This window comes from Netta rufina (genome assembly GCF_964035555.1).
Source record: "Netta rufina genome assembly, chromosome: 19".
Classification (NCBI taxonomy): Eukaryota; Metazoa; Chordata; class Aves; order Anseriformes; family Anatidae; genus Netta; species Netta rufina.
In genome coordinates, this window is record NC_140143.1 from 9915654 (window position 1) to 10047276 (window position 131623).

A 131623-nucleotide genomic window follows, 5' to 3' on the forward strand; every position below is an offset into this window, starting at 1 on the left:
GCATTTTTCACATAGCTTCGGACCTGGCTGAAAATATTCCTTCTCATTTTCTTATATGGCATTTATTAACACAGCTATTAGCTATGTTAATGTAACCTCAGTGGTATTTTCATTGACTCCTAACAGACACTTCTTGTGTATACCACACAGCAAATGTGACCAGAAGGAATCTGACGCAACCAACCCTTCCTTTGCAATAAACGCGGGATCCAAAACAAACCTTTGGTGCTCCCAGCATCGCTGCCCAAGGAACCAGGCATCCTGCAAATAAATACTGAATTGCAAATCTGTGGTAAGTTGCGAATAAATCTGCCTCACCTGAAGTGGAAGAGAAAGCGGAGTTCAAGGCTGCTGCTGAATTGGTGGCCAAATGCCAACACCATTCACTTCAGGGCAGTATAAAACGGTTCAGCTGACAGGCTGACCCACTAGGCCAGCAAAATAAGGCCAATAACTTTCTCTCTAAGCCCTGCAGCAGCCCTGGGCCCTGCTGAGTGGCATCCACCTGCCCCCACGGGCCAGGCACTCATGCAGGACCCCAGCCCCACTCCCAGAGCGCTCTCACTTAGCGATGCTGACGGTCGGTGCTGTTTCCACACCTCTTTTCTGCATAGCTCCTAGAGCTTACTCATTTGCAGTCTGTGGGCTTCCTTGCTTGCCTTTCCATTTACATATTTTGCTTCACTCAAATGCTTTTCAGTCTGTGCTGGTGTTTTTTTTGCGTTCTCTTCCTGTGCATGCAGCAGCACACCTTGCCTAGCCCCGCAGCAACAGCGTGTCCATTAGCTGCAGCTCGCAAACAGCAAATGAACTAGGTCATAAAACGTGCGCGGGGAGGAAATTCATTACAACATCGCATGCCAAAACATTTCAGACCCAGTGTTGTGGGGATTTTTTGTTTGTTTTGTTTTGTTTTCAAAGCCATGCGTGCAAGCGCTGGAGTGCCATCTTAGCATGTAATTGCTTTTTTCCCCTCTGCTGTCCTTGTGGTAGAACATCTGTTGTCTTATCACTCGCTGTCCTCCTTGGTGCCTCTCAAGAGGTACCTGCATGGTGCTGGTGTAGCGGTTCTGCTCTCTGCCTTTCAATGTTCCCCAGGATTTGTCACCCTTTGTCACTGGGTTGCCTCTTTCTGTCCCATTTCAGCACCTCTAAGCCTCGTCACTTTGCTTGACCCTCCCATCTTATCAGTGCTTGAGAGATCAAGGGTCCTCCCTGGACCTCACGCCTCCAAATGCAAGATGTTTGCCTTGTTTCCTTTTCCAACTTGTCCATTTAACCAAGCAGGGAAGGACTCGTGCCGGCACATATGGGAGGCACGACCTTTGGGAGGAGAATTCCTTTTCCTATGTCAGAGATCAGGAAAATTGAGGTGCAGAGAATTTATCTGCCCCATAGCAGCCATGAGATGCCTGTGGCAATCAGAAACAGGACCAGAATCCCTGGTTCTCATTTTCTCACCCCAAATCATCCTTCCATCCAGTGGTACCGTTGTGAGCCCCAGCAGTGCGTTATCCTGGTGGCAGGATCTCGGTCTGGTCCTTCATTGAGTTTTTGAATGGGTTTTCACTTTCCCCTCGGAGCTGCTTTGCATGAAGCCTGCGGTTCCCTTGCTCAGACAGTCAGCTCCTTCAGTGCCTCTCCCTCAAAATTCCCTAAAACGCTTCAGCACGAAGCAGAGGGGTCACGATGGGGCAGACAGGACCTAGTCTACACATTCTGGGGAGTGGGTGGCCCCAGGTGAAGGACAGTGCTCCTGCTGCTCCACGGTGGCACATCCCTCCTGTCCCCAGCAAGGCAGGCACGGGGCCAGCCTGGTGTCCCCATCGCCTGCTGGGCTGATTTTGTCACCTCTTGAACGCCTCTGTGTTTTGACACTCTCCCTCCCCGCAGCTCCTAAAGCTGGAGGTTCTGGTGTTTGCTTTCTGCGGGCACCAGCTCAGATTTATCCCTAACAGGAGGCCACTGCTCCTGGGCTGTCCTCAGGGCTCCCTCTGTACCCTGCCTATCCCCTGGCCTTCATGGCGCTGCCTTCCAGAGGTGCAAATTCTCCGTGCTGGGTCAGTCTGGGGTTTGTCTCGCCCATGCCATCTGCCACTGGAGGCTTCAGAGCTGAGAACCCCCAAATCTGTGTTTATAGGCTGAGGACCCCCCGTTGGTGGCTGTGTCCCACCGCCGTGCCGTCACGCAGGAACCGGTGCAGCTTTAGTTCTAATCCCTGGGTGCCGAGGGTGCCGTGGTTCTCTTTGAAAAGATTTCCTGCTAATCTCTCCGGTGTCTGTGACAAAGGAAAGTTCCTCGGCATTACCTCAAATGTTAAAATATTAATGAGGAGAGGGTTTGGTGGCTGGCAAAAGCTGCCTTCGCTAGCACTGGAGATGGACTTAATGATCTCTGCGCCTTTGCTACTGCGAAATGAACATCTTACACAGGAGAGATTAGACAGACCTGACACCTTTAATAAAATACGACCTGTATTTCTACAGATGTATTTAAAGTCATTTAAACCCTTTAATGTTTTATGAAATAGCAAAGCTTGGTGTGAATCTATTTAGAATGGTCTTTAAGCACTGCAGTGGGTTTTATTTCGCCCCAGCTCCCGTTTGTAAGGTGCTCGCTCCCTATATCATGTTTATATATGTATAATTTTTTTTCCACTCAGATGACTTTTTGAAATGAATAAAATGCTCATAAAAGGTGCATGGTTGATGGCACTACAGAGTATAGCCAAGAGTTTTGAAACAGGCTGCCTGTGTGAATCTTAAATCACTTTAGGGGCTGAAGGGAGCTGCCTGACTTTCCCCTGGCCTGGCGCAGCAAGCGCTGCCTGCTCTCAGCATGAATTGGGACCGCTGCTGGTGCCTCGGGGAGCCGGGGACCTTGGCTGGACATCGGTCCTTTGGTTGGTCTCATGTGCTTTGGGGTAAGGACAATGCTACTGTTATTTAAAGAGGAATCTAAGAAGGCGATGTGGCTTCAGCTGTGTCCCCAGAGCTCAAACAGCTCTGCTTAGGGAAGGCAGGTGGGGAGCCCTGCCATGGGGGATCTCCCGTCTCCCTCCAGCACATCAGGAAGCAGCTCCCACAGCTGCCAGGGCACTTTGGGGCCTCTCCTCGCACACAAGGGCTCCAACAAGACAACCATTAACGCATGCTCAGGCAAGATCCATCCATCCCATCAGTGGGACTGGTTCCACCAATTGCAAAATATGTTTCTAGTTGCTGAGACAAGGCCAAGAGGATGGGGCTGACCCCATAGCCTGCTATGCAGGGACTGTGTTACAGCATGGTGCAGACCCCCGGGGCTCACAGTTGCTGCAAAACCACTCTCTGCTTCCCACATTTCTTTGAAGCTGGATTTGCATTTCATTTGCTTTTGTTCCAGTGCCCCCAAAGAGCCTTTTTTTTTCTTTCTTTCCTAGAAGGAGCTGGCCAGAGCATCTCACAGCCACACATCCTTGGTGGATTGGCTCAGAAGAGAAGCTCTGAACTCGGGCTTTGGTTACATCCAGCCAAGAGCTGGGCTGAGAGCAGCAGCCTTGCCTGCCCGCGGCCACGTGGGCATGGGGAGCACCCAGCTCTGCTGCTAGAAGTGATGGCCCCCTGGCAAAGGGGCATGCAAATGTCTCAAACTTTCAGTCTTTTCTCCAGAAAGCACACCTGGTGTCTGATCTGCAGACACTGGTGACTTTAATAAGAGCAGCAGCTCCTGCCATTAATGCCCCTCTTGTTTTTACATTTTGTTGCAACATCTTAGGGTAAAAATACATATATTTGCAGCTGAGCTTATAGAAAGCTGCTTTATGTAGGCACAGCCCCTTCGCTGGCCGCAGTCTTTTGGCCAGGCAGGGTACAGTCAGTGTCTTGTAAGCGTCGGGGGAGCGGGTTAGCAGCTTTCCCCATAAAACCAGTTCAAAGCCTTTCCCTGTTGCTGCACATTTAATTTCCCCATTCAGAAGCTCGTGAGAGCAAAGGCAACTTGCATATGGAAACTTTTAATTAAACTACTAATATAGAGTCGAGTCGTTTCTGGTGGAGGTTTAAGTAGTCTGTGGGAGAAGTGCTGAGTTGTGGGAGAGGAAGGCAGCGTTTGTCTCCAGCCCTGGAATTTGTCCATTCATCAAGCAGTCGTCCCAGGAGTTGAAGCTGATCCAATTGCGTGTCAACAACATTGGCCATGCCTCATTAGAAATCAGTTGTAAAAAGTTTTTTAAAAGAGCATTAATTCATCTAGCTTCTTTTTTTCCCCCCCGCCTTTGCTTTGGATTTTCATCACCCTTAGTGAGAATTTTAGGGGAAATTGTTTCTGAATGGCTGTTTTCCAGGGCAGACAATTTCTTTTTTCTTTGCCTCTGGTAGAAATGAAGGCCATTATTTTTAAAAACGAGTATCCGAAGTCAGGATCCCAAACCCACAGCCTGGTTTGCAAGCTGAGCAACAAGGGGACATCCAAGGAGCTCGGCCCGTCCAGCACCGCGCACTTCCCGAAGTGCATTGCTCCACATCCCCAATCTCTATAGCTCCAGCTCAGCCTCAGCAAGGCAATAAACCATCGAGAATTGGCTGTATCTAGATTTCCTGCACTTTTCTTCATGGCACTGACGTTACTGCGGGTAGAGTGTGTTGGGTTACCCCATGGGGATGGGGATGGTTTAGTTTATTCTGTGCAGATATATGTGGGCGCACCTCCTGTAGGGCACCACGGGAGAGGATGCAGGGTAACCCTTCACACACCCGCTCAGGGCAGTGCAGATGGCTGCTGTGGGCTTCGCCACATTCCAGCCCAAATTTCCTGGTGGTTTCTACCCCTCTTGGTTGCTCACAATCACCTGGGGGAAATGAACGCTCCTGTATGTGAAGAGGGCAGAGAACCACATGCTCCCCTTGTCACGCCTGGAGGTGCCAGTGAGCCACTTGCCTTTCCAAGCACTTTTTGAGTTTTTTTTATTTATATTTCTTCCCCATTGGGGTGAAATGGAGGCTTTCCCAGTGCTTTGTATGGAAGCAGCTTTGTGTTGCAACCCTGTGCTCACAGCAGAGCTGGAGTGCCTGCGGGGTCTCTGGGCTGGGATGTGGGGAAGCTGTCCTCATCCCACCCTGCTTCAGCTGGGGAGAGCTGGGACCGGCCCTATTCCAGCAGCAACGTTTTCCAGCCCATTCCTCTCCCCACAAAAACAGCACCGTAAAGAAACCTCTTTCACAAAGACGTGGAAGAAGCCAAATGTCACCAACAAGCTCCTGCCTCCCAGTCGTGGCTGGGGGGGCGTGCAGGGGGACGAGCTGTGTGGGACCACAGGCGGTGCCGAGGCACTTCCTGCAGCTGCAGGTACTGACCATTATGTACTGCTCTTTGTTCCTGTTTAGATTCAGAAACCTGATGGCATTATTTTTTGAAACGAATAGCTGCTGCGCCTTAAAGAAAATATTTAAGTTTCTATAGCAAGTGTGTGCTCCCAGCACACCCAGCCCATCTGGCCACACACCCACATGTTTGAACCCATTTTTACCCGCTTAAGAAACAACCTCCTGTTCCGTCTGGAGCAGGTATTAATATCCTCTGGCTCTGGCCTACAGCTTATCTTGCAGAGCAAAGAGGAATTCAGCCACTATCCGTTTGCTGCTGGGATTTCTGTGTGAGCCATGGGACGCCTTGTCCTAACTGAAGGTCATTGAGCGGGGAGGCAATTTGGTTCAGAAAGGATGAAATAATTCAGCAGGATGGGCAACGGATCTGAAAGAGAAATCTAAAAGTTAAGCAAACCAAAACCTTTCTTGCATTTGGGAAATTCTCACATGCTGGCACAGGCAGCCCCTCTCCCCGCGGGTGCTGGTGGGGCGCGTGTGAGCAGTGGGGGCCCTGCAGCCAGTGGCTGATGCCCAGGACAAAGTTGATGGCACTGGGGCACCGATGTGATGGGAAACGATGCGGATACCCCGTGGCACCTGCACCTCCCCGCACCACCCACCTGGGCAGGATTAACGGAGCTGGGCTCGGCGTGGGAGCTTACCCATCAGAGGTGATTGCGAACTCCCCCACAAATCTCTGCACGGTTTCCTTCCCCTGGCATAACAGGAGGACGAGATTTCCCTCCTGACTCATCTGCAGAGCGCAGGCTCTGGGGCAGGGGCTGCCTCCTGCTGTGCCTGTGTGCCATCGCTGCCAGAACTGGGCCGTGACGGTGTCCTCGAGGACCGAGCTAAATTGCAGCACTGCTAATTAATACTAAATGAACACAACTGTTACAACACTGTAATACAGGTGTAAAAGAAGCTTTTAGATCTCAAACCAAGGAGTCTGGTGAACACGGTGTACAAGGAAGGGTGATTTTTCCAACTGAAGGAGTGAGTGGTGGGGCAGAGAAAGTAGGACAGAGCGGAGCTGAAGCCAGGGAGCCCGACCCCACGGGAAGGGGCTGCACTGCTTGGTGCCGGTGCACTCCCTGCCTCAGCTGTGTTTTGACATGGAAAGAGAAAAATGCAGTGTGTGAGGAGCAGCAAACAAAGCAAAAGAGGGAGGTGCTGGGATGGCCAGACACAGCGGGGGCTTTGTGGCAGGGCAGGGAGCGGGTGCAGGGCCATGTGTGGGGCTGGGGGGGAGCCGGGGTGAGAGACTGCTCCCGCGGGCACCGGCCGGCTTTTAGAAATATATCACGGGGCCAGAAAAGGCAAGGGAGAAAGGATGTCCATCGATAAATTAGGGGGAAGATAAAATTAATGGTGGCTCTGAGATGGCTGAGCTGCTGAGCTCCATTAAAAAAAAAAAAAAGTTATTAGCAAGAAAAATAAGGGGCAGAGGCACGGTGCAGGCGGTTCCTTAGGAGTTCCCCTTGCAGAGCCAGCGAGTGGTGGCACCGTGCCATGTCCGCAGCCAGCCCAGAGAGCTCTCAGCAGAGCACTCACGTTGTCTCTAATAGGGAAAAAACCTCCAAGCCATTGAACAAACCCTGAGAGCTGAGCAGCCTCCAAACCAGAGACCCGTGGGGTTGGGTCTCCAGGTTTTGTCCACTCTGTGCCCCCCTGGAGCCACTGGTGGAGGGGTTGGGGTTGTCACACACGGACCCCATGTGGCACACAGCAGCCACGGCCGAGCCTGGGGGAGTCTAGGGGATGGGGCGATGGGTGCCAGGACAGCAGCACAGTGTGCATGAAGGGAGCTTGTAACTGAGCGAGCTTACACCCATGGACTTTGCAGAGGAGAAAAATGTAAACAGAGGTGACCTTTGGCGCTACTGCATGGGGAAATAATCAGTTCCTATTACAGTTATTTAATGTGGAACCAAACTCTGCATGCCTGGTTGACTGGCTTTTATTCATAGTGTCTAGAATAGAGAAACAATTACAAGTGTATGTAAAGGACGAGGGTGAAAAAATGAAAAGAAAGCTGAATCTTAACTCCTTAGAGTAAAAATCAGAGAGGTCTCTGCACATCCCCCAGCTGACTCGGGGTCCTTTCCTGGTGCCCTCGTGTGCACACCTTGCACCAGGCTTGTGCAGCAGGGCAAAGCTGTGTCTGCCCTCTCCAGCAGAGAGATGGAGTGGTTGGCTCTTGCACTTTGCTTCTCCTTGGAGACCTTTGGGGGCCCAAATCTCTCCTCTGTCCCCCCAAAGCCCTCATTTCAGAGGCGATGGGCTGCCATGCTTCTAATTGGGATGCGCATCATTTCAGTTTCTTGGGGATACAGATATCTCAGACTGGATGTCATCTATGAATACCTGTAATTAACAGCCCTTCTCTCAACAAACCCCATCTCTCTGGGGCTCATGGGCACGTTAGTGCAAGCAGCACATCTCACACTCACCTCACGCCCCCTCTCCATCCCAATGCCAGCCCACGTAGCTGGCACCGGTGCCGTAATGAAACAAACTGCTGCTTATTGCAGCTCTCCACCGAGCCCAACACCAGGCCAATTACCCACCTGGAGGGGTCAGGAGGTTGGGGCAGCTTCCTTCCATCACCAGGGTCTTGTCCCATGTCCCCCTCTTCAGGCTCTGGATGCACGCTCCCCTGGGAGCACCCACTGCCAGGAGGGACCTGCACCCGCACCCAGGCTCCTGCACCAGTGCTGGAGATAACTGGCGTGGGTGCTCCTTCCTTCGTGCCCTTGCTCCAGGTGTGCACAGTAGTGACAGGAGCACTTCCCTCCCTCCCTTGGCTTTATCTCCTCGATTTTAGTTATCTATGGGCTGGGCTGTGCCTTATCCTGCATTTCCATAGCACCTAGTGCCAGCCGATCTTGATATCTGCTGGCATACGTGTGGAGTTTAATTCAAATAATACGGAGTGAGAATAGGAAAAAAAGAAAAAGAAAAAAAAGCCCTGGCCAAATTCAGAACATCCCCCCTTGGTACAGCCCGCATACACAAAACTTGGATTTGCAGAGCACTTCATGAGTATTAAATTCTATTTTAAAACACTGTCATGAAATAGAGTGAAATAAGTTGAGAGTTGTTTTTTTTTTTTATTATTATTTAGGGAGGGGAAAAGTTTGTGATAAAAAGCTGAATTTATAGTGTGGTTCTGAGAAGAACATTTACGAGGATTTTTAAAACTCCGAAAGCTTCCTTAATGCTGGAGTAATGAAGGTCCCCTGAGGGATTTAAACTATGCAGTAGCCAAATTCAGGTCAGATAAAGTTGCTGTTAATGATGCAACCCCTTCAAGTTTCCCCATGTAAAAATATAAATATATAAAAAAAAATCAGGCTTAAACTCCACTCATTTTTTACAGCAATAAGAAAGAATCAGTTTGGGAATACCGAAGACGGACTGTTTGGACTGCCTGGAAAATTACAAAGGTCTCCTGAAGGTGAATATGTGACCAAAAGGACCCGGGCTACCACCACATATAAATAAGTCATGTTGTCTGTTTTGAAAACAAACACTGCCTTGACAAACCAATGTAAGGCTGGTTAAGAAGTGAGACCGGCCAGGCCGATTTAACTCAGTCCCCACATTTGCTATCGGCAAGAGAAAAGTACAGCTCTTCCTCTGTGAAACCCTGCGGGGTTGCTCCAGCTCCCCCCTGGGTGATGGCACCCTGCGAGGGGGTCTGGCCCCTCTCTGAGCTCCGTCAGGGCAACCCTCTGGTTCCTCTGGTTCCTCTGATTCCTCTGATTCCCCTGATTCCTGATCTGTCTCTGATCCCTTGTCCCTAAGCCCAGGCATTTACATATGGGCAAATGGTCTGGCGGACAGGGCACAGAGATCTCTTCATGATATTTCGGGTGAATCGAAGCAATCCTGTCCCCTCTCTGTGCTTCATTCCCCTCCCTGCAGCCGGTGTTGATGCCACTGATCTTCCAAAGGCCGTGAAAGGCCCGGGCTGATAAGTGGCTCTTCCTATTACACAGTCAGCAGTCTCTCCGTCCAGGCACAGCATCCTGTTGCGGTCATACCCAAACGTGGGGTTGGTTTCAGCAGGCTTCTCTCATCCCAGTTACACTTGACACTAAACCTGTTTGCATCCAAGCTGCATTTTCCCCAAATAATTTCCAAACCTGCCTAACAAACCTCTGAATCCTCTTTTGTTTCCTCCCTTTCTTAATCCCTTTTTCCTTTTACATGTATCCGGGACATTTTGTACCTTGAGTAACTCCGTGCCCTGCTGCCCTCCTCATCCCAAACACCGTGTTTTGTGTTTGCTACAGCAGAGCAAAGGACTGCAACAAGGACTGGATGCTCGGCGTGCCTTGTCATGGCACAAAACACGGCTGTTTACACCTAGAAGGATCTTTAGTTTAGGGACTGGTGGAGCAGCCGGGGCCGAACATTCAACCTCTATCAGTGAATCAAAGCATTCAGCTGCACTCGCTGTCTTACATTTCTTTCCACTCGATCGGGCCAAGCAAAGCCACTGCTAATCGGCTGAGAGAACTGCAAATGTTTTGAAATACAGCGGATTAGGGAAAGTCCGTGATTTGGGCAGACATGAATTATTGTGTGTAGATATAAATAAATATTGTTCCCGGCTCAGCCTCTGGCTCTTGTCCAACATGCCACAAATTCATCCAAAAATAAAAAAATAAAAATGAATGGGTTAGTGTGTTAACAAGTGCCTGACAGACTACGAAAACTGCCCAGGGGGTGCGCGCGCTGTACTTGACCAGCTACCCTGGGCTGCCAAAATTAACCCTTGGAATATGCGAGCGCTGCGTGGAGCCAGCCTACGGAAAATAAGGCTGAGCGCGACGTGTGCTCAGCCTTGTCACTTGGCAGAGTGGAGACGGAAGGTGGGTGTGAGTTATGCACAGCTTTTTTCAATAGCTGTGTGATAGCTGCCAGAGAGAAATAAAGAGCCTTGGGTGGAGGAGAGCCCTCACCCTGCTGGGAACAGCCCACCTTGTTATCTGCAGAGCAGCAGGGACAGGTCTGTGATAGCTAAAACTTGACTTCTTAAAACAGTGCTCTGAATTACTGGGGATCTCAGAATGGCTTATCTGTGGGCTGCCTCTTTCATCTCTTGCTATTTTTAATAGCCCATTATGAATCATTTTGATATGTTCATAAATGTTATCCTTTCTGCGAGTTCTTTGCTATGGTTGTCAACTGCTGAGGCTAATATGAGCATGGTTAGTTGGTCTGGGATGTGAGAGCTTCACAAAAAATGACTGCTTGGCTGCATGATTTATAACAGCTCTGACTCCCTGAACGTCTTGCCCATAAATAAGGAGGCTGTGCGTTCTGCTCTTCTGTAATCAAGACATCGTCTTGCTCTCATCTCCTTTGTTTCATCAAGTTCAGGAGGCTGCTCTGGCCCCTTGTCTTGTGGAGCCGGTGGAGTCTGCAATCAATAGGACACCCACAGTATTTCTCTGCAAAAGAGTTTTGCTGTGCTTTAGATACGTTTTGTGATGTAAAGATCAACTGGAAACACAAACAAGGTTATCGTTTCTTTTGGCCATCTAGCGTCCCAGGCTGCCAGGTGCTGGGGGAGGCAGCAGGTCACTGCTGGGGGCAGCAGGGCTGAGGCGTCTCATCCCTCCCTTCCCCAGTTCTTACTGGGGGCTCAGAAACTAAATTGATCCACACACTGAAGAAAAACATGAACCAGTGATTCCTTCACAGTGAGGAAAACGCTGGAGCTCCTCATCTTCCTCCTAGGAGGGGCTTGTCTGGCTTCTCACCCAGGAGAGGGAGGGAAGGCAGGCGACCTCCTGCCTGCGAGGAATTGCCCCTGCTCTGAGGCCGTGGTTTGTCTGGCAGTGCCAGGGGAGAAGAGCCCATGAGGGTTATGGCTCGCTGATGTCCCACAGCTGGAGGGCGGCGCTGGCTGCCACGCCGTGCCTGGACTGCGCCGGGTCCACTGATGCAGCCCTGACCCAGACAGAAACCCAGCAACACTGGGTAGCAACCAGGGTGCTTCTCACAGCACCACGGGTTATCCTGAGGGCTCAATCCACGCAATAACAAGGCTGAACTTCGCTTGACTGCTCCCATGTGAGAAGATGGCACCACGAGCCTGGCTGCGTGCCAAGCAAGGCAGGGCGAGCAGCGGTGACACAGAGGGGACCGAGCCCTTGCCTGCTGTGCACCCTCCAGCTGGCAGCTCCGTCTCACGCCCTTTTAAAAAATAAATGGCATCTGTAGCCAGGATTATGTTATTTCTACCAGGATCTGCTGTCACTGCACACGCAGTCCTTTGAGGCGAGGATGAGGTGGGCAGAAAAGCAGGCAGAAGCGCTGCCGGTCAGACACCCCGGCTAGCGGGCAGCTTTCGGCAGGAGCAAGGCTGCTCCTGGAGCCACCAGGTCATGAGATAAAGCAATGTGCTTTTGGCAAGGAAAGTGGGCATTAAAGCTCTCCCTAACCTGACTTTGGGTGTTCTCAGAAACTATAAAAAGAATAATTTATGAAATCCCCGGATCAATTATATAATAGCAGTGCTGTGCATAATTGCAGGGCTCCGGAGTGCCGTTACCCTTGCGAGTCAGTCATCTGCACGTACGTGTTTGGTGCTGCTATGACAGCAGAAGGCATTTCTGCTGAATCCAACAAACTCTGCTGTAGAGCAACTGTCCAAACAAACTAGCGTTAAGTGGCTTGAGATGCCTCTTACATAAAGGCTGGAAATAGTGCAGGGCAGAGGGAAGTCACGCAGAACGGGAAATTCGCTGGGAAGCTGTGAAGGCTGTGAGACGAAGGAGGCGAGCTGCTGAGCCGGCTGTGCTGCTGTTACAGGGAGTTGAGCTGTGGGTCCTGCAGGACAGGACGTGTCCCACGCACCCACCGAACCCCCTGTGGGCAGGGAGGAGCCCAGTGGGGCTTCGTTCCCACCGAGGAATCCCTGCTCACCCTGATGGTGTGGTGACACTTCATCAGGGATGCATGAGCACTGGGTCTGATTCAGCTCCCGTGTAAGGCAGCGGTGGCAGGTATCGACTGATTTCAGGAACAGCCAGTTCGGGGCTTACGTTTCAAGATGAAGCATGCAGATGTGTGGATCAAGCGGTTCGAAGTTAGAGATGAATTATTTGAAAGTCCAGAATCCACACTGACATATAATTATAAAACATAATTTGTAAATATCCCGGTGTGGTTTTGCTGCCTTCTCACTCGCTGGGTCAGGCAGTAGCTGAGGCAGTGCAAATTGTTCATCCCTGACCAGGGAACGGCAGATGCCTGCAGGACCTACACCTGTGGGTTCAGAGGACAAGGTTCCTGAGGACAACCAGGAGCCGGCCACGCAGGCTCCTGCACATGTAGGGCCAGGGCTCACAGCCACTGGCATGTCGCAGAACGTTTCTCAGTGCTTGTCTCATGGTGGCCATCTCCACGCCCGACCCTCCAAGCACAAGCATCCCTGTCCACCTGGCTGGGGTGGCAACAAACATGGAGCAAAACTGCATCCACCACGTAGGGTGTGCACTGAGATGTCAGACAAAATCTGTGTGCTCCCTCTTTGTTTTATTTTGGAGAAAGAATAGGAAAAATTGCCAGAAGAAGCTATGAAGATTTTATGAAGTAGCAGCCTGTCAAGCTAGGCAAGGTGAGAGGTCTTCCATGAAGCAGAAGAAACTGTAGGTAGAGAAGCTGTACCGGTGGAAGCAGAAAAGGGATAGATGTGTCCTGCTTGGGTTCAGCAATGGGTAAGCAGGGAGATGCCTGGTTAACAGGGCTGGTGGGGCCAACTAGTCCAGAATCTTCATTCAAGGATGCAAAAGCATCCAAGTGAGGGTAGTAGAGCATAAAAATTGCCTGCTGGAGTCCACATTGTTTGATCTGAGGACTGTTTAAGCACCGTTTGGAACGAGGAGGAAGATGAAGCTCCATTTCCTGGAGCTTGGCTCATGGGGCATCATCACGCTCAGGTAGCCCCCACAGAGGGATGGGAGGCAGGCACTCACAGGTGGGTGCTGCCGTCCTGTCCCTGAAGGTAAATGCTGTGGGGGGAGCGCTGCCTACCTGGGTAAAATGCTGCCCAGGGAGAAAAACAAGCCAGAAGAGGAGTCCTGCAAAGTGCAGGGGTTTAAGCCAAGCCAAAGCTGGACCTGAGTAGGGCAGTGGGCTGATAGGGTAGCAAAGCATGACCTGGGGAGAGAAGAAAAGAGCGATGGGCAAAGGCAGGAGAGGCAGGAATCCTGAAGGTCTCAGCCTGCACCAGTGAGCGATGGCATCGCCTGGGGTCAGGGAGGCAGAAGGGGTTAATTGCAGGTCAGCAAAACCCAGCTTTGCATCTGGTGCTGAGAAGCTTCGGGCGTGCTCTGCTGGGCTTTGTGCAGCTAATGGCCATGGCTGCGGAGCAGACACACACTGCAGCCCACCGCCCGCCTCGCCTGGCTGCCGGGGTGGAGAGGGCTTCCACAAAACGGTTAATGTGTGCACCGAGCACTTCCTGAGCATTTGCTGAGTATAAGAGATCAGTTATGCAAGCTGTTTCTTCAGTTTTAATCTGATTTCCTCCCTCTGCTCTTAATAAATCTTGTTTTTATTAGATCTTTTGAGTCCTAGGCAGCTTGGGAATTTCACATAGATTTTCCAGGAAAAGAAAGACCTCTGGAAGGAGGTATGAAAAAAAAAAAAAAAAAAAAAGAAGCAGGGTCTGCAGATATTCAGGCAGCAATTCTCAGCTGAAAAAGCACAGGACACAGGTTCTTTTCTTCAGAGGGTTATTTTCTGGGCAAAGGGCTGCTGGAAAAATCTATTGTTGATGCTGGCTGAGAACTTTAAGGGGCATCGCTGCCTGTCAGGAACAGCAATATCTCAGTGAGTTAGGAAGGGACGGTGGATGGGAGGTTGTGAGGGGCTGTGTAGCTCCTTTGTGAACTTGTTTCTGCCGCCAGAGTGCAGGTAACCAGTGACAGAACATGAGGGAAAGGCACAAAGCTGTGCCAGGAGAGGTTCAGAATAGGTATTAGGAAAAATTTGCTTACTGCGATGGTGGTCAGACAGTGGGACAGGACTCCTAGAGAGGCTGTTGATGCCCCGTGCCTGTCAGCATTCAGGAGACGTTTGGATGCTGCCCTCAGTACCAGGCTTTAACCTTTGGTTAGCCCTGAAATGGCCAGGCAGTGGGACTTGATATTTAAAAGTCCTTTCCAGCCGAACTATTCTATGTTCTCTAGGTCTCACCATGTTTTAGGGCTGATTCCCTCGGCACGGTTCATCTCTGCTCACTTCGTCCCTGCTTACTTCCCACTGCCTGCAGGTTTGCACCAGGCTTGACAGCAACTCCGAACTGGATCAGAGCCGAGCTTACACCAGACACCCAGCGAAGCTCTACCATGGAAAGGCTGCAAGTCCTTTAACCAAAGGAAGCAATTACAGCTCAGAGTCCACTGCAGGTGGTGAGCAAGCCATACAGGCTTGCCAAAAACGGCATACCACAGGGTCAGCACGAGGCCACCTTTGGCAGCTGGGAAGAGGCAGCAGTTTTGAGCTTCTGCTGATTTCCTACGGTATATTTGAACTCTGCCTGGGGAAAGAAACCAGTCTGGCACACCCCTTCGGAAAGGCTACTGAGCCCTGATCTACCAGGACTACTCTTTCATTTGCTCTTGGAAGCTTCAGCTACTCCAGAGCACTGGGACTGGGGTGGAGGGAGGGGTTAGGGGTTTTGATTTATTTATTATATTTTTTAACCTGCTACACACCACTTAGAGTTATTTGCTGAGTGCAAGGCTTTAACAGCAATGAACTGGCATGTTTCAGGCTCTCGGCTGGAACCAGTACATTTTGCTTCTGGTTGAGAGGTTTCTTCATTCAAGCCCAAAACACATCTGTGCATCAATGTAATGCTTGTGCACCACAAATGCTCATTTGTGGAAAATCACAAACCTATCCCATTATGGGTGACACAATGAACTATTTAAATAGTCATCAGCGTCACGGGGAGTTTCTCAGCCACTGAGTTTGGGACCAGCTCTGACTCAAGGAGATCTCAGCAGGGAGAATATAGTTATAAAATCCTGTGCCCTTCGCTTTGGACACCATTCCTTCTGCTACATACCACAGCTGGGTCCCAACAAAGCAAATACAGCGGGGCTTAAGCTAAAGGGGGTAGAAGTCCACAAAGCTACAGCTTCCCACACGGTGTATTACTGAACTCCGCAACAGTCATAGCTCTGAAATGATCTGTAAAGGTTACCACAATAACAGCAGGATGCCATCTTATTTATTTTGCACTTGGCTTTTAAAGTTCCCTATCTGAAAGTACATCGAGTCTCTGTGGAGCTCTAACATCAATGCCGCATTCTATGAAGCAAGGAAAATATAATATTTTTACAGTCGGTCTTTAAATCATTTTCTGACAACAAATCAATCTTACAAGAAGCCTTGTTGGTGTTATGAGTAAGAGAAGGAGAGATTTTGAGATTAAAGTACAATAATAGTGTGCTGTCTCCATGAATTTGCCCTTTCGTGTATCAAACTATTGCATTATGCTGCTCAGATCTAATTAAGCCCCACCAATCAGATTTATGATAGTGCTAATAGGAAAAAGGATCGTATAACGCTGTTAATATGTGCTCTGTAATTAACATTAATGGGAGTCGCGTGGTTAAACACCCCTTGCATCACCCTGAAAACGGACCTCTAGGTGCGGTGTTTATTTTATAACCGTGGAGAAGTAGCAATAGGTACGGAGCAATTGCCCATCTCGGCAATTAGCAGAGAGAACTCGGGAATCGCTGCGCCCGAGTGGTGCTCAGCCTTGGAGCCCTGAGACAGGCAGGGTGCTGCTCCTGCAGCCTGCAGGTAGTCCTGCTGCGATGCTGCCTGGGGGCGAGGCGGGGGGACCCGAGCGAGCAAGGTGCTGAGAGCTCCCTGGAAGTGCCACGTGCCCTTTTTAATGATTTGTTACGGTGCCTGGCGCTTGCTGGAGCGTTCACTACTTCGTGGAGGCAGATTGTGCAGAATCGGCACTCTGCAGACCCAAAGCCTTGCTAACAAGACCCAAAGCCTGTGCAGCCATCTTAGGCTGAAATGTAACTCTGACGCTTGGATACTTGTGTTCTCTAAAAATCCTTTTTTTTTTTTTTTTTTTTTTTTTTTTTTTCTCTAAGGAGTAACTTTAGTGGTTAAACCCAAACGGATACGTGACATTCTGTGTTCCTTAAATCATCATTATCGTTTCATAAGGAGGCATTTCTCTGCCCGGAGGCCCATGAATAACATTCTCCTTAATTAGAAAAGTAGTGTTTTACCCCCTCTCTACAGGGGTGCAATTTATTGCCCAAGTGAAAGGCAATGAAAATTACCAAACCTTAAATCTCAGCCCTGACACGGAACCTTTGGCTACCTCACCCTTTTTCTCTGTGACCCCAAGTGCCCTAAAACCAACCAGCCGTTCCAGCCCTCTGTGTAGCCATTGTGTGTTTGCTATGTGATGTTTATTTTGTTTTTGCAGGTGTAAATTTAACTTGAGACCAAACCTGTGGTAGTTACAAAAACTGGAGATGCAAACAGGAACTGCCAAGTGATATATGCTGAGTGATGAGAACTCAGAGTAAAACAGGTTATTAATTGTAAGAAATGTGAGGTCCTAATTTCTCCCCAGCTCCCCAAATAGAAGCAGAGTGGAAATAAATGCTTCAAAGTAGGATATTCTTGGTGAATTAAAGTGAGTGTTTTCATTTTATCTTCCTAATAATGATTTAAGATGACTTTTGCATGAATTTAAGCACTATAAAGAAATGAAAGCCTGGGAGGAAGATGGGTCTGAGGCAGATTTCCATGTTAAAATATTGAGAATGATTTTCTAAAGCATTTAAGTGACTTATAGCCTACATCTCCTGAACTTAAACTCTTAAGAGAAAACATTTTAAAGGTGCCTGGGGGTGCAATTACGCTTTACAGCTTGAGCAGCCCCAACCATTCCCCTGCCTTTCTGGTCAGAGCACAGCAGAGGTCCCCTCCTCGTGCCTCGTACCAGCTTTCAGCCTATCTGCCCCTGCACAGTGTGGGTCCAAACAGTTAACCCAGCAAAATAAGTACTTTTTTTTTTTTTTTTTTTTTTTTTTTTCCTTTCAGGTTAGCAAGTTGAATCTGCTTGAAGAAGGATCCAGGGAGCACCAACACTGGTACAAGGGAGGATGAGCCTTCAGTGAGGACCCTCTGGGAAGGATCCGTCTTCTAAATCCAACCTCCTGCAGCATGTAACTGAAACCGAGCGGGTTAGAAAACTAATCCCAATTTCCAAGTGGCCTTGGCAGATGAATACAAGTGTTTTTGTTGTTTGTTTTTAACCAAGCCGTGGGAGCTTTAATACCTGGGTAGTTTGGGGAATGAGACTCCGTGTCCTCACCGACCTGTCTGCCACATTTACCTTTTAAATTAACCCTTACTCGGTTGTTTCACAAGTATTTTGTGACCTCCCCCCTCCCCCGGCACCCTCCTCCTGTCACTGCCAGCGCGCTAAGCCCGCGAATTTTAATAAAAACGCTGCGATGCAGGAAAAAAAAAAAAAAAAAAAAAAAAAGAAATGTTAATATTTTAATAACCAGCGCCAGAAACAAGCCGATTGTGTACCCCGGCAGGGATCTGGGCTGTTTTTTGGCAGCCGGGGGTCAGCAATGTTCGGTCCCCGCTCCCCTCCCGTCCCCAGGGCCGGGCTCCCCTCAGCCGCCGGCGGAAGCGCCGACCCGGATGGCGTCCCGGGGTCGGGGCGCGCAAGATGGCGGCGCCCAGGAGCTGAGGGGAGAGGGCGGCGGGAGCAGCGCAGCGCCATGAGCGCCGCCCGCCGCTGCAGCCCGCCCCGGGCGCTGGCAGGTACCGCGGGCCGGGCCGGTGCTGGGGTGGCTCTGGGGGCAGCGGGGCCGGCCGGTTTTGGCAGGGAGGAGGGTGGGGAGCGCACGCCGGGTGTCCCCGGGCATGGCCGGCTCCCATGAGGGATGTCCCCGGTGGGGCGTGCTGGGGCTGAGGGTGCCCTTCGGGGCCGGGTGGTGTCGTGGGGTGGTTGGTTTGTAGCGGTGTTTTCTTAAAATAAAATAAAGGAGCATGGGTGTCATATCAGGCACGGGTGGCCTTGGTGTGATCTTGCAGCCCTGTGGCAGCTGCTTCCTTTAAGCGCTGCTCATGCTGTGTGGCCGAGATGCACGCACTTGAGAGAGCTGTGGGGTCGTGGAGGAGGAAGAGAAGCTTAAAAAAGCATGTCTGTGGGGAGCTGGGAAATTAGGAAGAAAAACTGCAAATCATTAGAGCAACCTGCACTTTCGGTTTCTTCAGTAGGACTCCACAAATGTGGCTCCCCCTGTCCAGGTTCCCATTTGCGGTGGTGTCACGTCCCAACAGACAACAGGTGCTGGAGGCTGAATTACAAGCAAATCCAGGGGCAGAGCCGGAACCTGATGTTCTCCTTTTTTCTTTAAATAGGTTTATTTATTTGGCACTTGAAGAAAACAGGAATACGGCAAGTACCATGCCAGTTTGTGCATCTGTGCCGAGTAGCCAATGACAGATTGATCACGTTTCAATACTTTAACTTTCTCAAACGAATGGTAAGTCAAGGAGTGTGCTTATCCCGTGTTTCTCATTCCTTGATTAACTTTGCCTCATGTGGCAAGTCAAACTGGAGATTGGTTGAAAAAACAAATTTCCTATCTGGCAAGCTGAGGCAAGTCCAAGCATCTCCTTTTGTGCGTTGCATCAGAGTTAAGCACATGGGATCTGAAACAGATGAGGTTGGAGGAAGGCCGCTGCAGCACAGGTAATGCCTTGTACTCAGCGTGTCCTCTTCCTCGTGGAGCCTTCTGTGCCTTTGAAGTGGAGTGCTCATGTCCTGCTGGGAAACGTGAAATTAAACTACTTTTATTATTCATTAAAGTGCTAGTACGAAAATCACGTAAATCTTATAAAGATGCAAAAAGTTGAGTTCCTGTTTTTGGAGATTGGAGTTGTTATGGATCTATGCGTACCTGCTTGTTTACGGTTGAATTAATCACTTATAAATCAAGTGATATTGCCTGGTAGTTTTGAAGATGAATTAAGTAAAGTTTGCTGTCAAAACTACAAGGGAAGTTACATTTTGTCCAAAAACAATTCTTCAAGGTTACGTAAATGCCATTGAGGCAGTTGTGAAATGGAAAACTGCCTTTGTTGTATGTTGTCCAACTTCAGAAACTTTCTGTGCATGAAATAAATGTTTGAAAGAAGGCTAACTCAGTCATGTCACGATAGTAAACCTGTTATAGTAAAGTAAACCTGATAAGAAGACTAATGTAGCAATAGTTTTGGTATTAATAACAACATAAAATGGATGAAAACATCTTCTTAGCTAATCATCTTAAAATTTATTGTTCTATTTAGTATGTAACACAGTACAACAAAGACCTCAGCCAACGAGCAAAACCTAAGTCAGATTCAGTTGCATCTCCTTTTCGTGAGAGTCAACAATTGGATCAAGAAAAGAAAGTTATACACAAGATTATACCAATTTCTCCTGTTCATCAACCTTTGTCTAAGACATCAAACATAAATGAGCTGAAAGAAATGAAGTTAGCTGCGGAAATTGAAGGCTCAGCCACACCACTAAGAGCAGAATCCAAAGAAGAAAGACAATGGAAAGAAATGAAGCTACGGCTGGATGATTTGCCAGGAATTTTGGCACGTTTGTCCAAAATTAAGCTTACAGGTACTACTGGTTGTTTTTTCATTTCTGTGTATTCTGTGTATTCTGATATTAAGACTTGTCTAACGTGCTAATGGTACAGGTGTGTTTTTGCGTGATAATTCCTGCTTCGGTGACACAAAGTACCTGGGTCAATTCCATCAAATGTGTGTTGGAAAAAAAAAGAGTTTTATAAAAGTTATTTCTTTGCCTATTAAATTGTTTAGAATCATCATTGCTTGCACTATATTGTCAGTTAGCTTTTGGGGGATCATAATCAAGAGCTTGTACAAAAAAAAATACTTTGAGGTAAAACTGGAACAGGAAGAGATTTTATAAACCTTGCATTAAGTTAAAACCTTTTTGCTTAAGTTTACCAACATTCTGTCTTAATTACCTTTCATTTTAACACTGCTTCTTTTCAAATTCATATTTGGAAAACCAACAAAAGATAAGCGTAATAATTTCAAAGTTTATGAAGGAGAAGTTTCAGGTATGACCAATTAGTTTCTGAAAGTATAATTCTATAGCTGTTAACAGAGTTGTACCTTCCAACCAGCAGTTTAAGCAATTGCTTTGCAGCCTAACTACATTCCCTTTATTCTAATAGTAATACATAACAGCTAGAAATTGTTTCTTTGCCAAGCAGTAGTGTTAAGTATGCTTTATGTCTAAGGAAGCTGTAATGATCTGACCGAAGACTTAGATTTTGTCAGTATCAGGGCCAAGAACAGAAGTACAATTATTTGAAGTCCCTGCTGTGGTGCTCTCTCCAGTGAGTGAATTTTTCTAGTTAAAAAAAAAAAATCAGTAATAAAACTGTTATTCTTTGCTTTAACAACCTTTTATAATAAAAATCCTGAATTCAGTTTGCTTTCTGAAACTTTTGTCTTGCAGTGTATATGTTTTCCCTCTTTGTTTTCCCTGGAAAAATTGTACTGGCCTCATGCAGTGTACAATGGTCATTTAATTTTTTCTTAAATAAACAAGCCTTCTAGTTCTTAGTGTTGGTGAGACATCTCATGTTTTGGACTTGCAAAACCAATCTTGTCTGTATGTCCAAATGTTCCTCCTTGTTATTTAAAAAAAATCAAGATGTATTTATTTTGTGCTGGTGAAGAGCTGAGTTAGTAGACTTGATGTATGAAAAAAATATATTTTTTTGATACTTTAATGATTCCCTTTTATTTATTAGCCTTGATAATTTCAAATTTAGGCATATAAAACTCTTACTGGCACATTTATCAGTTATCAGAATTATTGCACTCCCAAGTTTGCAACAGCTTTGTGATGCGTACAACCAAAATTATTGCCTCTTCTCTTTGTGTGGAGCTGACCTGGTTTCCCTCCTTATGCTGTTAAGTTTTTAGCAGCATTTTGTTTCTGTAGTATAATGTCTAAGTGCTGTATGAACAATTAACTCTTTTGGCATATTTTCAACTAGGTGATTTTATTTAAGTGCCTCTTTTATGTAAGCTTGAAGCTTATGCTGGTTATTGAAATAGAATTAAATTAAGAAAACTCAATAGATCCAGAAATAAAAAGTTAAAGTTCTGTGATTAAGTGATCAGTTTAAATGGGGTGAGGAGAAAGAGAAAGGTGGAGAAAGGGAGAGAATCAGCTCTTGTTTTAAAAGCTTTAGATGTGTTAAATTTGCTGATAGTCCTTATGGGTAAGCTCAGTACCACATCTGACCATTATTGTTGCTTCTCAAAACAGGAGTTTGAAGAACTTCACCAAGATGGATGAGTATCTTTTTCTGGGGAAAATGATTTTATGTGTTACTTTCTTCGTGTGGCCTCACTGTTGGTGCCAAAATTCTGAACGGCTTCTAGTAGCTCTTGTTGAAATGGAAAAAACAACATTGCAGGCAAGAAAGCACCACTCTGTTTTTAAGGCATAGTGTTACCAGAAAGCTGTAGAAGGCAAAGGTTACGGAATTTCATTTGGTTCAAGACTGCCTGTTTTGTACAAGTGTGTTCTCAGATGTGCTGTTCTTGAGCCAAGGTGATAAACTCTGCTTCTGTTGAGAAGGTCTAGAGATACAGAAAAAAGTGAATCCCTCTTCTTGGTGCAATCTGTATGTATTGGGCAGGGAGATTGTATTGAAATTAGAAAGTGTAAAAGTGTGAGTTGGATTTTGGATGAAGAGGGGTTTGCAGGAGGGAGCTCTGTTGGTCTTTTCGGTCGTAGGACAGTGTAGGAGGCGAGCAGGAAAAATACTCGGTGCAGTGTGCAGAGCAAGGAAGTAGACTGAGCTCTTTTTCCAAGCTGTGCAATCGTGGAAAAATACAAATTCTGTAAAGAGCATGGTGGTGTCGTTCTTTGATTTATTTATTTATTTTACTAAAGAAAAAATAGATTCTCTGAGGTCACTTTTATTCTACAAATGACACGCAACTCAATTCCTTCCACCCATGAAGTTCTGATAGATCTCATATCCTATGTGTTTATTTTGGCAGGCTCTTTATTTATACTTTTTAGGGTATAAAATAACAAAAAAACAAACTGTGCATTATGCTAAAATGAGACTTCCTCATGCCCTCTTCTCTTCCCGCTGCTGAAGCAAAGAGATGTTTGTTTGTATTCTGAACTGCAATTCACCTTTGAAAGGAAATGAGTTTAGCTATTACCGTACCCTCCTGCTTCATGTAAACTATAGCTCTTATGACTTTCCAACAGAAGAGCGAAAAAAAAAAAACTGTTTATATTCTTTTGCTATAAAAAATGATAAGGGATTTTTTTAATTACTTTTTGCATAATCCACCTTTTCAGGTTCGATTTCCATCCTTTGCTTTCTCTGTCGGCTGCTGCCTGAACAGCTGCATCTTGCCATCCTGGCGCTTGGAAGTCTAATGCATCTGCCTAATAAGTCTTCAGAATTATAAATGTTATTGTCTTCAACTTTATCCCAAAGTTCATGTGTAGTTGAAAATAGGAAAAGGAATTGTGAGGTATGGTGATAGGAGGAAATCCTAGTAATTTGTAACGCATACACATCGTTAAGAATATCAGGCGGTCTCATCTTCTTAAACTTCGTGCTTTTGCAGTGATCACAGATAAATACTAAGATGAGCTGTGTGGAAAAACCCAGGAAAGAAACGCCAGGGTTTGGTCTGGGGGAAGCGCAGCGAAGGCACGATGTGCAGAGTGCTGGGTGTTCTCTCTGGCTGCTTTGCTACGGTTTGTGACCATCCTGTCGTTGTTGCTCGTGCACTGAAGGATGCCCTGGGCATTGGACTTGTGGTGACAATGACCAGCCAGAGGCACAGCACGTTATGTAGCACACGTCTGGGAAGTGGATGTGTAGGTGTAAACTTAATTGCTAATTTCTGAACTGCTGTAGTTTTCCTCATCTAAATTGCAAGCTCGCTGAGGAAGGGACTGTGTCTTTAGCTTTTCTCTCTCTGCTGTGCCTGTAAGAGCTGAATTCCAACTCTCGTTTCTCCTTGTGGCTACTGTAACACAAACCTTGAGTTTCTTGAAGAAAGGCACATTAATGTCCACATGTTGTGGGCATTTCCCTGTCTTTCCTTGTCCTGTATTTTAATATACTACACTGAACATTTTCAGATGTCTTCATAAATGTATTAATTTGCATCTAATGATTCTTGTTTATACACAGTTGTTAGTTAACTGGTTGCTGTTTATCCAGAGATCCTATGCAAAGTTGCAATCTTTCACCCAAAATCTTTATATTCTTTTACATCACCTCATTGCAAAGGACTTGTAACTTCCAAACCTTTGAAGCCACTTTAGAGTTTTGGTAGTATTTTTCGAAAATACAGTTCAACAGTTAATCTGCTAAAGTGTGATGAATATTCTTTTCTGTTCTGATTACTGAAGCCTTGTTTCAGATCTCATTGGAGAGACCTCTGTGCTGGGTGGCTTGCTTTGGTTTCACACGTGCAGCATCCACAGAATCACAGGGACCTCAAGGTGACACTTAGGAGGTCGTTTAATCTATTTTTCCACAAGGCAGGACCAACCTTAGGCATATCATCCCTGACTTCGTGGTGTTCTGTTTGTTCTAAAAACCATCCAAGGCAAAAAATATACAGCTTCCCTGTGCGACCTGCTGCAGTGTGTTAGTGTCCTCTGCTGAAAAGCTTCATGGTGTATATAACAAACCCCCCTTTAGCTTCAATTGAAGTGTATTGCTGTTTCTCTAAGCACTATGAAATCTGGAAACTTTCTCCAAAGTTTGTTTTTCTGTGTATCTCTCACTGAGGATGTGAAACGTTGTTTGGTTATATCTAGCTCTCTGAGGTTTCAGCCCAGAATCCTGTTAGTGTTATGCAAGAATAGTTGGGAGTAAATTCTCTCTGCTCTTGTCATGATCAGCCTTAGGAGAGAGCTAAAATAGGCCAGCCTGGGGTGTTTATACCTCAGTAAATCTGGAGTCATTTGTCATCTTTAATAGAGTCATTCCAGGATTTACCATGGTCAGATCAGAATCAAACCTTTTTTTTTTTTTTTTTAAAGCTTTTTCCTTGCCAAAGTGTTGTGTAGTTTACAGGCTGAATCCCAGGACTGGTGGAATCAGTTCTCTGAGGAGGCCCACGAATTTATTTGACCTTTGTTTTCAAGGTAAAAATTTGTGTGTGGTTCTGCTGCTATCTGATCGTTAGTAGCTTCTTCCACAGGAAGAAGGATTTGGACATTCTCCAGTCAGATGCCAAAATTCTTTTAAAAAGAGGATTGGAAGAAAAGAGGATTGTCCTCATTTTTTTCTTTGCTGTGAATCTTGGCATAGAGAAAAATGTTTCTTAAATTGTATCAGGGGAGGTTCTGACTTAACCTAAGGGAAAAGCGGTTTTGCAATGACGACAGTCAAACTTCGGAGCAGGTTGTCCAGAGATGATGTGAAATTTCTGTCCCTGGAGATGAAAAAGTCCTGAGGGACCCGGCCTAAATTCAGCACTGATCCTCATTTCTGCACGAGGTTGGACTTGGCGATCGCCTGAAATCCTGTCCAGTCGGAACCGCTCTCTGATGTGGCTAGACAATGTCAGACAGCGTCCTAGGAGCAGAGACTGCGTGCTGCAAAAATATCGATAGCTTCTACATCATGGATGTACTGAGCTATATTTAAATTTTGAAAAATGGACAAACATTATTTGTGAGCATTTTCAGGGTTGGAGACTAAAATTAGGGTATTTTTCTTATGCACACTTTTAAGAGAATAATCCTATTTTCTTTACCAGAAAACAACCCAAGTTCATCAGCTGTATTGCTTATGTCTGAATTTGTCTGTGCTCTGGTGATCATCTAGCACAAACGTATTGAAGTGGAAATGAGAAGCGTGAGACATTTGCTACTGGCTTGCAGTGTGATCATTAACACCCTGCCTCATCCCTGCGTCCATTGCGTGTTTGGGAAATGAAGATGATGGTTATCCAGCTTTGCATAATGACTCTGAGTGTTGCTGAACTGCTAAGTAATGTGGCATCAATCACTAAATAAGGTGCTTGTGTGTGCATGGGCAAAAATCTGCTAACAGCTGCTCTAGTGAAAAAAAATTCCATTTGCTTGGAGTTCCAGTACATTTCCACTTCAGCTGAGAGCACAATTTATTCTTTTAAATTGTGGCTTTAATATAGCCAGAAACTTTGACAAAGATTTATCAGCGTTCCTTGTATAGATTGTTACTAGTCTCCGTGCATTCTCCAGTCCTAAACATATTTTATAGGTCTGTCAAAGTAGTTCTCATTTTGTGGTTATTAAATCAGTAACTATTATCCTATCAAAGAGACAAAGCTTCACAGTGATCGTTTTCTAGCAATTTGTTTTCCATGCTACAAAGAAAACTAATGAAAGAAAAACAAACTATTATTACAGTTTATTTTTTTGCAAAGCATTTTAAAATTCTTCATCAGTAGAAGAGATTATTGCTGTTTGCTGTGTTTGTGTTACTGCACTTGAATTTTATATGAGGTTATGTGAAGACTTGCTTCCAATTACTGTCCCAAATTTAAATTTGCTTCAGGAGTTTGGCCGTCTTCAGTGTGCAGGTTAGAATCTGCAACAAAACTGAGATGCACCTACCCCAGACAAACCCAAGTTTACAAAGAAAACCTTTGTCAGACCCACAGCACCGATGCTGAGGCTGTACTTGGCTTTCCTGAAAGCAAAGAGTGGAAACTCAGGAAGAGAAGTTCTATCAGCTCTTGGAAAACCAGTTTCCTTTACAGGAATACAAAAACACTTGTAATAAAACGGTAAAATTGCTTCTTAAATTAAAATAGGAACACAATTGCTTTTGTTCTTCCATATGCACTGATACATCATCAGTACGGGAACAGAAAGGAAATGTAAAGCTGAAGTGGTTTGCTTTGGGTTTCTTCCCATCGACTTTGGCTTGGCTACTTTCTAATAGGAGGTAACCAAAATACAGTGTGGTGATTCGCACGGTACAAATAAAGATTTATAAAGGCAGATTACAATGAAGCCGAACAGAAATGCAAAGCATACTATGCACTGTGGTCCTTTCAAACGTGTTCTTATGCTGGAAATGCCATTATTCACTCGCCCCCCCCCCACCAGTGCATTAGCATTTTCTTTTTCATTGACATTGAAATTGTAGACAAATGCCCCTTCTTAATTTCTGTTAAAGCTAAAGATGTTTAAAAGACATAAAATTAGGTTTAGGTTGAGATCATAAGTTTAAATCCTGGCTTCTTTTTGAAGATAATGCCAGCTCTCATCAACAAATCTTGAAAGGATCAATTCCATTTTTCTATAATAAGGTGAAGTGAATTTGACCCCAAAAGCACTAAACTAACAGGGATTAAAAAACAAACAATCTATGAGCTCATTCCCTTGATGTGATTTCAATTAAATACACTTTTCCTCCATGAAAAAAGTAGAAGAGTAAATTATTGCTTCCCCAGCAAAAGCAAATAAACTTCCCAATCCAAAGGGAACGTTTTCCTACTTACTCTTAACATGTCGCATTTGAATTGCAGGGTGATGAGACAAGCAGGGAAAACCTTGTGTTGAGAGCACTGCCAAGCAACCCAAAATACCTCTTTCAATTGGATAAGTAAGAGGATGTACTCTGGCCTTTCTTAACGAGATCCTGCTAAGTCACTCTGAAATGACGGGCTGAAATTAATCCAGAGAAATCAATGGGGACTTTAATTAGTGCTGTAGCTATGCTGTATTAGGATTTCTTTGAGGTCACTGTGATGGTAAGGTTACGTAGACTGTTTGCCAATCTGCTCCACCTCTCTTCTTCAGTAAATGAGTTGGTGTTTTCCCATAATAAATTGGCATAAAGTGCTCCCTAAGATAAGTTTTAATTAAACTCTTGTCTAGAAGTGGAAGGGTGATTTATTATGCCAAAAGATGAATGTAATCATTCTTAGAAATGCAAACACCACTGTTTCACCATCCTCTTTGAGTGTATTCTTTAACTCTATCAGCTGTAAACCAAGGAATTTCATGTTTCCTTGGAATTATAATCTTGAAATTATTTCTTGATTATTCTCAATGAAGAAGGGTCAAAGTTTGAAACCAGGATGCTCTGTCCCTGAGTTCTGAATAGCTGGGGTCCAGCCTTTTGGCAATGATCATCGTTTGCATGTCAGCAGGTAATGGTAAGGCTCCGTGCAGGTTCGAGGTGTTTTGGAAGCAGCTGAAGGAGCCACAGTGAGAGCCAGGTGCTGTCACGGGAGGTGAAGCCGTGGGCTTAGCGTGGTATAAACCTTGTGCTCTTGGAGACTTGTGTCACAGCCGTCCGTGCAGCACCCTGAGAATCCATAACCAGGCTAAATAAGTTACGTTTATGACAATGTGAAATACATTATTATAATAATATTCATCTGCCAACAGATTCTAATACTTAGCGGAAAGTTTTGCTGAGCAGCATGTCATCTTCACTGTCTTTTTATGATTAAATGCTAAGGTCCTTATGTAGGCGCAGCTCTTGAAACGAGTGCTTTGCATGTACATCCTTGTGACAGGTCTCTGCCGTGACATTTAGTTCTTCCATCTCCAGTAACACTACCCAGCAGATAATCCAGATATTTTCAGTCAGCAAAGGTTATTTATTTGTCACATAACTTTAGACACATAGGAGGCTTTGCAGGAATCAGGAAGATGAGAACATTTTGATTCTTTGATGCATACTTTTAATTTGAGGTCTGGAACATGTAATTACACACAAGACATTTTAAAATTATTTAATAACTATTAATTTTCAATTGTCAGTTTCAAGGTCATGAGCAAGAAACTCAGTAAGTCCTGACTTTTATAGTATAAGAAATTTTTATTTTATAGCATTTCTTGCCAAATGCAAGTTTCATGTAACCTATTATTTGGGTAATTGCAGTATTAGGATTGAGATTAGGGTAACTTTCTTTTTAAAGATGTGATTAGCAGCACTATACTAAAGTTATAATTTTGGATGACAAAACTGAAGTGGATTTTTGTTAAAGACTTCCAAATTTGAGTGGATTAGGTGTTGTGAAGTCCATGTGGTGGTGTGATTGTACCTTCTGCCTGAAGTGGGCATATCAAACGGAAACAGTGCGAGCGGATGCTTTTACAGTGAAGTTATTGGCTTCACCAGGTATATCTGCATAGCCTTATTTTCCTCTTTTGTTGTTTTTGTTTTTCTTCCCTGCTGAAGTTTCTTCTATAATTTGATAGAATTTCTCTCTCTCGGTTCAGGATTTTCCTTACTGTTTCTTCTCCTCCATGTTAGACTTTGCAATGGCATGTGGGCTACTGGGAAAGTATCTCATGTCCATGTTGTATGAGGCAGTTTGATCCTTTAGCAATCCACAAAATGGAGAATACAGTGGCATAAGTTTTATTCTCACCTCTTCTGTCTTAAGTTGTGTTGCTGCTGGGTGTCTCATCCCTGGCAGTTCTTTCTGTCTTTGCCTTCATTATGCAGTGTTGCCACTCCCTGTACTCTGTTCTTGGGGCTACTTTGATCCAAAAACTAGTAAGAAGTTAATCTGTGCTGTAGTTCTTCCAGGGTTTTAAAACCTTGACTCTAGTGGTATGTATAAAGCAGATGGTTTCTTGCTGATTCCCTGACCTGTGCTCTTGTGTTGCAGCTCTGGTTGTGTGCACGGCGTCCGCTGGGTTTGCCATGGCCCCGGTCCCTTTTGACCTGACTTGTTTCCTGCTCGCCTCGCTGGGAACCGGACTGGCTTCCTGCGCTGCCAACTCCATCAATCAGGTCAGTGCTGCCCTGCTGCTGCTGTGCTGCCTTTGGAAACGCTGCCAGGAGCGAGCGGGCGGCATCGCGTGCGCTGCCTGCAGCCACAGAGCCAGCTCCGGGCCGCTAAAACCGACACCAGGGAAGGGCCGTGTCGGTGAATTAGAGTCACTGGGCACAGCGTGTTTGTTCAGAATTGAGCTGATGAGGTTTTAAGCCTCCCAATAATAATGTTTGTCTTGATAATACCGAGCATGGATCACTGAAAATGACACAGGAAGAGCTGTGTAATTGGAGTACCAGCAGAGCCAGCAGGGCTCCAGCCTTACGGGCCTGGCTCTTCGGGGGCTTTATTGCGTGACCTTGTCGGGTCTGTCTGAGGGGAGGCTCGGAGCAGTGCTCTGAGTGGGGCACCGGGGGGGTTAGTGTGTCTGGAATCAGGATATCTCCTGTGCATTTGTTAAACACTGGGAATCTCAGCTGTGGGGTAGCTGTGTCTCATGCTGCAAACATTGTAGGTGCCTGGACTTGAGCTTCCCTGCATGTGTGAGAGTTCCCGCGGGGCTTGATGCTGAGCTCTCAGCTCTCCTGCAATCGATCCAGCTGTGAAGCAAAGTTGCTCTTATGCTCTTCTTTAGTCCTAAAGGAGAGACAAACTGCTGAGCAGGTAACACGCAGGGTGGAAGGGAGTTACAAAGCATTGGTAGCCACGGTCACTTTAAGCTGTAAATACGAGCTGAAAAAAGTGGCAGTGCCTTTGATAGCCCTTTGTGGTGTCGCAGTCACCTGGGCAGTGGGGGCCTGAGTCCTGGGACACTGCTGATGGAGCAGATCATGGAGCTTTGCTGTGATCTGCCTCCCGGAGACACCCTGATTGGGGCAGGCTCTTTGTGCTGAAGCCTCTTAACAGCTCAGTTGCTGGCAGTGATGTGCTCTTTGGGATCACACCCATAGGAACACCTCTTGTTCAGGCTCAAGTGAGCACAGGTGATGGTGTTTGTTTTCACTGAGCTTGGACTTGGGCTCAGCAGATAACTGTAGGTCTGTTTTCTTTGTAAAACAGAACGAATGCTGCATTTTTGTGAATTCCATAGAAATATTTAGGTGACAACACTTAGCCTTGAAAAGAAGTATACATTTGCACGTATTTTTCCACAAAAGGAGGTCTGGATAAAGAAACTGTTCTAACTGAGGTGGAGCTTTCTTGGCTTTGATATAATTTCAGAGAGATGCTTTTCCTCTCTATCTGCTGGTTTTTTAATATTTAAGAATTTGTTTCATGACCTGTCAATGCTTTTAAGTATTTACTGTCATATTTGCTTTCCCTTTTGACATGGATACTACTAGACTCAAAAGAGAATTAATTATTTCTTGTTCAGAGACTCTTGTGTAACGTGTCTGTCTTGAGATTCTGATATATCTTCCTCGAGGTGATATTCATGCACAAATAACTGGTTTTCTTTGTCTTCAGCTTCTACGCATTGCCTGATGTTGTGTTTTGTCTCAAAAGCATGTGGTTTTTAACCTCTGGGGAGCTGCTTTTTAAACTGGCGTTTTTTAAACTCTTGAGACACTTGGGATTACCAGGAATCCTGCACCATAATTTGGAGTTTGGCGCTTTCGAGGCTTGCTGGGGTGGGAAAGGAAAGTTAAGAGTGCAGTAACCTTGTGTTTGGGTTCATAGTTCACGATTTATTCGCTGCTATCTCCCCATAGGAACAGCTGTTACTGTGCCCTTAAAGAGAGGCTTACTGCAGCCTCTTGAAGTGTAAAACTCTTTTGCACAAGCAGGGCTGAGTGCTTTAAATTTGCACTCTCATTCTTCTTTAGTTTGTTACTCGCCTGTATAGGCAGACCTTCAAGGCTTTATCAAGGAAAATAAAGCAGAGTTGGTAACAAAGCAAAAGAAAACAGCTGTGGTTTATGACCTTGTTTATCAATAGACCCTTTCAGTCGATGATTATCCATTTTCTGATGTTGCTGTTGGTGCTGTTTGTGTCTGAATTGGCTGGGAATTTAATTTTCAATAAATACTGTAAGCTCGGGTATCTGTCTTGACCTTTGGGAAGGAGCACATTTGACTTGGAACTTCCTTTTATTGCTACTTTGCTCTGTCCATTGCTCCCAGCGCACATCCTCTTCCCTGGCAGCTCATGACTCATGTTTCCCTTGGTGCTCCTTGCTGGTCCTCAAGGACCTTTTTATATGATAACCGTCTTTCCGCTTCCCATAATGCTATAAATCTGTGCATCTTTAAGGGCAACTCGTCTTTCCCACCCCTCATTTCCCTGACAAATCTGCGTTTGCAATTTACAGCCCTCAAATATACCGTGGGAAGGTAAGGCGTTGATCGTGTCAGATTCCTCCCCGTGATTTAGGACAGGATGTGAAGAACTTGATCCTGTGAAAACGTAATAGAGATTCTGCAATATTCGAGAAGTGTGGTTACAAACTTCTAAACGTTCAAATTCTGTGGCTTCTTTTTGTTTTTTCCGTCTCTCGATCACATCACAATGATCCGGAGGGAGCTGGGGCCGGGTCAGCGCTGTCAACGTGGGGTGAAGTCGGCTGGCTTGCTCCAAACTGCTGCATGGAGTCAGGCAGAGGGACCACGAAGCCATACTTTGCTGCTTTAGGAAATTGGTCTGAAATAATTTTTTAGTTATCACTTGCCCTATTGATTTCAGATTGCTGTGATGCTTGAAACTTCTTTTTCTCCTAACCACAAGAGCTAGCGTGGTACAACAATTTACCGGAGTGCAGCTTCTTACTCCACCTTCACTGTCCTTAAGCAATAATAAAAAAGGATGGGAGTTAGCAGCACCGTGTTTTTCCATTGTTTATAGAAGTGCAGTTTGGATATTTATCAACCAAAGGCATGTATTTACAGACATGTTCCCTTCACATAAATTCTAGCTGTGCTTTCTGGTGGCAAGTAGGAATAATATATTTTTATGACAATTCTCTGAAACTGGGTAATGATTTTTAAGAAACTATGTTTATTTATATATTTATTTTTGATAAATGATAGTGAAAATGTCGTTTGAAAATATCCTGAAAAATACGGAGAAAAAATACCTGATTTGGGCTTGCATTAGCAGGTAACGTGGTGCGTGTTCTACCGTGATGTCATTCTAGAAATGTTCGTGTCCAAATTGCAAGAGTAATTCGTGTTTAGACAGCATTTTGGTAGAAACAGGCCTGTAGAAAAATGTATGAATTCTGGTGATGTGTATAAATATTGGAGAATCCTTGAGTTTTTCCGTAGAATGAATCTTGGGTGTTGAGAATCGAGCGTCGTGCTGTGGCCTGTGCGAGAGTTAATTCCTGCTGGAAGGTGCCAAGAAAAGATCGTGTTTTGTTTCTCTTGTCCTCTACCAGCAGTTCTGCCTCTGCCTCACTCCTTTATATCACAATACTTCAGAGTTGTACTTCTCACCTCATCTAGCATTTTAGTGGCGTGCTAATCCAGTGGTCCCTCGTTCTCTTCCACATCACGCAACACTGCGTTACATCCTCCAGCCCTTCAGTATTGTACTACAACATGTCACCACTTCTCAGTCCCACCTGCTAAAACTGCTTTCCTTTTTTCTTCTTTTTTCTTTTTCCAGCATTGAAGTAACTTAAAATTATTTTGGACAGGTGTTTTCGATTGGGGTTCTTTCTTTTCAAAAGAATAAGTATTTTACAGTGGTTTTAATTTTAAAAAATAAAATAAATTACTAATGTATTTACCAAGGAATAGATTGAGACACATTTTCACTGTAGCACTGCTAAGTCAGCCAAATGCACCAGAAAATCTCATTATGAGAGATCAGTCTTACTAATTGCAGCTACAGTAAGGAAAATGGAAATCTGTTTTGGGGTTTAATCTAGTAAACACTGCATGTTAATTGTGAATTAACCAAATAATTATTCCTAGCATATCACTTATTTTTTAAATGTCTATTTTCCTGACTCTTCCAGCATCCTTCACTGGTCTGGGTACAAAGGAAGGTATTTCACTTCAGCGGTGTTCTGCAGAAGTGACAACAAAGAATAATCAAAACGTTGGCTTTCTGATAGCCTGGTGAAGACCTATCTCCTAACATATCTGTTTGCATATTATGATCATGCTGTCGTGCTAATAGAGTGGGAAAAAAATAATTTTAACTTAGCTGATAATCTGCTGCTGTTTCCTAGTTCTGTTTTTTGATGGTTTTTGAAAGCTGACTCAGGTTTCAAGGAGTAGAGCCTTACATTTATATTATGGAGAAAACATGTCATTTCTGAGACTTCTAAGATACTAGCCTCTGATTTATGGGGAAGGAGATAAAACATGAAGAGATGTTTACAACACAATACATGGCATTAAAATGTTAAAAGAATCATGTGCACGTTTTATATGTCAAGTACATTCTTCTGTAACTGCAGCACGGTTAAAAAGTGGGAGAGAGCTATAAAGATGAAAGCAGGATGTTTAAAATGGTTTGAATTTAGTAACTGAGAGCCAAAACGATGTGGTCGGGTTTGACTGATAGCACCTTGAAAAGGAAGCAGACTGGACTGAGTGTCGTAGCGAAGGTTGGAGAGCCAGAAATGAGAACTGTAGTAAGTGTGTTAATCAGGATGAGGGAACAGATCCGAGGACAGCTCACATCCCTGTCCCTTCGGGGTCTGATCTGATGGCTGCGTTCGCTTTTAACAACAGCCTCCCCTGACAGCAGCGATCCCTTAGAAGTGCAGCTTTAATGGGCAGGAAGGATGGGCTCAGTGTTAAAATAGTTGAGTCAAATGCAGGATCTGAGTTCAGCTGCCAGCTTGTGGACCCTGAGTGTGATCTTCTGTATTAATGCAAACCGTGACAGTCACTGGGATACCACAGCGACGGGCCACAGACCAAAATCAGAGCAGAGCAGCCTTTCCTGCCATTTGTAATCCACTCCTGCCTCTGTGCTGTCAGAGGGAGAGTTGTGGACTTCACTTCTGATGATATTTTGCTATTCTGTAATGACTTGATTCAAAAAGCAGCCGAACAAATGCTAAAAAATTAATTAGCCTACTTAGATAAGTGACTACTGCACCATCTTCTAGAGGATGTCAACTGCAGTGAGCAGATTCAGTATTTTTTATTACAGGTGCTTGTTGTACTGGTTAAGACAATACCACCGGTGCTGGAAATACTCTGGTTTTGTCTTGCTTCATAGACTTTTTGTAAATCTCTCAAGTTTTGTGAGGGAATATGAGCAGGAAGTACTGCTAGCCTGCTGGAGTACCAGTGATTAAGGTGTGCAGGTAACTACAATGCGGTCGTTCTGGGAGGCTCGTAAGTCCAGCAGCGGTTTGAAGCCTTGCTCGTGTCTCTGTTGCCTGCAGATGATGCCATTGTTTGCTGGAGTGATGGTCCGAAGTCAATATTCTTAAAATTGCTTTTTGCAAAAATGGGTTAATGAGCGGTACTTGGAGCCCAGGAAAGAAAATGGGCAAAACCAGGTGAACAGTTTGTACCAGGATGGCCAAACAAGAACATAATCAGTGGGAGCTGCACTGATGGGCTCGTAGTCCAGTGCTCAGATGGTGACTGGATGCCTGGTGTATGTAGTTTTTTGTTTAACATCTCATAATTGGATGAAAGGAGTAGGAAAAAGTAAGTAGGAGGGTGGCTTTTTTTTTTTTTAAATTTTGAAGAAAATGTTACGAAGGAACATGTGGAGTCCAACACCTTGCTCCTCTCTGAAGATCTATGGGCTGTAACTGTTTTAGCTTGCTTGGCCAGTTAAAAATGTAATTCATTTTTAAAAGCAAGAAAAAAGCCCATGAGGAATCGGTTATCCCAAACACGTGCGCCGTGGGGAGGAGGAAGGCGGTGGGAGATGTGCTGCCAGCTTCCAGGACAGAGAGGAGTCTTCTGCTCATCAGCTTCACATTTTGTTTCAGGGCTGTCAAGCGGTAACAGCCATAACTTTATGTGAATTAGACGCAGTGTCCGATTTTTTTTTTTTCTAAGTATTAACTCGGCCCTTCTTCCCCCAGCCCATGAAACAGCTTTTGTGAGTGAGCAGGCACCTGGGAGGTTTGGATGTGTCTCGCCGGCACTGGGCTTTTTCACTTGCATCTTCATTTGTTTATGAAAGCTTTGTAAATACTCTAGGTATACTGTGATGAGATGCTCTGCAAAACTTCTTGCTTCAAAGTTTCCCCATCTGAGAGATGTTTATTGCAAGATTTTTGACCGTTGAAGTTAAAATGTTTCACTTTGGACTAGACATTGAGTAAACTATTTGCTTTCAGTGCCTGGAAGGAATGATTTCAAGTGATGTGACGTTAGTTGTTGTATTCCTTTCAGAGCTGTTGTGGTTTCTGAACAGCTCCACAGAGAAATCTCTTAAAAGGACTGAAGCGATAGGAAAAAAATAGAGCAAGGGTTAAAGTAATGCACATAAAATGATAGTGAGAGACGCTTGGATTACTGAAGCAAAGAGAAATTGCAGAAGTCCCGCAGTCCCCCAGACCTTTCTCTTTATTTCCCCACAAAGAAATTGAACGCTAAAGAGAGAGCAGCAGTCGTTCCTTTCATAGTCCCGAACCAAGGCTGTTTTTTTGGTGTTGTCTCCTCACGCCTAAACTTTTCATACCAAATACGTGTCTGAGGGCAGGTAGTGAGAACTTTGATTTATGATGCCACCAGCATTACTCACTCATTATGCTCTCATTCAGACCCAACTTGGTGGAGATGACCTCTACCAGATCACTGAGCCCACCTCTGCTCCATGCAGGAGGTTTTTCCCAAGTCATCTCTCCAATATTCTGTTTTTTCCACTTTAAGTGCCCTGAATATTTATATCTTGCTTCTTCCTCTAGCAGATTATTACGCTGTCATTTTTTGAATAAGAGAACTTGTTCTCAACGGAAAAAAAAAAAAGAAGGATTTGTTCCATACGGCACGTCTGAAACATCAGATAGTCGAGTGACCAGTTTAAAGTAATTTAGAAGGACCCTAAAATGACTTTCTGAGGCTTTGAGTTCCCAAATCAAAGCGTTTCACGGCCAGCTGTTAGCACCTCTCCTTTCCTGCCGCATCCTGAGTGCGCCCGCTTGCAGGAGCTCCCCGGTCCCGGCTCGGAGCGGGGAGCGAGTCAGTCAGCCCGCACCGCGCTCGGTGGAGATTAACACCTGATGCATCTCTGTCTCCCTCTGAAGTTTCCTTTGTTTTGACTGAGCAGATTGCCTGCAGCAGGCGGCCTTGCCTTTCATCTGCCCCCCCCAGCGATCAAAAGATTGTCAGGAGTGGTTATTAAAACCTGGTGTCTGGCTGCAGCGCGGGACGGGCCGTGTCGGAGGCAGCCCGCGATGTAATTTACAGCGTACGATAAATACACGAGGAGTGCAACACTGGAAGTCTATCTTGCGCTCCGAAGCGTGCTGATATATGCTGCTCGGATATTTTAACTGCTGGGCAGCCTTCATTAGCGGTCATCGAGGATCATAACTTACGGCTCCGTCAGATGATCGGTAATTGCAGCAGTTAGATCGAGTTAGCGCGCAGGGATCCGTGATATCGAGTGGGAACGGCTCGGCTCGTGGAGATGTATTTCATGAGCAGGGAAAATGATGAGCGCTAATGAGAACCAACCTCTGAAGGAACGATAAATTTTAAATGCAGAGATTATCTTTCCGAAGCATAAATTATTTGACCTACAACTGAAACTTGATAAAGGATCTTGGATAAATGTTATAAATTAATGCGTACCGTTGTTGGAAGAAATTCTCTCTCCTCCTATGCATATTGCGTGACTATTGCGCATGAAGAGGCTTTGGAAGATCCTGGATGGCTTCCCATGGCCCTGGCAAGCGGGGACACTTAGACCCCTGTAGCAAAGCATAATTTTCAACAAAGGCAATGCAAATAAATAAAACAACATCGTTTTTTACTACTTTGCCTCCCTCTGTGGTATTCATGCATTAGCATAAAGCTTCAGATTTTAGCAACGTTTAGATGAGAATGTTTTATTTGGGTTCTTTTCCCTGTGTTACATTTCATATATATATATATGAAAAAAAAAAAAAGGAGAAAAAACAAACAAAGCCTAAGGAGTGGGTATGAAGCTGTTTTTAATGCCATGTCCCTTTTTTCCAGATTGGTGTGCTTCCGGATTTGATAAAGAGAGTGCAGAATAAGTAGGAGTGCAAAATAAGTCCGTCCCATTGCTTGTAATTTCGTTAACATGTAAGTGCTGGGTGCTCACCTTCTTTCACTGCTTGCATTCACTGGTGAGCTGCTCATGCCCTAGACAAGCACGGGGCAGCGGGCAGCTGAATGAATTAAGATGTGGTTGAGGGGACATCAGCTTCTTCCATGCCACCAGGACACAGATGGGGAAGCCACCCTGCCCTTTTTGTTTTCCTTCTCCCTAGCTGAAGCAGCTCTTTCGTACGGATACTTTTTGGTGATACGTGCAGTCTGAGGGTGGCTCTAAAGACAAATCCCATCCTTATTCTGAGACACCAGCCTGACAGACGGGAACGTTTGGGTGGTTTCTGCAAGCACCGCTTTACTCCGGCGCGTGAATGAACCCTCGAGGTAGCCCTCATCTTGGTGCTTCGGGAGGTTTTGTCTCGTTAGCGCCGTACTGAAATGTTCCCTGAAAATCCTAGAGGCAAGGGAGGTAGGGGGAAAGAAATAATTTACCAAATGATTAATTGTCAGGAGTACTTCAGTGGTGTGGGGTTCCCTTTAGATCCAATGCCAGATTTCCCCTGGAAACCCTGATCACAGGCAGAACAAAGGAATTTCAAAGGACCGAAATGATGGAATGTGGAGAGAGAAGCAGACAAAAGGGAAACGTAGTACTTAATAAGATTTATCTGGCTTTTTGATCCATAGTGGTATTATTGCCTTTCTAAGCTTAGAAACAGAAAAGTGGAAATAACTAGTCAATATTATTTGTCAGTGTTTAAAGAAGTTTTGACATTTTCCAAATTGACAAGAGTTTCTTTAGTAATGCAAATATAAAATTCTAACCCAATCAGATAATTACTGAAGTGTCATCATCTTTTTGTGATGTAAACTGTGTTCTTTTCTTCTTGCCTTGAGTCAGGCTGCTGACAGTGGTGGCAATCCAGTCCTGTGCTCCACGAAAAACTCCGAGTGCACCGTGAAGTTTGACTCGCAAGGGTTAAGGAAAAGTGTTTCCTGGTTCCCTGATGCAGCCTCCCAGTACCATTTCTTTAGGGAATAGCTCATTGAAACACAAACCCAGAGCATTCTAACAGTCCCTTTCCGATTGAATGATCCTCAGGTTTTCCCTTTCAGTCTCTATTGTTGAGAAATATTATGTAAATGCCAGGAATTCAGATTATTCTGTGTCTTCATAGCGTTGGATTTGATTTATGTGCAGTAAACCACTAAAAGTCCCCTCTCTTTAATTCTGCATGACTGCTGCTGCTGTTTGTACCAAGACTTGCTCTGCTTTGCCCACGTTACACCAGGCGCTTCCCAAAGCCTACTAGCAGAGTGCTGCCTGGTAGCGTTGGCAAAGGCACAGAGGGCTGGAGCAAGCACTTGGAATGTTCTTGTTTAGGTGGGTGGCAAGATGTTACCTTACCTTACATTGCTTTTGACTCATTTTTTTCCCCAAAGCTGTGAGATTTTGCAGTGAAGCCTTTCCAAAGCTGGTTTGGGGGCAGGTGGGTGTCCCAGGGAATCTTCTTTTCATGGGGACACAGGGAAGCTCAGAGCAACTGTTTCAGTCTCAGTAGGGGTCTGGTATAAACGCACGCATGTGCAGTGTGTGCTTGGATGAATGCCTCTGTAACCAATGCAATAACTAGTAGTAGTAGTAGAAAGACTGATGATAAAGTTGCATGAAGGGTTTAAGTATTTCCCCCCTTCTTTCCTTGGTCACATTGATCCCTTTTTTGTTGCATTTATGGGAATTTAACTGTCCTGGTAGTTTGGCACGGGTACCGCAGTGACATAATTCTTTTGATTTTTCCTTCACACTCCGTCAGTACTTCGTTGGAAAAGCACTTCTGGGATTGGCAGGGTAGCAGGTCACTGAGAACCTGATCAAGCTCTCTCTGACATAAGTGAGGCACCGATAGATGGATTTGGTTCCATTTTTGAAAACTCCCCGTCATGTGTAATAGCAGTCATCTGCTGGGGTGTCACTACTCCGGCATTTCCAGTTCTGAAGGCACCGAAGCAGAGTCAGCAGGTCAGGGCGGATGCAACTTGCAGAGGATCCCTACCTTCATATCTTTACTTTGCAATTTCTTGGTGTTAGCACAGAATTGTATGTATTTATTTTTTAATTGCAACAGTGTCTTGAGAGTTCAGTGGTGTTGGAGGTTAAGATAAGGCTGCGTGTCCTGCAGTTTGCAGCCTGGGAAGCTACAGAATCACAGAATCACAGAATCACAGAATTTCTAGGTTGGAAGAGACCTCAAGGTCATCGAGTCCAACCTCCAACCTAACGCTAACAGCCCTCCACTAAACCATATCCCTAAGCTCTACATCTAAACGTCTTTTGAAGACTTCCAGGGATGGTGACTCCACCACTTCCCTGGGCAGCCTGTTCCAATGTCTAACAACCCTTTCAGTAAAGAAGTTCTTCCTAACATCTAACCTAAAACTCCCCTGGCTCAACTTAAGCCCATTCCCCCTCGTCCTGTCACCAGGCACGTGGGAGAACAGGCCAACCCCCACCTCACTGCAGCCTCCCTTGAGGTACCTAAAAAGAGCGATAAGGTCACCCCTGAGCCTCCTCTTCTCCAGGCTGAACAAGCCCAGCTCCCTCAGCCGCTCCTCGTAGGACTTGTTCTCCAGGCCCCTCACCAGCTTTTCGCCCTTCTCTGCACCCGCTCAAGCACCTCCATGTCCTTCTTGTAGCGAGGGGCCCAAAACTGAACTACAGAGCAGGAAAGCCTGCGTGCGTGCCTTTACGAAGCCAAACCCACTTCTCTGAGTCACCTCCTTCAGCTTTTCAGGGGAGCATGGAGGGAAGGCTGAAGGGAAGTCGGTAGGAATCAAGGAAGATACTGGCGTCGTAGGAGTTGTAATCTTGAATGGAAACTAGCTGAATTCAGCATGTCAGAACTCAAGGTGCATCCATCTTCTTTCTGCACGTGACTTCGCTGGACCTTGGAAGGGGTGAAGGAAGCATTGAGATTTGTCAGGGCTCATGTTTGTCAAGCAGGCTGTTCACTAGTGTCAACCCTGAGTTTACCAAAAACCAACGCATGTCACATCCTGAAAGAAATGGGAGAGTCGTTGAGAGTTGATTTATGCTGATTAAAATTCTTACTCCTAAAATGCTTTCTTGTTTTTTCCTAATATTTCCGCTCACAGTTTGGATTGGATATCGCTCTAGGCACTCGCAAGGTACGCTGCCTGGTTCTTGGAAGCATGCCTGCTGTGTTCAGGAGGTTTCCAGTCTGTCATCCGCCTGATTTAGGGTGGGATGAGCAAACGTGGATGTGCCATAGCGATGCTGCCAGCTCCTGGGGCATTCGTCAGTTATCCTGAAAGATCTTTTCCGTACACAATTGCTGATGGTTGGATTTTTATTTTTTTTCCTCTTGAAATTTGTTGTGCTTTAAGCAGGTGGGTGTCTGACACGCTTCTTGGGAAGGTGCCACATCCGGATTGCTCCCTGGTGCCCATGACTCCTGGGGGAAATGGCCAGCCCCATTGCACCACAAACGCCAGCAGTACCCTAGTGGGATTATAACGTTGGTATGAATAGAAAGCTGTAGTAAATTCTTTAAAACATTTTTATTTGTAGTGTCGAATAGCCATTTACCACTAAGTGACTTTTTAAGAGGATTCGAAGCGTAAGCTGTTTAACGAAGGAGTAAACCACAGCCCTGGGCAGTAATCCATTTCTTCTGGCTTTTATGACATCTGCATGGAAACCGAAGGAGAGGTTAGTTTTCAATACCAAAATCATGAGGTGCATCATTCAGATTAAAAAGCACGAGGCATGTTGAAAGTATCATTAAACTTGGACAAGAAATCAAATGGGACACGTGCATGGAAATATAAAAGTTGTAGCAGCTTAATAATACAAGCTTTGACTTTAAACCAAACACGTTTGCAAATCTCTGAGCTTTGGTATTCTCAGGTCACTGTAAAGGCTAACTCTGTCTGGATCTGTATAGATTATGTAAATTTTTGAAGTAAAACAGACTTCTAGAAGATGAAAATCTGTCCCTGTAATCCTCCTTTTAAGACTTGTTTCTTATTACGGTCAAGATTTATGTTGATGCTCGTAACGGAGACATGACAATCCGTTTTAACTTCAGAGAGCATCGTAAAGGTGATGGCATTTGAAAGCAAGCTGAGTAGATTCAGCTTCAAACTCATTTTTATGTTCTGAAATTAGATGCTTTTTAAAATAATAATCTTTTACAGGATGCATTAAGGCTTTGCATGTCTTGTGTTTATTAAAGAGCAATAAAACCAAAATATTATCTTTGAAGGGCATCCTTTAGAAAAATGTTTGTCTGAAAATGTCTTAGACAGCGAGGCAGCTGAACTGGTAATAGGAAATGAAGCTGAGATGAAGTTAAGGTCTCTGCCCTGGTTAACTTGCTGCTCATGCCTCTTATAGCTCGATTCCTGATGCGTTTCTGCCATCGTCTTCGGCAGCTTCCTGGCCTTGGAAGCGCGCGGGGTGGAGGACAGCCTGCCTAATCCTGCCTGTCTCCGCTCAGGGTCAGTGGAGTTTTTCTCACTCTGAGGAATGTTCCTGCTAGCTTGTGGATAAGTGGCAGAGTGGTGTCTGGAAGGAACAAATGCAAAATATCGTCTGGCGGAGCTTCAGCCAGAATGGGGGAATTTTAAACTCGGCCGGTGCGCTGGGCTCACGTTCTTCGTCCTTGATTAAAGTCTGCAGAGTGAGGACCACTCCTGGTGGAAATCATTCGTGCCTCCTCTGTAAGATGATGGTTGTCTTTAACTCCCTCCTGATTCGGGTGTTTCTAAAGTTTCTTTTGAAGTGGGGCCAAGAGGTGATGCAGATGCTTATGAGCAGGGCAGCTTTTGTAGGAAGAGTTAAAATATTTTATTAGAAGTACTGCTGGAGTTAGAGAGAAAGGATAAAAAGGATAAGCTATAAAACACAAACTTTCCTCAAGTCATCCTGCAGCTGTAGTTCTGTAGCACTGGTGCTAACTAGGAACTAGTCAGCGTGGACTCTGAGAGCTGTCTTTGTGCCAGCATTGTGTAAGAATAAATCAATGGTATTGATACAGTGCCATAATTGATTTCCGAATAGGATCAAGTAGGCGGCAGTGAGGCAGAGTGGTGAAGGTGTGTAAAAGCACAAGGGGCAGGGAGGAGGTGATTAGGAAACAGTTATTTACTGTGTCTTGAAAGAATGTCATCTTTTAGCAAAAGGCAGGTTTAAAAGGACAAGAGGAGCCTGTCCTTCACCCAGCGTGCAGTTGAACTGCAGGACTCTGCTGCAGGAGGTTCAGATGGTAAAGGCTTTGGTGCTGGTGCTCTTTTCTTTTGCATCTTTGGGATTTGCTGTGTTTATTTTCTAGCTTCATTTTCATTACAAATTGAGCAATACTGAGACATACAACTGGGCATGAGGTTTTAAACAAAGCTTCCACTGAAACTTAAAGAAGCTGCACAGTGAATTGCTTTCTTACCCCAAACCCCACTCTTTGGTTTCAGTTGACCTCGAAAAGCTGCTTTGCTTCTGCTGCTGTTATTGCTAACCTTTTGTGCTTGGAGATGTAATCTTTTGTTTTAAGTCTGGATTTCATTGCAAGTGCTTGGGTGGTTTTTTGCCTCTTGTGGTACAGGTTGTATGTCTGCCGCTTTTGTGGTTAAAAAGCAAAGGTAAGGAAGGTTGATTTTAAGTATTTGTCCCAAAGAGAGGATAAAGGAAACAGCAGTGTTCTTAACTGCTTTGGAATGAAACGTATTTATCACAAATAGCTCTTTGCACTGCTAGGGAACGTGAAGAAGTAGTGCTTGGGGATGCTCCTTGCAAGATCTGCCCTGTTTCACTGGGATCTGGAGCAGAACAATGAGTAGAAATGGTTGGATACATCTAAAAGTAGGTTTTCTCCCTCTTCTCTGTTTAATTTTCTGTTGCTGATGAGACTATCAGATTTAAACCCTGCTTCAGGCAGTCACAGCAGAAGTTTCCCCCTTGCTGTCTCACCCCTGTTTTCAAGAAGGCTCCCCCATTGGGGCCACAATTGCAGAATATTTCCCCGAGCCATTCTCTGCACCGGTCGGAGTCTGCTTGTCCCGGTGCTCTCTGGAGGTGGGCATTGCCACCTGTGCTTGTCACTGCCTGTAACTTTCAAACAAACCCTCCAATCAGTTACCCACAACCTAGTCACTGCATACTTCTGCTGGCTTCAGATTTGCATCTCCAAAGCAGAAGATACATTTTCTTCTGTGTTTCCTGAGCAGCTTCATCACATACATCTGTATAAATGCCCACGGGTTGTGTGTGGCTGTCCTTCTGTGTGCGAGTCGTCGAATTTCAGAGAGTGCCACTAATTGTGATAATGTAGCGTACAGCTCTTCTTTGTGAAATTCAAGTCTTTTTAACATCACCACCTTCAAAGACAATAAAAATTCCAGACTGCATTTATCTATTCCCCTGTGAGGAGTTACTGCAGTGTATATTGTATCATTCCATGTGAAATTCTTCTGCTTAATAGTCTCATTTATACACAGTTGTCTGAGGTCAGTTTTCCATTTTGCAGTTGTCAAACAGCTGTCAAATTAAGAGACCAGATCCCAAAGTTCATTTACATTTTATGCCATTCTTTGGGTGTCTGTTTCATATCTTAATATAACTAATGATTTATCTACATATCTTAGTTTTCTTTCTGCACTTGTTTTTCACAGATGTTCACATCCTCCTGCTCTTCAAGAGTCGTCCTTAAAATAAAACTTCTGTAACTTGTTGGGTTTTTTTTGCTTGAGCTTTTCATTATACAGCTACAGGAAGACAGTAGCGTATCTCCAGTGCAGGCACTGTAAATGCAAACCCTTTGAATTCTGCCTCGTATCCTGAACTGAAAAACAAACCAGCGAAAAACATGTTGCTAGAAATTACAAAAGAGAAAATCTCAATTTCATTCATTTACTGTTGGTTGGGTTTAATAATTGGCCTAGCTATTGATTTCACCCTTAAACTTTTATTTTCTTTTTGTTCTTCAGTGGAAAACTGAAATTAAAAAGGGCTTTGTTCAGAAAGCATCTTTGTAGTAAAATGTATTCATTTTTCATCCTGCAGAATATCAAAGGCTATCATATTAGCAAGAACACAGAGAATAAACTGAACGCTGCTTGTGGTTTTGTAGCGTGATGATGCTTACGGAGCCGAGTTCCAAGTGTAAATTTATACGGTGAGGAGTTAGGGGTTGGGTTTTGATTTTTTTCCCCAGTGGTGTAATGATCAAAGGAATATCTCTGTACATGCCATTGATGTCTTACTACAAAGTACTTAAATAGCCCGAGGTAACCATCTACTTTATAAAAATTCCTTAAAGACAGGTAAGGCCCTTGGGTGTTAAATGTATACTTTTGAGTTGGGTGTATTTTCAGGGAAGGAAGGCAAGGGAGATACTGTTACAGGCCTCGGCAGTCCCCTGTAAGGCTGAGCTTTGAAAGGCCCTTTAAAAAGTAGCCTTAAATTATGGTCACTGGGGGAAGTTTGTCTCGGGTACGCCGTGCCAGAAAACGTTTCTGTGCCATTTCAACGTCATTCACTAACCAGTTCAAGAAGTGTAACTTAAATTAACCCTTTCCAGGTTTCAGGGGAAAAATGCTGGTTTATACACGTGTATTCATATCCTCTTGTATGTTGGGGAAAGGCAGAGTTTAAAGGCTCTCGATGCTCCTTTGTGCAAGTGACCTGAAGACCATACGGTTTGCTACGGACAGGGAAACAATATCCTTACTATTTGCAGCATTTCATAGGCATTTCATAGGCAATTATTAGTCTTTTCAGTTGATGGGATCCGCATTGGGATTGTAATAAAACACAACTCAATGTGAAATTGGATGCAGACTAGGAGAGCAGATAAAACCAAGTGAAAATTAATGACAGATGTAAAAGTTATTGGTAATAACGTAGTCATCTTTTTACAATCTTTTTCCAAACTATATTTTTATTTCAGCAGATGTCATCTGAAATCTTCAGAGTAAATCATCTCTTTGATTTTGATTATGATCTTGAATAGTGAGAGTAGCTTAATTGTGATGGGTTCTGACTTATTTATGAATCCGTTTCTACGTTTGAGGGCAGACGAAATCTTGCAGCACACAGATCCCAGACAGCTGAGCTGTTCGGAGCAGGTTGGGACGGCAGGGGCAGAGCGCGCCGCTGTATTTCCATAAGGCTGTTTTTATGGCTTGAGATGTCACCAGCATTAACTCCGGGGTCTGCAGCGCGTCCCTGGAGCCTGAGGATCTGTCATCGTCCCAGGTGGGCAATGGGATGCCGGGGGGCTGCTTTGCTCCATGTTCCCAAAGGAAAAAATTGGAAGGTGCAGCTCGAGTACAGTACCTCCTCGTTCATCTTTTCCTGGCCCTGTAGGTAATTTGGAGGAGGGAGCCTGGCATGGGATGCTCCTGCCCTGTGGGGCAGCGCTGGGCAGCCCCTTGAGGTCTGCAGTACCCACAGGTGCTGTGGGATCTCCAGGAGGAGATGCTGGTCCCTGCTCCCAGCTCCTCCTGGTCTTGTGTTTTTGAGATTTGCCTTCTCCTTTTCATTGTCCCTTCAGCACTCCTTGGCCTGCCGTATCGTCTCTTTTTGTTGAATTCCAGTTGAAACTGTGAAAAACTCAGCAGCATGCTGTGGCAAAGGCATATATTTAAATGCTGCAAGACAAACCCCTTCCTTTTATTTGTTTTGAATCTGAGCATTTCATTTGCTAATCTCCGTTTTTAGCACTGGAAGAGACAGGACTGGACATTTTCCTGTTGCTTTTCCATTCCACTTAGCATTCCACAGGCACCTCTCATATTCTCCCTTCCTTGTCTTGGTACCCCTGTGTGGAAGCTGCTCTGTGCCTTTGACCGCCTGTGTGCTTTTTTGCCAGGTTTGTGAGCTTCTCCTTGAGAAAGATGGCCCAGACTGCATCGTCTGATGAGAGTATAGGCAGGGATTTACACAGTGGCAGTGTAAGTATAGGGCAGCATCAACAGGCAGGTGCACGTGCACACGCACACACATTCTGGTGGTGGGTAGAACTGAGAACAGCAAATTTGATTAATCAACTCCTTAATGTAATTAGAATGAGATGAGAGCTCTTGGGATAGTAATCAATCACAGCAATCAACTATCTCTGGTGCAGTGTCTCCAGCTTTTGTTTTCTTTTCTTTTGAAAATAATTTCTGTGTAGTGGCTGGCTTCCATAGACCTGTCTCCTACTGCCCAGGGGGTCATTTCGCAGGGCAAACAGCTCGGAGCTCACTGCAGCCACCACTGCCTCCTTTTCATGCTACGAAAAAGTGACATCTTTTGAAAGGGACACCACAGATGTGTCATCCAGGACAGGTTTGCTGTGTTGTGTATTTTAAAGTTAGGTAGGAGTTAAGCACATAGCTCCCCTACGTTCTTGGTGCAGGAACATCAGAAGAGGTCTGATTTGCAGGGATTGCACGTGCAGTGTGTGCTGGGCTTACGCCTGGCTGATGAGAGGTGTGAGCCCAGGTCTCCTGATGGCTTTGTGCAGCCGTACCCTAACAAGAGTTGCTCCAAGCTTTTGCTGTTCAAATCTCTGAAGTGTTTGTTTGGACGCACAGTTGGGAATGTAGTTTTTGAACTTAAGATGAATGTGGACAGAATGAGGCTCTGAAGTCTTCAGAGTGGGGATCTCAGTGTTAACCCACCAGTAAGGGCTCAGGCAGTCATTGACTTTGGAGTCCTTTCAAAACGGGCTCGGTGTATCTGAACAGGAAGATGCTTTCTGCTGCTGAAATCAGACTGCATCCCAAGTCATCGTACTGTTTTCCTTTCTCATTAGTCCCCGTCTGGTGTGTTGATTATTTTGGTGGAGGACCCTCATATAGGCTGGCTCCAAGTATTTCTGTACTGTGCCGTCTCTCTCGCCAGCAAGCTTGCTTTTCTCATTAGCCTCAGAAGAGAAAGTAACTCCTCCCTGCCCAGCTCAGCCCAGCGGCTGCATCTGTTTCAGATCTGGAGGCTCACTGCTGTGCTCAAAAGCTTATCTTTTTTTTTTTTCCCCCCAAACTATATCATTTGCTCCAATAAAATGTGTTCTGTCTCCCAGCTAGTCTTGTCCGCTGTTCTGCTAACCAAAAGGAAAAGAAAGTTTTAGAAATGCAGCGCAGCTACCTTCTTCCGTAGAGACGTACCCACAAGGCATAGTTTAGCTGCTTTATATTCACAATCCCCCTTTGTCTCTCTGTTTTACCAAAATGGACCCAAAACAGACCCAAAACTGAAGCCGAATCTCCCCAGTACCAGGCTACTGCTGTGAACCAAACGAGCAGCGTGTTTCTGGGGGAGAAAACACATACACGGTGGTGACCAGCTGAAGGCTGTCAGAGCAAAAATAATTAATGCATTAAGAAGTTTATACAGGTCGGATAGACTGGCTTTATTTGTTATGGTTATTTACTGAAATTAAAGCTATTAGCAGGGCTGGAACGTTTTCTCCCATGATTCATAATGTTTGGCCCTGGAAAACCTGAAAATACATAATGCAAACTAGATGCTGATAAATTATTTTTGCACAGATCATAAAACTAAGAGTACAATTTGTATAAGAAGGTATAAATTAGAGTGTTTGAATGTTATTTTTATGGCATATTAGGTGGAATTATTTTAATGTAAATGGTTTATTTCAAGGGAACTGTGAAATTGATGAATAAATCTACTCTGTTCCAGTGCTAAGCACGTGAAACGTAATCTTCTTGAGCCCTACATCGCCGGGCCAGCGTCCTTGTGTTTGCAGCGGGATGTAGGTGCTACTAATGTGTGTAACAGGTGCATGTAATTTAACTGCAGAACTAGTCAAAATACCTTTAATCAGTTAATATTAAGTCAAACCATATGGGTCCACGGCTACTTTTCTCATGCGATCCCGTCAGCCGCTTTCGGTGCCTTTGTGGATCAGGCTCCCGCAGCACCCAGCAGCGGGATGTGGAAAATGCCCAGTTGCTGAATTTTAATCTTCCTGCTCCAAAGTAACAGCTGCAGGTAGTGTAAGTGCCTGATGGCCCGTTTCTGCTTTTTTGCTTAGTGCTTGGGTCAGTTTGGGAGACTGCAGGGTTGTGTGCTTGCCTCCCAGCCCCAAACAGACACAGAAAGCACTTCTATGGGACTCAGGAGCCCTTAATGATGCTTCAGCATCAGCCTGGGTCAGAAACACGACTAAGGCTTGAGTGTGGAGACAACAGGGTGCTCGGCTGGTTGGTAGCTTTCAGCACCGCGTCTTCTGTGATATTTTAGGACAGATGCAGTGAAAACAAAGCATAAATATCACGGAGAAATGGCAATGCACAATGTACGGTGCTTTCCTGCTTTGGCTGATCCAAAAGTATTTGGACATATATAGCTGCTTGAAAGCAACTTCTCTGCTGTCCAAGCCATGAAAATGTTTTTATTCATATAAAACGCAAGTTCCTTTCTTGTTCTGGAATATTAATTCTACCAGAGAGCACTGGGACAGATCTGCTGAGGGACTGGAGTAGCACAGGCGTTGCGGGATGGAGCAGCCCTACTGTCGCCAGCTGAGCAGTGAGTATTTTCTGCTTGACTTCGTGCAGTTCGTGGATTTCTACTGTAGCTTGCTGGCACGCTTGTCGTTCTTCAGACACTGCGTTCAGTGTATGCGTGCCCTGCTAGCTGGTGCTGCGGGGGGAGAGCTGTTTTGTGGGGTTTCTTGCTGGGTGGTCCTCGCGCCGCCGCAAGCACCATGCACGCAGCGCATCTTGTCAGCGCGGGGCTGCAGACTTATCTCGGTGTGCCAGCCGAGCACCCTTGTAAGGATCCTGTCTACAATTAATAAAACTAACTTTGGGAGCTGTCTCGTTCTTGCGTTGTATTAAACCAATTCCGAACGTCAGGTTTTCCCTTTGAAGTTTAATTTCAAGTTCATCGGCTGTGCTAGTGGCCTACATTTCCGCGGATCACAGCTTCAAAAATCAGGTGATAAATTTACTCTGGAGACATTGGTAGGATTTGTTTTTTGAAAGCTAACCTTAATTAACATCTAGCTTCGTCTTCGGAGTCTTTTCAGCAATCAATTGCAAGTAAATGTAGGCAAACAAAATGCCCCTTTGACAGATACTTAATATAGCCATGGTAGCAAGTATACCATTAAATCCCAAAATACCGTCAAAGTAATTTTCAAGGCAAATTTTGTGTATTTTTTTAACCTGTTACTTAAAGTAAATATTTTCAAGTCATTCACTGAATGGCTTACTCTTTTTTTTTCCTACTAATATGGTACGAAAAACAAATGTTGACTACTGTTATTAAAATATTTTTAAGAGATCTAACTTGGGAAGTTAAGAAAAAATATATTAGAGAAACTTAAGAGCTAAACAAAATGGAACAGACCCTTAACCATAAAATATTTTTGATAAAAATTGCATTACAGGAAAATTTTGTTGCTGGTAATAGTAAAGCCAAAACAAAACAAAACAACACAGGGCTGTGCGAGTAGAAGGCATGCACAGCGGGACTGGCATTTCTTTAATGCCACTTGTGAAAGGGTTTCACCTCTATTCTCTTCCCTCTGAGAAGCCTTCAGATGGGATGTTCTGGGGGCAGCAGACAGCCGCTCGGCGCCTGGCTGCCCTGAAGCTGGGCACGCAGGAGCGCGGGCTCTGCACCGCAGGCGAATGCAGAATTGGTGCTTCATTGCCGCACCGCCGGGCTCGCTGCTCCTCCTGCTCTGTGCGTCTCTGGATGCATTGTGTGTTGTTTTAAGCAACTTCATGTGGATGCATTTGGCTAGCTCGTTTCTGCTTTCAACCTTGTTCCAAAGTTTATTTTGTGCCGATGCGTCTTCTGGTCACGTAGCGTGGTAAATGGGTGAACGCCGCTTGCTTCAGTTTTAAAAAAAAAACAAAACTCGGTGTAACGCCTGAATTTCAGCCTCTTTGGAAATTCTGTTCGTCTTCAGAATTAGTTTATATTAAAATTCCCTCCTATATAAGCATGGTTTGTGATGCATCGCTAAGTTTATACCTACTTTAGTGACAGATCGGGTCCAACCAAAAGTGAATCCTGGCTTTATCCCACGTCGGCACCGCAGCTTTCACAGTGTGCAGAGTGCTCGCTGGAGATGTGCGCTGCAGTCTGGCATTTTGATATTTTTTTTACGTTCCTGCAAAAACATTGTTTCTCCAAGTTAGCCATGTGTTAACCTCAAAAATGTTAGTTTTATGGGCAGTGTTGCCCTCATAAAACAGAAATGAATGGATAACATTTTAAAGAAGCCTGCGTAGGAAAAGGAGTTTGAAATAACATTCTGCTCTGACTTTCTTGACTAATTTAAACTACTGTTATATTTTTGGCTAAAGGTTAATGTGCCTTTAATTGCCCTTTTAATCGTACATCTGTGTTTGGTTGTTGGGGGTGCAGCGTGCCCCCAGCGCTCGCATTTTTTCCTGGGGATCTCGGGGGATTCTCCGTCCTTTTCTGAAGTGTGCTATCCCAGCTAATTGCCTCCATGCCTTGAACAGTTGGGTTTTAATTGTCCCACCGCTTTCTGCCAGCAAATCAACATTGTTCCTCAAATGCTCTCATATAAATTTGCCTGAAAAGGTAAATTCTAGCATCGGCTGTTCGGTGTTTTGAACAGCAGAGTGGCTTTTACGCTCTTATGAGTGATTTGGAGGGGGGGGGAGCAAAAAACTGCTTTGATTAGCAAAAATAAAGGTTTTAGTAAAAAAAAAAAAAAAAAGTTAAACTGTAGATTTAATTATTTCATGTAAGGGTTCTTAGAAAATGATTAATTTCTTGATGCTTAAGGTTTAACCGCATGGGACGGTGTTAGTTCATTGTTGCTTTTTCTTCAGCCAAAGTCTGCTCAGACAGAAATCAGGGGCAGATTTTCCACCGTCTTTAACAGGAACGGGATTTATCCTACAGAGCTAAATAGGAATATTGTTATGTACTAGCGGAAAATAGGAGGGCAGCGAACCTCAGCAGAAGACATCTCCTAGGAAAAGCATATTTAATGCATCCCCACATTGCCATCATTGCTAACGTGGGGTGGCTTTCATTTCATTATTGGAGTAATCAGGAGTGCTGGGAGACGGTCAACTTAATTTGATTTATTTATTTTTTTTTAATCTGTGACTACTGGTGTGCTTGGTGCGTGGCCAATGTTGGTTTCCCCTTGGGAGGCACGTAGCCCTGCTTTCTGTTCGGTGGTGGAGGTCTCTGCCGCTCGCAGGGGACGGAGCGGTGCTGGGAGAGAAGGGAGCCGCGCCGCAGGGAGTCCCGGTAACTTTATAATGCCTGAAATAACTTCTAACTGACCTCATGCTATTTATCTGTTACGGAGTAATAATCTCTGTAACATAATTAAAACATGAATTAAATCACTGCCTGCCCAAGAAGATGGAAAACTTGAGGAAGCGGTGTGGTAATTGCCAGAAACAGACCTTTTAATCGCAAAAAAGTAGTTTGCGTGTATCTTTATGCTTAGCAAAGCTGAAGCTCTTTCTTGTTTTGAAGACCTCACCAGCCCTGCTTTATCTCACCAGTTTCCTATTTGTTTTATGCATAAACTCTTTATTATCCAAATAATGACACATTTATTTCTGAGTACACGGGGGCCTGTAGTGTAAGCAGCTTTCCTTAACGCAATGAATGACTGATAGTAGTCAGAAAGATGCAAACGAGAGACCCGCTCGGAAAACCCTCCCGTCCGTCCTTCCTGGCAACGTGGACGTCTGTCTGTCTGTGTGTCTGGGTGTGTATTTATGCACCCGCTGAAGAATTCCTGCTGCATGCCGGCGTGCAACGGGAGCAGGGCTCCAGCCCGCAGATGCTTTCTGTCCGCGTCGCTGAGCGCCTGACAGCCGCTGGAAGGCCCGGCGCAGGTTGGTTTATTACCCAGCCACTACTGTGTAGTGTCTGATTTTCCTGCAGTGCCAAAACAGCCTCCAGGAAGCCACATGAAAGTTCGCTTCTCCTTCCCACGAGTGTTCTTAATTTATTCCAAAGTTGCGTTTCTAATAGTGGTCTAAGACTTCAGCGCCGTGTGTGGTTTTTAAATTATGGCAGCAAACCGCAAAGACAAAAAGCCCACAGCCCGGCTTTTGCAGTTCCTGCATGTAAATCTGCCTGGCTTCCCTCCGTTCTGCTGTGGAGAACTTTAAAAGGATCCTGTCAGAAGAACTCAGGATCAAAATCTCGGGCGTGGAGTGTGGCGGAGTGAGAGGTGATGTCTCGAGTCATTGGGGAACCTCGACTAAACACGGTGCAGGAGGCTGGGCTTTGCCTTGCTCTGCCCTTTGCACTCGCTTGCTGGACTCCTGGTGCTGAGCAGCCCCAGCCCTGCTGGTTTCCTACCCCAAGAGCTGCCCCAGAGCAAAGCCCCATGCGGCAGAAGGCAGCATTTATGGCCACGGGGTCCCTCTTAGAGCTAAACAAACACCAAACCCACCCCTCTTTCTGCTTGGAACTGTCTGCTCTGTATTTTTCTTCCCCAAAAATACATTTTTAACGTGAATGATACATTTAAATAGTGCTTTTTTTTTTTTTTTTTTTTTTTTTTTTTTTTTTTTCAATTAGCAATTACTGCTTTAGGGCAAGCCTACTTTTTTATTGCTTAAGCATTGTCCCGTGCAGCTGGCAGCCCTCCAGGTACCGGACCAAGCAGCCGGCCTCAGTGTCCAACGAGGAGAAGCAGGAGCTGCCTTAGCAGAGCAACCTAGCGCATAATACGGATGCAGCCGGCTCATCCAAAGGTCTTTAAGCACAAAATTCCCTTTCACTACTACGCCCTGCAGGTGCCCACCTTGCCTTGAGCCTTCAGACACTCTGGGCACGATGTGATGGCCCCGGCGGATGCAGGAGCCTGGGGCCAGGAGGGTGGCACGCGGTCCCTCCGCTGGTGCTGGGGGTCAGCTTTTGGGTCAGGATAACGGGGTTGCTGCGGGACGCCTCCGGAGTTATATTTTAGACCGTGCTGGCGATTTTTTTTGTGTTTGAAATTATTTTTTCTGCTTTTAATTTATAGAAGTGCCCATCCTCACATATGGTAACATTTTCTCATTTTCCTAAGTTTTGACTGTTATATTAAACAGGATATTATGTATTACGTACTAGTCTGTACTTTTCATAAGAGCCAGCTATTTCGGTAGGCTTTCTGCACTGACTTTGGCTGTGCTTTGAATGGTTAGCTTTGAACAATCTTAGCATGTGGTTTTGAGTCTGCTGGGAGGGACAAAAGCTGCAAAACCTTAAAAAATAGGTAGCTGCTTACAGAGTGAATTAACAACATCGATTATCAGTTTCAGGAGAAAGATCCGTGCTCTGCCTCTTTTATAAAGTTGACTCTCTTTGGACAGAGGTAGGATTTTAATGCGTAAAAGATGCACCTAAATATTTATCACGTAGGCTGCTGTTTTGCTTCTGCTGGCTGCTGACTGGGATCGTGCTTCATTTTAGATGGCAGCTAGGCTTCCCATTCACATTTCTTTGCAACAACTGTGGTGTAGGATTAAAGGCTGCCTTGTTTATATCCTTATTAAGCTCTTTTCTCATATCTGTCCATTTTATTAAATCCTTATGAGTTTTAATTTACAAATATTTAGGTTTTCAGTCATTTAATCACAGGCGAGGAGAGGAGGAACTCTGCAAATGTTTTAAAGGGGATTTTAAGTGTGTGTGTGTGTGCTGGCGTATTTGGGGTTCAAAGCCTGGATGTGGGATGCGTGAGACGGAGTCTGGGGCCGAGGGCTTTGTGGGACCGGGCAGGGGAACGGATCCCTGCCCCGTCGGCTGGTCCTGACTCCACCACGGGGTGCCCACGTGGGCCCTGCCCAGCTGGTTTACAATTTGGGGATGCTGAATGGCCTTACTGCTCTCTCGCATGTTTCCAAACAGCCCTGAGGTTTCGTGAGTGTGGTTCAGCACAGATCCAGAGTGCCTAAGGGTGCTCTTGAAACAAGTCCTGCTGAGTGCTCTGCAGCCCCGCGCAGCTAGTGCTATGGTTTGGTTTCTTGCCCCCGTTTTCTCTGCTTTCACACCTGGGCTTGCTGACTCTGGGCTGAGCCCTCTGGCCAGCTGATGCACAGTTTGGTGGCAGGAGGATTCCTAAAACAGTTTGTGGAGTCTGAAAGCAGACAGGGAAGAGACGAATCCTGCAGAGAGCCACGCGGATGCTGTGCGCTCCTGCCTGCCTGCCAGGGCTGCGGTGCAGGAACCTCTTTGTCTGCCTCGGTGTGATTCCTCGTGAGAAAACGAGGCTGTTTCAGGGAAAATGGTGCCAAGAGGCTGGACAGGGAACACTGAAGTTAATGTTCAGTTAGCTTGTTTTAAGAATGAGCTTGCTTCAAATTTTAAAAACTTTGAAGACTAAGCTCACACTTTCTTGGCAAGCTGGCAAGACGATTGCTCATCATGGGGTTTTCTTTTCCCTTGATGATTAATGTTCTCCTCTCATTTGGAAAGCATTATTTATTAAGGATGGAACTTCATTTGAGCTGACAAATGTTCCTAAGAATTAAAAAAATAAAAAAGAAGTGGGGAATAACTGTTACTTCTTTAAAGAGGATGACACGGTTACATTTTTAATAAATGTAAAAGGTGCATCCTGGAACTTATAAAGCTGTGTTAAGACTTCAGGTTTTGACATCTTTAAAATAAGCAGAAATCTCATTTAATCAGCCTCTCCTGTATTCTATGTAAGCTTGCGTTCAGATGATGGATTTTGTTCTTCAGTAGCCGTTGGCTAGGAGGTGCATCCTGCTCTGCAGTCTCATGCTAAAGTTATTAAGAATTAATTAATAAACCTAAAGGGTGCTGTTTTGGAAGGAGCTATTGCAGTCCTGCTGCGGTGAAGATCTGCAGATCTTGTTCGTGTTTCTTCTGTCCAGATGATGCGGTCGGAGTCCGGCTTTCAGCTCCTGCCCTGAACTGGGGCACCCGGCCTCGGTGCCTCCGCCTGACGGGCTGCAGCTCGCCTGCACGGCATCTCCCTGAGCAGTGTGTGCATGGCAGCGCCCAAGCTGAGCTTTTACAATATGGGAGAGGTACAGAAGTGGTTTTTAGGGCTGTCTGCTGATGGAGGCAAAAAGCCAACTCCTCCAGATCGACGTTTGGAGCACAGCGCTGCAGGAAGCCCGGGTTTGTTCCACGCGCACCCCCGACCCTCACCCCAGGTTTGTGGCACGCGTGTGGCTGCCGGGTGGCTTCTAAGTCCCACAGCCTGGACACAGCAAAGAGCAGCACCGAAAATCACGGCCCTCAATGTGAAGCAGTGGGACGTCTGTTTGGGTGAGAGCTCGCTCTGAGGGCTGCCTGGACAGCGCAGAGAATTTGGATCATGGCGTCACAGTTTGCCATCCAAAATATTCCCTTCACGTCCACGTAATGCGCCTCGGTGCTTGAACCTCTGTGCAATTCCGGATAGGAGGATTTTAATCGCAGCCGATCTGCTGCTGTCCTCCAGGTGCTCTCCTTTGGGGCTGGCGTTGTCTCTCGGCAGTAACAAGGGTTTCCTATCATCGCCCTTGCTGGAGGAATTCATCGATAACATTAAATGGAGGCGTTTGAGTAATTCAGCTGTTCAACAATATTTTTTAATCACTGAGATCTCCCTTTTTGCCATCAATCCTCTTATCCTTGCTTTCTGCTGGATTGATGTAGCTGTTACTTTGGGACTGGAATCTGAGGACTTATCTTCGGAGTAGACAAGTGATTGATTTGAGGCATTAGACATTCGGTGAGCCCTTATAAACATTTGCCTTTTCCTCCTCCTACTTTGAAGTGACCTAAAGCCTTTGCAAACAGGTTAGTTGCCTCAAAAGTTCCCCAAACATCTTTATATTTTCTTTGACATCATATTTTTAAAGGGGGCTGGCTGGGGGGTTTGCTGTGTGGAGCGATCTTTTCTCTTCCCCATATGCGCACAACTCATTATTCTCGCAGGAGAACTACATGTGCATCGAGGAGAAAAATAGGTCCCATGTGTCAGAGCTGTCAGGAATTTTTTCTTCCACTACATTGCTTTGCTTTCTTTCTACCTACAGCAACTTTGCAGTTTTTGCACCTTGTTATCCGCTGCCTGTCAAATGTCACATTTTCTAATTCCTTATTCTCGGAACTGCAGCGATGCTGCGAAGGTTTCAGGCAGATTTCTCAGCAGCGTTGTATATTCCTCCCCAAATCCTGCTCTGCAACACAGGATTTCAGCTTTAATAGCAGGGAGAGGAGAAGTTGGTAATGTAAGCAAATATGATGTTATTTTTATGGTTTGGTCTCTGATTCCGAGACTGTACACCTTTCTGATGTCTGCCTGACATCTCCTGGGTACAGCAGAGGTTCGCTCCCCTCTCTCCTTTGTTTAAAAATGTGACACACAAAAATCTAAGCTATAAATAAAAATCATCTTTCCTAGAATGTTTTAAAAGCTATTTGAAACATTAATATAAATAAAAACCAAGCTGATGTTTATGCAGCATCTTTGCCCCCATAAGAACATTAGGGGTCTTTCCAGATAGTAATGTATTTATGTAGGCGAGCGAGAGAGAACTTGGGGAAAAAAATATTTGGATTATTCAAGATCTAGATTCAGTAGGAAAAATGAAGCTTGACAGAAGAGAAATGCATCCTTGTGAGTGGAGCTTCAGTAAGTGCATTTGGTGATGCACGGTGCTTTTAATATTTTTTAAATAAATGAATTATCGTAAGGGAAAGTTTTCCCTCAGTTGTCAAATTTCTACATTTTGCTTAAAACTTTAGTTAATCTTGCTGACACAACTGCTCATATTTTTCAACTTCTGGCTTTGTTTGCTTTTCTTTCTCTTTCTTTGCTTTCCCTAGCTTTTCTTTGGGAAAACATATGTAATAGGAATGGTTTAAAAAAAATAGCAGCTCCGGTTATTGGCATTGATTGAGTTAGTTTGCTAACTTTCCTCGCTAGTACACTTCCCCCTCTGCTTTTCTCGAAGGCTGTCCTCGTTAGGCCAAACAGCACGGTTACTTTTAAAGTTCTTTTTGTCCGTCTTTGCTGCTGTGGGTGCAGGTTTTTGGGAAGCAGGCGGGGGCCGTGCCAGCACCGCTCCCCTGCAGCTGCGGCTGTGACTCCGGCGGGGAGGTGAAACCTCCACACTCCCAGTTCAATCCACCGCGTGGCTCAGGGAAGAATTGTTCTCCATTAAGAGACACCAGGGGAACAAAAAACACCGTAGCAGCACATTGTTTGTACCCTGAAAATTTTGGGGATGGGGCATTAGTTGTTATTTACTAAATGCGTGCTGTGGTTTGAGTGCTGCATCAGTGGGACTCGCAAATCCTTTACACGGTGTGGCTGTAATGGCACTGGGGAGGGTGGCAAATGTCCTGCATTTTGGGGAGAGATCGCCATGTAGCATCCTTCACATCAGCGGGGGTGGTGCCCTTCTTACTAATACATCTTTACCAAAAATTGCTGCTAGATGAATGGCATCCATTAATTCCCGAATTTCCGTGGGTAGCTGATGTCAGAGCAGCTTTGTGTTGTGTAAGCAGTCACTGGTAGGGGACACGGTGAAGGTCCTCTGGCAGCGAGCAGAGTAAGTGGCACAAAGTGTTTTCTGGACTCCGAGATGAAGGAAATGGAGTGAACAGCCAAATCAATAACGTTTCTGGACCTTAATCACTGCCTGGAAGGGTGAGGGGTCACCGCTCTGTAACAGCACTAATTGATGCAGCCCGGGCTGCGTTACCATTTTGCAAGTGAGCTGGATTTAAGGCTAAGTAAATCCAAGTGGAGGCTTTATGGAAAGGAAGAGATTTCGTAGAAATAATTTGGTTCTTTAATTATTTGGGTTGGTGCTTGACGTGTTATGGCCGTGTGTCGAATGCCCCGTGCCTGCTGGCCCAAACGCACGCACGTGGATCTCTGTGACATCTCCTCTAGGAAATGCTGGATGGAAAAGCCTCCCCAGCAAGGGCACGCTGCCTGAGGTGGGCAGAGGGGTGTTGTAGGATGGTGGGGGCAGGCAGAGGTTTCTGATTGCTTTCATTCAGTGGCCGCCAACGAGCACAGCGATAAACGGGTCGGCGGGCACGGGGCAGGGCTGCCGGAGCAGCTGTACCCGTGGTGGGATCTAACGAGGCCAGCGGGTTTTAGGTCTCCCTAATGCAGCGCCCGTTTCTGCAAGTGGGGTTTTATGACCCACTGTTTATTCTGACATTTTATAAACACCTCGAAACCTCCGTTTGATACCCAAAACTTGTATAAGAAACTAGATAATAAAAACACGGCTTAATCCAATGGCCTGGTCTGGCCTGTGGGGAATAGTCTCAGTTTTCTCTATGAGAATATTTTCGAGTTACAGTTTACAGATCTCAGAACAAAACTGCCAGCGGGGTTGCTGGGCAGTGCTCTTCCCTTTGTCTCTTTTTCTAGTGCACCCCTCTCTATCAAGGCAGGGCTTATGAATTTCTGGGGGAAAGCGTGGATTACATCCACTTGCCGCTTACATCACAGATATAAAGGTGCCCGTGTGTTTGCCTCCATCACGGGTAGTTTTAAAACTTGTAGTATGGTCTTGTGCTAACATATCTTGAAAAAAATAAACTCAATTCAACCCAGAAATATTGCCAAACTGCAAGCACGCTTCTTTGTTGGGAGGAAAATCGCCCCGACTGTCTCTTTTAGACAGTGATTAAAAACTGGGAGCAAAGTTTAATTGTAAGATTTGGGTCCCTATAATTTATAAAGCCTCTTTAGATCAGCGTTAGAGTTTTTGTTTCCTGCAGCTGAGTCGTCTATCATGTAGCTCCAGATTAGTTAAATCAATATCTGCAATCCTATAGTGCAGTGTAATTTAATTAGAATTGTAAATAATTTGATCTAAATTATAATTCATTATCAGTGCATTAAAGTATATGCATATATGAAAAAGAAAAATTAAGCCTACTTGTAAAATGCTGGAGATGTTTTAAGTAAACCAAACCCTTCCTGTTTAGAAAGAGCCCTGGGAATTCAATTAGCTAACGGGATAATTTTGTTCTGTATCTTTTCTGTCAGCAACTCGCAGCATTTTTCAAAAAAATATGTGAAAATCTACTGTTCTTGTTAACAACTGCCACTTAACGTTTCACATGTTGTGCTGTGTTATAAATTATTTATTATATCTGTATATTTTTATTTCACCATAGTGATTGTATGGAGGGGACTGTGCTGGGAAGGTGGAGTTGGGGGGGTGTTTTCTGGGTTTTTAATGGCATTGTAGTGCATAAATCCCAACCCAGAGGAGTCCGTAGCGATCTTTTACTTGCCTCCTGTTAACTCTGAAGGATGTTACAGAAGACAAAAACACTACTCGTGTTTTGTTCCACGTTTTCCATTGGTGATCCGTGCCTGTTTCCCAGTTTGTTCAAGGAAAGAGTTTAAGGAGGAAGCCGACGTTGTATTCAGATATTTATTGCAGTGTTCGGGCCTGTCTTTGGGGTGTTCCACGTGTAACCTAATTGCTTTTTAGTTGGAAACCGAGGTTTAAAATTAATAAGGTTCCTATAAATGAAAAATTTCATTCATCCTTTTCCCTCGGCTCATAAAACTATTTAAGAAACCACAAAGAGTTGGCCAAGAACTCCCACATGATAAAATTCATTGTGAGATTAGAGAATTTATCCAAATCTACATGTTGATTTTTAATACGAGTAAATTAGATCCATCTTTCTGTATTTACAAAGCCCAATCTCTTTCCCCACTGCAGCCATTGCTGTAAATCACTTTCAGCCCGTCTGGCCAGCACCTGATTGCACGTGCTATCACCGCTACGGTTTCAGCGCTGTTCTTTATTATTTAATGATTGAAATGCTTTTTTTTTTTTTTTTTTTTTTTTTACCTGCTCCCAAGAGCCAAAAGATTTATAATCCTGTGGGGGCCCGTGGAGCTGCGATATTTCCTTTCACAGCCTCTCCTGCTCCGATTGCGAAAGGTACGCGCGGGGTGACCCCGATATTTCCTCCTCCTACACTTTCCTTTTCCTGAAGCCATCAGATAACCGCGTGTTTGTTCTGCTGTGCTCTCGCAGCTCCGGCTTCTCAACTGACCCGCTTCTCTCTCAGCTTTCACATGCTTCTTGTTCTGGGGAATGCCGGCGGGGATTTGGGTTAGACAGCGTGCTCCCTCTTTATCCGAAAATCTTTGTTTCCTGTGCCTTGTGCTTTTGGAAAAAATACACGTAGGAGAGAGCTGGCTTGTGGTATCCTGAAAATCTTTCTCAAATAAAAAGAAATGGCTAGGAAATAGTCCTTATAAATGAGATTTCTGATTATGCTGCACGCGATATTGGAAATCTATGAAGTTTTCTTCATTGCAATTGAAAAGTGGGAGTCTGGTGAGCACATTAATAGCTGTATTTTATTATTGTCTCCAAACACATACAGCGCTTCGCATTAAGTGATCGGCCCCATTTGGATCAAATAATCGAGCTTTTCCCTACATAGAGTTCTAGAGGTAATATTCCACAAGTGTTTTCTGCAGCAGGATTCTGTTATTTAGCTTCTGGTCATAATCATCAAGTATTTTAGCAATCCTTTGGCAGTTGTTGCTTGAGATCATGCACTCTTTGCATTTTATAAAGTCTTTCAAAATGATACAGAGTAAAAAACAAAGAAAATGGAAAAAAAAATGTATGCAGAAGAGTAATATGAACTTTGATGTTCAACTTCGAGGTTACCTCTGGGAGCAAAGTGTCAACTCTTGAAAACCTTTTGAGACCAATAACACTACCCAGACTTGAATATCGTAGATGAAGCATTTTAGGAAAATGTGTGCAAAAGAAATCCTCGTTTCAACGGAACAATCCATGGGGCTGTCCTTAAAATATCTTTAAATATAAATGTTTAAATACAAGAATACATTACCCTTAAACTGTTTTCACTTTGTGTGCACCCTAGTGTGTTTAAGAGGATGTGTAGCACTTTGTTTCAGAATACAGGATATCTTTTGTATGTACTACTGCTAACTAAAGAAATCAGTCGTTTCGGATGAGTTTTAATGAAGGAAGGAGCTGCCACAAGAAGTGTGTATTCCGTCAGGTTTTTCTTTATAGATCATAAAAACAAACCAAAAAAAACATTGTCCAGAGTCACACATATTTGATGCTATTTTACTATTCTTTCTGCTTAAGTTTTCAGTCTTGTGAGCAGCAGTACACGTAATCACCATTTATTTTTATTATTTTAACATCCCCCAAATTCTGCCCACGCTCCTGCATCTCCAGGAGCAGCTCCGGCTCCTGCTCTGACACCGCTCCAGCCAAATCCCCGCTCTGGCAGCCTTTTTGGTGAATACAGCTTACACCAATACAGATTTGTAAAACTGGAACACAAAATGTTGCTTTTGGTGGTAGGACGCCGTAACAAGCGTAACAGTACAGAATTTCCTCACGTTGCTACACGAGCGCGTGGACCTTGATGTGTTTGTTCCTCTGCATTTTTTTTTCATGCTGTTTATGTAAGCATTAGCACAAACTCAATTTCCTCATAGCTTTTATGGATTTAATTACATTTGGGAGTTAATTTGGTTTAAAAAAACCCCGGTTTCCACACTTGGGGGAGGTGAGTGAAATCGATTTTTCGCAGTTTGTGCAGCCTTGCCCGGGGTGCAGCGGGCGCAGGCCGTCCCCGTGCAGCAGCCTGCAACCAGAGACTGCGCCCCGGTGGGAGCAGCGCTGCAGTTCTGTACCAGCACGACTTGAAATATGGTTTGAAGGAAATAGCTGGGATCTTGGATGTAAAAAAAAGGTGCCTTAATTTCTCACCTCTGCGTGTTTTACATTGGGAATGGCAGGCAGAGGGCTGCGGCAGCCCGCTTGAGGCTGCCGGGGTGGGTTTAAGTAAAAGCCAAATGCGAGTGCAACACCCTCAAACCCCAAAAGCTGAACTCAGTTTTTTGTTGTTTTTTAAAGTTTTTCCTTTCCAATCCACTGTGGGTACCAGAAAAGCTTTGGCTCAGTGCACCGAATGGCTGAGATCCTGAATGAATGGTAAAGTCCAGGGCGCAGGGGGCATCCAGCGTCTTGGACTGTTAAACTTGTTTTGGATGTTGGTTTTCAAGCAGTGAACTGTCTTCTGCTCTGTTGGCAATTATTGGGGGTCTTTTTTTTTTTAATTATTATTTTATATTTTGCTTTGTTGCTTCTGCAAAGTGGCAGTGTACAAACAAGTCTTTCAAAACCTAGAAACTGTTCTGTGATAACCACATCAGAGCATTTCACAGGGTTGGTTTTTCATTTTCTTTTCTTTTTTTCCCCCCCTCCTCCTTTCTGAGAAGCAGGCAGCAAGCGGTCCGCAGGCCAACCGGGATACTGGGAAAATAGTCAGCATCCTATCCATTATGCATGGCAAGTGTCCTTCATGCTGCGGGACACATCAGCGAGTTCAGACCTTTCAGCAGCTCCTCCTGTGGTCCCACTCCTGCCCGTCCGTCACGCAGGCTGCCAGGGCTGCCCCATCTCTCTTTCATTTGATATGGGCTGGGAATGACAGGCAGGGAGCGAGGGCGATCGCAGCCGCCGGCGGAGCGGCCGCGGGCGGCGGGGACTTGGAGGACAGCTGCTGAAAGCTGTCAGGCTCTCGCCCGGCCATCCCCTGCATGAAGATCTTCCATCGTGGTCGTTCGCCATGGCTGGAGACTTTTCCAAATCCGCCACGTGCTTTTCCAGAAGCCCCGATCAGAAGTCAGTGGTGTTGGGGATGAAAGCATGGCAGAGATTTTCCTTTCTGTGCACTCAGCATTCAAAGGCATCTCGGTTTCATTTCCTCCCCTCGTGCCCTGCTATTATTCCAAGCCTTCTTCACGTTTCTCTTGCTCTCGCATTTTCCTTTTTTTGTCTTTTTTTTTTTTTTAATCACATCATCCCATGTTCCAGAAAGTTTCCCAGTCCTGCAGCCAGCCACACTCCCTCTCTTTCCCCTTCTCCCAACCTGATGCCCCCAAAACCCTTTTATCAGAATACGATTTCAATTGAGCCATAAAAACTCCCCCAGCACTGCCCGTGGATCCTGGGGCCGTCCATACCCACTGGCACCCTGCTGGGACAAAGCCCTCTCCTCCCTTTTTGTAACACGCAAGACAGGGGTAATAGCAAACCTTTCATTGCCACGAATCTTGAGAACTGTGTCAAAAACTAAATAGAAACAATCAAAGAAAAAAAAAAAACAATTTGTATTATTGTTGTATTAGGTTATAGTAAAAAAAAAAAAAAATAAGTGTGTAATATATATATATATAAAAATATTTTTAATGCTGCAATCAGAAGTAATAGTAGCAGCTTGCTTCTGTGCAATTTCCTTCCAAATTTACGGTGTGGCCGCAGAGCTTTGAATTACCTTTGGAAAAACAAACCCACCCAAAGCACAAGGGGTCTGGTGTCGGTGCTGGGGCAGCCCGAGAGGCCGGTGGAGACTGCGGCGTGCTCAGCCTGGGGGCACCGTGCTCTGCTCGGAGGTGTTCTGCCACGAGGCGTTTGTGCATTGCCACGAGGCGTTTGTGCACCGAACCTGCCCTCTGGAAAGGAGGTTCCTATGCATGGTCCTATTTTTAATGGGAACGTTCATAAGTAAATCAGCCTCCGGGGAGGCTGGGGAGGAGGTTCTGTCTGTGGTTGGGGATGAGATGGAGTTTCACGAGGGCAGGGTTAGGTTTTGTGCTGCCTGCTCGTGTTCCCGCACGCCGCCTCCGCATGCACTCAAGTCCCTGCTCCGTCAGCTTCGAAGGGGGCTCATTTTGCGGATGGAAATCCCAATTTAAAACATTCCCAGTGCGCGGCCGTGCGCTTTTGCCAGCAGCCGGGCACTTCAGAGAGTGTTTTTCTTGCCTGCGTGCCCCGCAGAGGTAACGCATTTGCGGATGATGAACCCAACAGGTGCCCGGGCGCTGGGTCCGGCGGGCAGCTGGCTGCCTGCCCGCAGGCTCACAGTGCCTATATTGTGTCTGTGCCTTTCGGTGCGCCTCCGTGGCCGTGCGAGGGCTGGGATAGCCCAGTTGAAATACATACTTCAACTCCCGGGGGATTAAGTGTGTTTCCTTTGCTTTACAGTTCAGAATTTTACAGTTTCTTTGTTTGGGGGTTCTCAGATTGCTTAATGATTTTTTTCCCGTTTTGCCCAGATGTGTGGAATAGCAGTATTTGAACCTGACTGGGTTTGCCAATTTTATTACTTGACATATGGTATATCCTTTTATTTCTGTCTAGTATATCATTCTTTTGCTGAGAAATCCCTTGGTGCGTGGGGTTTTGTTCCCCTTATTCTTCAGTTGTGAGGTTCGTAACTCTTCTCTCCTCCAAAATTCAGCTTTTGGGTAGTGATTCGAGGAGACAAAATGTCAGATGTTTTGCTTCTGTCTGAAAAGTCTTGGTTGAGCTGCCACTTACTGGAAGCGCTGTGAAAGATCAGCGTTAAAATACCCCCTTTTCCCACCTCCCCGATGGTCTGTGACTTTCTGCTGTGGCAGAAGCAGCACCCGAGGACGCGTTGGGTGGGGTGCTGGGGTCTGCCACTGCTGCCAGCCCGGCGTTGTGCCCAGCCCCCGGGGGATCCCTGTTTTTTTTCCACTCCCAACAGTTCCTGAAAGCTCCTGACCATGCCGAGAGGTCAGGAACGGGGCTCCCCAGCAAGTCTGATCTCCCGTGATGCGGAGATGCCTCCATTGCCCTGGGCGTTATATATGCCTTTTAAAGCTCTTTAAGAGTACATAATATTCCTTTATCCGAAGCCTGCAGGCATGTGGCTCATCCTCGCATGTTCAGGATGTATTTATAGGGACCAACATTTGCAAAGAATGTGAGCAGAGATTGTTTTCCTGGTAGGCTTGGGAGCGGATTCTTTTGCGGTTTGCATCTATATAACTCAATTAAATGGCATTAGGATAGATTTACATCAGCTGAGTTCTCAGCCTGGAGTCCAAATATAATTCTTAATAATGATGGTTTTACAAGTGATTTTTCTTTATAGCGTTTTATTAGTGTTTTCTTCTGAGTGGTTTCTTAAGCTTTTCTCGCTTTGTAGTGAAGTCTGCCTGTAAGAGAGTTCAGAAGAAGAGCATTTAGCTCGTGAGTGACTCAGAGAGTCTCAGAATAATTTGTAGTCTCCTGAAACTATCCCCGATGCACCGTTTGCATGATAAGTCTTGTACGAGCTTCCCAACTCAATTGTAAAGACGCAAATCGCTTGAATTCTGTAATTTTGTTTCCCACGCAATGGGGACAACACAGCTTTCTGCCAGCAGACACTGCTAATGTTGGTATCTGGGTCTGGAAAACAGGAATTGCTGTGCCGTGCTAATTGCAGTTAATAGCAATAATAACAGCAACCTCTCAGGTAATCTTCTCTGTAATGAGGGATAAAAATAATTTCCTTGAAGTGTTGCTAGTGCTCAGGATGGAAAGCTTCGTGGTGGCTGTGCCTGTGTGTGCCTTGAGAAGAAGGCCGGGGCTGGGAGGAGCAGCTCACACAGGCGGTGGTCCCGCTGCTGGACAGAGGGCTCAGCACCACGTGTTTGTCTTCAGGTCATGGAAAGAACAGGGAGAGGCACCCGGCTGAGTTTTGCCATGAAAATCTGTGATACCCAAAGCACCAGCACACGTGTGTTTTACCCACGGGAAGCAGAGCCCTGTGCTGGCCCTATGGATGCGCTCGGGGTGGCCGGTTGGGTCTTGGTGTGCCAGCGGCCTCCTGGCAGCCCCTGGGAAGCTTTTATCTCTGCCTGGCTCCCCAAAGCTCCACAGGCAGCCACCCTGCTGGTGCTTGGCCGTGGGTGCCCCAGGAAGCCAGCAGGGTTGGCAGCTGATGCTCGAACCATCACCGTTTCTCCAGCATGATTAATTCTTAATATTTCACCTCCGGTAGGTTTCTAAGCTTTCAGCTGCTTTACCTGGGTTGGGCTGTCCTGTGGGGTGCACCTACAGGGCTCTGCTGGCTCCCCCTGTGGTTATTTCCACAGATCAGTGTTGGTTTCCCACCAAGCTTTCCTCCCGCATGGCCCTTCGCTGCCAGCTGTGATGCGTGCCTGGTTTGCTTCCAAGTGCTTGGGACGAGATGAGCCACAAAGACAAGAAGTGGGGATGGGATAACCTCTTTTGGTTTATTTTTAAATACATATTTCAAGCATTTGGGTTCTGGAGGCAGAGCTCTCAGGGCCAGAGGGGTGCCTGTAACAAAGCAGGCCTTCCACGAGGGCACAGCGCCGGGGCAGCGTAACGGCGTGACTGCAGTGTGGGGTTTGGGGAGAGACTCTTTGCACCAAAATCTCCTTGTGAGCTTTTCTCAAAGCCTTCCAGCTGGCCAGGAGCTTTGCTTGGCTGCCACAAAGGGTCCGACTGCGTGCGGGATGTGCCCCCATTAGCTGGAGTCCTCCCAGTGCTGCCACCTTCCTCCGCTCCCACCCGCCCGTGTCCAAGCCGAGCCCATGAGGGGGTCTGAACCTACACTCCGGGCCATTCAACATTCACTGATCATCACGTGGGATGTGCTTTTGATGTGATAACAAGGTAAAAGCTATTTCCCCGTTCACTCCATGGCCAGGGTGCTGTTTGGGATCCCTCCCGCCTCACCCCGTGTCCCGCTGCACGCAGGAGGCCTTTCCCTGGCCACGTGTTAGCAAGGTCTGGGCAGCTCCCTGCTGGCTGCTGCACCAGCCTGGTTATTAATTGATTGGGGAAAATAAAAACCCACAGTTATTAGCACTTTGATCCTAAAATCAGAAGTGATTCTGTTAAATAGTGACGCATCTTACACCCTTACACATTTAATTAGAAGCGTTTGTGGCTGCGTTTGGTGGGGTTCTCATTTGGTGTGCAGTTGGCTGGATTTTGGCTTTTTTTAATGTGTGCGTAAGCTGAAACCTGCAGAAGCGGTGGCTAGGAGACACCCAGTTCCTGTCTGGGTGCCGTTTGGGGTGTGAGGCTGGTCTCTGATAACCGTGGTGCTGTATCAATAACAGGGCTTGGGGCTCCTTTCCCCATGACACGTCTGAAAGAATTGGTTTCCTCTGCCCAGCACAGCCTTAGAGAGGAGTTGTCTCATAGCACTGATGATTATTTCACATTTTACATATTTCTGTACGAGGACTGTTAGTGCTGACGGTCCATTTCTCTAGTTTATGGGAACTCCTGAAAAATACCCAAGAAGATACATCTTCTGTCCCCCATTCCGTGTTTATGGGGACAGGCTGTGGGACCAGAGTAATTCTAACCCACGCTGGCCCCACCAGGGCCGGTTTTACGGCATACATTGCAAATTGCCAGGAGAATTTATGTCTCCCTGAATCCCCCTTCTCTTCTCATGTTCAGTCCATTTCACACCCGTCGCAGCCTCCCCGAAGGTTGCTCAGCAGTGGACATTTCTGGGAGCAGTCACAAAAGGCCCGGCAAAGTTGCAGGTTCCTGGAAATGCCTTGAGACTTCGCCGTGATTGAGTGCCGTCAGCAGCTCTCCTGTTCACACACCCAGCCACATCCTACACCTACGGGGGGGCTGTACATTTACACTGGGGTCCCTCCGACCGATGACAAGCCGGTGACAAAACCTTGAGAACTTGACTGCTCCGTGAGACTTTCCGACCTGGGAGACATGAGGATTTTTCCAGCCTTGAGCAGGATCCTTGAGAGGCACTGAATTTAGATTACGAGGTGATTCCTGTCCTAAATGAGTTACGGGTTTAAATAGGCAAGTGTGGGAATGAAAAGGGGAACGTGGAAACAGTGAGTGACTTCAGGATCGCTCTGCGGGCTGTTAATACCTGACCTAGGTTAATAGCCAGGTTTTTTGCTTTCTCATTCAGAATATTATCTGCTCTGGGATCAAGCCTGAAGGCTTCTCAGGCAGAGAGAACTGAAAAAGGAAAAGGAAAAAACAAAACAACTAATTTGCTTAATCAGAGCATGACTGTGCAGTAGTGTGAAAAAGGCAAAGGCGATCCTGCATTTCCCCGGAGATAAGGAACTAGGAATGCCATTAGCAGGCAGGCATCTGGAAAACCGTGTACCGGGCTGCTCTCCTGTGTGCTAGAAAAAATAATTTGAAGGGGAATGGGTGCTGAAAAGGCCCCACTGGGGTGTGGGTCTGAGGAGCTGGGCTGTGTGGCCGGGCAGAACAGCGCCGATGGGGAGGCGATGGCTCTGCACATACACCGGGGGATGCCAGGGAGGAAAGGACGTGGTCAAACTGGAGAACCGTGCGGGCAAAAAAAACAAATGGGCAAAAATTAGATGGAGGTTTCCAACCATCGTAAACCTCTAGCAATTAATAAAACAGGAATCCCTTTCATACGTTACGGATGCCTCCACGTCAGAGACGACTCGGCCCCAGCAGCTTCATGCAGCGAGGCGGCTTTGGCAAGGGGCTGAGTGACTTGTTCAGGACATGCACCCAGCTGCTTAAAACAAAGCACCCCTACAAAGCCCGGCCTGTCTTCTTGTGTTTTGATGAAAATACTGAGAAAGTATGAACGTTGTTTAACAGATTTCTCTCTGGCTGTTTATTTCCCTAGTAAATGCTCATTCCATTTGGAAATCTTTTTTTTTTTTTAAACCTCTTTTTCTCCCTCCTGGTGAAGGCCCTGTCTGAATTGACAATGTGATATATTTCCATGGTGCAGAACAACAGCTTCTCAAACCATCAAAAATCTGTCACCTCTCTTCATCGCAAGGAGTCGATGGCTGTGTCTGGACTGAGTCTGGTGCCTTTACAAAAAAATAATAAACGGAGAGCTTGGAGAATCCGCCCCTGAGGCCCATTCTTGTGCTCGGGCTCCTGTTACAGGCTGTGCTGCTCTTCCAAATTAACTCAATTGCTAAATTCGAGGAACCTCGGTCTGTGGCAGCCGTGAGAGTGGAAATCCTGCTCGAAGGTGGCCCCTTGCCTCCTTTCGCAGGCGCAGCGGTTACAGCTCGGAGTGCTCCGCGTGATTGATGGTGCCACCTAATTTTAAATTGCAATTGAAGCCTATTAGTCTGCGATCACTAATCAGAGTAAAAGTTGTTTTTTGTTGGCTTTTATTACTCATTCCACTTTGTTCATATTAGTTACCGGCATAATGTGATTGGTATTCTGCTGTGCCAGTACGCGCTGCTGCCGGGCCCTTCCCCAGGGACGCTCTTCGCCGGATCGAGATTTCTCTTTGCAGCTTGACAGGTCGCTGTTACAGCTATGGGCTGATTTTAATACTTTAGATTTCTCAATGCAAAAACTTTTTTTTTTTATTGTTTTTGTAGGTGAGGGTGACATAAATGTTAGTGCCTCCTGTTACTTGATATTTAATTATGAAAGCATCCGCTGGAAAAACAGTATGAGCCTGGTGTAATCAGCACGGGAGCAGACCTGCTAATCTTTTCATTCGGTCTAGACATCAGGGATGCTTTGTGTGGGTCTGGCTGTGCCGTGATAATCTAAGACCTTCTGGACTAGAAGTTTCGGGACTCTTTATGAAGGGAAAAACTCCTACATAAACCCCTTTGGTTTGCGTATTCCTCTTTCGGCTGATAAATGCCTGCTTGATTAGTTCATGGAAAAGGTATTTGGATGAACCTGACCGTGGAGGCAGCTCGGCTCTCTGCGAAGGCCTTGATGTCTGCGAGGGCGGCAAGCCCCCGTGTGCTCCCAGCCAAAACACGGAGCTGGTGAGGCTTCTCTCGGTGCTTTGAACTCCGATAGTTCGGGTTAAGCACCGCTTCCATTTGCCCTGTTACTTTGGAAAAGATATATTTTAATTAGTTGCATTCTTAAAGAGATCCCTGTTCCCTGGCATAAGTTCAGAAGTGAGGAGCACATTTCCTTCTGCTTTTCTCCTCCTCTTTATTGTTAAATTGCAATAATCCTCGTTATCTATTTTGAAACAGTTCAAAGATTATAAACAAATGCTGAAATAATTGCTAGCGGTCTGTTTTCTCAGACCTATCCCCATATGTATTTTTTGTGCTCTTTTAGTCTGTAACAGGGTTTCTGCTGGTACCGACTTTAATTAAGGAGCGGGTGGGAGGGCGGCAGCAGGGAGGGGGAGGGAATTCCCTTCACCTGGAAGATGCTTTGGGAAAGTCATTCTGGGACAAAACAAAGAAATCCTGTCTCTCAACAGTGGCCAAAACCGAATGCCTGAGGAGGAGTATAAGAGTCTAAATGAGGTCTTGGATTTTGATGAGTTTTTTGTTCTTCGCATGGAAAAAAAAAAAAAAAAAAGCAAACAGATTTTATCTGCCCTGGAAAGACTCCAGTACTGCCTAAACACAGTCACCGTCCCGTCTGGCATGGTGCTGGGATGTGCTGGTGCGGATCTCCCGTTGGGAAGCGGGGATGACTTGCTGCTCGGGTGGACGGAGCAGCCTCGCGGCAACTTGTCCTTGCTGGGGCCAAGCTGCTGAGCTCTGGCCCCGCGCTCGCCCTGGCAGGCTGAGTCCAAGGTCTCCTGTGATACCTACAGCCACCCCTCAGACACACAGCCAGGGGATTAAGAAAATGGAAATGGAGGGGGCAAAGCACAAGGATGCAAAGAGGAGCCCTGGCTGGGGTGTTTCTGCAGCTCTTGCCATGCGTGGTGGCTGACGGGCTGCTCAAAACCGTGCAAGAAAGGAGTTTGGGAAGTGAGCGGCTGAGAGGGACGTGCACGGCTGCTCTGCTGTCATAGCTGCTTGGACTTCATCTGCTACTGCCCTTTGGTACCAGCGCTCAGTGGGGACAGCAGTGCCAGTGTTCAGGTAGTTTCACAAAAGGCGAGAACACTCGTAGTAAACATCACCAGCCTCCCAGATGCATTTTCCTTTTTTCTTCCCCCAAAATGATGTCTTTTCTAAACTGCAGTTTATATATATATTTATTTTTTTTTTCCAGAAAGGCAAGGCAAGAGGATTTATAGCAACATAAAACAGAGGGTTTTTTCCCCACCTTCATCGTATTTTACACTACTAAGGAGGAGAAACAGCTCTTTTAAATATGTCTGTAGTAAATTCCTTTACATTTGGGGGAAGCAATGATCTCTTTCCTTTGTGCAAGAGGCTGTGGTTGCTGAGAAAGGAGCAGTGCTGGCCAGCAGACTGCTCGACTAGGACAAGATTTTTCCTCACTAGGACAAGATTTTTTCCTCGCTTTGACTGCAGGGCTCTGGACTGAGATGAGAAGCGCCCTAAGGAAAGGCTCGTGGCTTGACCAGGTTTCCTCTGACTTCCCACTGTTTGCAGGCCATCGTGCCTCTTCTCTTTTAGCTTATCAGATCTCGGTGCCAGATTATCTCTCTGCCAGCTTTTAGAAGCTGGGCTTAGTTGTCAGCAGCTTGTCTGCTAATAGGCACAACTGTTCTCCATCAAGGCTGCATGAGCAAAGCATCTGGAAATGTGGAAATTCAGAGGAAATATCACTGGTTAAACCCAACAGAGAAAACCCGTGCAGATTTGGAGAATGAACTGCCAAACTATAAATATTTATATAGTGAATGCATATGCTTGTGTGGAAATGAAGTGCTTGTAAGCCATATGAGCAATCCTCCAAACCTGTTTTGTGTATGTTTTAGTGGAGAAAATAGATCTTAAACCTTTATTTGTACGGGTGGATGTTTAGACAGAAATTGCCAAGGTGCATAAAGGAGTTTGATGCCCAGCTGTGTTTCCCTGCAACAAGACACTTGCGTTCAGAGTTTCTTTTATCTGATTGCTGTTATTTTGTTCTTCTTTTTTTTTTTTTTCTTCTTGCTGGAAGCACAATTTGATATATTTTGCGCTTATGTCATTTCTCAGCCGTGAACAGATGATTGCTTTACAAAACCGGATTTTTTTCTGATTTTTATATAGTGAAACTGAGAGCTATACCTGAACTTTCCACCGCTCAATTTTAACAAGTGCTAAAGTGCAGATCTAAGCAAAAAATGGTATTTACCAAATAGCACAATTCTGCAGATTATTTTCACGACGTGTTTAAATGACTTGTAAAATGTAATTAGATTGCATTCGAATTTTAATACCCCTATTACATGGATTAAATAAGTAGGTGGGCTGAGCGTAAGCTTCTACAGCACAGCTCTTGGGAAGATGCCCGTGCCCGGCCCTTCAGGATTCTCAGTGGCTGTGTCGATATCTGCCCTTTTGTGTTCAGCACAACATGCAGACATTGTAACCATGTGCTTTCTCAGTTTTATTTCATGCTTCCTCTATAAATCTTAGTTCATAAGAAGCATTACTAAATGTTGCAATTCATTTCACCACTTCATATTTAATGATTATCATGTAAGTGCATCTTGGGACTTGTCTACACAGGAACTGCCGTGTAATTAAATCGAGGTATACATTTAAGGACTTGCCTACCTAGGGAAATTCATTTGAATTTTAGTAGGATGTGAATTTTAAAGCATTTTTTTTTCCTCGGGAATGTTTTTTTTATGGTTACTTTTATTTTGGAATAAGAACTTTTTTGTTGCAAACTTGTTTTTGCATGGCTAAGGTGGTGTTTCACAAATACATTTACTTTCTTCACTGAAGAATTTTGAACCTGGTCCAAAAGTAGATGTTTCAACAGATATTTTTTTTGTCATAGAAATACTACAGTGTCCGTTTCCATTCCAGGTTGTAGTGATTTTATTTTATTGTATTTTAAATTCTGAGAGTTTCCATGAGGGACTATTTTGATTTTACAGTCCTGTCTTGAAAAGACCTGACAAATTTCTATTTTTTAATTTTTACGCTTGCACACAGGTACTGTGGGGTGGATGGCATCATAAACTACCCTGGGCTTCAAGACAAGCAAATTAAAATCGTTGGTTTATCTGTTGCTTGCCAGCAGTGGAAGCCTGCTCGGATCAGCAAAACCTTGGTACTGGACTTGTGACCATTTGTCTTCTCCCACACATATTCCTACTTTTCTGAATAAGGACATCCAGGTTTGGGTCTGCCATCGGACACTGTGATGCACTTCATTGCCACAGAAAGACACCTCAAGTTTCTGGGTTTAGTTCCACGGAAAATAAAACCAGTGCCAGATGCGTCCACAGAGCAGAGCCCGGCTTTAACCCCTCGTATGGAGACCCCCAGTCAGCCAGCCCCCCTGTTGAATCCTGGTGACTGTTTTTTTCCTTGTTGTGGCTTAATAAAACACCGGGTCTGCTTTAGTGAGGCCCTGGGGCGCTGGCACCTTGCCTCGCACATGGCTCAGCTCGGTGCAGGTTTCCCATCCCGCGGGCCTGCACAGGCCTCAGAGGGTCCCCACCCCTGGGTGCCGGCACCCAGGGAAAGCGGGGCCACCGAGGGGCAGGGCTGCTCTCCTCTGTCCATAGGCGCTCAGGAAGCATCATATCAGACTAACACTTAGCAAACACACGTGACATTTGAGGCACCCGGCAGATGGATCTGCCAAGAGGTGCGTTTGCATGTCAATATTAAAAAGGCGCTGCAAGTTCAGGGCTGGTTTGAGTAGATATCCACGGTGTGGGCTGAAGGAGTCTGGCTGAGGCCTTCTGTCACTCGGGCAGGCCACAGCTCCCCTCTGGCAGGCATTTTTGGGAGCACTGTGCAGCTTGTGCAGCCCCAGGGGACAGCCAAGGCCTCACCAGCAGCAAGGAGCCATGCTCAGGTCAAAAGGGACAAAGAACGTCCCAGGTTTTGCATAGAAACTGGTTTATTCCCCACTATTGATGCCATTACACTCATTATTGTTCTCTCGTATTAAGTGTCGCCTACTAGTAGAGAGAATCCCACTATCTCAGCCGTATCTGTGACCCCCTTTTTCCAAAATTCTCCTGTTGCCAGAAGCCAGGACTAAAACTATTGTTGTTTAAGCTCCTTAAGCATTTGAAAGGATCGCTGTCGTAAAATAAATAAATTTTGGAAAGCGAATAGGTCATTCTACCTTCAAAATGGGGGGAAGTAATGCTAATTTGGTGTCTTAATTGGTTTCCAAGCTTAAATTAATAGTGTGTGGAATCCCTCTTAGTAACATGACTCAGAACTATTTATTTTTCAACTCCTCTTTTAACTCTAGCCGAGATTGATGGGCGTGTTATCTTAGCGTTGGGGAGATGCAAGCAGTACTGGAATGACAAACATTTCATGACAGCTTTAGCAAGATGGATGATGTGATGCCCCTGCAACAGGTTTGGGTGTTTGTGCTTTCTGATGGGTTCTTGGAAGACTGGTGCTTCACTTTCTTCTTAATGAAGGGGAAGAAAAGGTGAGACCTGTTTATTAGCCCAGGATGTCTCTGTAACTTGAATTCTTGGTGTAGAGGTTTGTCATCCAGCCCTTAACAGAAGAGCATAATGACGGCCACCCTCATTTAAAGGTCCCAGTTTGTTTGGGATGCTTTATAAAAAGAAAAAAAAAAGTACTAGGTTTTACCTGCAAAGCTGGAGCTAATTGGTTAAATGTATGTTGTATATGTGTTATTTTATTGTACTTACTTACTGTATTTGGCAGGTCTACATGCTCTACATGATATTTTGAAGATAGAGTCCTTACCAAAACTTATTTACTATGGGAAAGATCCTTAGGCTTGAACAGAAATTTTTCATGTAGTTTGGTGAGCAACTCCTCTGTGTCTTTTGATCAGCAGAGCTGTGCTGGCTTCACAAAGCAGAGAATGCTTTAAACTGCCTCGCGTGTAGCCGGCCACGTTGCGTGTGCACCTTGCCTTTCTGGGTAGGCTTTCACAGACCCCTTCCATGCAGGCTGATGACCCTTGGCTGAATCCTGCTGTTCATGAAAGTATCTCATCTATCTTTATCTGTAGGCTTTTTCGAAGTTTTGCATTTTACTGAGTTCTTCAGCAGAGATACGGCTTTCCTTTGTGGTCTGTCAAATCAGTAAGAAAAAAATATGTATTATGAGGCTATTGAGAGCTCTCAGTTAATTTCTGTTCACGTGGGAGAGAGGGTGGTTTGTTTTTTTTTGGTAATTTTCCTTATTGCCAAGCTATTTTAAAAAATAAAACCAGCATCATACAAATGAAGTTGGTGTTGCACTCATCAAGGTGCCTTTGATGCTGTCTTTCAACATTTACAGCTCTGCAGAACAGAAGAAAGTAGATGCCTTTTGGAAGCAAGTTCTCTTGCCAGTTAAATGTAACTCACAAAATCCCCTGCAGATATTTCTTGATCTTTTTTTTTTTTTTCAGACATCTGAACAACAGAAAAAGTTGTTTTACTTATTTATTTATTTTTGGTTGAAGGATGTACTTGAAATTATCTCCAATAGACTCAGTAGATTCCCCAAATATGCCATATGTAAGAATGTGATTTAAAACTCTTCCTGCTATCAACTCCTCAGTACTTTAAAGCAATAAATCTTGAGGAATGATTTTATTAATATTAAGAAGTCTGAGCTGCTCTAAGTCCAGCAGATCAGTTTTGCAACAGTTGGGCAAAGTTATCATGCTGTTTTTCTGAGGCATGTTAGTAAATGTTAATGCCGTTTTACACCCTTGTTCACACTTAAAATCTTGTTCCCAGATTTTGTTCCTTGTTTTTTGGTGTGGGATTTTAATTTAATTTAATTTTATTTTTTTTACTGTTGGCGAGGTTTCGAGGTATTTTTTCCTAAAGCAGCTGAAGACTCTTCTTTTGCCAACTACAGACAAACCAAAGCAAATTATTTTTTCTCATGTGCTAGTGACTTCAAGTAAGAAAAAGTTACTTTTAAATTTCCAAAACTAAAAGGTGTTTTGAGTAAGTAAACTATGTGCATGTAAATAAATGCATAACCTCGCTATGGCCAAAAGTAGGCAAACCTGCTGCAGCACTACTTTTGTCTGTATTGTAAGAAAAATAAAGCAATGCTAACAGGCCGTGCCAGACACAAGCAGTTAAAATGAACACATTTACATATGATATAAGAGAGCAGTTTATGGATTAATATTCGGGTGCCTGGCAGGAAGCACATTGTGGTGGATTAGTATTCTTACCATCGGAGTGACAAATTATAAAAAGCTGATTAAAATGACCTGGATCCTGGACACATGGGTAGGAGCCAGGGGATGTGTGGAAGTGATTTAAATCTCACCTTTACACTTCCTTGCTCTAATCTCCTGGGCAAGAACAGAGCAGCAGCAAGGCTGCTTTATTTTATAGCTCTCTGTAGTAGCCACGAGGGACTGAAAGCAGCTGATACTGATATTGTGGAGGGCTGTCTAGTTACCTGCCCCTTTTACAACTGCCCTGGCCAAAGCTGGGAGCTCAGGATCCCTGTGTAGTTGGTTACTAAAGAGAAAGAAGGGCTTTGCGTCTCGGTCAGGCGTTAGGCAAGCTGCTGCCTCTGTTTGCTCTCAATTGTCATCTGGAGGAGACTTGTGCCTCCCAGTTGACTCCAGGGCTCCTGCTTGACTTAACAGTTGCACTGGGGAGCAGAAATACTTCCCCAAGAGTTCCTGAGTAACAACTTTATTCCACCACAGGAATTTGTCTAAGCCATCTTCAGTATCGGATTTTATCTGCAGTATTGCTCAAAGCAGCTGCACTGTGTCCAGAGGACCTGGCCTCATGTATTTTAGGACATATAGTAACTTAAACCAGATACCGACCTTGTGCAATTCCTATCTTCAGCGAAGAGATTGTTATTTGAAGTTTTGTTTGTTTTTTAAATTATACGTTGCACTTATGGCATGCTGGCATCGTGACAAATATGATTTAATGCAAAGGAATCTCTTCGGGAGCATGGCGCTGCAAAGTGATTGAATGCATTTTGGTAGGCACAAAGATGGTGCTTTTCTTCAGCTCTCATAATTGTTCCTGAGATGTATAGGAATTAAATATTCCTTAAAGAATGGAAAGTATGTGCTTCTGTATCAGGCATCCACTTCTAATTCATCATTTACAAACTTACACAAATCCTGTGTGAATAGGTAGCTGGTGGTGGGTGACCGCAGTCCAGTTGTTGAATTTTGTATGTGTAGGGTACATTTTCCCTTATTATTCCAGGGAAACACAACAGATGGAGTTGAACGTTGCTTTATTGCCTTATCCCAAGAGTCTGCACAGAGAGAGCAGTTCAGCCCCTGGAGGTGAGAGCTGCTGCTGTGTGGCTGCTTCTGCGCAGGTACCCGCTCGTGGGGGTCCCTGATGGAGCCGAGTCACAGCTTCACCCCCTGCCTCTCCTGTGTTCTCATCCAGGGTGACCCGATCCAGTGAAATAGATCAAAAAATGTTCCAGGGAAAAAAAAATGGGAAATTTGTTCCTTTTGGCCAGGTGAGGTTATTTGGTGGGTTGTCACAAGGGAAGAGCGTGAGGTGTTTGTCTCACCGGGGAGCTCAGACCTGTGAAACATGTTTATAGCAGTTTCCTTTGCAAGGTGAAAAGGAGGAGCACAGTGGTGACCAAGTCCATGCCCAGAAGGAAGGAAGGGATGGGAAAGCAGCGTGTGCTGGGCTGGGAAATTGCTCCTCTCGGTTCCAGGAGGCCGAGGATGGCGATGGGCAAGGGACCGTGCAGCCCCCTCCTACAAGCGGGGCCGGGGCGAGGCTTGAAGCAGGGAGCGTTTGTTTGCGGACATGTTCATTGTGTGCTAAATAAAAAGAACTTGTTGGTGGTAAATATTTAATATTATTAGAAGCCTTTGGCAGCGGGCCAGAAACCAGTCTTTCTTCCCAGGAAAGTTATTTCTCCTGGGTGGATCGCAGCAGGTGAGCGTCTGGCTGCGGTACCCAGCTCGCCTTGCCCCCGAGGCTGTGGCTGACCTCGTGAACACGCTGTTTCAGTGGCCCATGCTGTCAGCAGTTCTCAGGATTGAGCAGCTTTTAAAATAAGGGCCTGGTTTTACTTTTGTTACTTTTTTTTTGTTGTTGTTAGAAAATCTTCTGAGCGAAATATGATTTTAGTGGGAAGAGCTGGGCTCCTCAGTGGTCCCCCAGGAGCACCAAAACAGGAGGTTCTATTTTTTTAAATCCCATTCTCAAGTCTTGAACTTCGTGTGCATTGAGAATAGTGAGATGGAACAAGCTTCATTTTTTTATGCATTGATGCTAGCAAATTTGATTCAAAGATGGAGTAGATAAATGACATTTGGTGCAAACGCCCCATGACAAGTTATTCATACAACTGAAGACCACGTGTAGTCCCAGTTATTTTCTGCTTCATCAATGCCTTGTTTGGGCACACCATGCGTGTGCAGAGCCTTGTGCTCCATCCTTGTTCCCTTAGCCCAGGTGGAGCCCCACGCGCATCCCACCTGCAGTGGCATCAGCTCCTTGAGCCACACTTCAGCAGCCACGGGCTTCGTGCTTTAGGATGTGTCTGTCATCACCACGGGACCTGCAGGCAGAGCAGCAGGAATGAGGCATGCTGGTGTTTGGACCGTGTCCTTTTATCCCTCCTGGGTGTTATCACAGTGGTGTGCTTTTCAAGCTGCTTGTAGCAGTGCTTGTGGTATCACCAGAGAAAATTGTTTGGCAAAAGCGTTGACGAAGAGGCCGGCAAGCTGCAAGACTCTAATGAGTGCTTGTGTTGTTGGTCAGACCCACTAACGGGGTTTGGATGAGCTGACAACAAACAGAGCAGGCACACCTCCCTGCTGGAGCTGCCTTGCTTCAAGAAGCCAGGTGAAGAACGGCACGGAGGTTTCGGAGGTTTTGGCTGCCCGAGTACTCGCTGTCTCTCTTCTGGAAGCACTTTGGGTGTGCTGGGGAGCAGAGTGCAAGGGGTGGTGGGAGCAGGAGGATGTCACTGCATCAGAAGGCACCTTGGGGGCAGCAAAACAAGCCCCTGGCGTGCCATGGGGCCTGGAGACACTTCCCAGTAAGGGTACCTGGTGTTTAACACAACCTAAAAGGTGTCCCGGGCTGGGGGGCAGTGGATGTCTGAGCATCCTTACGAAGTCATGCACCTGGAAGTGGCCAGGGAGACAGCAGCGTGTCCTCTCTTGAGCACCTAAAAGGCCAGCCTGTTATTAATCTTACGGGATGTTATTAATTTTACGGGACAAATAAGTGCTAATTGAAGTATGTAGGTCTTTGCATCCTCAGTCCTGAAGATATTTTTCTGAGGTGACAGATCTCAACATTTTCTTTGCGGTTACCTCCTGTCCTCTTCCCTGTACGCAGCAATGGGCTTCTAAACACTGGCTAGCATGAGGAATGTGTCTTTAAAAAAAAAATCAAACTGTGGCAGCTGCTTTACCTAGCAGCCTTTCTTGGGTTCGCTGGGAAATGACAGTTTGGGGGTTAGCTGCCCTTCTCTGAGTGCTGGTAACATTGTTCAGGCTTGCATCAATCTCATTTTTAATTAGAATCCTCTTTGAAATGGAAAATATTAAAGCAGATCTATAGCTAGACTGGAAACTGCAGAGCCAGAGGGTTTTCAGATACCGCTTTAAAAAAAGAGAGAGAAAAAAAAAAAGCCATTTCTAATCCTTAAAATATTTGCCTTGCTTTATTTTCATATCTTGAAGACAAACAGGTGCTGTGTGCCCTTTATGATTCTCAAATATACAATCTCCAAGCCAGCAATCTCTAAAGCCTTCCCTTGTTTGTACAATTAGGGTGGGATTTTCAGAATCACTCAGTATTGGTCTGTCTGTGCTCTCATTGAAGTCAAACTGCCACTGACTTCAGTGAGAATAGTGTTAGATCAGTACATGAGTGCTTTTGAAAATCCTTCCCTTCGCTTTTTTTTTTTAAACACATCTGTGTACAATTGAATAAAAAGACCTTTGTAATATACTTTAATTATTCTTTTTTGTTTTCATATAAAAGTGATTGAAAGGAAACCAGAAGAAAACCTATGGTAATAATCTTGACTTTGATCTTATTTACCATAAATTATATGTTAGGTTTTTCTTTCCCTTTTGTGTAATTATATGTTACTTTATCACAATATAAGATAAATCACTGAAAACCTGCGGAGTAAAAATAACCAGATACCATGGAGGGGAAGAGACCTCAAAGGAGGGGCTTGAACCTTGGGAGTCCGATGCCTTCCCAGCGCTCATTGTAGCAACTGTTCACCGAGCATGTGTAAAATGCTGCAGACCTTACAGGAAAGGGCTGGTGCTCAACCTGCTGAATTCGGAGGCGGTGTGGCTGGCGGAGGATCAGCTCCCTCAACGTCCCCTTCTCAGGAGAGCTCCGGGTGCTGTCTGGGTGCCTGGCCTCGGCTCTGCTACCACACGCTCCACCTGGTTCTGCTCCATCCATGCTTCCCCGATCCCTGTGCCTTTTTAGTTTCCATTGTGCATTTCTGGTTATCTATTTGCTCCTTGGTGATACCAAGCAACCCCAAAGAGGACCGAGCTTCCTCTAGCCCAGGGAAGTCACAGGATGCCAGAAGCCTCCCATGCAGCAAGACGAGTGCGCACAGGACGTGCAGCCCAGACATTTGGTGACACAGGGAGTCTCCTTGTACTTGTTATTTGCTTTGTGTTAAAATGTTGGCTTGGGTCTGGAGCAAGAGACGTCAGCCGAGGAGAGGCTTTGCTGCCACTCAGCCTCATGGCTCGGTCTCACCCTGCAGTGCAGTGCAGAGTGGGGGAGATTTGGGGACTGCAGCAATGTGGAGCTGGAGGTGCAGGTCCCTTGGCAATAACCCCACATTGTCCGGCCCTCATCTGTGCCACCAAGTCCCATGAACTGCCCTTGGCTCCTCTTGTAGGCTTGGGAGAGAACAAAATCCCCCCCGAGGGCGGCGCTGCTCCTGATGCCCACGGGCTGCTCAGCTTTAATTCCTCCGTGTTACATGCACAGGGAGCCAAGGGCAGAACACGCCTCGCCTCGGCGCCTTAGCTAAGGCTCCAACATTAAGCAGGATGACTCGAAGCCCACCTGCTCGCACTGAAACTTGATCTGCTGTGTTTTAATTGCAATTTATCTGGAAGTTGCTTGCGCTTGGTTAACGCTGTAGGTCTGGGGTGAGGCGCTGGGAACAGCACGTCATTTTGACTCCTTAGGATCAGGCTGAAGTTTTTGTGCTTCTTCTGAGCACAGAGCCTTACGTAGGAGCTTATCTGAGGGTGTCCTGGTGGGCGAGGGGACTGGGGTTGGAGGCCGGGGTGACACCTCAGCAGTGGGGCTGCTGCCCAGGAGCTTTCTGGAACCGGCTCGGGCACGGGGTTGGTTTCACAGCAGGAAAGTCTCCGGGTCGCCTCCAATTAAATTGTCTTTTAGTAGCAGGGATATGCTGCGTCTTTGGACCTGTGGGATTATCAGTTCTGATGTAAATATGTGTTTAGCATTAGAGCAAAATGTTATGTCAATACACGGCAGAGCTGTGCCCACCTCAGCGGCTGCTCTTTCCACCACGTGTCCCAGATTAGAGCAGGCCCTGGACTGGGGCCAGGCTGGGCCTGGCTGCGCTCTAAATCCGGCGAGGTGTATGAGCAAGGTTCCCTAGCCTCCACGTTTGAGAAACTGTGTGACATGTTGTTCCTCTTAACGTGCTCTATTTACGTTTGCGTGTTAACAGGAATCGAGGTATTGAATTGTCATAATTCAGCAGCTAAAATCGTTCCCACAGGGACGACCGCGGAGGCAAACGGCTCGTGCTCAGGGCTTTCCATCCTCTCACGGGAGCCTGATTAACCACCAGCAGTCAGGCCGCTCTGTCTGAGAGCTCAGTGGGTACTGTCTGGAACTACAAATCAGCTCCTCGGTGGGGATACGGAAAGAGTGAGTGGGCATCCCATGCAGGTAGAGGGTAAGTGGGTAAGTGCCACCCTGCCAGTGCCAGCGGAGCATAATGCCACATTATGGCGACATTGTGTGAGGCCTGGGGCTTGGACCTGATGATCTTTCAAGGTCCCTTCCAACCCCTTCAGTTCTGTGATTCTGGCTTCGCCCGGACACTGGCGTTAATGCACGGCCCTCAGTCAGCGCTTGGCTGCTGGGCCAGGAGGTGGCTGGAAGGAACGAAGCAATCCGTAACGTTTCTCTTAGAAACAAAGAGGAAACCAATATGAAGCAGCTCAGGAAAGCGAAAACACGACTGTAAATAACTGTAAGCAGTAATGTGACAGCTAATCTGAGATTTGTTACATGTTTAAGATATAATTACTGCGTATTAACTAGATGAGATCTACACAAAGAGTCTGATGAGTCTGCCAGAGAAATAAACCACAAAGTACTAGCTGGCCTGATTTATTTTTTTCTGACATCGTGTTTTAAATGTTCGTGCGTACTGATTAAAATTTAGGTTAGGGTCTTGGAAGCCATTGCCAAGTTTTGTCACTCAGGGGTTTTAGATGCTGTAGGTTTAACCCTCTGTCTGTCCTTTTGGTGGCTAGCCTCCCAAATACCTGGGGGAGAAAATATTCCGCCTCATCTGGCTGGACTGATGCATTCCTGGAGAAATAGTCTTATGAGAGCTTCTGAAATATTTATTTAGCCAGGATTCATCTCCCTGAATTTACTGTTTGCTAAAGCAGGCAGGACGGTGTTGGCCTGGCCTCAGATAGGATGTTTGAGTTCACCCTTTCATTCCTATGGGATGATATTTGAGAAGCACGTTTTTTTCATTTTTTCTAGAATATCAGGGGGAAATAATTTCAAGTGGAAGGAGAATTTTGTTGAACATCTGGGAACAAAATGTAAAAAGTTTGACAAATGGCATCTTGCTGACATGTAATCGCAACTTCCTCAGTGAAGGAATCTGGGGTATTGCAAATAAAAGGATTTTTCCTAACTCTAGTTCAATCAGATATGTAATTTCTTGCATGCAGTTGACAGTAATAGATTATGCAGATTGTCACTTAGATGTAAAAAAGCAAAGAAGACCTAAACCAGGCAGTAACCTTAATTTCAGGAGCAGCCACGTCGCACAGTACAGCAGAGACTGGCATTTTTGGACTACTTAACTTACCAGAGAAGTTTCTTGTTCAAAATAAGTTATGTTCGGGGTTAACTGCTATGTCAAATATATATTTCAAATACTTCATACGCTGATTATGGTTTTGTCAGGTTATACTGATTGCCTAATTCCAATTCTCTCAGTGGTGCTGAGCATCCAACTGTTCTTCATTTCAGCCCTGTTACGTTTGAGAAGCATGGAGTTTAAAAAGTACGCACTATTTTGATTTTATCCATCGCACACCGAGTACCTTTAGCCGAGAGTATTTAAGAGCCAGAATCTCCTCAGGAGCACAAGTTCAAACTGGACGAAAGCTGGGAAGTCAGGCTTTGCAAATACCGGTAAAGGGAAGACCGGGCCTTTAAGACAAACCCAAACTGTACATAGCCCAAAATATTTCCAGGAGAAGAGAAAGAGAAGACTTCAGCTCTATAGAATTTCCCCTTGCATTGCTCTACCACTCGGATGTCAAATGACATTTTTTCTTCATTTAACATAATTGTCTCTGAAATGTAACAGTGAAACAACCCATTAGCAAAATGCTGAGCTGTCAGAAGCAATCACGGGCCTCACATCCAAGCAGAGTGCTTTCTCTTCCCGGAACGAACTTGTTGCCGCTGCGTACAGAGGCTCTTTGTGTGACACCCGGCGCTGCCACCCCGGCCTCGCACCAGCACCCAGTCCGTCTGCACCCAGTGGTGTGTGGTGCACACCCTCGGGACCTCTCGGTGCTCCTGGAGCAGCATCTCCAGCCTCATCACAGAGGACAAGGCTTAGAAAACAGCCCTCTTCCTCTGTGAAGTCCTGTCCTCCTCTGGGTGGGCAGCCCCTGTCTGGGGAGGCCGCTTTGTAAAGGTGCCAGCAAGTGCAGGATTCCTCCTGTGCTGGCCCTGGCAGCTTTCAGACCATCACGGACACGCTGAGGACGTGAGCGTGCAGCAGGGCCTTCAGCAGCAGTCACTAATACACCATGGCCAGCCGCCAGAGGGGGACGAGGCCACTGCTTTTCCAGGGGTCTGGCACCGCAGGCTGGCAGAGAGAGGTCCGGGGGTGCCCCGCTGCTGCCCAGCCCTTGACTCTTCTTCCCTCAGCCTCATTCTTTCCCAAATTTGGGCACTTTCATCAGCATCACAGAACGTGGAGGTGATGCCCACTGCCAAACTTTCTGTTTTTAGAGCGTATTGTTGGCAAGCCTTATTTAAACAGAAAAAAACGTAGCACGTGGGCTCAAGCACGTCTGTGCTCTCTCACTCATACCCAGGCAGAAAGGATTTCTTCCAACCTCAATCTTGGGGATGGCCAAAACTGCCAGGAAGGTGATTCCTCCTGGGCCTTCACCTCAAGGGGAGAATGCTGCGGGCATTGGGTGGGGTGATCCAAGGGTGTCTGCTCCCCGCTGTGCTTGCAGTACTTAGGAGCAACAGCAGAGGTTCCCAAATTGTTATGCACTAATTACTTGAAAGCAATCAGTGGTAGAGGTGGGTGCTGTCCTCTCGGCATGCCTGTGTGGGAAGTTCCCCCAGTAGGCTCTGCTCTGCTCCCTGCAGCCCTCTCGGAGTTGTCGGTGCGTGGAAGAGGCTGTGTGGATAAATGTGTGACATCTGTTGAATTTTGCAATGTACAAATTTTAAAAATCCTTGGATTTTTTTTTTTTTTTTGCATAGATTTCAATAATCATTTCCACTCTACACTGGGGAGTGCATCCCGATTAAGTGCGAGCAATGTGGATATGTCAGAATGAGGATATTTGCTAATTTTGTCTTCTATTGTGTAGAAGGATGCATCAGCTTGATGAAATAGAATAGATCTTATCATGTAGTCATCTTAAATCTGTCTGCAGTTTGACTACTCAACATATTGTCAGTCTGATTATTTGAAATTACGATTTGCTATGCTACTTGTCCTATGTATTCGCTATAATTGAGATCCTACCCCAAAACCTCAGACATAATGTCAGTAGAAGATACTCTTTCTATAAGTACATATTACTCTGCCTCTAAATAAGTTTTGGTGAATCTCTAACTATGGTGGTTGGGTTTTTTCTGTTTGTTTTTGTTTTTTCATTTTTACTATTGGTTTGTGCATGTAGAGTGAAACAGCTTTACGCTCGCTGCATGGAAAACTGCACTCAGCTTTTCCAGTAACATTCTTTAAAAAGCGGCTCGTACAAAAGCCTGCAGGAATTTGTAGCGTGATGATAGTGCCGCCTGAATTTTCCCATAGGCAGTGTTTAAAGTCAAATTGGGTTGTGACATTAAATAACACCATATGGTGTGTTCATTCCCTGCTGCTAGAACTAGATGCTCAGCGCAGTTTCAGTAGCATTTTACAAGAGTTGATTGATTTTTGGGTGGGTTATAGGTTCTCAGAAGTTAGAAGATCTTGAAAAAAATTTATGGCATTTGTCTTTAAAATACCAGAAGCACAACATTTGTAAGGGCTGTTTGTATTAATATAAAACCGGGGGCAGAGGTATATGTGCATGTATGTCTATATATAATTGTTGTGTATAAAAGCTGCATCAAAGCTGTCAAGAACAGAGCTTGGAATCAGGCTCTACTTCAAATGATTAACTTTTGGGGACTTGTGCAAACTGTTTTTGTCCTCCAGGTGATTTTCTTTCTAAGGGGATGCCAAAAGTATTAATGCAGACTTATCAAAGTTCAGTAAAAGGAGATTGCCATTTCAGTTGTATTTCTGAACCTTCAAAACTAGAGATGAAAGCACCTGCAGATGCAGCCGGCACATTCCACGCATGGCATGATTTCCGGCATCCTTTCATTTCGGTTCTTCCTTTTTTTTTTCTCTTACAGTTCTTTGAGGTTCCGTTTGACTCGAATATGAACAGGACAAAAAACAGACCACTGGTGCGAGGACAGATCAGGTAAGGCTGAGCACACCTGCTCCAGCTAATGAGAAATGGTCTTACGTTGCTTTTATCTGTCTCCAAGCGTCTCTCTTTCTTCAGATGAGGAAAAATAGCAATTTACAGACAAAAGTCTAAGAAAGAAATGCATCTCTCTGTTCTTTGATATTTTTTCATGTTTATAACTTTCATGTGAGGAGTTTGGGTAATCAGCTGTCCTCTAAAATACCGAAATCCTCAAGCAAGCAAAATTTCCATGCTTTTGTGGATTTCTGTACGTGTGACAGGACTACATGCACAGCGTGGCAGCACACCATTATGTTCCCTTCAAGGTTTGCATTAGTTTGTAACAACAAATCTTCAAAATCCCCCATCTTGGAATGAACACAAGATTGTGTCTTATTTTTAGCATTCCCATTTATCTGTTGGATCACATGCATTCATTTGAATCTCCTGGGAGAGGTATTTGGAAATCATTTCCTGAACGGTTCTAGAAACTGTCCTATAGAGGTGCTGCTGAAAATTACCTACGTGGAAAATCTTTTTGTTTTAGTGGTTTTGTAAGGCACCATGTTGTTTTTGCCTTTTCTATGTGTTTAGCATAAAGCTGAAATGAAAACCCCAAATGGCGGCAACTTAAGAAAGTTTTGTAAAAGTTGGTCATCCTTTAGGTTCTCATCATCTATCTTGAAATACAAGAGTCCTGTATTAGCACAGGGATTCCCTTAAAAAAATCCATCAGTCACTCTGATTTCTGGATTATGTACCAGTTCAGTTTCTCAAAGGCCGTTTTCCAGCTAAAAAAGCAGAGTGAAAAAGAACATCAACAAAAACTGTAACTTATTTGCAAACTAAAACTGAAGGCCCAATTCATAAATGATTCAACAAACAATTTTAGTATTGCATTTCCATGATTTGTGCCAAGGATTATTTATAACAAAATTCTGTTTTCCCTTAGGCTTCTGCGAACAGTTGGTCCTATTTATTTCTGTGTTTTATCCATCACCTTTGGAGGACTGAAAAAAATGTGATGGATGAAATTACAAGAAAATTGAGACAAAATAGTAAAGTGAACCTTGAGGGTAAATTTGCTCTCATTGTAAATAGTTAGAGCGCTTCAATAAACTTGTTCTGATTTGTTCTCAAAGATGGTGCTAATTACAGATTCCTGAGTTGAGTTAATTTTATTTAAAAATGTATTTTAGGGACCACTGCAGTAAGGACATCTGTTGTACATGCAATAAGCCCGCCTGAGTTGTGCAGCTCAGGGGCTCTGCGCTTCTGCTCTCCTCATACGTGGACCTTCAGCAACAGAAGCACTGGCTTGCTCCCTTCCAGCCAGCTAGGAAGAAAGATGATAAGGAAAGCTCTCTTCCTCTTTCCCTCTTTCTTTCTTACATAGTTGACTTGCACTGCTTGCAGTGATTCTGCTAGGAAACTTTCTGACAACTTTTGATTTAGAGGAAGCAATTAGTTGTAGAAGTTCCCAGCGTCCTTAAATGAACCAACTGCATCCCAGATCGGCAAACCCATCTCACCATATTTTCTTACTCTTTTCCCCCTTTTCATATTTGCTTTCACCACAAAATGGCAATGTTGGGGACTTCACGTAATCACTCATCAATCTATCTACCTGACTGTCAACAGCTAATTTAAAGTTCTTTAAAGTGTCACTTACCTTGAATAATGCTGACCTAATTCCCTGTAGACTTTTGAACACACAGACCATGACTGGGGTTATTTCTGCTGCGGTGTGCCAGAGGAGAATAATCCAGTGCAAGTGATCTAACCTTGCTGTTTTTTGCCACATATTCCCTGGTGTTCTTTGAACTCGTTTGTTCTGGCTGATTAAATAAAACCCTTAAATGTTTATGCTAAAATAAGTCAAAAACAGACTGGACAGAGATGGATAAATTGCAGGTAAACTGGTATCGCAGCTCTGGGAAAGAATCCAGAGAGCTTGGGGTCTATGCTGAGTTCTTGTCCAAAAAATGTATCTGACGGTTGAGTTTTGACATTTTCTTCTCTTTAGCTGCTTCATATCCTGAGATGTTGGGTGCTTTTTAAACTATGTTGTGTTATAACATCTGTGATACCCAGTGCATCGTTTTACAATCCACCTTCTTCGTCACTGCTCATAAACATAACATGATTTCCTTAATTTTCCATTCTTCCTTTCCCTTTGATTTATTCACCCTAGTTAGTTTGTGTAGGACAGTACAGGTAGCAGGATGATACCAGTTTTTGTGTGGTCCAGTTGAGCTTGAGACCCCTTCTGAAGAGAGGGGAGTTACTCACAGTGCACCTCCTTGGAAGGGCTTTCAGAGGTGGCTTCGACGCAAACTTCTGCCCACCAAGGAGCTGCAGAGACCAGGGACTCCATCATAGAGGCTGTTGCATCACAATTGCAGCAACTCATGTCACAGTTGGTGACAGTTCTTAGATGCTTGGGACCTGGGCCAGAATCCCACTGGTACACCCCAGCGAGAGGTCCTGTGTGTCCCTGAGTCATCCAGGCCCTGGGTGAGCGCGCGTCTTTCTTGCCAATAAGCCAACTTATGGGGTTGGCTCATCAGAAATGTTAGGCTCTAGTAGGGAAATTACTCTCATGTGTTTCGCTTTGTGGCCTCCATTTGCAGCTTCAGCAGTTTAGTTAGGTTTAAGAAAAGCTGTCCATGTAACTGACCCGACTTGTAAAGTTTCTCCCCATCCCCCATTTATGAATTTAAAAGAGGGGAGATTAAGATTAGATATAAGGAAGCAATTCTTCACTCAGAGGGTGAGGCATTTGGGTGCTGTGGATGCCCCATCCCTGGAAGTGTTTACAGCCTGTATGTTTCTGTCCTTTCTGTCTGAAGCCTTTGCTTTGAGAAAGCAAACCAAAACAAACTGTCTAGGCAAAGCTTTTGCGTGTTCATGTTACCTGCGTTCATGTTCACAGGGTTTGAGGTCCCCACGACTGAGCCTTTTGTTCAAATCGCTGCAATTTGCTTTGGCATCAGTGCGCCTGAGGAGCTTTCAAGGAAACAGGGCTGTGCTGTGAGGTGTCTTTGTCACCAGAGCCTCTGAGGTTCAAGTGAGGACACAGAGTGTCTGTTCACTCTTAAAAGGTATTTACACAAGGCAGCTTTAGCCCGACCATCACACCAGGCAGCAGCGCCCTGTGAGCCAGGAGCTGGTTCTGCAAAGATCTCTGGCAGGATGCAATTTGGGGCAGTAATTGTTTTCCATCCTTTGTGACGTCCTCCACATGTTGTATCATCAACTTCATGGCTGAAAGAGTTACCGAGAGGCTCAGTATGCCCCTGCTGTAAAATCGTCTGGCTCTGACGCCAGGCAAACCATACAGGCAATGACACCGAAGGACTCTGCAGAGCTGGGGTCTCCTGTACATAGGAAAAGAGTACGTATAGCTTTTTGCCTGCCCCAAACCCACTGCTGATGCCCCCAGGGAACCTTCTGATGCTCTTGCTAGATTTGTGACAAACAGCACCTGATGGTTCATTGACCGCTTGCTTCCCGACGTCCTATTTAATTTGTAAGGCTCTGAAAAAATTCCCCTTTGAGCAATGAGACGTAACCATCCTTATTCTCTCTTCAGAGAGTAATCAGAGACATCCTGTTGCAAAAATAACAAGAGTAGACCCAAACACAGCATGCCACTAAACACCATCCATCATTCCAGCCTGCCCACACGTCCTCCTCCCTCCTCTGACCCCTCGAGTCTTGTTTGGAAATACAAACAGCTTAAGATGTTCTTCATACTTCGGTTGCAGTGTTAAACTCATCAAGGCTATTTGTGTTTTGCATTACAACAACAGCTGATATTATTTTTCCTGCTATGAGTTGTTTTTATGTCATTGACGAGAAAAAATTTGGTGTGCTCATGCTTCCCGAGATTTGACTGAAATGGCAGTAGCTTTTCCTAGTTTCCTGTTGGGTATGATTTATTCCCTCGCTTCTTAAAGTAATGGATTTAATTTTCCTGGAGATTAATTTAAATAAATCTCCAGTATTAGCTGCAGTAGCTGAGTGAGCTTAGCCTCTCGTGTGACAAGTGTCTTGCTCCATTATGTTGTACAAGTGGCAGTTTTGATTGCCCTTCCACGTGGAGCCGCATACCCACTTGTTAAAAAGCGTCTGGTTTTATGAACTTACAGTGCTGCTGGATCTGCTGTGCTAAGCACTCATAAAAACTTAATAGTTGTACAAAACAGTTTTCGTCTTAAAAACAGAAAAACAAAAAGTGGGAAATTGCCGCATCAGTCATCAAACAGCATGCTCTAAATAGCTGACTAATTCACGACCGTGTAGACCCCCTTCAGTCCTGCCCCTGCAGTGGTTTGCAGCTCGCAGTGATTTCTGGGGACCCAGTCCTACAGCCCTTGGTTGTAGCGGGCAGCATCGGAGGGTGGCTCGGGCTGGAGGGGACCGCACAGAGCTGTGGTCCCATCTCCTGCTCCCAGCAGGGTCAGCTGGGAGGTCACACCAGGTTACTCCAGGTTTTATCCAGTCTCATCTGAAAAACCTTCAAGATGTGACTAACACGCTGTGGAATTTAACGGTGCTCTCCTTATGCAAAATATTTTCGCTCTCCTTTTCCGTGTGCAATTAAGAAGTTTTAAGTCTGCTCACTTGGCACAACACAGATAATGCCTTGGATGCTTCAAAAGAAATAAGTCTTCATTTTGTTTGGTAAATACCTTTTTTCCTGGAATCCCATTAACCTCCTCGGTGTTGTGTATGAGCTTCCTGGTTCTTATGGCCACTCTTAATTATTGCCGTAATTAATGGAGACGTTAATACTTTTCCTACTTGTTGACATTTCTGAGTGCAGTGTTGACTTTGGTCAGTTTAAACTCTAAGACAAACTCTTGAAGAATCAGCCCAAAAAGAGCTCCGAAGGCAGGAATATTTCTGACTGATGGCTTGTGTTGATGAGCTGTAGTCCCAGCTGCAAGTACGTAACTTGAAGATTCGCTCTCTGGTAGGAAATTGCAGCATGTCAGACTTCCCATATTTACTCAAAAATTCACTGAGACTCAGGTCTGGTTCTTTCTGGCAGCGTAAAGCGGAGTTTTCTACTCGGTTGCTTGTAGCAGACCTGCTGCTGCTGTGCTGAGGAAGTGCACGTGCATTAAAAAAGAAAAAATCTCCTGTAATCACTGTTGATAACTCAGCGTAATTAGCTTGATTCTTTGCTTGCTAACACTAATGTAAATCAGGAACGTTTCTCCTGAAGTTGGTGGAGTTACACTGATGTAAGTGAGAGGAAATCCATGTCCTCGGCTTAGGGCTGAGACCCGCATTAAGCATTTAGCCAGCCCTGGGTTTTAAGCCAGCAGTTTAAAATCTCCCCAAGGGTTTCAGTACAACTTTGGTTCCATTTAAAGATCAGCCTCTACTTAGCTGATTGGTCTGCTCCCTTGGGTGGTCATTTCAGACAGGTTTCATTGTATTTAAGTTAAAACAAATAAAACAAAAACTCCATAAATCTACAGTTCAAGAATAATCATTTTTAAGAGATCAGATGCTAGTTCCCTGCAGGGAAACATTCCAATATTTTGTTTAGAAAATACCTCATTTTAAAGGGGCTGCCCTGAGATCTTTCTGAATGATAAAAATGTTTCTTTTTTCAGTGGGAGGCTTTCCTCTTGTTTAAACAGGGCACAATTCAAAGCAGACACCACCAGAGCAGCCTTTTCAAGCATTTTTTATCCCGCTTGTATTCAACCTTTATTATTTGAAAACAAGTAAATGCATTCCAGCCCCACCACCACCCTCCTGGCTGCCTTTTTTTTTTTCACCCTGTTTTCTAGAAGCTGTCATTGACTGTATTTGGTAAACAAGAAATTAGAAAGGCAGCTTTATATTTTTGACATGTACAAGTACTTGTAAAAATGTAGTTGCCGTGTTTTGAGCAGCAAGGTTGTGTGTGTGTTTTTTTTTCTGGCATGGCCACGTCATGGAGAAGTGGGGGGAGAAACCTTGAGGCTAAAACATAGTTTAATGAGAATAAAACCCACATCAAAGGATGGACTAATGGAATGATATAATGCTTATTGTGTCACTTTCCCAAAGGGGATATGGATGACAGTACTTCTATTTCAATTATCTATTCACTGCCTGCATAGGATGCTGATTAAATGGTTCTAAGGTATTAGGGTCTTTTTGTAGAATTCACAGCAAAGTGGTGATACTGCACATTATCCTTAGATCAAAATGTGTATTAGCAGAAAATTACATAGCTCTAACTACATCTATATTTTGTTTCTTAAGGCACTAAAAAGGGCTGTTCTAAGAACTAACATTACATTCAGATTCATTTCAGTTGAAGCGGAGGCATCGCTCGCGCCTTCAGCAGACTCCTCCTGCCCCTCCGCAATTCTGCAGCCGCTCAATGGAGACATTCCTTTGTAGGCAGCTCTGTTTGGTGGATATAAATCCTGCGGAAACACTTGACCCCTCACGCCTTGCTGCTTTTCAGTTCAGCTGAGGGGCCTTTACCGCCAAATTATTTATCAGAATCCTTAATTGCACATGGGACAGTTGATAAATCAGCGTACATTGTGCATCGCCTCACGTTAGGAAACATCCCAGATGCTCATGTATAAACCAGGAGTCACGGTGCATTTGGCTAAATAGCTGCTCCATCTGCTCGTGGGGAACACTGCAGAGAAGTGATACGGGCTCCTAATGGAGTTGTCTTATCCTCTCATGTCAGCTCCTCGCCGGGGGGTAGAGCCCCGTTAGCTGGAGGCAGCCGAACCATTGTGTACTAATCCTTCAGTGTTGTGCCTGCTGTGGATGGGCCTTTTGGACGTTGGCTTTAGCCCTTGATTTTTATTCCTTTAACTGACTTGTGGTGAGTAGTTTTCTTTAAAGGTGATGTTAAAGAGAGTTTTTTCTCTTATGTTGCACAAGCAAGCCAAAATGTAGTTTCAAACCCAGGATCCTATCTCCAAGTCCCGCACAGTTTTCGCCTCGTGGCTGTCAAACATTTCAGGTTCATGTTTGTAAATTTTGGCTTAATGCAGTCAAAATCCCCCACTTTGTTCCCTGTATTAGTATTGAACCTTATCTGGTTTAACCACAACAGCGTCATTATTCACCGCGTGCCAAGTGTTGTAGGAAATGTCACTGCTCAACAAGTCCATTACGGAGCTGCCTCTGATTAGAAGCTGCTATGCCCTGAGATCTGTTTACAGAAAGTCATGTTAGAAGTGCATTTCTTTCTGTGAAGGACAGAGTTTATCATGTCTTATGCAAGTTATAATTGACATGCTATCAACTTGGCAAGGCAGATATAAGAAAGGTTTTTCTTATACTTTAATTAGCTTCGTGCTAACATGGGCGCTTGCTCTTTAGTCTTTCTGTCTAGAAAAGCAGCATTCCTGAGGTTAAGATGTCCAGGGAGCCTCTTTGATATGTTTTGTTTGATTTTTTCTGCTAGGGTCCTAGAATCACAGGAATATTATATTATAAATCATGCTGTGAAGGAGCGTGAGCCACAGTGACTCATATTGCTGCCGGCGTGTGACAATATTCTGTTATATTCGTGCACTTTGAGGGTATATGAGGATTTTTGTTTATTCTTCTGAATATTTGTAAAATATAACTCCAGATGCTAGCCGTAGTAGACAACACACCAAAATAATAAAGCAGGAATCCCAAAACACAACCGTCCTCATCCTCCTCTAGTCTGGGAAAGCAGCAGCTTTGCCATGGTGCCTGCTGCATGCCAGGCGTGGCAGCGCTCATCGCCGAGATGGTGTCTGTGGGCTGCCCTGCTCTTGGGTCAGTTGGCTTTTAGAGATGAGATTCTGGTTTTGATTCATTTTCCCAAAAGCATTACGTGTTCAATTTTGCTGTAGGAAAGAGGAGAAAGGAAGGATCCGAGGGTTTGGTTCTTGGCGGCCAGTCCTGGAACTGAGTCACGCTGCCCGTCCGTAATTCGTGCCCAGTGCCCCTGCATTCTTGGAGGGTCGGCTTGTGGTCCTTTTCCTGGGCTCCTGGCAAACAGCGATGGAAGCCCTGGTTGCAGTACTCTCACAGTGAGGTACCTGTGTCTTTTATGAGGGACCACAAAGGTATTTTGTGTTACTGTCGTTTACATTCTCGGTACCGTTGATCCTAGCAGAACTGAGAGCTGTTGATCCTAACTGGTATAGGTTAAAAGTGGGACGGTGACAACTTCAGCAGTTGTCAGTGACAACTTCTGGCAGTTGTCAGAGTATAACCATACCTAGGTTATAACTAGCAATGAAAGGGTAGCTTGGAAGGGTAAACAGGCTTTGTTTTTGAATGAAGGAATTACTGACTTAGAAGAAGTTCTCCATGGTAGCAGCGGCCACCAGGATGTGTAGTGCTCGTGTCTCAGGTGATACACGGCAAGTACTTTAGAGCATGCTGTAGTGTCTTAAAATGATCGATGAACATTGAATACGTGCTCACGGTGTTGGAGAGGGAACTGCAGACAGACAGGCAGGATCTCAGCTACCTTGCACTTGGACAGGCTCATCTGCTCAGGTGCTCTTCCAAATAATGGTGTCTACAGCCTGGGTCCTCGTTGTGCTGCAGACCGTTGCTTCTTCTCCTGCTGTCTCTGGATGCAGTGAATAACTTATTTCCATCACTTTCATTGTTCCCAGGAATGTACTTAGAGTCTGTGATCCTGTACTTCGCAATCAAGAATGGCTGGGCTAACTTTTCACATTTTTTTTTGAACACTAGTTTGATAAATCCTCTAAAACTTCAGTTTTCCCTGTCTTAACGAGATTGAGAACTGGCCTGAGACTTCTTTACTTGCTGCTTTCCGAGTGTTGGCTGAAGGCTCAGCAGAAGCATGTGTTAGGTTTAATCACTCTAAATCACAGAAAAATGTTTCTGGAGAGAACATATTATCCGTTCTGTTTGTCAGCTGGCCTCCGGTTCTTAAATGAAGAGAGAATTGAGATTTTGAAATAAAATGAATGGATCACTTAACTGCCATGTTGTAAGGTTAGGTTTGTTAGGTTAAAGAGGAGGATTTAGTTTAAATATTATGGGGCACATTTTTCAAATTTACTGTAGGTTTGTCTTGTAAGCACTTTAAAAAAATATTTACATTTTCATGACTGCGGGGAAGCTGTGAATATTATTAGTCACCCTTTCACTCCTACCTAACAAAGACATACAACAAGGAGCGCGCTAACGCTCGGCAGGGTTGCTCAGGGTTGTTATGATTAGCATTCTGGTGTGTATAGCGAATGTAATGGGAGCATAAACATTTTGTAAGTACGGGTCCTCTTCGTTTTTAATTTTTTTTTTTACCTCAAGTGAAATGATGGGCCCAGTTGAAGTTTCTGCTTAGTAACAACAGGCAGAATAAAAAGTTTTATTTCACTTTGACTGTTAGCAAACATTGAACATTAGCTAACATGGTGTTAACAAACTGCAAGTGTCCCCAGGTTTCCTAGGCTGTCTCATCCCAGGCTGTGTTTGCCTTGGTCCAAGTCCTCCTGCAGACACTTGAATCTGTGAGCAGCAAAAAGACAGATCCTGGCATCATTGGCATGGAGCTACGGTGGTAAAGTGAGAGCAGGATGTGCTTAGGAAAAAGCCCCATACCAGGCGTGGGACTCCAGTTTCTCTTTTTGCAATTGAGTTGAAATCTCTTTTACCTCATCTCAGCATAAATGTATCATCGTTGTGGAAACTTCCAGCAAAATCAATTGAGCCAATTTTGATTTATGCAAGTGTAAAAAAGAGAGATGTGTCCCTTTCAAGATGAAATGATTCTTTTAAATTAGCCCTGTTTGTTTATGATAGTTTTAAAGTCCCTGGCTCTGGCAAGGGAGACAGAACATCTGCAGCTCAGATTCTTGAGGAGCGAGGGAAGCTAATTGCCTCCAATTTGGTTAAAATACAGTGTCAATTACTCCTTTAAACAATAGCGATGCACAGCCCTGACAGGGAGGCTTGGGCTCCATGCATGGGTTGTTTCTTCATTGGGAGAGAAATGAATTGACACAGACACGGGATATTTTATCCTAGTTTGTATTTATTTACACTAAGTAGACTTCTGAACGAGTATATTGGATAGCAAAGCCAGAGTGTGGTCGGCAATTTAGTGCCAGAGCTCCAGAAAGCAGCTCCCTGACAGCATCCAGCCAGCTCTATGAGTTTACCCAGCACTGTGCCCTGTGGATGCCAAGTTCTTGCTTTGTTGCTTTCCTTGGGGATCCCTTCCTTAGGGATCGCTCAGGGTTGAATCCTGCCTGGTTGCCCTGCTCTCGGTCCTGATGCCCTCAGAACACCACCGCCTTGGTGCTGATGGGCCTGGCCTGACCCCAGGACAAAGGACATGTCCTAGTGCCTCCAGAAGGGGCAGCTCCTTTCGAAGGGATTTGCATTTTAAAGAGGTGCATTGGAAATTCAGGGCTGTAAACTTCATCAGGAGAGGCAGTGCTGTAGGGGGAGGCTGAGCTCCCCATCTCAGAGTGCCTAAATGCTGCCCACTAACCCAGCTCCTTGGGAGCACTCTGCAAGTTTCCTACCTCCCCTTGAGACATCATTCCTTGCCAGCTCAGATTTTGTGTTACAAAGCACTTTTAGAACTTTTCATATATATATTTTTCCCATTATTTTCCCGCATTTTATTGTTACATTTGGGGGAAAAGTACAGCCCAATTTCAGGTTATCAACATCTTTGTCAGAGTTATTACCAGAAACTGAATTACAAAAATCTGGTTACAAAAACAAATACAAAACCAACAAAAACAAATCAGCAGGCAGAGTTACAACAAGTCTGCTATGTTATCTTAAAATCTGGGGTAGTGCTATTCCCAGGTAAAGGGAATTTGATATCCAGTTCTTGTAGTGCTTGCAGAACCTGATTTGCCGTCGGAGCACATCCTCTGGGATGGGACACCAGGCCACAGTTTGCTCACAGCTCAGACCGGAGCCTGAACACCGGCAGAATGAAGATTCTGCTCTGTACCTGTGAAGACAACATTCAGTAATTCGTTAAGGAAACCACAAAAAAAAAAAAAGACTTACGAGGTTCCCACTTGTTTCTGCCTCCCGAAGGACATCTTGTCAGTCTTTGGTAATAAACGACAGACAAGCCCATATTCTGGTGCTTGGAGCTAATGGGGAAAAATTGACTTCCCAATTAAAAGTTTCGTATTTTAGTTTTAAAATCAATCATCCTCCAGCCCTTGTCATGAGCCATGGACTCTCTTGCATGACTGAGAGAATAAATGGATGTGTATTAACAGCTTTCTCTACACTTTTCTCTTAAGAAAGTTCCAGTTTAGCTCTGTGATAGATTTTGTTCAGTTTAATGTCATTTTGGTACTTTGCAAGATACCCTTAATCAGCAGACTTGGGGGCCTTTCATGATGTTCAGCCACAATGTACCTGGAGAAGATGATACCACGAGGGAGAGTTGCTTGTGTGCAGTAAAGCTGCCTGATGCCGAGTCGGATCTGTATGAAAGAAGAAAGGGGTCTGGCAACACATGCATTCCGCCAGGGCTAAAGCTATTTTTCCTTTTAGTTGGAAAGAAATACTATTCCTTGAAACTAATCAAATCTGTAATTGAAAGCTGTAGTTGAATATAAAAACATTTTGCTAGTCATGCTATAAGTGCTGTATGTAAAAACGATGTGCTGTCTCAAGGCTGTGCTGACTAGGGGCCATCCTGCATCCCCGTGTAACCACTTTGACTTAAAATCTCAGCCCAGAGTGTGAATGTTTTTTCTATTGCTGCAGCCCAGTCTATCTGGAGGGCTCTTCTGGGGTTTAATATCTTTTGCAAAAAATTAGAATCATTTTAGAAAAATCATCAGTGATGAAGCTACTGATCCAGACAATGTTGTTCCAGTTTCAGTTTCCATTAGCATTGTTGTTATTACTATATAACTTTTACAGCTGACAATGGTCATGAATATGGTTTTTATTACTAAATATATAAATATGCAGCCTGAAAGGATTTGTGTGGAAAGTTAAAATTCAATTTCACTGTTGGTAGATTGCCATCATTCAGTTGTCTGCCATGATTACTGATTGGGTTTGAATGATCTGTTCCTTACTTTGAGCTTAGAAGCTGTCGGAGTGTTTTTTTTAGCCTCCCATCAAAATCGTTTCAGGGAAGCTACCGTTGCTATTCAGGGCAAAATGTGCCTTTTACAGCTTTCTGGCTCATTTTTTGCTGTCAGCTGACTGCGGCACTTGTGCCAGAAGACAACCCCGCTGCTGGTTTCAGGCGTCTGTCCATCTGGGGAAGCAGAGCTGGGAATTATGCAAACACAGTCCAGATGTGTGCTGGAAGGAGATGGTCTTTCTTCCCCATTACCTAAGTCCTAGGAGCAGGAAGGCTTCATACAGTCATATGTTGTTGCAGTGTGTAACATCCTCAGCTCCTCGCTGTCCTTCCAAGCAGGATGGGATTGCCAGGGCAGCTGCCGGGCCCAATGGCCTTCCTCAGTTTTCCTGCTGGATCTCAAAGTTTCCAAGGAGGGCTCAGCAGTTTTTGGGTGCTGATCCTTTAAAAAGAAAAAGAAAATCCCCTGCTGGTGCTCCTCCAGCTGCGGGAGGTGGCCGAGCCATAGCTCAGTACCGCCTGACAGTCGTGGTGATCCAAGCTCAGCTCCCACCCCGGGACTGGCTTTTGGCAACTCTTGGTGTTGTCTGGCCAAAGGAGCCAAGAAGATGCCAAGACATGAGCAAAACTAAATCAGCAGCTGCGGAGGGTGATGGCTTGTACTGGAGATTTCTGTGGACATCCTCCGCTCATGAAACAAGCTTTCCTGGCTGCAGAAAGAATTGAAGAGAAGCAAATTCTGCTTTGGTTTGTGTCACCTCTCGTCGCTGCTGGAAAAATGCAAAAACCTCAGTCTGCAGCTCTTGTTTGAGCTTGGAATTGGCTTTGGAAGCCTTAATAACTTCTTGCTGACCTGGAAAAAGTTAGAAAGAGGGGGCTTCCTCTGGCAGCCTCGTTCAGGCGGGTAGTCGGGGGACTTTTTTAGTATCTACAGATTCCAGTAATAATAAGCAATTTATGATGATTATTCCCAAAATCTGATTTTAATTATGGCTTTGGAACAGTGTTCATGCACTGGACTCGTATCTCAGACCATGATGGCGAAATGGAGTTGCAGAGATGCAAATCACTCTTGTGTTCTTGTGCTGCCAAAGAACTGCAGAGCTCCCAGTAGTTTCAACCCATCTGCGTGCTAGGCTGGTGCAGGCTGTTCCTCTTGTTATTACAACAAATTGTTTTGACACTATATGCAGATGAAATTTACGTCCATAGTAGCAATATTGAGATCAGTCTGAGGCATCAGTCTCACCTTGATCATCTCATTTACCTGTCATGAGGGGAGATGCTGAAGCCAGTACTCAGGCAGCCCTGTTTCTGGGGGCAGCTGCAGCAAACAGGCGAGGGGAGAAGCACAGTGGTGTTGCTGAGGCTGCATCTTGGAGGAAATGGGAAGCCCATGCTGGGATGCAAAGGATGTGATCGCCTTCAGGAGGCAAAACGCGGCTGGGGGTGGCTGGGGAGCAGACGTGCTGCCCCTGCCCTTGCCCCACCAAAGCCCAGCCTTTGCCCCCACGCTTTGTTCTTCACCGTCCCCATCCCGTAGCTTTTAGTTCTGCACCCTGCATTTGGCAGAACGGATCCCTGGCCTTGTGGCTTAAGGAACTGTTGTCAGTAATAGTAAGATCTAATACAAAATACCAACCAGGAATTTAAATGTTTCAGTCCATTAAGGTACTCTGGGCATGCTGCAGCAGAAAAAAAGGGCGCTGTTGTTTTGTTGTTTGGGTGTTTTTTTTTTCAGTTTGCCTTTTTAGAAGTGGTGATGTTTCCATAAAAGGTTTTTGACAGACAGGGAGAAGAGAGAATTTGTTTTATTACCTTCTGTATTGGGCTTTGAATCTAATTTTCAAATATAAGCACTTACGCTTCACCTGAGAAATATGCAGGCAATCTTAAATGGACACTTAGATTCAAGCTTAAGCTTTTATGCAAATATGTTTTGCGTGCCCAATTTCCCATTAACACAAGGTCACAAATTAAGTTTCTTATGTATTTACATAACATCTGAACATGAATTGCATACAACTGCTGATTGCTTGAATGCACCTATTCAGAATTCATAGGGGCTTTGTGTCTCTATGTGTATATGAGTGTCAATATATTCACAGAGCTAGGTCAAAGTGTTAGATGCTGATACTGGAATTTTTCATATTTCTGAATGTTGATATGTTTTAAGGGGAAATTTTGTGTAGTTTCTAGATATCTTTTTCCAAATACAATTTGCTTTTAAACTCCTTATCACCTTTTTTATACTGTTGTTTTTTTCAGTTGTAGCTCTGTCTGTACTTTGATAGCGATCTTTACAAAATGCCAAGGATAGTGTAGAAGAGCATACATAGTAGTGAGGCTATTGATCTTTATAGACATTAAGCTTGCTAATGCTGCTGTGAAATAGGTAAAATACTACATTAATTTTATAGATGGGCAAATGCTTTAATTTGTTTTCCTGTTTCAATTTTTCCAAGTAACGCTGTGAGTCAATAGGTGCTATTACCCATGGCTCTGGAGCCTATTAAATAAATATGCTTCATGCACACATGTGCAAGATCATTATATATGTATAACCAGCTCATCTGTAAGTGGCACCTAGATTCAAAGATGCCGTAGCACATGAATTAAAGCAGGCTGCTGTGTCTCGAAGTCACCGTCAGCAGTACGATGAGTGAGGGTTCACGTGGGTCCCTCGGGGTGGTGTGTGTGAGGGGTTCCTCCTGCCTGCAGCAGCTTCAGGCTGTCCTTCAGCCATGCTCCCCTGCCCCTCCTCCTCCTCAAACTGTAGAGGAGTGAAATCTCATCAGATTTTCTTTGGATCTGTAAGGGTTTGATTGTTCACTGTTCAAGCTGAAGTTCTCTCCCGAGCTTTTAGCTGAATGTGCAAGTCTTTTAGAGGTTTCCTTGGGCAGACTTTGACATACGCATTCTCAATAAAGGAGAGGAGAGGGATGAGGCAGAACTACCAGTTTTTGGTTTTCCTGTAGGAGGTGTCCTATGTGGTGACATACTTGGGTATTTTAGCATTGAAATTTGAAGAGAACTCATTTGGCACTTGTAGTATTTTTCCAGAGCCTGATTTTAATCAGCCAAATAACTGAAACCAACTCCTCCCAGGAATCCATCATAAAACCCAGTTTCTTACTCAATATGTTTGCTTTCTCAGCTAACTCCTTGGCCAATTTTCCAATGGAAGATTGCCCTTTTTTTTTCCCATGGGAGTGATTCCCTCAGCATAAGTGAACGCCCAAGTGAAATGAGGCTTATGCACCAGCGTCTGTCATCAGCCTGCACTTACTGTATGGATGGTTTTGGGATGAAGGAAACCAGCAGAGACCCCGCAGCCACTTTTGACCACCATGTGAGAATTCCCTGGTGCCGGGCTCCCCGCTACCTGTGCTCCTGCAATGTGCACTGGCGTGATGGCACAAAGCTGTAGTGGGGGGCACGCTGTGGACTGTAGGCAGTGGGCAGATGTGGTGACAGCTCAGCATCACGGCCTTTTTCCTGCTCCTGATCTCCTGTGAGGCACAGGCACAGAAGGGAGCATGCCTCAAATCGATGAGCACCACACAACATCCATGAGACTTCACAGAACTTAGGTAGGCATGGAGGTACATCACGGTCCCTAAGAGACCATAAGCTATTAGAAATCAGAATACCCTGACACTGCTGAGATTGAAACCTGGGATAAGTCTTTCCAGCTTAAAATCCTCCAAGTCACTGAAGCAGTAAAAACTGCACCAGTAACTTAAAACTCTGTAGCTCTTCCTCAAATACTGTCTCTTTCCCAATGAGGAGTTGCTTATACTTCTCCTAGACCTTATAAAGATGACATATTTCTGGGGGAGTGAGTTGAATTATCCCCTGCCTCATGTCTCACCAAGAAAGCAGGTCCTAATTTCTGAGTGCAGTGTCTTTGTAATGTGAAAGAGTTTTATGGGGCAGAAATAACAAAGCGGACTCATCAGCTCACAGTCGGAGTTTCAGACCTCAGCTGGAGTTTCTGATGCAGGCCCTTGTCAGTCACACAACTACTCTTCTAGAAGAATTTTACAGTTCCTTGTTTTTGAAGGAAACACTGGAGAGAGGTAGAAAATGGGATACTTTCTAGATGTCTAAGGGTAAAACAGTTTGACTGCTTGTGAAGAACAGCCATTGCTGACATAATGCCCTCCCCTGAGATCTGTGGGACTGTGTACAGACACATACAGACACGATCAAACCGCCTTCAGGAGCTTCCTTTTAAAGAAGCAAAAATTAAGAAACCAAGAAACAAAAATGCGTTTTTATCCACCAGGAACAGAACACCTTTTCTGGAGGTCTCAATCACGTAACTTCACCTTTCCCTTTCTATAAAGATGCATTTTGTAGCGGGGTTTTTCTGATCCATTGGTCAGCTCTGACAGCAGTGGTGCCAGGGCTGGCCCTGCAGGAAAGGCCGCGGTGACTGGATCCGCCATGGAGGGCCTGGCCTCCTCCTTCCCTCTCCCAAGGAGAGCTGAAGTGCTGGTGTCTGCTGCTTCATCAGTGGCTCGTGGTGCCTGGTGCCCCTTTGATTCAGAGAGATGCAGAGGGGTCTTCACTCAATTAGTGAGAAAAGTTCTTGCTGCCTTAGGTCACGCCGTGTCCTCACTGAGGGCTGTGTGCCCCATGGGAGCGGACATGGGCACTCGGCCTCGCAGCGTCGGGCTGGTCTTTTGTCGCCTCTGGAGCACATACTGTGCCAGCCTGGTGTTCATCTGTGTGTCTGATAGTATTTTAGTCAGGAATCAGTCAAGACAGATTTGTTTAACCAAACCCAGTCAGGCTTTCGCTGTAGAGGGGCAACACCTGGAAAGTACAGCACTGGTAGGCAGCGCTGAGGCAGCTTACTGTGCAGGATGCGTTTTGCTGCCTTTCCCGAAAAGAGCACCACTAGCTGCAAACCCAAAGGGCACAGTTCTGTCTGAATCCTTTCACAGGACCCTCATGGAAACGTTCTCGCATTGGGAACATGGCTTTGTCATTGGGTGGCACAGCGGGGCCCGGCCTGGATCCGCGCTGCCTTCGTAACCCCAAAGCTGCCCACGGAGTGTGAATGTGCTCTGTAACCTGAAATCCAGCGATGGATTTGAAAAGCTGGATAAAATGTTGGGATGTGTCGACTCAGGCAATTTAATTTAAATTGAAGGCAGATCTTTGGTGTGAGATATGCTCGTTTTAGTCCTTGTGGTTGTTTAGTATTTCCATGCAGTATTGGTCTGATGAAGGTTTTAAAAATAAAAATGGGAATGGGAGGATTTTTTTGCTGATAAAACTCACATAAAATCCATCCCCACCAGCAAATTTTCCTTACAAGGGTTGGAGCAGTGCTTGCAACACGTATTTAAGGTTAAGGATTCAGCCAGAGGGTAGGGTAATGGTAGAATACAAAGGCTGCATAGTCTGAAATTAGACAAAACGTGTAAAGCTGAAGTTTACGCAGAGACATTGCTGCAAGCACATGTGTTTTTTGCTGTTATATGTAGGACTAAAAGTGTGTATTTAGCTGCATGGGTTATTTAATGCAACACAGTTAATGGCATTTTCCTCAGGTCTCTCACACCACATTATTCCTCTTAGTGGCATTTGGTTCTCTTCCCGTTTCACCAAATGTCCTTGAACAAGCACAGGTGAAGAGATTTCCACAGCAGCAACATGTTGATCGGGGTAAGGGAACACAAATAAGGCTTCCTTCGGGTTACATCACGGTGCTTGCTGCCCGTGAAGTGTGGGTTTGGTAGCTGAACAAAAAATCCTTGTTCATCATATTTGGGTGTTTATTGTGGAACTTATTAGCAGAAGTTTACACAGCTTCAGCCACTTTCTTACAGATTTTAACAGGAATTTCCAGCCTTCCCTCGGCTCTTAGCTCTTTTGCAGTAGAAATCAGCAGAAGTGATTAGCATCTTTATTGTTTGGTTCTTTCAGGCAAACCTAAAATATCTTCAGTTAATTTCAGTTACACTTAGAAGATGAGTTTTAATTTTGGTTTTGTTACCGGAATTGCTTTGGTGTGCTACCCTTGCTTAGCAGAGCGTGCAAGCTAAATGGGGACATGGAGAATTCAGCCGCTTTTTGAAAAGCCAAAAAATACTTTATTTCTGTTAGCATAATTTCAAAGTGATTGAATGTACTATTTTCCTCTTAAATGCTTCCTAATTTTATGTCTAACCCTGTTGTATTTCTTCCAAAAGATCCCTTGGAAAATTGCAATCAGTTAAAAATCTGGCAGGCTGCAACCATGCTCGTTCACTCTGAACACAGAGTGCCTTTTCCAGAGGTCAAAACGTACTACTATTAGGATAAAAGAAAATGACCTGCTGGAAGCACAAATTCTACGGGGGGCCTGTTGGCCTGCATAGCTTAAATTTGGTCACGAGGATAAAATCATTGCAAACCTGTGGCAAAATTGCCTTGACTGTTTAGAAAGGCTTGCCTTGGGATGGGGGGGAGATGTGAAAATTGGAGTTGGAAGAGTAATAAAAATCCCTAAAAACAACCCAAATCTGATCTTAGCTTTCTGGAGGAGTGGGAGGAAGGGTGAGGGGAGGGGTGCACTAGTAACTCTTTAAGACAAGCTCCTGTGCTAAGCGTGTGCCCCGGCTCTCCTCCCGCAGCCCTCTGCTCGCTGTGTGCTTCGCCGCCTCCTGCGGGGTGCCGGGGATTGCCCTGCTGACGCTGGGAGTCAACCCTCTCACCGGCGCCCTGGGAGCCTTCAACATCTTCCTGTACACGTGCTGCTACACACCCATGAAGAGGATGAGCATTGCCAACACGTGGGTGGGAGCTGTCGTCGGTGCCATTCCCCCCGTCATGGGCTGGACTGCAGCTACTGGTAGTCTTGATGCTGGTAAGTGCAAAATCCACGTTCGTGTCGGGGGGAAGCCGCTGTCAGTATTGTCTTTGGGATACCTAAACGTACCTACTTGAAAGGCAGTAAGTAATGATTTTTCTTAAGCACCATTCTTGATGCTTGTTGACCTGACTCTGCTGCAAAAGTAGATCTGTTCCGCTGTTTGTGGTGGAATATAAACCCGTGCAGCACAGTACCAGGAGGACTGAAGAAGCAGGCATGATGGCATCATTCTCCTTATGGGGGCATTTCAGGGGTAAGCAGGAGCTGATAAAAGAATCTCTCCTATAAAATGTGCATTTAGGTCACATTGAAAAGAAAATCTAGAAGGAAAGTAGAGTATTAGCAAATGGGGTTTGCATGGAAGAAAACATGTAATTTTGGGATTAAAACCATACCCACTTAGATCTGACTTACAAGTCAGGAGCTTTCAGCAGGAAAATTCCCAGATGTGTTTACTACTGTCTTTCCCCAGGCCAGAAAATATCCTAGGAAGACTAATTTATTGGTGTATTTTTTAATTGCCCACTTTTAGACTCTTAAGTTATAAATGTTCCTTTCCCCCCTCCTTGAAAAGCAAACAAAAAATTCTATTTTAGTAACTGTGAACCATTTTTACATCCCTCATAAAACACTGATCTCTTCAGCAGCTAAACTCTGACACAATTAGGGCTTGTTTTTCCTGCCAGCCAGAAACTAAAGAATCAAAGTGGTTATAGTTATATTCTGCATAGTTGTATTCTGAAGAAACGCATGAAGTTCAATTAGCAGGTCTGTTAAGAATTTTTTAGCACACACTCATCCCACAGTGTGGCATATTTAAGGTTTGAATAATACTTTCAACAAGAAGGCTTTTAACCAGAAATTATCAGAATCTGTGCAAGATCCATAGCACACCATTCTTCATTTATGCTTCATGCTTGCTATAAACGTCAGGCTGTGCTGGCTGTGTGTACACATGTTCCGATACAGATCTAATCCAGAGCTAGGATGAAGGGGTTGTTTGTTTTGATAGTTGTGCGTACTACTTCTGTACAAACATTTATGTCTCTGAAAATCGTCTTTTTTTTTTTATATATTTAGACATATAAATGATATGTATGTGCATGTGTAGTGTCTCACGTTAAGGAGTGCATAACAGACATCATTAGAAGCTCTGTATTTCTCAAAAGAGAATGAATTAAAAGCAAAATGAATGCATATTTTTAAGAACTATATCATTCTGACTGCTGTGGTGTAGACCCTGGATCTGAGGATGTTTAGGAATTCCTGTGTTGGTTTTGGCATCTCATTGCAGAGCTGATCCTGTAAGATGTCTCTCTTGTGCCCATGCTTCCCCTGCAAAGTCCAGCCAGGAGCGAGGAGCTGCGGCTTCCCGGGAGGCATTGCTGTAGAGCTAAACCACTGCTGTTAGAGCCCACTGCGTTAAAGGGAACTGGCAGTGGTGTTTGCTATCTTTAATTGTCTTTTATCATCATGTTATAACTTGCTTTTCAAGACCTATTTCTCAAAGAGCTACTTTGTACCTGTGCAGCAATCAGCAGAGAGCACCATCCGTGTCCCATACAAGCTTTTCCTATCTGTTGGCAACTAACGGTGTGCACGTGCTGTGCTGCGGAGGGGATAATCTCTGGCACTGCTGCAGTCTGTGGAAGATGACAACTTTTAAATCACCCAAGAAGATTTTGCCAGAACACAATGATCTGTGCTGGTGTGTAACCTGCTGTTGTACTGGTTGTTCTGGTTAGCTAAAACTTTCTGCAGTCATCTCTGTCCATGTCAGCAGGGCCAAACAGCTTGGTTAATGAAAGAAATGCTATTGGGCTGATACCCCAGTGGTCTTGTAATGAAGCGTATTTGAGGAGACACTTGAAAATGGTGGCCTGAATGTAGTATTTTAATGCATTTTGGTAATAATAATAATAATAATTAGAAAAGTAGTAAAAAAAAAAAAAAAAGCTGCATTGTTAAGTACAGTTTTCAGTCTTTTGCATTCTGCTACTACAAAATAAAAGAGCTCAGCACCTGGAAGACTCCATCCCACCTGGAGCACAAATGTGCATCCTCATGCACACACTTGTGACGTGCAGACCTGCATCCCTTCTCTAACCAGCCTACCCACAGTTGTTGAGCTCATTAATAATGTGTAATTAGCTTGGAGACTTAACCTAGTTTTAAGCAGAGGTGTGAAAATGCATTTGCACCTCGTTTAAAAAGAAAAAAAAAATGAAGGAAAGAAAGAAAGAAAAAAAAAGATTGATTATTCCACTGAATAAGGAAGAGGAATGTGAAGGAAGGGAGTTAGAAAGCTAATGAGAAGGAAGGTGCTCCCGGCTTAACTGGCCTTTTTTGAGTTTACATTTCATTATGGATTTTCTCTCCTTGTAATCTTCTCACAGCAGCCACATTGTTGTACATGTTGCTGGTTGTAGAGGAAACAGTATTTAAGTGTAGACCTTTCATTACTGTTTGAGGGGATAGCCAAGTGTTACACCACACCAGTTCGTGCCCTAGCACAGCCCCTCCTGCACCCTTCTCGATGTCCAGGGCTCGGTGGCAGCGCTGCGAGGTGATCTTGCCATCTGAGCTGAAGGCGATTCCTAGTTTCTGATTCCAGAGATAATAAGAAAATGTCTCAGATTTGAGCAGCCTGGCTTTCATTTGTCCTCATTTTATTTGTAACTCTCTTATTTCAAAGGTAATTCCTCGACAGATTCTTGCAGAAGAAACAAATACTGCATTTTTGCAGATAAAAATCTGAGACCTTCTATCTCCAGTGATGCAAATAAGTACTTATATTTCTTACCCTACGTATCTGCTGCAGATCTGGTGATTCCCAGTGATGCTTGCTTCCTTTTCTGTCCCTGATAGGTCTTTAATTATATGCTCTTAAGCCTGATTGAGCATCCTGCCCCCAACCCTGGATTTTGTGCCAATGCAATTTAGGGAAAACCTCACATTTCAAAAGAGAAAGATAAGGTTATCTCTGGGAAGATGTGGAATTCTTTGTTGTGGGTTTGGGGCTTTTCTGTGTGTGTTTTTTTTTAATGGCAGCTGTTTGAAACTGATGAAAGATTGGGAATGTTAACATTTCCTCGCTGGGTGATCCGAGTGCAGGTGAGATGGTCAAAGGTGCGTGATAAATGTAATTTATCACATAGATATCACTACCACATATCTGGTGTATTTATGCAGAACTTAACTGCCAGCCTGTGATTTGCAGCAGTATGTTTGCTTCCTTGAAAGCAGACTTCATTGCTCCTTTGTGGTACTATTTATTTATGAAGATATTTGTTTTTCTAGTAAATCTAGACTCCATCAAATCATTTCTACTGATTTTTTGAAGGAAGGACTAGCAGGAAAATAATGAAACACACTTAAAGCCCTAAGTGATCGCATAAAGACAGGAGGAAGAGGCAAAGCTCAGCAGAGCCCTGCCACGTGCAAGGTCCGGGTTCTGCAGTGCTCCTGTGGGTGCCGTGCTGCTGTTGAGCCCGTGCGATGCCATCGTGCAGATGTCTGGAGGAAGTACCAGAGCTATTTATCTTGGCATGCGAGGGGCATACGTATGCGTGCTTTAAATTACCCTTGTGTTGCTGTTCTGCCTCCCCAGCCTAACGCTGCTGCTTGCTTGTTAACAGTGTTTGTTGCCCATCTTAACTTGTTATTTTTAGTTAGCAGACGAATAAATCTGCGGTGAGCATTTCCGAGCGCCACAGCCCGTGTTTGCTTCTACACATTTCGCACTTCTTCCTCTCCCCTCCCTGCGCTCCTACACAGGCGGCTCGATCCCAGCCTGCGGTGTCGCTGCCTCGGAGCGGAGCAGTTCAGCGCCACGGCGTTGGTGTGAACCACCCAGTTGGATGGAAGTGACAGGCAGGGGTCCTCAACATAATGTGCTTATCAGTTAAGGGGATTTATTCTGAGTAGGTGGCAGTGGCACAGCAGATAACGGCCCTGACACAACAGCAGACATTACAGACCCACGGTGGCCTGGAGCCATAGGTATTACTGCACCAAAGAGTGTTTATCTCAAGAGACTATTTAGTTTATCTCAGATGCTCCACTTCTGGTCTCGTTTTCCTGAAAGACATCTTGTACTGATTTTCATTCATTTTCAGAAATTTAAATAATTCCTGGGGGCTATGGAATTTATAGACTGCGTATCAATTGTAATCATTTGGAGGCTGATTTTTAAATTGCCTTTACTTTGTAATTCAAATTATGTTGTATGGTAGGCATTAATTATGTCAGCCAACATCTATTTACAAATGGGGATTTAATAACGGGCAGTTCTTATCAGCTAGTGACATTTGGCAGATGGATAGTTTCAGGAACAAAAAAAAGAAAACAGGGCACGGGGGGGGGGGGCTGTGGCCCAACCTGTCAGTGCCTGAGGTCTCCGATACCTTCCCTGATGTAGCATTTGGCTGCCAGGAGGAGGGAGAGCAAAGCAACAGCTTAATTGCTTGCAAAATAAGCGTGGACATCTCAGTGTCCCAGCCTTTCTAGCTGAGCACTGAGCTTTCCGAGCCCCTCAAGGTGGGAGCTGCCCTGCGGGAGGGGGCTTCAGCCACGAGCTCCCTCCAGCAACATCAGCTGTGCAGGGTTTCACTTCACAGACGAAAGACAACGAGATCTGTGGTCTGTTACAAAGGGAGCAGGGATGTTCATGTTATCGACATCTGAGAATTGGAAGCTGGGGGCCAGGAGTGTGCTTTGTGTGGGTAGGAACTGTAAAAAACAGGGTGGAGGGATAGGACTAGTAAGCAGCTGGTCTGAATTTAGGACAAAACCTGGTGAGCTTTTTTTATTCTTTCCATCTTCAAAAGAGACAAGCAGCAGCTCCAGCAGCGGGGCACCTGGAGGGACTGTCCCCAGGAATTCAGAGGCTGCACCCCAGTACCCACATCCCTGCCCTGTGCAGTGGCGCACAGCACTCCCAGGAGGTGCTCAGGATGGTGCACAGCACCCTCAGGAGAAGGCACCAGCCAGGGGCTACAGGAGGGGCTCCCACTTTGGAGCCTGGAAGAGGCTGTCGATGGGGAGCCCCCGCGTGGCTCTACAGTTTTGCCGTCCTCTGCTGAACCCGGTCCTTCGGCAAACTTTGGCAAATGCTTCCTGGACGTATTTGCACAAACGAATGCTCTGGTAATTCCATCGTAACCACCAGGCTTGCATTTTTTGTGGTGTATGTTGCTGGGGTAGCTGAGACGAGTTATGTAGGGCATTGTTTTACGCAACCGTGGCTGTACAATGAAAGGTGTTTCCCTGTGGGGCTGTCAGCAGCAATAACCGGTTGTGTGTTGCACAAAACTGTGCGTGCCTGCGTGTCTCTGTATGTGATATCTTCACCTGTATGCAGTATCTGCACACGGCAGCTGTCTTTCTCCCCATGGCGAGCACACCTGAGGACATCTGGCTTCCTTCTGCTAAAACCAGCGGCCAGCAACGTTCCCTGGAGGTGAGAAACCCCACTGCCAACTTCATTTCCTACTCGTGGTGGACACCGAGGGTGCTCCTCTTCTTCTGCCAACAGAGCGCGCACACCCCAGCACCCCTCCCCTTTACCTGCTCCCGCAGAGAAATCTCCTGCAGCCCTGAGACGGTCCTGCTCCGCAAGCCTTTTGTGCCACCCCTCAAAAGAGCCACCTATAGAAACCCATGACCATGAAGCTTTGTAGCTTTGCCACGCTCTCCCCCGCACAGCCTTGAGGCTCACAAAGACAGCCGAGCGCCGCAGCCCACCCCATTGTCCACGGCGAGGGACCTTGTGCGAGGCTTTGGAAGCGACACCTTTCCTTTTTTTTTTCCTCAAGGCTGCTTAGCCACTCGCGTGTCATCTGGCGCAAGCAATAGCATGTGCTTTTGTTTCCCCGTGGAGGCAGAAGTGCCGGTTGTTGTCTTGCTCTGCTGCTAATGTAGGAAACGCCGCAGTGGTAAAGTACGGGGGAATTTGTCTCGGTTTGGTTAAGGTTTGTGAGCAGATAATTCCTAAATGCCTTTGTGGCTGAGAATGCTTCGTAATCACGAATTAAGATGTAAATTTTGTAGAGCTAATCCCATTTCTGCTCCTGAAGACAATGGTAAAAATTAAATAGTAGGTAAAATGTTTCCTCGGGGAGATTTTATCAGGGCAGTATCTTGAACACGTGTAATCTGAGGCCAATTGATTTACCCTAATAGTTATTTTCCATCACTGAAACAAGCTGAAGGAAAGATCCCAATTAGTGCGTGCCCCGACTGCTGCACAAACAGGAGACGCTGCCGGCAGCTTTGTGAAGCAGTTCCTACAGGACAGCGGTGCTATGGGTGCCAAGTGTTTGTCCCAGCTCCTCCAGATAACCCTGGGGATATTTGGTGTGTCACTGTACCTGCAGTGGGCAGCACACTTGCGATGAGATTTCACAATCTTCCTTTACACCTGTAATTGCTGCGTAGTTAGAAATCTCCAGGGAATCTCCTGGGTTAGACCTGTTGTGAACACACTCGGAAGCCAGAAAACAAAAGCTTTAAAAGCTTTGGGGGTGTACCGAGTACATTTCCTGCCGGTGTGACAGCCTGTAAAGAGCCCGCAGAACCATGGTGAAACCTTTTGGACCGGTTATGTCAGATTTCTTGTAGAAAAGGTGAAAAATGCAGTTGGAGACAGCATGGTTGCTCCAAGCAGGTGGATACAGCTGGAGCAGTTCAAAGCTCGGAGCTCTAATCTACCTTGTCTGGCTTAAAGAGGAGCAATTTGTTCAACATCTCTTAGCTGAGGAGAGCCAGTTGTGTGCTATCAAGTAAAACGGTGTGTGGTTGTTTCCTGACTACAGTCCATTAAGAGGCGAAGCTTAGGCTACCAAAGCCTTCCCCTCCTGACAGGAGCCAACCTCAGAGCAGTTTCCTAGAGACAAAAGGCCGGTGCTTCCCTCTAATAAGGCGGGGAGCTACCGAGGTCTGGAAATAATTTGAAAATTCCTTCGCATTATTCAAGGCAGAAGAATTACTAAAATTGTGCTTTAAGCAAAACAGCATTCTTAGGTTGCCAAGGCAGTAAACACCAGCTTTGGGAAATGCAATAAGATTTCAACATCTGTTTTGGAGCTGATATTTTAACCATTCTGTGTTTATTTTAATGCCTGGTTGGCCAGTTCCCAGTCATACATACACAGCACCAAAGAAACGACAGAAGGAGCGAGTCCATTCCTGAACTGATGCTACACATCAGCTCCCCCTTCTTTCTGTTTCTTTTTTTGTTGGTTTATTTTCCTGGTTAAGTATCTGGCTGTTTGTCCTGCCCAGAGCTTGCAAGCGATAGCAGAGGTTTGCAGGTCCCTGGGTGAGAACAGAAGGCACCGTGCGTGCCCTAAAGAGCAGCGGGAAGGACAAGAGGACAGAATAAGCTGCTCATCTGGGTGTTTTCAGGAACACGGTGTCGACACAGCAGCGGCCCTGCAGATAACCTTGGGCACGTTTGCCCCAGCGTGCGCAGGCAGCGCCGCGCTGGCAGGACTCCAGCCCGAGGCGCCGAGCTCGTGCCTGGGGCTCCAGCCTCTGCCCTCTCTTGCTCCGCTCCTGTTCTGCCCTGGAACAACTCGCCCACAGAAAGTTTGCAGCGAATTTCGATCACATCGTCCCAGAGTCTTGTGCCTTGTTATAAAGTGGGAAACTGAACGAATTCAGCTGTGGGTGAAATCATCGCGCTGCTCCACGTGCCGGCTGTACGCTGCAGACGGCGCCGTGATGGTGGGAGGCATCGCCTGCCAGCAGGAGCCCTGCTCAGACGAGGGCTTCAGAGAGCAGCGTCCTCGGTGGGGGGGTCAGCAGGAGCCAGAGGTTACTTCTGCCCTGCAGGGGTTGAGAGGTTTGCAGTCCTCGGGTTAGTTTATATGAAGGAAACTGTTCAGATCAATGCTTCCAGCAAGATTTCTCTTGGCACTGTTGCTCAGCAGGGAATGTGCCCACCGTTTCTTCAGCAAGAGATATTTGGGTTGGAACAGACTCTGGGTCCTTCACAGGGCATGAGGAGCTTGGGGGACTCTGCTAGGGATTTGGGGGACTGCACTAGGGACTGGAGCATCCCCGGCAATGCCAGGGCAGGCAGGACAAGAAGCTGTTGCTGTGTGCTTGCCCTTCTGTCCCTGTGTCAGCCGGTGGCCAGGGCTCACACCCCAAGAACCATCTCTTGGCCAGGGCTCACACCCCAGGAGCCATCTCCCATTTATTTCCCTTAGCAGAGAGTCAGGGACAGAGCAGGCTCAGGCGCTCCCTAGCTTGGGTTTTGGGACGTCCTGCAGATGAGGTGTCACCATAAACCACTTTAAAAGGAATAAAGCACAGAATTTTAATCAACATTTTGAGGTACTGCAAGGCCTTCTTGACACCATGAACAGCATAACTTCAGAGGTGGACGCTTCTTGTTCTTGTATTTTGAGAATTAGACTGTCAGCTACTGCAGCTTGAAAGCCCGGCATCACTAGTTGCTCTTGGACGTCACCTCACTGTTATTTCCAACTCTTACTCAAATTTGTTGAACCTTAAAATGTCTTGCCAAGCAGTTTCCCAATGTCTGTGGAATTTAGTCTCTTGTTTGTTTTAGGAAAGGTGCAATTTATAGAGCTTCAGTATTTTACTAGATAAAAATATATTTACAGAAAGAAATAACCATTTTCCACCTTCTTCAGCTCCCGTTGACATTTTGGCTTTATCTTAGATATTAAAATAAAATAAAAATCTCAGCTTGTTCTTGTTTATTAAAAAGAAGATCTATTATTACTATTTAAGTACTTTTAAAAGAATTTAAGAAAAAAAAATAATAGCTTAACCTTAAAATTCATGATGAGTGGTGAAATCTGTTCTTTAACTCTGCGCATGCTATAGGGACATACCTGGTCCTTTGCAAGGCTGGCTTTCCAGATGATTTAAGCTAGTACAAGCCAATTAAACAATGGGAACTGAAGTGAAAACACTTTATGGCTATTTTGCACCTAACAGTGAAAGAATACTGGGTCCTGTCTCCCTAAACAGACTCCATTTGGTTTCGGAGATCAAACAGGACTCCTCTGCCAAGTTATGGGGTTTATACGGGGCTGCTTGCAGCTCTCACACTGGGGAAGCAAAGAGTTTGGAGGTGGTGATAAACGAGCTCAACTTGCAGTTATTCAAAATTCGGCCAAAGAGGCAAAAGAGTTTGGGATATCCCTGAGGTCTTGCCATGCATAACCACTTAGGGAGAGCTGGAGATCTTAGGGGTGTTTCGTGCTGGCTGGTGTGTGCTCAGGACTTTCATGTGCCACGGAGGAGCCAGGGGAGCTTGGGGATGGAAAGTCTGGATAAAAATCCAGAGCTCCACATGTATCTGCTGTGAACAGCCTCGCCTGGTCTTCACTTAATTATAAGCTCTGTGGAGAAAAAGGAGATTTGCTTTGATTAAACCGAGTTCCCAAATTGTTGGGAACTACTCGGAAGAAACAGCAGACTGCAGGGTTTTGAACCAGGTAATTCTCCAGTCAGTCTCACTACAGTATTGCTTAAAAACACGACTGACCTAATTATGACACAGTTAACATGCATCTAGTAATTACTGAGTATTACTGTGTCTGCTCTGGGCTTGACAGGACTCCTGCTTGGGGCTTATTTGTTGCTGAATCGTCCTTCACCGTGTGCTGTGCCTTGCAAGTCGTCGGTCTTGTGTGACACTTGGAAATCTCCGACAGCCTGGCAATCTCCAAAGGAAATTGCAGGATGTCCAGGGCACATGGGAAACTAACAAAAAGACCGGGCCAGTTAAAATCTTCATAATGGGCTATTAAATTGTTTTACTGTTCAGCTTCTCTGTAAAATATCAATTATCTCAATGGTTGTAATGTAATCAAAGCAATTAAATTCCAAAGGCTTGCATGTAAAAACCAGAGCTTTGTAAATGGGAGCCCAGCCCCAAGTAGTCGGGTTGCCCTGTTTGTGTTTCAGAGTTTCTCCAGATGACTATTTTTTTAATGGTGTTACAGTTTGAGAACCGTAAAAGCGTTCTGTGTGCTTGAGGTTTAGGGCGTGTTTGGAGCTTGGCTGCAGACGGCGTTTGAAGAACCGAGCAGGGAAGGCGGCCTCGCAGCCCGTGCCGGGTCCGTGGGAAGCGGGGGCAGCCTCTGTGCGAATCCTGGCCCTGGCTCCAGCCCCGCACGTTTCCTCTGCCGGTGGGGAACTGCAGCTTGCCGTTCCCAGCACTGCACAAACCAACAGCCTGATGTCCCCAAAGCACCTCGGATGTGAGACTTGACGGGTATTCCCATCCCAGTTTTATCACGTTCAGGATCTTGCCTCTGGTGATATGTTTTACAAGAGCAGGAAAAAGCTAAAGAATGATATATTGCAGGAATGTTTTCCCCGTGATTTCTCCTGGAGTAGGGTGAAACTGAGGTGCTCCTCGAGGAAGTTTTATTTCAGTTTACTTGAGTGAAGCCTACTCCGTTCGGTTTCAGCAGAACTGAGCCAAATCCTGTCTTGTTAGGGTCAAGATTGCTCTTGTTTGAGAAAATCACTGACAGTGATTTTCTGAAATTAATGGTGACTTTGGGGTGCACCATTTGAACCATATTAAAAAGCTCTGATTTAGAGGAAGCACTAAGCATCTGTCCCCTAGGAGCGAGGTTTTGGGAGGGTCAGATGGCAGGATCTGCAAATGTTTTTGGCCATAGGCCAGGAAATCACCTGAATTCGTATCAGGCAGCATTGTTCTGAAAGCTGCATGCTCACTACATCTCTGTCTCCGTGCTTAAGGTAATCAACTTTTAGAGGCTTGCACTAACCTAGCGGAGGTGTTGGTTACTTAGTTTAAAAAGGGACGAGCCAGGTCTTCTACACCACTGCTGTGTCTTGTAGGCAACTGGAAACCTGCACGAGGTCTAACGGTGATGTTGGTAGTCGTGTGATGGTTGGACCGGGTGATCTTGAAGGTCTTTTCCGACCTTACTGATTCTAGGATTCCGTTCCTTCACTTGTTGATAAAGTAGGGCAAAAAAAACAAACAAAACAAAAACAAAACTTCCAAATCAAATTACTCTTATCATTATTTGCACGGCAACACCACTGCACGGCATGCTGCGTAAGACAGGAGCTGGATGTGCCCAGCCCCAAGGAACATGCAGCCAAAACAGTCAGAGAGAGGACAAACCTCAGAGCAGTGCCATTTCTGTCGACTCATTAAGCAAATGATAGATTTGCAGCTCCAAGCGAGAAGTAGTTTCCATAGAGGATGAACTTGTGGAAGCAGGAAGATGCAAAGAAAGTGTTAATGCTGGAGCGGAGTGCTTGGGAGCTGGGGAAATGGGAGGAAAATCCAGGAATGCTCATAATGTGCAACAGCCTTGGGGGATTTTGGTGTCTTCAGTCAAAACTTGTGATCAGAGTTTAGTCTGAGGGCCTCCTTGAAGCTCACTGAAATCAGCATAAGCTCCTTCTGCCTTGATAAGACCAGTATCGCGTCCTGGGGATAGCTGGAACAGTGCTGAAAATGCTGTGTGCTCATAGCTGCTTTTGCAAAGTAAAAGTGGCTGGTCGGTGTGAGCTGCTACTCGCTGAGGTTATTTGCATGTTACCAGAGCTGCTCTGGAGCCCGGTCCTCCACCTGCTGTCACCTCGTTAGCCACTTGTGCCAGTTCTGCTGCCCCTGGGGTCCATGGTCGAAGCACGGCCCTGCTGTGTGCAGTCTCCTCCTGTTGTGCAGCAGACAAACAGGCTCTGAGGGTGCTGGCCTTTGCCCAGCTCTCTGGAGGAGATGAGCTTCTCCTCTTCTGCTCCCACCGAGCAGGGCCCCTGTTTCTGGGCAGCAGCACAGCCGTGAGGCAGCGCTCGGCCCCTGGGCTTCCTCTGGATGCACCAACTTGGGGACATGAGTGGGAGAGATGCAGCAGTGGTGCATTGGGAAGAAGCAGCTTGTTGAACTGATTTGCAAATTAAGAGTGGCAAAAGCAGAAGAACCACCAAGCGTGAGCCTGTGTAAGTGCTGTTGAAAGCAGAGCATGCCTCGTTCTGCAGGGAGCATGGAGCAGGTTTGTAGCACTGACTTCTTGCAAAAACAAGCCCTGTATCTGCTGAGGTCTTCCTGCAGCACTTGTGGTGGCCCAGCTGGGCCCTCTAACGCCCGTTTTCCTTCTCTCTGTCCCACTGCAGGTGCGTTACTGCTGGGAGGAATCCTCTACTCCTGGCAGTTCCCTCATTTCAACGCCCTGAGCTGGGGGCTGCGGGAAGATTACTCCCGAGGAGGTTACTGTATGATGTCCGTGACCCACCCGGGGCTGTGCAGGCGGGTGGCTCTGCGGCACTGCGTGGCCTTAATCGGACTCTCCACAGTGGCTCCCGTCCTCGACATCACCACGTGGACTTTCCCCATCATTTCACTCCCCATTAACCTCTACATCTCCTACCTCGGCTTTCGGTTCTACAGGGATGCAGACCGCAGCAGCTCCAGGAAGCTCTTCTTCTGCAGTCTGTGGCATTTGCCAATGCTGCTGCTCGTCATGTTCTCCTGCAAGAAGTCTTTGCTGGAGAAGGAAGAAAAAGGCGATCTGCACGGTGGAAGTCACGGGAGGGCTATGGAAATGAGATTGCCTTAAATGTCAATGATTTGTCATCCTCATGACACATCAGGTAGTGTATTTTAGTAGTTACAAGGGGGAAACCTGTGGGATTTGTTTGAAGAAGAATCATTTGTGCCTGGTGACCACTTCATGCGATGATTTTCTATTTTCTTCTCAAAGGGAATAGACAGGAGAGCTCTGAGCATTCACGGGCCGCAGGCCCATTCATTCACTCACCACAGATTAAAATTTTGCCTGTGTCAGAAGCACACACTTCCGGATGCCCTTCCACGGCCTTTGTGAGTCTTGATCTCTCACCTCGTGGATGGGTCTTCGCTTAGCAAGTCACAAGCGCACACTCACTGACCGCCAGCACTGGCAGCCTTGGCGAAGAAGTCAGGAAGCGACAAATGAATGATTTATCACCCCTGCCCCAAGCATCCTTTCCAAATTAAGCTTTAAGGCTCATGATGGGCTGGGTGAGCTTGTATTGTCTCGGTCTATGCCGTCCCTGCTCTGTTATTACACGGAAACCTTCCGTTTCTGAGCCTTTTTCCTATCAGTTACTTCTCCCAAGATTTTCCATGCACCCTAGGATATTTGTAGCTTTCACCTAGCTTTCACAATGCTTTCACAATGCTAAACGAGTTAAGAAAACTGTCTTTCAGCACACTACACATCAGCGTTTAAACAACCTCCAGATGAGCAGCTATTCCGTAGCATATACTTGAACACACTCTTAGCCATTTTCCTACTGCATCCATCACAGTGAATTTCCAGCTCCCATGTGGTTTTACATCATTAAGGTTTGAGCCCTGTGTGCCAGATCTTTGGCTGGTAAAAACTGCCATTGCAAGCTTTGAAAAGGTGTAGGAGGAGGGGAGCAGATCTCAGTCTGGTAGCTGTAAGACGTTTCTGTGCTGATGTGTCCTGTGCCAGCCCGTTCGGTCCCAGTGTCCTTGAAAGAGCTCTGGACTTGCATCAAGAATTTGAACGGTATCTGGTGGCCCACCACTGTGGCTCAGAGAGAAGGTCTCGCCTGGGGTTTGTCATCAGTAAGGAAACACATTTTGTAGGAAAAAAAAATGTTTAGGATTTTTTTCTAATATTGTACCGTTCAAATTGCTGATGCAGCCAGTGTCTCTCAAAAGAACGGTTGGGGATAGTCCTGTTAGGAAGATGCATTGTCTTTGTTAAGTGATGCGATGGAATGTGTCCCTAGGCACGGTGCAACGTGGCTGTGATGCCAGTCCGGGGCTGTGGCTCACCCTCAGCATACCTGGGGCTGGCTGCGAGCAGCTGGGATGCTTCCAAACACGCCGGCATCCCGTGTAGACAAAGGCCGTGCTCCAGTTTATTGTGGTAGTTAATGCCTGTTATGACTTGATGCGTTTCCATGCCAAGATTTCTTTCCCATGTGGGGAGAACTGGGCAGCACAGTTGTACATCGACCCAGAGATGCAGCAATATCTGAAACGGGAGACAGTTCCCTAACCCGATCCCGAAGAAAGCCCTTCAAGAGACGTCACAAATCTGCCACCCTGTGTGTATCAAGCTGCCATAAAATCTTCCCTGGCGGCTTTAATGCTCCAAGCCCAACTTCTGGTCTCAGTTACGCCGGTGTAAATCAGGAGTGACACCGGTAACCTCTGTGCTGCTGGCGGAGGTGCTCCGCAGGAGCAGAGCCACCTGTTTTACATGGCTCTTAAATAATCGGTTGCAAGATTTCCCGGCTCTCTCAAGTGATTGCAGATGACAGGATTGAGTTCCCAGTTTCTGGGCATCTCCATCATTCTCAAGTTACTGGGGGGAACGCTTCGTTCAAGTATCTGGAAACTGTACAACTGTACAACTTCTTAATTTGTTTTAAAAGTGCATTCAGTCTTCTCGGCAATAAAGTGCATACTGTACAAAAGGAGAGGAGTGCTCGGAAGCTGTTTTTAAACAACTGATGTGTAATTGAAACTCTGGTACTGTTTGGTTAATTGCGAAGTTATTTGATGATAGTTTTGTGGCATTTCTCCCAGCACCAGTATTCTTCTTGATCTTTGCAAGAGCGAGGATGGCTTGCAAAATACTGGGTTATTGTGCAAAAAGCACACTGCAATAGGTTGCATGTGAATGGAAAGAGTTTGAGCAAAACCAAAGAATTTGGTGAACCTTTAGCTGGGAGAGGAACCTGAAAATAGCAGATGGCTCACAAAAACCGCAGGATTGGCTCCCAGAGGCAGAAAGCAGTGCTGAAACAGGAGGGTTGTGGTTTTCTCCTAAGTCATGATTGAGCTCAGCCTCAGGATGGCCTGCAAGTACAGAGTGCTGTCCTGACAGTCAATTTTGATTAAAGGACCTGAGGACATGCCTGTGGTTCAGTTTTGAAGAGTGGACATCTTCATTTCTTGGGCCAGAATGTGTAACATTCACGGGTTTTCAGGCTAGACGGGAGCTTTGTAATCATTGCTGAGTGTCTGCAAAATGCAGGTCACGAAATTGCACCACCACCTCTGTGCCTGGTCAGTCTGGCCTGAAGGGAGAGCATCTTTCTGGGATGCGTGGATCCAGAATTTACAGGTAAGAAATACCATTTATTTACTTACTTATTGGTAGGAGAAAAAAACTGTCTTTTTTCAGCCAGGAGGTGTTCTGTGCCATGCCGTAAAATGGCCACGTATCAGGTATGGATGAAGACATTTAGCCACCTTCAGGAATTTTTGCTGTTGTTTGTACTGTGAAAATGAAAACTGCTAAATGGAAACCTCGGGTACCTACAGACAGCGCGGTGGGCATGTGAGGTGTCCATTTCAGCATTCGGGGTGCCGCTGTGGGAATGAGACAGGTTCTGAAACTGCCTGCCCACATCCCAAGGTGTTTGTGATCGCTGTGACCCTGCATCCAGGATTAACACAGCTCTCCCTGCTCTAGCACCGCTGATGTTAGTGCCTAAATGCTGCAAGGAAAGAGCAGGTGAGGGGCATGCTGGTGACTTGCTGTGATAGTAAATGCCGGGGGCTAAAGCTGGGCTTCCTGCACCTCTGTCCTGGACCCTGCAAGCACTGGGTTGCTTTGCACAGCTCCACAGGTCCAAAGCGATGGTTTCTACACAGAACTGCAATGCTGTTTTGTTATCCTGTGTAGGGGGCTTGAGTATGGGTTCTTTGGCATCCCGTTATCCTGGTTACTCGGGGTCTCCGTGTGGTTTGGCCCTCCTGGGGCAGACTGCTTTGTGTGGAAGGAAGAAAGCAGCAGCCCTGTGCCATTTCCCTCCAGCCCCGGGCTCTGCTGGTGCCGAGGTGGTCCCTTCTGGGGCTTGCTGTTACGGCATTCTGCAAAGGAAATCCTTCGCTGGCAGCATTGCACCTCCTGAAGCCTGTGCTGAGGCTGACGGAGGAATCTGGGCCAGTGAGTGGAGAAGACGAAGCTTGTTTTAGTCCATGTGAACTTTAAACCTTTTGTGTGCCTCCAAGTCTGGTTTTGTGGATAAAACAGTAGCCCTAAGGCTCCGGGGATCTTCATTCTTTCCAGATTTCTGCCGAGGAAATGCAGTCCATCTGTAGAGTAGGGATGATAATATTTAGCCTGGCTGGACAAGGGAACAGCTCGATAGCCCAAGTTTTGTCAGCCCCTTGCCCATTGTTCTTCATGGGCCTTGGAGGAGAATGCTGGCATCTGAGCGGCACTGCGGAGAGCTGCCTCGTGCGTCCCCCTGCGCTCCTGCTCCTTGCTCTGACCTTCAGCAGATCACTTAACCTCGGTACAATGCTCGCCAGGCAGGAGGACTTGGGAAACCCAGCTCCATGATCTCAGACTGCCCCGAGCTCCAGCGCTCGCCAGGAGCCAGGGCTGCTGCAGGAATCCAGGCAGTGCCTGCGGCACCTCGGCGTGACAGGCGGCCCCGAAAGCGAGTGGTCGGTGGGGGTCCCCGCTTTGTTCCAGCGCAAGGGAGGAAACCCAACCCCTGTGCACACAGCTCCCTCCCTTCTGCTCTCCCCACATGTTTTTCTCTCGCTTCCTGTATCAGTCTCTGATATAATCTGCCCCAGCAGAGCAGCACATTCACACTCCCCTGGCTCCAGCAGCGTTTCTCGCTCGGCCCGGCCGCGGCGTTTCAGGGCTTACACAAAACACACACGGTCTTTTCAGCTCCGGCGGTCCCGTGAGGATGGGATGGAAACAGAGGGATACTATTAGAAATCATTATGGTTACAGATAGAAAGCATGTTATCCAGGTTGCTCTCCAGAGGTGGTTAGATATCCCCCCTTAGAAATGCTGTCTACGGGAGGCTTTGCTTTTAGAACAGAAATAGCAGCGCTGTTTTCCTACCAGGCAGCCCGGTTGGTGGTGGTAACACTAGCAGCCCCGTGGCAGGCGTTTCTGGTCCTGGTATTTCTTAACCATGGGAAGAGCCGGCCCCGGCGGGGGCTCAGGGCTCGGCGTGTTGCTCATGCTGCCCGCGTGGCCGTGGCTCAGCCTCACGGAGCTGCTTCCCCTTCTGGTCACTGCCTGTGGGGAGCGTCCATCTGCAGGGCAGGGCTTCTGCCCCACAGCTGCATCCCCATCGTGCCAAAGAGAACAGCTTTTAGGGCTGTGACAGTTCAGCAAGCTCGGGAGCTGCCCTCCAAACCTTGTCAGCCCGATGGGAAGGATTTTTTGGAAGCGAGACGATCGCTGTGCCCTGCTGGGGCTCGCTTTGGTCGGGCTTGCCCCGGCCCGAACAGCAGGAGGTGGTGGGAGCTCGGTGTGTGCAGCGCCCCAGACCACGTAGGTTGCCCTCAGACGTGTGTGTGTGTACCGGGGCTGGCTGGGGCATCTCCCCTCGGCTTTGCCTCGTTCGCTTTCCGCCACCTCTGGTGTTCTGCCGCCAGCATTAACTGTGCTGCAGATTTTCCAGCCGAGGTCAGTGCCTTGGGCTGGTTTTGAGTTTCCAGTGTTTCAAAAGGCAAAATCTGACTGTTCTGCAGGACGGGGCTGGCAAAAGGAGCTGGTTTCCCACAATGCGGAGATGTTTTTCCTTCTGCTCCTACCCAGCTCGGGCACCTCCAGGCCTTGGAACAAGAACTGACACCTTGGCAGCGGGCTCTGTGGGTGCAGGTCGGTGCGTCCAACCTCTCTGTGACGATCCTGCGTGTTCCCAGAGCCTCTGCGAGGTTTTTGTTTGCAAACGCTTGTTTGAGCACTGCTGCTGATGGCTCCAAAGGGATGCAGCTGGTGCTCAGAGCGTGTCAGGCATGGAACCGGCCGGGGAGCTGGTGGGGAGCTGCTGCCACGGTCCCTCTGCTTTATGAAGCCCAGGGGCTAAAAAGGGGTGCCCGGAGAGGGAGAAGAGAAGGCACAGGGGAGACCTTGTAGCAGCTTTTCAGTACTTGAGCTTACAGAAAAGCTGGAGAGCAGCAGGCAGATAGCAAGAGGACATGGGGGGGGTGGTTTAAAAGTAAAAAAAGGGGAGATTTAGATCGGATGTTCAAAGGAGATTCTGTGCTCAGAGGGCGGTGAGACCCTGGCACAGGCTGCCCGAGGAGCTGGGGGTGCCCCATCCCTGGCAATCTCTTCCAGCCCAAACCTTTCCATGATCCCATGATTAAGTGAGGCAGTGCAACACCCAGGGGGTGTCTCGGTGGGTCTCAGGAGCGTGCAGCCCCGGAGAGCACCAGGGCAGCCCGGGGAATCGTTTTGTCCCCCTGGTTTTGCTGCCCTTCACGCGGTGCTGCCCAAGGTGCGTGGCAAGGTCTGTCCTGGGCACCTCTTCACCACCTTCTGCTGTAACTGGCTCTCCTTGGATATCTGTTTTTCATGAATTATGTACTACAAAACACACTGTTCATACCAGTACAAACTGCAGCTGTAGCCAGACGGTCTTTTCTTTAAACACAAACACAGACCTGAGGGAATTGCCCTGAGAGGCTGAAAACAAAGCCTCTCCCAGCCTGCCTGAACTGGGACCCTACTGAGCTGCCCATCGTCCTCCTCCAAAAAGGGGATGGGGAAAATGGGAGCCCCTGGGTCAGGGAAGAGATAGAGACCAGAGCGTGGTGCCTGGGGGGGGATGGACCCTAAAGGAGCCGGGCAGGGGGGGCTCTGCCATGGGTCGTCCTCTGCCGGGGGGAACCTGGCTGCCGGGACGGAGCCCAGCACACGGCAGTGGGAGCTCATTCAGCAAGACGTGGCTGGCATGGGGACTCGGCTTTTGTTTTCTGAGCAGTGAAAAAGATCAAGATCTGTGGTGCTAACAAAGGCTGGGAGATGGTTGGGATTTTTTTGGCTGCGGAGAGAAGGCGCTGTATCAAATTAAACTTGAAACGGAGATGCAAACGAGGTGATTAAGGCATTTCCGCTGTGCTTCCAGGGGAGCTGCTGGACGGCATCCAGACGGGGGAAGGAACAGGCTGAGTTTATCAGCTTCACTCCGAGGTGCCTACCGGAGCAGCCAAGGGCTCACTGGTGGACGCGCCGCCCGTCAGCAGCGACTCCCAGCCAGCACAGGGGGAAACTGAGGCAAGCTGGGGGAGGCGAGCTGCCCGTGGCCACACGGTCACCATGTGGCAGGGGGAGGAACTGAGATGTCTTCTCCCCTATCTGCAGCTTGCTGTGTGCGCTTGGTTTGTAACTGAGCCGAGCGGTGGCAGGAGCTGGCGATACATCGGGATTGATCGTGATCAGCCCTCCTGGCTTTAAAACCGAGCAGTGGGAAGAGAAGTGCTTGCAGGTAGAAGTGCTTGCAGGAAATGCTTCTGTCTGGGGATGGGAAGGGCTCTGTGCTGCGTGCTGCCCGCTAGGTCTGGTCCTCAGCAGCCACCGAGCATCTGCAGGGCCATTTGTGCCACGGGAGCCGCCTGGCTGTGCTCGCTGCACGGGCTGCTCCATGAGGCCGCTTGCAGACTGCTGGGCGAGCTGGGGAGGCACCCGCTGGGGAAAGCCCGGCTCACCCCGCTGCTAAACCCCTGCCAAAGCCCGGCAGAGCTCAGCCTTGCTGGGTCTGTCCTTAGCACAGCACCAAAAGGACTCCAGCCGAGCCCACAGCCCCGAGCCAAGGAGGCTGCTCCAACACCAGCAGCCCTTCACGTGCTGTAACGGGGGCTGCACGAAGGCCACGCTGGACGGATGGACAGATGGACAGACAGGCAGATGGACAGGCAATGATCAGCCGCTCGCTGGGATGCACAGGCTGCGCCTCGCCTGGCCGCGGTGGCACTGAACTCCCTCTGTTGACTTATCCTGAAGTTGCACCCCGCAATCCAGTCGTGTCCCTGTCTCTGGTAATAAATAGCGCCGTCGGTTAATGGCTTTAGCCCTTACTAAACCACAGACTGGACCGATTATTGCTGCTTTTGTAGCCTGCACAGAGCTGGGTTTATTTATAATTGCACCCTGCTGGTGTGCTCATAATGATTTTCCCTGCTGCATCCCATGCGGTCCGGCGCTACAAAGCCACATTTTCGTAGTAGCTGTTGTTGGTTTTAATCACTTGTTATTTGGATGATATATTAATAGCAGTATCTCTGCGAGGCTTTAAAGTGTTTTCTTTTTCAAAACATTTACAACAAAAGCTGAGCGTTAGCCCTAATAAAACGTGTGTTTCACTTGGCTCCCTTCGTCAGCGATGAGTCCAATTAAGTGAGCGCTCGGCAGAGTTCATCCCACTGCATCCTGTCCTGCCGCAGCCCCAAAATCCAGTCATAAATGCCTGATTAAAAGGTGTTGGAGACTCCGGCAGGAACAGGGGTGCTTGACAGGCCCCACATGGCTGGAGGAGTGTGGATTTGTGCCAGTGTGCCAGCAGGAGAAGCCCGTGCTAATCCCAACCTTACCTTGCAGATGTGCAGTTGCACCTTGCCGTTCTCCTGATTCCTTCTTTCCCAGCGGGGACTGGCAATGAAGCTGGCTGGTCTGAGGCACTCAGGATGAGAAGCCATGAGCAAAACCAGAAATAACCCCAGAATTGCCCGTTCCCTGTCTGAAGCATGGGGAATGCTCTCCCTCCGAGCGGGACAGCTGGCTGCAAGGTGGCAGGAATGGGGCGATGCTCTTTTTTTCAGCCATTCGGGGGAAAAGAACCACCAAATTTTACCTTTGCTGCGATGAAATGCAGCGTGATTTCACTAGCAGGGGCCGCTGCCGTTAATTGCATTCAGAGGGGGCAGTGAATGGACTCCTCACCCCCTTCAAAAGGCCACGGCGGCATGTCAGCCGCGGTGCGGGTCATTCATGGACACTACAGGAGATGTGAAAACATCTGCTGGGTCCATGCCTGCTCCTTTCAGTACAGTTACTCCCCTTGCTAATAATTGTCTGTGTTCTGTCATCTAGAAAGGGACTTTGTGTGCCTCCCAGGTATTCTAATGCTAATTTGTTTAGTTAAAAAGGAGAAGAGGCTAAACAGATGTGAACCATTTGGTTAGGTTGTAGTTCATTTGTTAGGAAGTGCAAAGGATTCTTGGCAGGATATTAAATATTACCTTGGCTGCTCACAAACACTTCATATTTCAAGAGAGGAAGGGAGGTAGGGACTGCACTCCATAAATCAGCCTTTTCAAAGAGACAGAAAAAGGCAAACATTTGATAAATCTGTGTCATTATACTTAGAGATCAAAGGGGTTTTTACATATGTATTTATGCAACTGGCAACCTAGGAGACAATAATAACAAACATAGATCTCTGACAGCTTTACAAAAATAAAAATTAGCCGGTTCTAATCTGTAATTATCTGTGCGAGGTAGGAGGCTGCGAGCAGCAAAGCTTTAAGTTGCTAATGTTGAGACGATGAGCGAATGTTAAGTCATTAATAAATACATCAGAAAGTGCCATGTGCAAGAGATTGCAAAAGCCACCGGGTCGTAGCTGGGCATGCCCACGGCGTGTGCGGACCTGGTTTCCTATACCCAGCCTGAAATAGGCAGGCGGTAGCTGCCGGACCCGATAGTCACCAGGGAAAGGAGTGTTCCTGATGTGCTAATTGCCTTTATGATTTTCCAGCAGATGATCTGCCAGGAATCTGCCTGAAGGACCCATGCAGATAGGAAGATTTCCAGCCCTGGTCTCTCCTCTGCTTGCCAGTAGGTTGCAGATACGCATCAGTAGCATCCGTAGCCTGTGTCAGCCTGAAGGAGCCCTGCCATTATTCCCAAATTAGGCTGACTGATTTGGTACAGCCTCATAAATGCAGGAGCCCAAGAGCCAGGTAAGGCAGGGAAGAAACCTGAAGAGAGCCCAGAGGAGGTCTGCGCTCAGCAGGACAAACAGGAGGAGCAGCGGGGGCTGCAGCGGGTGTTTCTGTAAGCCAGGACAGAATTTAGCACAGGAATCCAAACATCTGCAGGAGCAGCAAGGGCTGTCACATCGCTCAGAAACAAGGAGAAATCCAGTTGCATGAAAATAATTGCACGGACAAAGCAATGCAGCCGCAGAAACGAGAGGAGGAGAAGTAGCATTATGTCATCTCGCCTTTCCTTTTGGCCGGTCGCTGGGCTGATTTCCTATTCTCTTGTGCTGTTTTAAAATGACTTCAGCAACTTGGTTTCTGCCTGTTCCCATGGGAAACTTCCACAGTCTATAGATTTCGCTGGTAGGAAACTCTTCTTGACAATCAGGCTATATTTTCCTTTACTCAATTCCATCACATCACTCCTACTTACGCCTCCTTGGAGCACCCTAAACGCTCTTCTCCATTGAAGTCGGTGGAGTTATGCGAGCAGTAAATTTGGCCCGTGGCACTTGGAGAAATAGATATTAAACCCTCGGGGACAAATTAGGGAGGGAGGGGAGGGAGGGCAGCGGGGGAAAGGAAATGGTTTCAGGTTGAGAGAAACAAGATCTCCTCTTACATCTGTACAGTGGTGCTGCCCGCTGCCCGGCTGGAGCACGCCCGGGCCTCCACGACGAGCTGCTGCGAGAGGCGGCGACGTCCTCGGGGTGTCCCCGGGCACTGACGTGGCTCTGAAGCCACATCTGGGAGCTCGGAGGCAGCCTGTGGCACTGGGGTAAAAGCCCTGGCATCCCACTGGGGTGGGCACTGGCTGCTCTGCCAGCAGTCCCGGCCCAGGTAGCGCTCAGGGCAAGCTGTGCCCCCCGGGTTGGTACTAAAGCACGTGTTTTTCAGGAGAAAAATGCCCTCAGCTCTCTCCCCTGGCTGTCACCTCACTGCTGTGACATCAGAATGAGCGCAGCAGATGTGGGCAGTGAGGGAGCTGCCGGGGTACAGAGGACACACGCCGGGTGTCCCAGTTCCCCTCTTCTGGCCCCAAAATCACAGCGGTGCACCAGACCGCAGCACACCCTGCAGAGGGCACACGTGGCAGGGAGGAAGAGAGGACAGCACCGAGGGCTGCTCAGCGAGGAAGAAATGGGGTAAACGCCTGCAGGAGCTCTCTTACCTGGGACCCCGCAGAGGGGCAAGGGCTGGGGAAATGGCCTGGTGACTTAGGGACATCTCAGCGTGCTGTGAAAGGCCATCAAAGAAAAACCATCATAGACGGATACGTGTGAATGTAAAAGGGCAGTGGTAGCGAGCAGAAGCTGCAGACCAAAGCCCTACCTCTCGTATTTCTGTACAGTCCCCAGAAGGAGGTGCTTTGGGCTGGCCACCTCCTCTCCGGCCAGGTCACTGCATGTCACAGCAATCCTGGGCTGCTTGCTCCAAATACTCACTTCCCCACGAACACGCACCTGATTACCGTCACCAAATGGCGATGACTGTTCTCAGACGAAACAGAGAGGTGCTTCAGACCACATCAGGAAAGCTGCGCCCTGTCTGGAGTGGGACCAGGAGCACCCTGCCTTGATTTCGGGTCCCTGCTCCCATTTCTCTCCCCCAGCAGGACCAACTGCTCCTGCAGAGCTTTGAAGGGCTGTGCGCACCCTGCTATGAACATAAAAGTCTTCCTACTTCAGAAAAAAAGAAAGAGGACACTTAGCATTGCAGGACTGGCCTTTTCAGTGGCAGGAAAGTATCTCTTGCCAAAAGGACGCACGGATTTTCTATCTGGGGAAAGGCAAAGCAAGAAGAAGCTCGGCATTAGGGGCTGAGCAGTGATCTGCTACTGCCGTGATCCAAGGGCAGCAGCACAGAGCAAAGCCAGCCTGGCATTTCTCCTTGTGCCCATTCCTTCCTGATGCAGCCCCGGTTGCTCCCACCAGCAGGGCAGGAGCCCCATGCTCTGGCCCAGCTGCTGCAGGTGGCACACTGACAAACTGCAGGAGCCGGGGACAGGCACTGGAGCCCTGCTGGAGCCCAGCTCCGGATGGGTCTGGCCGGAGCCCCCGCTGGTTCCCCACCTGCCCCTGCTCCATGGGCAGCCCAGCAGCCTCAGCTCGGCTGCTCTTTCTGATACCTTACCTGTTTGGCAGTCCTAGGAAGAAAACTGAAGGCCAACTGTAGAAGATACAATTACAGTAAAACCTATCTTGGGGCTATTTTGCTTAAAAAGCCAATCCAGCTTTTACAAGCTACAGCTGACATATATTAAGAGCTTAAACCAAACTTTCTGTGACATTTGTTGATGTTAGCCTGGCTGGTGCTGGTAGACGTAAGGAACAGGAAGAATTGCTCCATCCGAAGGGTTTTCCTCTTTCCCTTGGCTGTAGGGAGCAACCTGTGTGTGGAAGCAGCAGGCTCTGGGTCTGTAGCACTGGGCAGAGAGGAGAGCGGCCAGGTCCAGCAGAGCCAGCCTGTGCCACCTGCCGGCACATTGCTGCCCGCAGCTGGGGCTCAGCCCTGGACATCTCCTGTTTAATTCTGTTCCCAATTACCCGGCTGGCAGAGCTTTGCCAGCATGCAGAGGAACTAGAAAACAATTCCTCCTGCGCCTGCCTCTCATCACTGCTTGCTTCACGGCACCCTCCATACCCCAGCCAGCCCAGCAACGCCATCTATTTTAGCTCACAGCAGAGGAGTGCCTTGAGATGCCTCGCAGTTTGGCTCCGGAGCTGCAGCACAGATCTCCCTGTGTGCTCCCAACGCCTGCTTCGCACACACCTGGTCCTGGGCAGGACGGTTCCCCAGCACTGCTCCTGGTGGGCTTTGGGTGGCCTGAGCACTCCTAGCTCTGCTGGTAGCCCTCTGGGTAACTCCTGGAGAAGTCACACACTTCTCAGGGCCTTATTTCCCCTCTTCGATCTGTCTGGTTTAATTAGTCCGTAACTCTTTGTAGAGGGGGTAATTTTGCTAGATGATATAGCACGACACCCAGCGTGATCAGAACCACCAGCTCTTGCACGGGGCTTTTCATGAGCTGATGGAAAGCTGAAACATGAAGGAGTCGGCATCACGCTGTCACTTCTGACACACAAGATCAAGGCCTGTGGTGGGTAAAAGATTTGCCTGTTGTTCTGCAACAGTTTGGTGCCAAACATTAAAAAAGGCAGAGGTTTCAGCAAAGCTTCGCTGTTCCCTCAAAACAACAGAGCTCTGAAATCAGGCTCATTCAGTACAGTATTTTCTGCGTCTTCAGTGGTAGAAAAAGCTGCACTGAACATGCACTGAAGCTGCCATGCTGCGTGCGTGTTGGATGAGCGTCACACTGGGCACATCCGTGGTGTGTGCAAGGCTCCCGCAGGCTTTTTGGAAAACACCGGCGTGACCTGGTCCTGGAGTGGAGGCTCCCCGTGCTGCCGCAGTCAGCTCTGCCAGATGCACAAATTCTGCTTTTGCAGGCTGCTGCCTGGCCTCTGCTGCTCCCGGCACACGGGCGGTGAGCAATCTCACAGGGGGGTTGTGGAGAGGCAGGGACTTCATGAAACACAGAGCCACGGAAGGGTGGCTCATCAAAAAGCCACAGAAGAGACATATCTGTGGGAAACGATCACTGCAAAAACACATCCTTCTGCAGAAACACCACTTTGTTTCTCACACATCCGAATGCTTTGGGGAGGAGGAGGAGGAGGCGATGGCAGAGATGTCCCCAGTGTCACCCTGTGCCATCAGTGCCCAAGTCCCAGCTGGGAAGTCCCTGCAGCAGTGAGCGCAGGGGAGTGAGGGACATGGGGACGTGATTAGTGAGGGACTCGGTAGGTGGTTGGACGTGATCCTGAAGGTCTTTCCCAGCCTGGATGGCCCTGGGTCCCTGTGAATCCCAGCCTGGCCGAGGGCCTGCAGGAGAAGCGGAGCCCCAGGAGGGCCGCAGCAGCCAGAGCTGTGCAGCTGCGAGCGCTCGGGGCCGCGCTGAACCGAGGGCAGTGCGGATTGACAGGCATAATCCCAAACTGCATCATCCTGTCTTACGGCTCTCCTTTGTGTCTGTACAGTAGAGAGACCTCTGAACCCGTGTCTTTAGTCTAGCAATTCAACTTACTATTTTGTCATTAAATCTTGTTCAGGGATAAAGGCAGCTGGTTAACATTCTTGTGTGAAGGCCCCGAGGGGCAGCCCAGGCTCGGGGTGTCTCGGCCAGGCTGCTGGGGCCAGGCTGCTCCCCACGGGGGTCGGGGGCGCACCGGGACGGGGAGAAATCTCACGCCCTGGGAGCCCAGCTGTGGGGTCGGGCCTGAAATCCCCTTAAATCTCCCTTTTTTTTTTTGTAGTTTTACAGCACGAGGCGAGGCGCAGACCCCAGCTCTTTGGACACAGCCCCTGAGGAACCCCCCCGCGGTGCTGTTTCAGGGCTGGGTGCCAGCAGCCCGGGGCAGGGCGGGTGCCGTTTCCCCACCCCACAGCAGGGCTCGGGGGGCTCCGAAATTTGGGGTCTGCGGGGTCACAGCGGGGGGAACAGCGCTCAGCAGGCGGAGGATCCCCCACTGCAGGGCTGGAGATGCGGCGGAGGCACGGTGCAGACCCCAGCACCCAAAGGGGGGTTGGTTTGGGGACTTGGGAGCTGAGGGCAGCACCCGAGCAGCACGGGCGTGGGCCGGCGGGGCGTCGCCTGTCGCGACAGCGCGTGGCCGTGTCGCCTATCGCCCTGCCGCCCGCTCCGTACCGCGGCCGCTCCTGAGGCAGCCCCGGGCGCGGCTCCCCTCAGCGCGCCGCAGCCAATCAGCGCCTGTCCTCCCCCCCTCTCCCTCCCCTCTCCCCGCCCCTCCCCTCTCATTGGCCGCTCCCTCCCAGCGGCCGGGCCGGACAAGCGGCGGAGCGCGGCTCCCATTGGCCGCTCCCTCTGCCCGTCACCCGCCTCCCCTACCCC

General features: G+C 46.2%; 1 protein-coding gene across 1 annotated transcript; it reads left to right on the forward strand.

Annotated features, from left to right (window-relative positions):
* The first annotated feature begins 18075 nt into the window (after positions 1-18075).
* COX10 (cytochrome c oxidase assembly factor heme A:farnesyltransferase COX10) lies at positions 18076-119428 on the forward strand. Its single transcript, XM_084298554.1, has 7 exons — positions 18076-18203; positions 18807-18931; positions 19740-20064; positions 29112-29236; positions 85951-86021; positions 104724-104956; positions 117113-119428. The coding sequence occupies exons 1-7, from the start codon at positions 18161-18163 to the stop codon at positions 117553-117555; spliced, it is 1365 nt and encodes a 454-aa protein (XP_084154680.1). The 5' UTR covers positions 18076-18160; the 3' UTR covers positions 117556-119428.
* Positions 119429-131623: the final 12195 nt, after the last annotated feature.

Excerpts from the sequence above, each read along its gene's own strand:
- COX10 (XM_084298554.1), top strand. The coding sequence starts at position 18,161 with ATGAGCGCCGCCCGCCGCTGCAGCCCGCCCCGGGCGCTGGCAG. Across the intron at positions 18,204-18,806 it reads CCCGCCCCGGGCGCTGGCAG|GTTTATTTATTTGGCACTTG; the intron begins GTACCGCGGGCC and ends TTCTTTAAATAG. Across the intron at positions 29,237-85,950 it reads CTGCCAACTCCATCAATCAG|TTCTTTGAGGTTCCGTTTGA; the intron begins GTCAGTGCTGCC and ends TTTCTCTTACAG.